This window comes from Panthera pardus, unplaced genomic scaffold (assembly GCF_024362965.1).
Source record: "Panthera pardus isolate Hobbes unplaced genomic scaffold, ASM2436296v1 HiC_scaffold_18, whole genome shotgun sequence".
Classification (NCBI taxonomy): domain Eukaryota; kingdom Metazoa; phylum Chordata; class Mammalia; order Carnivora; family Felidae; genus Panthera; species Panthera pardus.
The window spans coordinates 2,616,407-2,738,302 of record NW_026526743.1 but is presented as its reverse complement, the minus strand read 5'-3'; the positions used below and the strand labels follow the sequence as shown (position 1 = coordinate 2,738,302).

The following is a 121,896-nucleotide window of genomic DNA, read 5'->3' as shown; positions in this document are numbered from 1 at the left end:
CCTCTTCTTCTTCTTCTCCTCCTTCTTCTGCTTCTTCTTCTCTTTCTTCTTCTTCTTCTTCTTCTTCTTCTTCTTCTTCTTCTTCTTCTTCTTCTTCTTCTTCTTCTTCTTCCTCTTCTTCCTCTTCTTCTTCTTCTCCTTCTTCTTCTTTCTTCTTCTTCTCCTTCTTCTCTTTCTTCTTCTTCTCCTTCTTTCTTCTTCTTCTGCTTCTTCTCCTTCTCTTTCTTCTTCTTCCTCCTCTTCTTCTTCTTCTTCTCCTTCTTCTCTTTCTTCTTCTTCTCCTTCTTCCTTCTTCTTCCTCTTCTTCTTCTTCTTTCTTCTTCTTCTTCTTCTTCTTCTTCTTCTTCTTCTTCTTCCTCTTCCTCTTCTTCTCCTTCTTCTTCTCCTTCTTCTCTTTCTTCTTCTTCTTTCTTCTTCTTCTTCTTCTCCTTCTAATCTTTCTTCTTCTTTTTCTCCTTCTTCTCTTTCTTCTCCTTCTTTTTCTTTCTTCTTCTTCTCCTTCTTCTTCTGTTTCTTCTTCTTCTTTCTTCTTCTGCTTCTTCTCTTTCTTCTCTTTTTCCTTCTTCTTTCTTCTTCTTCTTCTTTCTTCTTCTTCTTCTTTCTTCTTCTCCTTCTAATCTTTCTTCTTCTTCTCCTTCTTCTCTTTCTTCTTCTTCTCCTTCTTCCTTCTTCTTCCTCTTCTTCTTCTTCTCCTTCTTTCTTCTTCTTCTTCTTCTTCTTCTTCTTCTTCTTCTTCTTCTTCTCCTTCTTCTTCTCCTTCTTCTCTTTCTTCTTCTTCTTTCTTCTTCTTCTTCTTTCTTCTCCTTCTAATCTTTCTTTTTCTTTTTCTCCTTCTTCTCCTTCTTTTTCTTTCTTCTTCTTTCTTCTTCTTCTTCTCCTTCTTCTTCTGTTTCTTCTTCTTCTTCTTCTTCTTCTTTTCTTCTTCTTTCTTCTTCTGCTTCTTCTCTTTCTTCTCTTTTTCCTTCTTCTTTCTTCTTCTTCTTCTTCTTCTTCTTTCTTCTTTCTTCTTCTTCTTTCTTTTTTCTTCTTCTTCCTCCTCCCCCTCCCTCTTGTCCTTCTCCTCCTCCTCCTCTTCCTCCTCCTCCTTCTTCTTTTTTTGTATCTCCCTCAGAGAACAGCACTCAGAAGGCTTTCAAGGTTTGAGATGGGATGGAAGTACCTGAATTGTTTCAGAGTCCTATGGGCTTGCTTCTCCAATTATACTCTTATTTTTCTTAAAATTTTTGTTTTTAATATGGAGTAGATGCTTAAAAATCAAATACACACATTTATAACATATGTCTCTATAAACATATACAGGGGCGCCTGGGTGGCTCTGTCGGTTGAGCGTCCGACTTCGGCTCAGGTCATGATCTCACGGTTTGTGAGTTCGAGCCCTGCGCTGACAGCTCAGAGCCTGGGGCCTGCTTCAGATTCCATGTCTCCCCGTCTCTCAATAATAAATAAATGTTAAAAAAATTTTTTTTAAATATACATACATAGAATAGGAACAAAATGAGCAGCTGTGGTCCCACCACCCAACTTAAGAAAGAAAAAATTCCATTTCCTCTACGGTTTCCTTGTGGACCCTTCTCCTTCTCGTTCCCTCCCCTCCTACTTGGCTAAACTTTGTGTTTACCTTGCCCTCATTAAAAAAAAAATCTACAATATGTTTGTGTCCCCCAACTGTATATTGTTTTGTTCTGCCTGTTTTGAAGTAAATGAAAACACATCTGTACTATTGCAACTGAAATTGACTGATTTTTACAGCTGTAGAATATTCCACCGAGCAAATAGATCGTAATTTATCCAGTATCCTGTAGATAATGATCCTAGATTTACGGGAGAGTTGGAAGGATATACAACCTCCATATACCCCCCACCCAGTTTTCTCTGACGTCAGCATCTTACATCATCACAGCACCTTTGTCAAAACCGTGACATCAACATTGATACGCTACTACTAACTAAATCCCAGTCTTTGTTGGCATTTCCGTAGTTTTTCCACTGGCGTCCTTTTTCTCTTCTCGGATCATCTAATCCAGGCTTATGGAGGGCTGTGAAGGCATCGCTGCTCAGGACTATTCCCGTACACATCTTGTTGTGTAAACGAGTAAGTTTCTCTACGGTGAATCCTTGGCTTTGCCGGGACAGGGGATACGTTACATCTTCAATTGTATTCAAGAAGTCAAATGCGTTCTCCAATGTGAGTGCACCACTCACCGGGATTGTAGGGGTTCCCCTTGCTCCACCGGATAGAAAAATGAAAAAATTTGCCCTGCTGGGTGACATGACACGACATCTGTGGTTGTAATTTGCATTCCCTTGTTATTGTGGTTAGGCCTGTTTACATAGGTTTCCTCTGGGGTGAAGCGTCTCTTCATATCTTTTATTCATTTTTTGATCGGGCCGCTGCTTTAATTTGCAGTCCTTGAAAATAATTTGGGAATGCTAATTCTTTGTGTTATACGTTACAAGTCTCTTCTTTGTCCGTGAAGCGTTCGGTGTTTGTCAAAGGACGGGAAGATACCAACGTATTCTGGAGTTTAAATGCTGTTGTTTAAACTCTCACGCACCCTGTGGCCGGGGTTCTTATCTCCCCCATCAAGGGGAGAGATCACACTGCTGAAACTCAGTATTTTTTAATGTTTGCTAAATAGATGAAAAAAAAAATCTCTCCTAATTTGAAAGCAGGTGTTTAATTCCTGTCTTCGCATAACTTACACGGTTCTACATGATCTGGCCCTAGTTTACAGTTCCCTTTATTCGCCCAGATCCGTCCACACCAGTCTCTGCTTTTCTTCAAATGGATCTACATCCTTCCTGTCTCAGGGCCCTTGCACTTGGCTCTTCCCCCAGATATTCTTATAGATCCCTTCCTCATTTCCTTCTGGTCTTTGCTCAGGGTAAGTTCACCAGCGACACCTTCACCGGCCCGTATTGCCCAGTATCCTCTGACCCTTCCTATCCTCTTTCCTTAATTTTTTTCCTTCAAGTATAACCACGTCGCATTCTAAACGGATTTGCCTGTCCCCCACTGGAGGTATGCTGTTCAGTACCGGACCCCCTAGCTGCCTGTGGCTGCCCTTGAAACATGGCTGATGTGGATTGAGGGGTCCAGACTTCTTTCAAGAGTTCCCCCCCCCCTCCACCCCAAAAAAGTAACTTATCTCACCACTAAAATCTTTGTATTTTGGTATTCATTCCACGTTGAAACAACATTTGGGGCTAACTTGTTTTGTTAAAGTTCATTTCGCATTTTTGTATTCTGGGTCATTTGGACAGCGCTCCTGCAGGAGGTAAGTTACAGCGGGGATGTTTGACTCAGACACCGCGGTTATCTCAGAACACACCAGAGGCTCAATAAATACTGGCTGCGTGAAGGAATCCAGAAATAGAATGCCAGTCTTTTTCTCCTCCTCTCTGTTCTGTCTACCCCAGGGATCAATTTCTAAAATCAACAAAGCTTTACTGAGGTAATTTACACGGAAGTTACTCGCCGTAAGCGTTCAAGCCAAAGATTTTTAGTGAATTCGCCACCTTGCGCAACCATCGCTGTAACTCGACTTGCTGAATCTTTCCATCACCCCAATCACACCCCGCTCGTGCTCATGCACAGTCGTGCCCCCTCCCCACCCCCAGGCACCGCGCAGCTACTCTCTGTCTCCATAGACGTTCAGCGCTCACTTTCTAAGATAAGACCTCCCCGGCTCTGTCGTTCCGGGGTCCAAACGCCTTGAACAGTCAGCACCCTGGGCCACCGCTCTCCTCCCGTCTCCGTTCCTCCATCCACGCGGCTCGGCACGGAGCCAGACCCACAGACGGCTCGGCGCCAACACAACAAGGAAGGGCAGCCCCGCACCTTCCGAAGCCCCGGAGGGGCAGGTCCCCGTGGCTTCCGCGCGCGCCTCGGCGGCCTCGGGGACACGCGGGGCTGCCTCGCTGGGCCCCACGACCCTGCCAGGGCGGGCCCCGCTCTCGCAGCACCCATCGCGGGACACCGAAGCTCGGAGCGGCCCCAGGGAGCCGGGAGTCCCCCGCCGCCGCGTTCTAACGCCGCCCTCCGGGGACAATGGCCGGGGCCGCGGGGCTCTCGGCCTCTGTAAGCGGCTACTGGGGGGCCGGCCCCTCCCCCCGCGGCCCCTTCCCGGGCTCCGCCTTCACGCCCTCCCGCCCTCAACGGCCCGCCTCGCAAAATGGCGACCAACCGCCTCCTCTCCCGCCCGCCGCGGGTCCCTTGACCGCGCCAGGCCCCGCCCCCCCGTGCGTGGCCCCGCCCCTCAGCGGAGGCCGAATAGCCGCCGCGACTTCGCCGCCGGGCGGCACGCGCCGGGAGCCCGGGCGGCGCGAGGCGCGCGCGAGGCGGCCCTGGGCGTCGCGAAGCGACCCGCAGCCACGCCCGCGCGCCCCGCGCCCGCGGGTCAGCGGGCCGCACCGGGGGCGGTCCCGGCTGCGCGTGCGCGCCGGGCCGGCGGGCGGCGCGAGGGAGGCAGGGGGCCGCTGGGAGGCCCGCGAGGCGCGAGGCCGGCGCGCGAGCCCCCTGGGGGCGGGTAAAACCCGGTTGCTGCTGCCCCTGCCCCCTCCCTTTCCTCCCTACCCCCCCCCCTCCCTGCCCCTCCTCACTTTTCAACCCCTCCCCCCTTTTAAAATCTAATTTGTGTATATGTTTGTTTTTTAGGGGGCCCCTCTCCCTTTCGAGGGCCCGCAGCAGGCGCGGCGGGCGCCCCTCACCCCGCATCACGCACGCACCTTCTGCATCCCAACAGTTCCCGGCCCCGCTGCACCCCCGCCGCCGCTTCCCCCTTGGAGAATACTCTCCTCAGGGGCCCCCGGCCGGCTGCATCCCCTCGTTTTTTCCTCCCCCGCCCCCCAGGCCCCAACTGCCCCCTGGCAGCTCCCCAGCTCGTGCCTCGGGCCCTACCCGATCTCTCCGCGCTTTCTGCACCGCGTCCTTGCATTCGCCCTCGCTTCCAGGCCTCCTGCTAAAAATCCCTTGCCTCTGGAAGAGGGGACCCAGATTGGCGGTTTTTTTTTTTTTAGGATCTCCCAGCAAAACCCAAAAATCTTTCCTCTCTTCTTTGATTTATACCCCTCGCCGTCCTTTTAGGAACTTCCTCTAGCAAGAAAATCTCTCTCTATATATGTATTATAAAATACATGTATTGTATATTTTTCCCCCAGTTTTTCCTCCATCCAGGGTAACTTTCCAGCAAAAATTGTTTCTTCCCACCAAGAGCCCCCCCCCCCTTTTGTAGTATCTTTCCACTGATAACAAACCAACTCAGTTCTGCCAGTTTCTCTTTCACCTGATAATTTGTTTTTCCAACCCTCTTTCCCAACTCTCCGGCAAAAATCCCTTTTCATCCCCAGTTCTACCCCAGTTAGGCTTTTCCCAGCAAAACCCTCCAGGTCCCTTCCCGAGGACAGAAAATAAGGCAAGGAAGAAAAATTAACTTTCCCTTAAAACAAAAGCCCCTTTCCCATCTAGATCTCCCCGGTTTAGTATTGCTTTCTTCCTCCTTCCAAAAATTGCCCATCTTGCCCAACTTTACGCCTGTGTGCTTGCTTCTTTGGGGACCCAACATCTGAATGCCCCTTCCTTTCCACCCCCTGCTTCCAGGGCAAAAGAAGTTGGATGAGTGTCGTGAATTTACTACTCAGAGTTCCAGGAGGAAATATCCAGTGCTCTGACGGTCATCTGAATCCCCTCCCTGCGGGGCCTGGACCGGGCCTTCCTGTTCCCTGTAGAGTCACTCCTTTGCTCTTCTGGTGAGTCTTTTCCCTTTTGCCCTTGTTCCAAAGAGACCTACTTTGTCAGATGGATTCCCTTCTTTCTCAGAAGGGTTTCGAATTGATCCAAGAGTCTCTGCACCCACAGGGAAACCATTACAAGTTGCTGCTTTGGGAAGTCAGATGAGGAAAAGGTTACTTGTTGTGCCTGTTGACGTCTCTGGAGGAAGGCAGACATTTATTAGATTGATCTAGGTTTCATTGTTTATTGCAAAAATGCTTTTTCCCTCCTCCTGGTTCAGGGTAGCAACTCAGATACCTCCAGGGAACAGGCAGGTAAAGGCCTGCAGGTGAACCAAAGATCGTGGGCCCCCTCTGAGTGAGGGATCCCTGTCGGTGGAAATGACCAAGTGGAAGTTTGTTTGTTTGTTTGTTTGTTTGTTTTTTGAGATGAGACCAGAACACTGACCTGTGTGAAACTTTCTGATCTTTAAATGGCGACAGTGAATTTAATCGGTATTCAAAGACAGCATGGAGGGCTTCTAAAACATGGTGGCTGGCCACCAGTTTGGACTGTTTGATTCAGGGTTCCTTCCTGTGTTAGACACACACGCACAGATGCACACCCGCGTGGGTATGTGTGTACCTGCAAGACTTTTCTTCCTCCTGAGAGCCACAGTTCTCAGACTTTTTGATCTTGTAAAATCATTGAAGACTCAAGAGTTGGTGCACGTGAACTATATATGCTGACATTTTGCTGTATTGTAAGTCAAATAAGCCTCAGTGGCGCCTGGGTGGCTCGGTCGGTTAAGCGGCCGACTTCGGCTCAGGTCATGATCTCACGGTTTGTGAGTTCGAGCCCCGCGTCGGGCTCTGGGCTGACAGCTCAGAGCCTGGAGCCCGCTTCGGGTTCTGTGTCTCCCTCTCTCTCTGCCCTTCCCCCACTTGTGCTCTGTCTCTCTCTCTCCCCAAAGTAAATAAACATTAAAAAGTTAAAAAAAAGAAGTCAAACTTTAAAAATACTCGTTTAAAAGTAACAGTAGTAAACTCCTTACATATTAACAAAATTGACTTTTTAAAGACTGCATTTCAGAAAACAAGATTTAGTGAGGATAGTAGGCATTGTTTTACCTTTTTCGAGTCATCTGGAATCTCATGTATCTGCTTCTGCATTCAGCCTCTGCAAATATATCCTGTAGCCTCCAGAGGGTTTCACCGAGAATTAAAAAGGCAGATAATGTCTGAATATTATTATGAAGATAGTTTGGACCTCGAAGACTCCCTGAAAGATTCCTGAGGACCCCAGGGTTCCCCACCCCCATCCACCTCACTTTGAAAAAGGCTGTTGTAGATGTGGTTTTTTTACGTTTTTTTTTTTAATGTTTATTTTTGAGAGAGAGGGAGAGAGACAGAGGGTGCGTGGGGGAGGGGCAGAGAGAGAGAGAGAGAGAGAGAGAGAGAGAGACACAGAATCCGAAGCAGGTTCTAGGCTCTGACCTGTCAGCACAGAACCATGAACCCCGTGAGATCATGACCTGAACCAAAGTCAGACACTTAACCGACTGAGCCACCCAGGCGCCCCCGCTGTTGTAGATGTTAAGGCTTATTTGCATTTTACGCTGGGATCAGCTTTTGGAATGAGAAACTTTAATGTCTCTTTTCCTCCCTCAGTTAATTCTATGTAAGAAAATTTCCTGGAAAGCATAGTCCTAGCCGTCTTGATTCTTCCACGTTTCGTTCTCTTCCGTATCGTACGTAAGCTTTAAATCTACTCTTTTAATGAGCGAGAGACCAGGAATCCCGGTCTCAAGTGTGGTCGTAGGTGAGGGCTTTGAGGTCAGACTACCCCCAGGGTTGAATTCTAACCTTGATTTTGGGCAAGTTGCTGTTGTGGGAATTGTATGATCCATAAGTGATTTCAGTTGTGCCTGGCATATGCTAGAGCCTCCATAAGTGTTTGCTGCTGTTGTTACTATAATGATAATTATTACAGGGGTGAGGCAGGAAGAAAGTGAGGCCGAGGAGCTGGAGGGCCATGGCTCTCTCCAGAGACGGCAGTCGTCCCTCACCTCTCTCTTTTGATAGCCATCAGGAAATGCAAAATCTTAATAATTTTCAAGAGAAGCCAGAAATTAATATACTTGGTTGAAATCTCCCCATTAAGAAAAATGTTTGGTGACCCAATTTTTTTTAAATGTTTATTTATTTATTTTTGAGAGAGAGACAGAGAGCAGGAGCCAGGGAGGGACAGAGAGAGACACAGAATCCGAAGCAGGCTCCAGGCTCTGAGCTGTCAGCACAGAGCTAAACGCGGGACTTGAACCCAAAAACTGCGAGATCGTGACCTGAGCTGAGGTCGGTCGTTCAACCGACTGAGCCACCCAGGCGCCCCGGTGACTGACCCAATTTTGAACAACACCGTGCAGGCCAAACAGAACAGGCCTACAGTTCAGGTAATGTCTGGAGTGGGAAAAGGAGGAAAGAATTTGCATAGCTGGGTCTCAGTCTCTCTTATTTCCCGGCTTCCAACGGTCTGATCTTAACTCAGACGTGATCCCTCTCTCCCCGCTAACATTCATGCAGAGAGGGAAAGGAGAACGTGGTGCTTGGGGCGGGGGGGGGGGGGGGGGGGGGGGGGAAGAAAAGAAAAAAAGGCCCACAGTGGAATCTTGTCACTCACCAGTGAAAGGGATGCTGAGAGCTTTCTTTGATCAGAGTTAGTTCTGTGCCAGGCAAGATGCTGTGAGAAGTGTTCACACAGAAGGCAGAGGCACAGCCATCCCAGAGCTTGCAGTCTGGGGAAAATAGAAGAACTTGAAAGATAATTAAATTCCGGGGCCATCTGGGGTAAGTATTAAGTGGAATGCCAGACAAGCGCTCATGGAGTTCGGAAGGAGGGAGAAATCATCTCACACTCGTCATGCTGGGAGGAGCCGTTTAGGCTTTTGAACGGTTTCATTTGGTAAAGCGGAGCAAAGAGAAGTTGCATAAATCAGGGTCATAAAGAAAGAGGTCTCCAGGGCATATAGACCAGGGGATGTAAATGAGTGAGGTGGGAGGATGTGAGCGATTTTGTTTCTTGAGAGAGAGACAAAGAGAGTGCGAGCAGGGGAGGGGCAGAGAGAGAGGGAGCATCTCAAGCAGGCTGTGCCATCAGAGCAGAGCCCGACCCAGGGCTTGAACGCACAAACCGTGACATCGTGACCTGAGCCGATGTCGGCGCTTAACCTGCTGAGCCACCCAGGCGCCCCTTGAGATTTTTCAATAGAAGTTGAAAGAAAGCCTTACTTCAATGAGAAACCTCGAGATCTGCAGCGAGTTCCAGTGGGGTTGGTAGCTGCTAGGCACTTGTAACTATGCTCATTTCAATTTAACGAAATGGAAGCAAAATAAATAATTTCGTGCCTCAGTTGCTCATCCTGCATTCTCTAGGCGCTCATTAGCCGCTTCGTGGCTAGGGGCTGTCGTTGGACAGTGCAGACTTAGAACATTTCCCTCAGCACAGAAAATTCTTTTGGACAGCGACGCCCTATCCAAAAGAAGTCGGACAGATTTTTCGACTTGATAACCAGTAGAAAATACTCAGATTAACTACCGGCTAAATAAACCTTTCGGGGAACCAATAAGTGTTTAGATTGTTCCCTCCTTGCCATGCAAACAGTGCCGCAGTAGATGTCATTTACCCGATGGTGTCCGTGTTGCTGCAGGCGAGAACCTGTGGCAGATTAATTTCCCGAGAGGCTGTAGCATTTCACAGGAGACTCCCTGTCTCCTCCTGCTCCTACCCGTCATGGAATGACACGCCTTTTTAGGAAAAGAAAAACATGAAAATTGCTTTGGATCCCTGCTGCTGGCTTAAATTGTTTTTCAAACCATTGAACAAGGCACCGATGACGATCAAATAAGCAAGGCGTATATTTCTCAAGCTTACGGTTTTTGTGCCGCCGCCGTAAAGCCAAAATCAATTTGCAAATTAAATGTAAACAAATGCAACCAAACCGATGTGATTCCAATTACAAATGTTAGTTTAATGGGAGAGGTGCCATTTTGCTGAAACCTAATAGCTTCCTTGAAACCAACGGTTGCCCTGGGCCCCTGTGGGTTTAGCAGACCCTGAGACGGCTCAGCTCTCCCGTCCCTTTTCCTCGGTTTGAACTGCAGCAAGGCCTCCGTCTGTACCACGATGTCTGTTGGCTTTGAGGTGACCCCGAAGGCATAAATACGAGCGGAATCCACGTCTATCCTCTTCTCGTTAGCCCGTGGCAATTAAAATCGTCCTTTTTGGCGTTAGTGCAATTATAATCATACCCCGGGCATTGAAACCAAACGCTAGTACTGTATTATAAGGTAGTAAACCAGTAATCCGCGTAGACTGGTTTTCTTCTTTTGGGTCATTCCCCAAATGAAAACACAAAATTATAAAATTCTTGGAAAGAATGGGGAATGTCTGCAAGGTTCCAGGGGACCACAAGCCCTCCCCACGGGGATTAGCAGGCAGCTCTGTACATAGAAGGTGCTAAAACTTGTCGAATCAAATTTATCTGTTGGCAGAACAAGAACAAGTTCAATATTGGCTGAGGGGAGGGGGGTTTGCTTTACTGACTGGAAAAGGATGTACACGTGAAAACGTGGCTTTTGGACTCAGGGCTTGCCTGGCCGAAGTGGTAGTGAGACCAATTTTTTCTGTGGACCACGGGCGTGTGTTGGAAAGCAGGTGATTTGGCATGTGGGGAATTCTGCCCCCATCCAGCACCTTCTGTGCTTTCTAGATTGATTGGTTCAGCGCAGTCTACGGTTTCATTGATGGCAAGTTAGTATTGTGTACCGGGTAAAAACACGAGCTCTAAAGTCCGAATACCTGGGCTTAAAGTCCGGCCCAACTCCTTGTTAGGCATGTGACTTGTGACAAATCACTTAGTATCTCAGAGTCCATTTCCTTCTTCGTAAAATGGAAATGATAGAGCACCAACCCCTGGATTGTAGAGAGAAGTGAGCGAATGGACGCACAGGAAGCTCTCGGTGTGATACGTGAGAAGGAGAAAGGGCTTAATATCTTATTTCATTAAATATTGTTTCATATTCCATGGGGCGCCTGGGTGGCTCAGTCGGTTGAGCGTCCGACTTCGGCTCAGGTCACGATCTCGCGGTCCGTGAGTTCGAGCCCCGCGTCGGGCTCTGGGCTGATGGCTCAGAGCCTGGAGCCTGCTTCCGATTCTGTGTCTCCCTCTCTCTCTGTCCCCCCCCCCCCCCCCCCGTTCATGCTCTGTCTCACTCTGTCTCAAAAATAAATAAACATTAAAAAAATTAAAAAAAAATACTGTTTCGTATTCCTTTCAAACAACGCTTTCTATTGAATTAGCTGGTTTTTATTATCAGAGTATGAAAAAAAAGCGACGGCTTCTTTCCCCCTTGGAGTACCACAGACAGTTTATCGCAGCACCATACGAGAAACTTTAGAACTGGCAGAGAAATTCATTGTGCCTCAGAACATAAGTCTCTGTGGTCCACACTGCCTGCTTTGTGGTTTAGAAACCCAGAAAGCTCTAACGGTGCCACGGTGTCGCAGACCTCACTTAATGGGCGAGCCTGAACTCACGGTATTTATTCCGTTTACTCTGAATAGTCAGAGGTGTCAGTGCAGAAACAATGATTTTTTTTACCAGCTGCTGCCCCAGACCCACTGAAGGTTACTTAAAATACGGCATTTGCGTTGATTCACCCCGAATTCTGAACCCTAGGACTCACTTGGGTCTCAGAGTTGTAGTACAGGATTGTGGGCCTGTGTTCGACGTCTGAGTCCCCCCCCAGTAGGCTGGCTACAGACACACAGACACACAGGTAGATGCGTAATGGGAAATGCAGATGTTGTGGGCACAGCTGGTCTGTTCCCTTTCAACGTGGAAAGGTTAAAAACCGTAGCAACCAGTAGCCTAGGAATCTAGGCCCAAACTCCGGTTACTCTAGGATCTAGGTACATTATTAGTGAGTCATCAAGCGTTTATTAAATGTCTAGGTGAGGGCAGAATTACTCATAATAGCCCAAACCGGACACAAGCCAAATGCGCATCACCAACAGATGAATGGATGACGAAGACGTGCGATATGCAGACGGCGACATGTTATTTGTCCATAAAAAGTAATGAAGTAATGGTGGGTGCTGCAGCGTGGATTAACCTTGAAAACACGGTTCTTAGTGAAAGCAGCGGCCACAAAAGGCCTCATGTGGTTTGATTCCATCGTTTGTACGAAACGGTCGGCCCTCTGGTTGAGCCGTACTTTGTTTGCCTGCCTTGTCATTTTTCGTTGAGAAAATGGACATTTTTGCGTATTATAATGCAGTGACTCTCGGAATCCGGTTCTCCTTCCCCTTCCCCAGAGTTTGTGGTTTCTGCTTGTGGGTTGTCATGTTTGGATAGTGACTTTTGCAGACTCTGTTTGTAGACTGTATTCTTTGTCGTGTGCGGTCAGGGGAAATCTCTGTTCTGTTAAGTTTGCGGTCAGCTAGTGATTCGGCAGGGAGTTCCTTAAATGCCTGGAACCCAAACATATCTCCTCGTCTTGGCAGTTGGGGTCTGGGTGGGTGTTGGGACACCCTGTTGGTTCTCAGCACGAGTTTACACCTCTGCCTTCCCCTTCTTCCTGCTTTCACAGACCGAAGGTCAGCCAGAGGTGAGAGCTTAGAGCCTTCACGAGTGTTTTCTGAGCAGGTGCCTGCCCTGGGCACGTGGTCTTCTAGATCCCTTCAAATATGTGGAAGGTTTTCATTTTTAAAATCTTATTTTAGTGTTGGTTTCCTAGAGTCCACAGTTTACGTTAGGATTCATTCTTTGTGCTGTGTAGTTTCGTGGGTTTTGGCTAATGCAAAATGTCACGTGCCTACCATGACAGCATCATGCAGAATAGTTTCAGTCCCCTCCAAGTCCCTCCTGTGCGTTACCTATTCATCCCTCCTCCCTCCCCTGGAGCCCTGGCAGCCTCCAACCTTTTAGCGTCTCTATAGTTTTTCCTTTTCCAGAATGACGTAGGGTTGGATCAAAATCTGTAGTGTTTTCAGGCCAACTTTTTTCACTTAGCGACACACATGTAAGTTTCCTCCACGTCCTCTTGGGGCTTGATAGCTCCTCGCTTTTTATCGCCGATAACCTTCCATTGTACGCAGGAACCATAGTTGGGTTATCCATTCTCCCATTGAGGGACGTTGTGGTTGCTTCCAGTTGTTGGCAGTTATGAATAAAGCTGCTATAAACATTTGTGTGGACATAAATTTCCAGCTCACTGGGGATAGATACCAAGGAGCATGATGGCCGGATTGGATGGTGAGATGATGTGTAGCTTTGTAAGGAACTGCCAGCATGGAAGCTTGTCAAAGGCCTTACTCTCTCCAAAGCCTCTCGCTCTCACTGTCCAGCTCTTCCTCCCCGGCTTTCAGTGACATGTCTGTTGGCCCCAATTAATATCCTTTGCTCTGGGGTTGTAGCACCTGGTTCATTGCCTTTGTTTTCTATTTCTATTTTTATTTTTTTAAGGTTTAGTTTTTTTTGAGAGAGAGAGTGTGTGGGCACGAGCGGGGGAGGGGCAGAGAGAGCGAGAGGCAGACAGAGACTCCGAAGCAGGCTCCAGGCTCCAGGCTCCAGGCTCCGAGCTGTCAGCACAGAGCCCGACGTGGGCTTCAACCCACGACCCGTGACATCATGACCGGAGCTGAGATTAGACGCTTAACTGACTGAGCCACCCAGGCGCCCCTAATTTTTCTATTGTTGGGTATCTTTTTATTGAAGTATAATTAACACACACTGTTATATCAGTTTCCATACCATATTGCCTTTGATGTTTTTAACAAATGCCATCCCCGTGGCTGTTCTCTGCTCTCAGAAAGTTCCAAGTTAGGCAAAATCAAGGCAAGACCTTTGTGTTAGCCCTTCAGGAGCCATCCGACAGGTCAAGACAGACAACCTCAGCTGTTTGACAACAACGTCATCTCTGCCCCCTTCTGCACCAGGAGCCCACACCAGAACGTGCCTTCAAAATCACTGCTGAGCCGGGGAATGGGGGATAGGACAGGAGTCGGTTCAAATGCCACAGGGCCCTCCTACCAGGTTTCATTCACCTTTGACTTGCTAAGGGTTCCTTTGGTTGCTGTAAACTTTTGACTACTTTCCAGTGTTCCAGTAAAGTTGACTTTTTCATTGTTTCTGTGGTAGTATGGGTGGGAAGTTATTAAATGACTAACTCAATCTTTTTATTTGTCATAGGGCTATGCAGATAGTCTGTTTCCTCTTGACTCAGTTTGGTAATTTGTGTCTTTCTAGGAATTTGTCCATTTTTCTCTAACTTACCTAATTTGTTGACATAGTAATCTTTTATAATCCTTTCTATTTTTGTTCTGAATTCTATTTTAGTAACTTGAGTCTTTTTTATTTTTTTGTCTCTTTTTGAGTGGGGTAAATTCCAGTTGTTGAGATGTTATATAGTTTATTCTTTTTCTTTTGGTAGTTATGCTTAGATTTTTTTTTCTTAGTGTACATACTTTTTTTTTTTTAATTTTTTTTTAGTGTTTATTTATTTTTGAGACAGAGAGAGACAGAGCATGAATGGGGAAGGGTCAGAGAGAGAGCGAGACACAGAATCCGAAGCAGGCTCCAGGCTCTGAGCTGTCAGCACAGAGCCCGACGCGGGGCTCGAACTCACGGACCGTGAGATCATGACCTGAGCCGAAGTCGGCCGCTTTACCGACTGAGCCACCCAGGCGCCCCTCTTAGTGTACATACTTAAAGTACAAAGTAAATCGTTGTCTTTTGCAAACATTTCAAAGCCTGTATTCGTCGTTGAGCCAAGGTCTATGAGCAGTGCCTTGCCGGGAAAAGTCTGTGTTGCTCCTGCTCGAAAACGAGTTTTCCTGGGTGTTGAGTTCTGTGCCGGCTCTCACCCTTCCTTCATCTGCTGGCGGTGTCATTCCTTGTCTCCTAGCCTCCTCTGAGAAGTCTTCCATCAGGCTAGTCATCATCCCCCTTTGTAGACTGTCTGCCTCTTCCTTCTGGTAGTTTTTAGCATTTTCTCTCTGTCTTCAGTGGTCTGCGGTTCGGCTGCTGTGTGTTGGGGAGTAAATTCATTTTTACTCTCCCTGCTCCGCCTGGCAGTGCTTGGTCATTAACCACGTATCTTCAAGAACTGTGATCTTTAGGGGTGCCTGGGTGGCTCGGTCGGTTGAGTGTCCACCTTCGGCTCAGGTCATGATCTCGCGGTCCGTGAGTTCAAGCCCCGCGTCGGGCTCTGTGCTGACAGCTCAGAGGCTGGAGCCTGCTTCGGATTCTGTGTCTCCCTCTCTCTTTCTGCCTCTCCGCCGCTCAAGCTCTGTCTCTCAAAAATAAATAAAACATTAAAAAATTAAAAAAAAAAAAGAATTAGGATCTTGAAGTCTGGGATCCTGTGTCCCTGTGATTCTGGAAGCTCCTCTACCATTATCTCTTCAAGATGCCGTGTCTCGCAGGGAGCCTGGCTGGCTGGCTCAGTTGGAAGAATGTGGGACTCTTGATCTTGGGGTTATGAGTTCGAGTCCCCCATTGGGTGTAGAGATTATTTAAAAGTAAAATCCTTAAAAAAAAAAAAAAAAAAAGATACTCGTTTCCCGTATTCTCTCCTCTTCCCTTTTGGGATTCCTATTGGACATCGCTAGGTTTTTGCATTTGCTTCTCCATCTGTGCTCTGTCAGTTCCCTGTTCATAGCTTCCATTTCTGTATCTCTCTGTGCTGAATCCTGGGGGGATTTCCCCAGATTGCTCTCTGTAGCCTTTCCAGTGCGCTTTTTTTTTTTTTTTTCCAATGTTTTTTATTTATTTTTGGGACAGAGAGAGACAGAGCATGAACGGGGGAGGGGCAGAGAGAGAGGGAGACACAGAATCAGAAACAGGCTCCAGGCTCCGAGCCATCAGCCCAGAGCCCGACGCGGGGGCTCGAACTCACAGACCGCGAGATCGTGACCTGGCTGAAGTCGGATGCTTAACCGGCTGCGCCACCCAGGCGCCCCTCCAGTGCGCTTTTAACTTCAATGTCTTTCATGGACGTTTCATTTGTTTCTTTTTAAAACTGGTTGTTCTGTCCCGCGCTGACTTATCCTTTTCTCAGGCTGGGTTCTGTTGTCTCTCACGGCTCCGTTTTCTTCCCAATTCTTGGGGTTCATCTCTAAGGCTTGGGGGCAAGAGTTTTTTCTTTTTCTTTGTTTAGTTTTCCTGTGGATGGCCTGGCTCTTCCAGGGGCCCAGGTCTCCACTGCCCGTAAGCTCAGGGCCCTGTTTTCTCTTCTCATGTGTCTGTTACGACCCCAGGTCCCAGCCTCCAGGGTAATGCACTTTAATAGGAATATAAATATGAGCCATATATAGAATTTCAAGTTTTCTGGTAGCCACACTGAGGAACTAAGAAGACGAAGGTGACAGTAATTTTAATAACATGCTTGACCCACTGTATCCAAAATATTATCATTTCAACGTGTAGTAATTTAGAAACATATTAAACTTACATTTTTTTTTTTTTTTTGTACCAAGTCATCCAAATCCAGTGTGGGTGTGAGACTCACAGCGTGTCTTAGTCTGGGCCAGTCGCATTTCAAGTCTTCGCAGCCATGTGTGACTAGTTGCCCCCACGCTGGACAACCGATTCGGTACCTGAGTCTGCTTTTCCCCTCAGGCCAACCTGAACTTACGCGAGTTTTCTTTGCGTTTTCTCATTGTTGCTGGCACATGGCGTTTTACCTGTCTCTTGCGCCTGGCTGTGTATTAAAAATGATCTTTTGTCATATGTCTCATGCTTATGGCTGGAGAAAGAGGTCAGTTCAGTCCACCATGTTGCCGGACATCCCTTCGTTTATTCCTTACGACAACCTTAGGACGGAGGTACTCTTACGCCCAGTTTACAGATGAGGGAACTGGGGCTCGTGGAGCTTAAATGACTCGCCCAAGTTCACATGGCTGTTAAGTGGCAGAGAACAGACCCAAAGGCAGGTCTGTTTGAATTCCGGGTCATTGCTCTATCTGCCATGCTGTATTGCCACCTCATAATTTTGATTCCTCCTCGTTCGTTTTCAGGAATTAGACATCACCAAGAGCTCTCCGTGACTCCTTACGCGGCCTTGCTTGTCTGGAGAGTAGCTCCTGGCCAAGACCTGGCAGTCACGAGCCATGGACCGGTATAGCCTTGGGGACGAGGACGCCCTTCCTCCGGAGGTGCACCTCCCTTCGTTTTCCGAGAGCCAGGGACTCAACTGCAGTGACACCCTCGACCGGGATCTGGGTCCCAGTGCACGAGACCTGCTCTATGCCGGCCTGAGTGGTTTGGACCTGGACCCCAGCCTCCCAGCCCCTGACATGCCCAGCGAGGCACTGGAGGACAACTTAGACACCCTGTCCCTGTACTCGGGGAAGGACAGTGACTCTGTGAAGCTGCTGGAAGAGTATGCAGACCCGGAATCTCAGGCGTCCCTACAAGGTAAGGCTGTCCCTCTGGGCCCGAGGGCCTAGAAGACTGTTGGAACGTTCCTGTGGCCAGCTAAGGGTTGATTCTGCACGGATTGGATAAGAAAACTTTTATCTTCCACGGGTGAATAGTGAACAGGGGACAATCACTTTTTTTTTTTTTTTTTAACTTGGGAATTGTTCCCAACTTCCTAGTCAAGGAAACCGAACGCTGATCCTGAGGAATAATGTCGAGAAACTTGGCTGTTCGTGGATGTCCTAATCTTGTGTGTGGTGTGGGCAGACATCTGAGTTTACGGGACACTTTCCCACCCATTACATCCCCGGGGGCGCTTTTCACGTTCCCAGGATGACCTGGGATCCTGTCCGTCCACCACTTGGTTGTCTAACCTTCCCCAGCCTCAGTGTCTTCATCCGTGAAGCGGGAGGGCATCGGAAGGCCTGCTCTGCTCCCCCCCCCCGCCCCCCGCCAGACTAACAGCACTAAGACGCAAGGGAGGAAATGAATGCAAAAGCATCGCATAGGCTGCAGAGCGTGGGACAGATCGTTGTTATTTTTATCAATATCGGTAGAATTCATCTCAGGCAGCCCATTGATGCGGGTTCCAAGTCTCTCTCTTCTGCGGGGGGCGGGGAGGGGGAGCGAAAGGGTAACTGATGGAACACTTAGAAGCTTTGGTGCAATTTTCTTTTGGCTTTTTGACTTGCCTTGAGGCTTCCACTACAAGATAAATTTGGTGTTTGTTAATTCTTTTCAAGGGTTCTTGGGTAACTCGCTTAGATGAGCTAGCTGTCTGAGCTAGCAGTCTTTGATATTTAGAAAAAAAAAATGTTTTAATGTTTATTTATTTTTGACGGGGGGGGGGGGAGGGGCAGAGAGAGAGAGGGAGACACAGAATCGGAAGCAGGCTCCAGGCTCGGAGCTGTCAGCACAGAGCCCGACGCGGGGCTCGAACCCATGGACCGGGAGATCATGACCTGAGCGGAAGTCGGACGCTCGACCGACTGAGGCATCCAGGCGCCCCGGCGGCCTTTGATATTTATCATCACACCTCATGCATAGAAGGCCCCTCTGAGATGGCCCTGCAGAACAGGGGTTCATGTCAGTCGGGATAAGCATTGCAAGAAATATCCCGAAGACTTGGTAAAATGAAAAACTTGTGAAGCCCCCCCCCCCTCCTCTCCGCACAGGATGCAGCAGACAAGGGGCCCGCCTCGTCACCACGTTGGAAGGCTAGAGGGCAAATCCCAGAATCCTGAGACGTGTACCTCGTTGCGGGCATTGGGCCACGCCTGGGGTGGGGGTGGGGGCCCGGTAATGAGGGTTCTCAACCCGGCCACAGAAACTACCAGAACAACGCTGGTAGCACGAATATGTGTGCATTTCACTGGGCAGAGGAGCTGGAGCTGTCACCAGATTTTCACGGGGGGAGCAGGAGGGGGGCTGTGTCCCTCTCTGCAAAATACGTCACAAGTCATTACTCCAGTTCAACTCTTCCTAATTTTCCTTAAGCTTGAGTTTTTTCTTTTTACTTGTGAAAAAAAGGAGTCCCCTGAGCATTAAATTCTAACTCCTTATGCTTCTGTGACTGAAATTCAGGCCGCTCTAAACACATACGCTGGTGTTTGTCTTCTCAGCTAGAAAAATAGTACACGGTTCTTCAACGGGAAATAGAGAAAATTGACAGCAGGAAGAATCCCCAGCCTGGCTCTCACACGTCGGGTTTTAAAAACCCGAGTGAAGTCATTCAGAAAAACATGGTTTGGCGCAGGTGTGTGAAGTGTACGAGGCTATTTGAGGTTTTTCAAACTGAGCGTATTTGCTTTTTCACGAGAAGGTAGTCCCTTGTCCTGACTTAGTCCACCGTGATGTTGGACCACAGTCTCGCTTGTTAGGCTGTTCGTGTTTCTGGGAACAGCTTTTTACATGAGGCGCTTCCTTTTAGGTGAGTTCTTTGGACATACCCCTCCAAGTAGGTTTGCCCATCAGAGAATACACAGCGTTTGATAACCCACTTGGCTACACCACCTTCTGAGAAGATCGGGCAGCTTCCCGGGGCCGGTGACTCTGCCCGATTTTCAGTGTCATTGGTGATTGTTTTTGAATCAGTGCTAGTTTAATAGTTGGCTTTAATGAGCATTTTTATTTTATTTTACTGAAAAAATTTTTTCAGCTTATTTATTTATTTTGAGAGAGAGAGAGTGAGCGGGGTGGGGCAGAGACAGAGGAAGACGGAACCCAAGCAGGCTCCGCACTGCCAGCCCAGAGCCTGACGCAGAGCTCGAACCACAAACCACGAGACCGTGACCCGAGCCGAAACCAAGAGTCGGATGCTCAACCGACTGAGCCACGCGGGCGCCCCGTACTGAGCATTTTTAAGGTAACTTAGCAAGGTGGAGGACTTTTCTGACGGGAGTCCTCTTACTCCACATTTAAACTGTTGGGCTCATTCAAACACCTGTCACGGTAACTTCTTACGCAAGGAGAAGTAGACCAGGCATGTTGAGGGACAGACGGTCTATGGCAGGACAGAGGTGGGAGATGCCAGTCCAGGCTCCCTCCTGCCGTGTCTGTCACACTGAGCCTCGGCCGGCCGCGGTCAGCCGTCTGGGTCCTCCAGGCGGGCCCGCTGCCCTGGGCTGTTGGGTGCCCGGGGTCCCGGCTCTGCAGCACACTAGAGAAGTGGCGATTTCGAAGCTACCGTCTCCCGAGGTGGTCTGGGCCATCTTGAAGACCAGCGTGAACAGCAGGAAAATCTTCCACAGTCAGACGATGGTGGAGCGTCCACGAGTGCCAGCCAGGGGGTTCCGGGAGCCGGGACGCGGCAGGAGCCCGCGGGGTCCTTGCGGCCACGGCCCCTGCGTTTCCAGTGACTTGAAACCAGCTTCTCTTTAGTCAGCCAAACCTATCTCTGTCTGTCGGAGCGAGACAGAAGCAGCGAGTTCCCTCCCCACACACTGGCCCTTGGGATACTTGACGGCTTGCCCCTCTCCCGCGTGAACATTTCCAGTCCCTCCTCCGGCTCCTCACGCGAATGAGTTGCAAACGTACCTGTCATCATTGTACCCAAGGAATGCAGAAAACACGGAGGCATACTCAGAGGCCCAAGAAGAGGAGAGTAAAAGCCCGTAACCTACAGTCTGGCCTGTTCTCTCTGTCGGTTTTCTGTTCAGATGTATTGGTCTTTCTCTGTTTTGTAACGGGCTGCTGTTTTCACACTGAGTAGTCACTTCATCGGATATTTATTTACTTATAAAACTGTAGAAGTTTTACCTTAAATGCTGTGTCTTAGATCCTTTACACCATAACACGATCACTTGCACTCCCTTTTATCAGGTAGTAGGTTGTTTCTAACAGGAAAGACAGCGCTGCCGTTAACTGCTTTGTGGCTGCCTCTTTGTACAAATCTAGATTTCTTTCTTTCTTTCTTTTTGAGAGAGAGAGAGAAAGAGAGGGCACGAGTGAGTGAGGGGCAGAGAGAAAGCATCCCAGGAGAGGCGGGGGGGGGGGGGGGCGGGGAGAGAGAGAGAGAAGGGGGGCTTAACCCAAAGCAGGCATGACCTGAGCCGAAGTCAGATGCTTAACCCCCGAGTCACCCAGGCGTTCCTGTATTTCTTTCCTTAAAATCCCCAAAGCGGGGGCGCCTGGGTGGCTTGGTCAGTTGAGCGTCCGACTTCGGCTCAGGTCATGATCTCGCAGTCCGTGAGTTCGAGCCCCGCGTCGGGCTCTGTGCTGACAGCTCAGAGCCTGGAGCCTGTTTTGGATTCTGTGTCTCCCTCTCTCTCTGCCCCTCCCTTGTTCATGCTCTGTCTCTCTCTGTCTCAAAAATAAATAAACGTTAAAAAAAATTAAAAAAAATAAAAAAAATGACTTTTAAAATCCCCAAAGCGGAATTGACTGGCAGAAAGCATTTATACTTCTCTGAGGTTTCGGATTATGTCTTTCTGCTTGTCCTTCCGAGGGTGCCGTGGATGGTCTAGACACGAAGCCCGACCCGTGTTGGTTACCTTGTCCTAGAAGCGCTTCCGACCACCGCCGCCCCTCTGAGTGTGGTGCCGGGACCGAGTGCCATCCTGCAGGGGTGGCCCTGCCAGGGCCCCTTTTCTCTCTCTCATCGTTTTCTCGGCGCGCAAAGCCGCTGAAGTTGGAGGGCGCGGTCCTGGAGCCTCTGTCCACGTCCGCCGTGGCCCTGACACTCACTGAGTGCTGATTTCGCCCTGCTCTTTGATTTCCCCAGATGTCTATAACCTGTGCTCTCTCCCTCTGTTTAGACCTGGGGCCAGGCGCTCTTAAGGTGCCTAAAGAGGCTGACGAAGGAGGCAGGGCCGCCTCGGGGAGCGCGAGGAAAGGAAAGCGGCAGCACACTTCCCCTCAGAACCCGCTTCTGGACTGCAGCCTCTGCGGGAAGGTGTTCAGCAGCGCCAGCTCCCTTAGCAAGCACTACCTGACGCACAGCCAGGAGAGGAAACACGTCTGCAAAATCTGCGGCAAGGCCTTTAAGCGCCAGGACCACCTGTATGTAGGAGTGTGGTTGGGGGGCTGGGGGCGGGGGCAGCGGGCGGGCTCCTGGGTGGCCTTCACACCTGCCCTGGGTCGGCTTCCCCTCCTGCTGCCCGGATAGATGTCTGCGACCTGCCCAGGGACACAGGGACGCGCCTCCCCTTCTCACACGGGGCCAGCTCCGCCCAGGACGGGTGGCTCTTCCCAGCCCCCAGGGTCACACCAGTGAGGAAATCGCTGCCACAGTTTGCAGACGGGACCCTCGTGGTTTCCAGACCTGTAACGGCTCGCTCCCAAGGCAGTTTTGTCATGTAGGAAATTGGGCTCACTTTTATAGAGAAATGTTGGGAGTCCCTCGTAGGCATCCAAGGAGAACAGATCCGTGTCTCATGAGGAGCGTGCATTAGAATGACGGGGGAATGAGAGATTCTGAAATGCCTGTTTCCAGAACATGGCAGGGGAGCATTAATGCTTTTTTAAAAAAAAAACAAACTCCTGATTAAAAAAAAATAATAAAGCCCATTGTAAGACTTAGCCAGAATTCCCTTTGTTCTTAACATCTTGGAAGTGATGAGCTTTTCTTGCTAGTGAGGCAGGAAAGAGAGACTTTTTTTCTTTTTTTTTTTTTAATTTTTATTTATTTTTGAGAGAGAGTGAGACGGAGCACAAGAGAGGGAGGGGCAGAGAGAGAGAGGGAGACACAGAATCCGAAGCAGGCTCCAGGCTCCGAGCTGACAGCACAGAGCCCGATGCGGGGCTTGAACCCAGAACCGTGAGATCGTGACCTGAGCCACAGTCGGATGCTCAACTGACTGAGCCCCCCAGGTGCCCCTGACAGACTTTTTTTTCAAACAGAGAGACTTGCCAGTGGGTGATGACAAGCCCTTGCATTTGTATCGATGCTCCTTACCTACAGTTGGGGCTAGAAATTGGGTCTCCTGACTCCCCCTATGCAGCTTCCCTGGGCGGGAGGCCAAGGGTCAGCACTTGGCGAAGGGCGGTATCATCGACCGGAGACACCCCATGTACCACGTGGATCAGACTGTCCAGGGTCGGGCTGTTGGGAGCCTGGAGCAGGACCGCCCCCCCCCCCCCCCCCCCCCCCGGTTTATGCTTACGATACATCAGTGTGGTTAGAAGCGTGCTATAAATGGAACACATGCTTCTATTTATTTAAAATTGTGGAAAGTACAGGAGACACATTTGGCTGCTTTGTAGCAACTTTTTACTGATGGGACGTCTGTCATTTTGTTCGTTCGTTTGTTCGCTGGGGGTGGGTTCCAGGTAGCTGGCTCCCTAGAGGACTGTTACGGTCAGGCAAAGACTCTGGCTGGACTTCCGGGGGAAGGGTCACCCCCAGCTTACCATCTCCTCGAGCGTATCCTGCTAGACCTTCGGTCCTCAGGGATGCTCAGAGGGGCCGAGTGAGTAAGTGACTCTGTGGGCAGATAGCTTGCAGGGACACGGGAGGGTAAGAAGCGGTCTGCGTGCTGCGTGGCTTTTAAATTTGCCGCTCCGAACCTCCAAGGAGCAAATCGTGTTTTTTCAAAACTTCCTTGCCAGCTGAGCCCGTGTCCTCCGGGAGCCGCCCTGGAGGACCGCTGTCCCTTGGGAACTCACTTTGGGGAACTCCAGTCTGACTTTCATTGATTTTTTTTTTTTTTCCCCAGAGAAGGGGTTTGCTCACAGGTGAGGGAGGGGAGCACCCCTTCCGTCGCTTCGCCCGGAGGGGTGGCCGCCTGGGGCTTCCCTCCCGGGCGCCGAGCGCGGGTTCCCGTGCACCCTTGTCCCCCCACCCCCCCCCCCCCCCCCCGGGGACACACTCGGGGTCCCGTGGTGAAGGGCAGCCAGGGCGCCCGCTGACCCGCGTCTCCGTGTGACTCCAGGACCGGGCACATGCTCACCCACCAGAAGACCAAGCCGTTCGTGTGCATGGAGCAGGGCTGCAGCAAGAGCTACTGTGACTACCGCTCTCTGCGGCGCCACTACGAGGTCCAGCACGGCCTGTGCGTCCTGAAGGAGGCCCCCCCGGAGGAGGAAGCCTGCGGGGACTCCCCTCACGCCCGCGAGGCCGCCGGCCGGCCGGCCCCCGGTGGCTCGCGAGCCCCCGGGCCCCCCGAAGCCCGGTCCCCCGGCTCCCTCCTGCCCAACCGGGACCTCCTGCGCTGCATCGTGAGCAGCATCGTCCACCGGAAGGTCCCCTCTCCCGGCCCGGCGGGGCCTCCAGACGGCGGGGAGGAGAGGACCGCGGCCTGTCCCCGCGCGCCCTCATCCGGGCCCTCCTCCTGCACCCCCGCCAGCATGCCGGGGGCCCCCGGAAACCCGGGCACCGAGGTTCCCGAGGAGCCTCGTCCCCCACGGAAGGAGCCTGCCGCCGCCATGTTCACGGCCATCCACCCGAGAGCGGTGGAGAACGGGGGCACCGACCCGGCCGGGCCAGAGCCGCCTCTGCTCCAGCGCCCGCCCGCCCTGGAGGGCCGGCCCGAGGGCGGCCCGCGGCCGGCCCGCCTGCCTGTGTTCCGAGGCCAGACGGTCCCCGCCGGCTCCCAGCCGTCGAGCCACAACTTCCAGTGGCTGCGGAACCTGCCCTGCTGCCCCAAGAGCAAAGGGAACAACGTGTTTGTCGTCCACAAGCCCCCTTCCGTGCCGTCGCGGGAGGGCTGCGAGTCTGGCCCTGGGCCCAGCAGCACCTCCCCCGTGGGGGAGCCCTCGCCTGGCGTGGGCCCCGGTCGGGAGGACGCGTCGCCCTACCCTGCCACGCTCCTGAAGGCTCCCGGGGAGGCCTCGGGCGACCCCAGATATGCTGGCGGGGAAGACGACTCCTGGGGTTCCAAGAAAAGCAAGTTTGACTGTGACTCCTTCCTGTGGCAGAACCCCGGGGAGCCCGGCCTCCAGGAGGCCCAAAAGCCCAGCGGCCTCCCGTCGGACGCCACGCCGCTCTTCCGGCAGCTCTTCCTCAAGTCCCAGGAGTCCCTGGTGAGCCACGAGCAGATGCAGGTGTTCCAGATGATTGCCAAGTCCCAGCGGATCTTCTCACAGCTCCCCGGGCCCGAGGGCAAGCAGGCCGCCCTGAAGCCGCTGCCGGGGCCCTGGCCGCAGCAGCCCCCGCCGCCGGCAGCCCCTGTTGACTCTCTGCACGCTGGCCCCGGAAACCCGGAGCCAGAGGGGTCCCCAGCCCGCAGGAGGAAAGCCACGCCTGCGTTCCCCAGAGAGGCCTCCCCAGGCGGCACCAGGCGGGACGCGAAGGGAGGTCTGAAAACCGCCCCCGCTCCGCCGTCCCTCTCGGCGTCGTCACTGGACCCTCCCAGGAACCCAAACATCTCCTCTCTGGCCAAGCAGCTGAGATCCACGAAAGGGACCTTGGACCTGGGGGACATCATCTCCCCGGGGGGCCCACGGCAGACCCAGTCAGGTGGGGATGAGCCCCTCGGAGCCCCGCTCCCAGGGAAGCAGGCCCAGGCGGAGAATGGTGCGGCTCTGGGGGCCGCGAAAGGTGAAAAGAGCCAGGCCTGCGCCCGGGGCGGGGGCTACAGGCTCTTCTCGGGCAACCCCAGGTCCCAGCGCTTCTCCGGCTTCCGGAAGGAGAAGCTGAAGATGGATATGTGCTGTGCGGCTTCCCCGAGCCAGGTAGCCATGGCCTCCTTCTCGTCAGCCGGGCCTCTGGCAGACCCCCCCCAGGACTCGAAGTCCAAGCTGACGATTTTCAACAGAATCCAGGTACCTGGGCCCTCCCTCACGGGGCGTGACCACGCTTGAGACGAGAGTCTCGTTGGTTCCTCGTTTCTGCGTCTACTGGTTGGCCAGCCATTGTGTTTAGTCTCAGGGAGCCCTCAGCCGCGGTCGCGCAGAGGCGGAAATGAAGGTTCGGAGAGACTGTGGGTCCTCCTGTCAACCCCCACCCCCGTTCAGTCTTCAGGGTTGTCAGAGATGCTTTCTTTCCTAGGCTTTCTCTACTGGCTCCCTTTCTGCCTTTCACTTCCTTCTGGATTTGCCTCCTTAAGTTGTTCAGAGGATGTAAAGGTAGAGTTCCCACCCCCGTCAGTATTTCTGCGCCTAATGCCGGGTCTTCCCTGCTGGGAGTCACGGTCCCCACGCCGACCAGCACCTGCAGAGCAGACAGTCAGTCCTTGCAGGTGGCACCCACCAGGTCTGGGCGTGGAGAGGCCGGGAAAGCAGGAGAAGGCAGAGAGAGAGGGAGAGAGAGAATCCCACGCAGGCTCCGCACCATCAGCACAGAGCCCGACGCGGGGCTCGAACTCAGGAACCCGTGAGGTCATGACCTGGGCCGAAATCAAGGGACAGATGCTCAACAGACTGAGCCACCCGGGCGCCCCCAATTCACCATTTTAAAGTACACCTTCCAGTAGTTTTCAGTATATTCTCCCAGGTCGTGCGTCCGTTACCACTCTTTGCCAGAACCCTTTCATCACCCCCAAATCCCCCACACTCTGAGTTGTCACCCTAGTCTCCATCCCTCACGGCCCCTGGCAGGTATGAATCTACCTTGTGTCTCTCTGGATTTGCCCGTTCTGGACGTCTCGTACGCTACGTGGCCTTCCGTGTCTGACTTCTTACGCTCAGTACGAGGTTTCAAGGTTCTGGGGTGTTACGGCGCATCCGTATGCCTTTTTATGGCCGAATAATGCTCCACTGAACGGATGTGTCACGTTGTGTTTATCCGTTCGGCAGCTGAGGGGCCTTCGGGTTGTCTCCGCTTCCTGGCCACTGTGAATAGTGCTGCCGTGAGCATTTGTGTGCAAGTTTCTGGGTGAACGTAGGTTTTTGCTGCCCTCGGGAGATACGTCGGTCCGCTTGGAATTTCTGGGTCAAGCGGTAACTCTGTGTCTAACCGTCCGAGGAGCTGCCAGACTTTTCCCAAGCAGCCGCGCCATTCAGCCTCCCCGCCCACGACGTCCCCACGTCCTCACCGACGCTTTGCTGTCGTTTGTTGTTGTTTTTAATCGTGGCCGTGCTGGCTGGCGGGCGTGAAGTGGTCTCTCATCACGCTTTGGTGTGCACCTCCCTGTGGCCGACGACGCTGCGCGCCTTTTCACGTGCTTATTGGCCATTTGTAAATCCCCTTTGGTCAAGGGTCTTTCAGCCCCTTTATCCGTTTTTAAATTGGGTCGTTCGCCTTTTCGTCGTCGGGCTGTACAAGAGTTCCTCGTGCATTATGAGTACGGGTCTCTTGTCAGGTTCGTGACCCGCAGTCATACTTCTCCCATCCTCTGGGTGGTTTTTTCTCTGTCTTGATGGTCCCGTGAAGCACGGGCGTTCTAAGTTTTGATGAAGTCTGACGTGTCGACGGCTGGCTTTCGTTTTGGTGTCCCCCAAGACGTGTGCCTCCTCCGCTGTCTCAAAGAATCACACCTATGCTTTCCTTTAAAAAAAAGAAAAGATTTTAGCGTTAAGTAATCTCTACACCCCGTGTGGGGCTCGAAGCCACAACCCCAAGATCAGGAGCCGCACGCGCCACTGACCGAGCCAGCCAGGCGCCCCACCGCCCCCCCCACCCGTGCTTTCTTCTGAGAGTCTTACCGCTGTCCCGTCTCCATGCCTCCTTCCTGCTATGGTGGCTCAGATGTGTTTTCCCCTTCAGGGTGGAAATATCTACCGGCTCCCCCATCCGATGAAGGAGGAGAACGTGGCAGACGGATGGTAAGTTCAGAAGCCACTCCTCCGCCGTGCCTGGGGGGCGCTCAGCCCCTCAGATTCCTCTGGTGGCCTTTGTGTGCTGGCCCCGGGTCACCCAGTTCTGGAAGCGTCAGTCCCGAGGAGGTACGCACCCGGCCGTGAGGCGCTGCGGTGTGGTGTCCTCTCTGCAGTTCTTAGGGTTCATCGAGAGTTGCACCAGTGGATCAGGTTTAAAACCAAAAAAAAAAAGAAAGACATTAACGATGGGGACGGAGCCCCATCCTCGCGTTCTTCCGTCCTGCCATGTTTCCCCACAGTAGCCAGCGAAACGGGGGCCCTGCAGACTGGGCAGAGCCGAGGAGCACTTACGTCTGCAACAACTGCAGCCAGATGTTTTATACAGAGAAGGGGCTGAGCAGCCACATGTGTTTCCACAGCGACCAGTGGCCGTCACCTCGAGGGCAGCAGGAGCGGCAGGTGAAGGGCGCGCACCGTGCCTTCGGGGTTTCGGGCGGGCGCCTGGATGGCATCTACTCCGGGATGGAGATGCACCCCTGAGTGGAGTCTGGGCGCAGGGGGAGGGCAGGAGCCGGGCCGAGCCGCTCGTTCACTCCTGCCGACCGTTCGTCTTAAAGAGCCACCTCTTGTCCGCATCCAGGAGTCTGGCGTGGGGTTTTGCCAACCACCGAGACAGCTGCCGAGGCCGGAGGGCGACGGGCAGAGTCCCCCGGGAGCCAAGAAGTCCCCGGACAGCCCCGCCGCGGCCCCTTTGGCGGTCCCCGCGTCGCTGCCCGCAGCTCCAGTGAACCGACCCGCCGGGAGCACCGCCAAGGTGGGTGCCGGTCAGTCCGCTTCCTTCCCGCTGCTTCCCCCCCTTGCCGGCGGGGGCCGCGGGGAAAGCCCGGACCAAACGTCAGGAGAAACCTGAGTCGAGGAGAGCTCGCTTTGCACGGTCGGTCGTTCGGCCGTGCACATCCCCCGAGCCTCCTCTGTGCCAGCCCGCGCCGGCCCGGCTGCAGACTGTGGTGACCGGGACAGGCTCCCAGCCTGGTGAAGGAGCAGGGCTGTCCCCGGACAGTGACGACCCGCAGTGGGCTGGGCTGGGGGGGGGGGGGGGACCAAAGGGAGCCGAGGGCGTCCTGAGGGGGCACCAGAGACTCCTGCTGAGGAGGTCAGGGGGTGTTGGAGCTGAGCTCCGGCGGGGAGGGGGCAGAAGACTGGCAGAGGGGAGAGGAGAGTGGGGAAGGTGGGAGAGAGCATCGCAAGTCCGGGTGACCCGTCTCTTCAGCCTGACCTGGAGGACCCGCTGGAGAAGTCCCTGCCGGGCTCAGGGACGAGGTGCGTGGATGCCATCGCTCATCCCCCGGGAGCCGTTGCCACTGCCATTTTGTCATTTGTCGTGCCGTTGCACTGTCTCCGCCCCGCCCCCCCCCCCCAGACCCCCACTGTAAGAGCCAGGCATGGGATCAACTGGAGCTGGCCTCACCTGGTTCCAAATTCCCCTGAGTCGGGGCCTCTCCTTGAGGGCTCCAGGCTCAAATGGCATCGGGCTCGGTTAGGATCTGGGCCCTGGCTCGGGCGTGGTGGCCCTGCCCGCCTCCCTTTTCTGGGGGCTCGGGGTCACGGGTCACACTCCCCTCTGGCTCCGGGGTCCGTATTCTCGTCCCATCTCCCGCCCTCCCGAAGACGGAGCTGTGCGGCAGGTGGCCTCGCGTGAGCCCCTGTGATTGTGAGCTCTCCTCTTCCCCAGGGACAAGAGAAGGACGGGGAAGACAGAGACAGCAAGGAGAGCAGCCAACACAGGAAGCGGAAGAAGCGCCCCCAGCCCAAGGCCTTGTTCGTGCCTCCTCCGCCCTCGTCGCCGTCGCCCGCAGAGCCGGGCCTGGGAGGATGGCACCAGAGCTGCCTGCGGTCTCCCGTGTTCCTGGTGGACCGCCTCCTGAAGGGGCTATTCCAGTGCTCTCCGTATACGCCGCCCCCGATGCTCAGCCCCATCCGGGAGGGCTCTGGGCTCTATTTCAACACCCTCTGCTCCACCTCTGCTCACGCCGGGCCCGACAGACTCATCAGCAGCATGCTTGGTGAGTGAGGCTGGGCGCCGTGATCTCTGCTCAGCGCGCGGCGGGCTTGCTGCGGGCCAGACCCTCTTCTCTTGTCGCATTTCGCCCAGAGATTCTCTCCGGCCTGTGGCCGTGTCTGGTCTGCGAGTCCCGTTGCTGTCCGGAAGCGTCCCGGGACCATCTGGGACCAGCAGCCTTCTAGGTGCTGAGAAGTTTGCAGCCAGAAAGAAAATAGAGAGTCCGTTTAGCCTGACCACCATTCTGCCTGCCCTTTGAGTGGTTTTTGACAGTCTTACTAAGATCTAATTCACGTACCATATGAATCACCCATTGAGAGTATACGGTATTTTTTAGTTTATTCACAGGGTTGTGTGCCCATCACACGATCTAATTTTAGAGCGTTTTTGAACACCCCCAGAAGCACCGTATCCGTGCAGTCACCCCCCGCCCCCGATAGCCCCCACCTCCCCGGCCCTGAGCAGCCGCCAACCTACTTTTTCTCTCCACGGATCTGCCCGGTCCGGATATTTTGTGTAATTGGAATCATACAGTAGGTGACATTCTGTGTCGAGTTCATTCGCTTGGCATCCGTGTGCACCCACGTTATCATACGTATCAGTGCTTCATCCCTTTTTGTGGCCAAATAATCCCATTGTCTGGACACACTCCATTTTATTTATCCATTCGTCAGTTGACGGGCACTTGGGTTGGTTCTGTCCTTTGGCCTCTGTGAATAACGTTGCTCATGAGCATTCACGTACAGGTTATTGTGGGACGTGTGTTTTCATCTCTCTTGGGTGTATGCCTAGGGGTGCAGTTGTGGGAGAGTCAGCTCTACGTGTGACCATTTAAGGAGCTACTGGACTGTTTTCCAAAATGACAGAACCATTTTAAATTTCCGCCAGCATTGTATGAAGGTTCCGGTTTCTCCACATCCTTGTCAACACCTGCAACCTTTTTTTTCTTACGTAACCATCCTGGTGTGTGTGTAAAGTGGTTTTGATCTGCATTTCCCTGATGGCCAATGAGACGGAGCATCTTTCCATGTGCTTACTGTCCATTTGTAATCTTTTCAGATCCTTTGCCCAGTTTTTGAATTGCGTTGTTATCTTTTTATGACTGACTCGTAAAAGTTTCTTCTGTATTCTGGAATTAACCCCTTTATCAGATCTACAGTTTGCAAATTCTCTCCTATTGTGTGCCGTCTTTTTATTTGTGGTCTTGTTTGCAGTACTAAAGTTTTAATTTTTTTTTTATAACGTTTATTTATTTTTGAGACAGAGAGAGACAGAGCATGAATGGGGGAGGGTCAGAGAGAGAGGGAGACACAGAATCGGAAGCAGGTTCCAGGCTCTGGGCCATCATCAGCCCAGACCCCGACGCGGGGCTCAAACTCACGGACCGTGAGATCATGACCTGAGCCGAAGTCGGACGCTCAACCGACTGAGCCACCCAGGCGCCCCGCAGTACTAAAGTTTTAAATTTTGATGAAGTCCAATTTGTTCTTTGTCCCTTGTGCTTTTGATGTTGTAGCTAAGGTTTTGCCTAACCAAAGGTCACAAAGATTTACTTCTGTGTTTTCTTGTGAGTTTTATTATTTTAAGTCTTAAATTTGTTTGTGACCCATTTTAAGTTCACTTTTATATATTGTATAAGGTGGAAGTCCAGATTCATTCTTTTGCAGTTGGATATCAGTTGTTCTAACACCATTTGTTGAAAAGACTATTCTTTTCCTGTTGAATTAGCATGGCACCCTGTGGAAAACCAATTGACCATAAACGTTTTGAGATTTTTCTTCTTTTTTAATACAGACATTTATAGCTATAAACTTCTCTCAGAGCACTGTTTTAGGTACATTTCATAAGTTTTAGTATGTTTTATTCTGATTTTCATGTATCTCAAAGGTGTTTTCTAGTTTTTTTTTATTAATTTTTTTTGATAACACTGATTAAGGCGTGCATTGGTTAATTTCCACATATTTGTGAGTTTTCCAAATTGCCTGTTTTAAACTGATTTTGAATTTAATTCTGTTGTGATCAGACAACATATTTTGTATTAGTTCAGTGCTTTTAAGTTTCTTGAAGCGTTTTTATGGGCTAGAATGTGTTCTCCCCTGGAGAATGTTCCATGTGTACTTAAGAAGAGTATATTCTCTGGATGGTGGGTGGAATGCATTGTAGATGTCTGCAATGTCTAGTTACTCTAAGTATTCTACTTCCTGTTATCTTGTGCCCAGTTGTCCTATCCATTATTGAAAGCATTGAAATCTCCAAGTATTATTTTTTAATTGTCTATTTTATCCTTCAATTCTGTCAATTGTTGCTTTCTGTATTTATGGACTCTGTTTTTAGGTGCATTTATGTTTATATAATTGCCATATTTTCCTGATGGCTTGAACTTTTATTATGATATCATTTACCATCGTTGTGATAATGTTATCATTATCTCTAGTAATATTTTTTGTTTTAAAGTCTCATTTGCCTGACATTAGTGTAGCCATTCCATCTCTTTTATGGTTGTTGTTTGCTTGGTATATTCCTTCCTGTTCTTTTACTTTCAGCCTGTTTGTGTCTTTGAAAATAAAGCATGTCTCCTACAGACAGCATTGGTTGGATGATGTATTTTTTTTAATTCAGTCTGACAAACTAGCTTTTGTTTGGTTTGTTTAAGCATTCTCATTTAATGTTATATTGATACGGTTGGATTTGCATATACCATTTTACTTTTTATTTTCTATTTGTCTCATGTCATTTTCTGCTTCTGTTCCTTATCTGCTTTCTTTTGTACTAAATGAATATTTTCTTGTATAACCTGTCAATTCCTTTAATTAATTTTTCACTTTTTCTTAGTCATTTTTTAGGAGTTGCTCTAGGATTTAAAACATACATCTTAATTTGTCAGAGTGTGTTTAGTTGTGTAATTATTAATATATTAATAAAATATGGAAACATTGCTATCTAGTTCCGTTCCTTTTAACCCTTTTGCTATTATTGTTTTGTGTATACATATACACACACACACACATATATATATATATATATGTGTATATATATATATACACATATATATTTTGTATGTATGTATTATATCTATCTATCTATATATTAGAAACCCGGAAATAGGGGCACCTGGGTGGCTCAGTCGGTTAAGTGTCCGACTTGGTTTCATCTCAGGTCATGATCTCATGGTTCATGAATTCAAGCCCCACATTGGGTTCTGCACTGGTGGCATGGAGCCTGCTGGGGATTCTCTCTCTCTCTCTCTCTCTCTCTCTCTTTCTCTGTCCCTCCCTCACTCATGCTCACATGCTCTCTCAAAATAAACATTAGGAAAAAAGAAACCCAGAAATATGTTTTCATCATTATCACTTTATATAATTTTGTTATGTGAAAAAAGATAATAGAGGGAAACAGGCATTATTTATAGAGTTATATCAACCTTCTTATTTACCATTACAAATAACTTCATTTATTCCTGTGGATTCAGGTTACCATCTGGGTATTATTTCTTTTTTCCAATGCAACTCCTTTGTCCTATTATTGTCACATATAGTGCATTTTTCTATACTATAGGCCCACAATACATATTGTCTTATGTCATTGCTTTTTAAGTCAATTAAGAGAAGAAATATGTGATTATACTTATATAATTACCATATTATTACCTTTATCAGCACTCTTTGTTTTTTTGTTGTGATTGACATTACTATCTGGTGTCATTTGCTTTCAGTCTAAAGAACTTTCTTTGGTGTTTATTATCGTTATGGAGATATAATTTACATACGGTTTATCCCTTTAAAGCATGTAATGCAGTGAGGTTTTTTTATTTAATTTTATTTTTTTAAATTTACATCGAAATTAGTTAGCATATAGGGCAACAATGATTTCAGGAGTAGATTCCTTAGTGCCCCTTCCCCATTTAGCCCATCCCCCCTCCCACACCCCCTCCAGTAACCCTCTGTTTGTTCTCCATATTTATGAGTCTCTTCTGTTTGGTCCCCCTCCCTGTTTTTAGATTATTTTTGCTTCCCTTCCCTTATGTTCATCTGTTTTGCATCTTAAAGTCCTCGTACGAGTGAGGTCATATGATATTTGTCTTTCTCTGACTGACTAATCTCACATAGCGTAATACCCTCCACTTCCATCCACATAGTTGCAAATGGCAAGATTTCATTCTTTCTGATTGCCAAGTAATACTCCACTGTATATATAGACCACATCTTCTTTATCCGTTCATCCATCGACGGACGTTTGGGCTCTTTCCACACTTTGGCTATTGTGGATAGTGCTGCTATAAACATGGGACTGCGTGTGTCCCTTCGAAACAGCACCCCTGTATCCCATGGATAAATGCCTAGTAGTGCAATTTCTGGGTCGTAAGGTAGATCTATTTTTAATTTTTTGAGGAACCTCCGTACCGTTTTCCAGAGTGGCTGCACCAATTTGCCTTCCCAGCGGTGGTTTTAGTTCTGTTCACAGAACTGCATCCATTACTACCATCAACTTTCAGGCATTGTCATCACCCACGAAAGAAGCCCCACACTCATTAGCAGCCACTCCTGTCCCTGCCCCCCAACCCCAGGTAACTGCTAGTATAATCTGGACATTACACATATGTGGAATCCTATAATATGTGGTCTTTTGTGACCATCTCCTTTCCCTTAGCGTGATATTTTCAGGCTTCCCCTCGGTTGCAGTTTAGGTCAGTATCCTGTTCCTTTTTATGACTGAGTGATATTCCACCTTTACTGTTTCTCGTAAGACAGGTCTCGCGACAAATCTTCGCAATTTTTATTTATCTGAGAATCACTTTTTTTCACCTTTATTTTTGAAAAGGAGCTTGCTGGATGTGATTCTCGGTTGATAGTTTTTTACTTTCAGCAGGTTGGATATGTTACCCCACTGCCTCCTGACTGCCATTGTTTCTGACGAGAAGTCTGCCGTTAATCTGACCGGGGTGTTCTTGCACGGAATAAGTTGGTTTCCTCTTTGTACTTTCAAGATCTTTATCTTTGGCTTTCAACATTTTGCCAAAGATGTGTCTGGATGTACATCTCTTTGTGTTTATTCTATTTAGAGTTTGTAGTTTCTTGGATTTCTAGATCTTTTTCCTTTCCTTTCCTTTCCTTTCCTTTCCTTTCCTTTCCTTTCCTTTCCTTTCCTTTCCTTTCTTTTCCTTTCCTTTCTACCAAATGTGGGAAGTTTTCAGCTGTTGCATCAAAGCCATGATTCGTGTTTTTCTGCCCCTCCTCCTCTTTTTCTGGTACTCTCATTACGAGTATTTTGCTGCGTTTAATGATGTCCCACATTTCTCTGAGGCTCACTCCATTTTCCTCCATTCTTTTTTTCTCTCTGTTCTTCAGATTACATAATTTCCATTGATCTTGGAGTTTGCTGATCATTTCTTCTGCCAGCGCAAATCTACCGTTGACCTCATTTTGGTTATTGTATTTTTTTATTTTTTAAATATTTTTTTGAGAGAGTGCGAGTGGGGGAGGGGCAGAGAGAGGGGACAGAGGATCTGAAGTGGGCTCTGTGCTGACAGGCTAACAGCAGCGAGCCGGATGTGGGGCTCGAATTCGTGAACTGCGAGATCATGACCTGAGCACAAGTCGGACCCTCGACCGACTGAGCCACCCAGGTGCCCCTATTGTACTTTTTTAACCCCAGGATTTCCATTTGGTCCTTTTTTATATATTCTGTCTCTTAATGGTATCCTGTCCTTGTTAGAAATCTTTATCATACCTTCCTTTAGTTATTTAAGCATGGGAACTGTGGGCAGAGGGAACCTGTCTCCTTGGCTGCACCTGCCTGGAGTAGGGCACTCCGGGCAGAGCTCCTGTTACACAGAGCTGGCGGGGGTGGGTGGGTAAGTGATGGGCGGATGCCACAGACTCTCGCTGTTCTTACCAATATTTAGTTGCTTTCTTGAGTGGGTATTTTGTAAAATGCTGTATGCCTTTAGGACAGCTTCCAGAGACTTTCACTTACTGTTATTTTTTTTTTAATTTTTTTTTAACGTTTATTTATTTTTGAGACAGAGACAGAGCATGAACGGGGGAGGGTCACAGAGAGAGGGAGACACAGAATCTGAAACAGGCTCCAGGCTCTGAGCTGTCGGCACAGAGCCCGATGCGGGGCTCGAACCCATGGACCGTGAGATCGTGACCTGAGCCGAAGTCGGACGCTTAACCGACCAAGCCACCCAGGCGCCCCTCACTTAGTGTTCTTTAAAATAATTTTTATCAGTGAATTTGTTGTTCTGCTGAGTCCCTTACTCTGCTTTTTGGAAGTCCAATGCCCCTTCGTGCTATCCTTTTTAAAATTGTGTTTGATTGTGGGGGCACCTGGGTGGCTCAGTCAGCTAAGCGTCTGACTCTTGATCTCAACTCCGGGCTTGAACTTGGGGTCATGAGTTTGGGTCCCATGTTGGACTCCACGCTGGATGTGAAGCCTACTTTAAAAAAAACCTGTTTTATTGTGATAAAAACAGTTAACAGGAGAGTAGCGTGAGAGACCTGGAGCTTATTCATCTGGCTTCACTGAGACCTAATGCTCACTGAGTTCTCAGTACCCACTTCCCCAGCATCCCCAGCCCCTGACAACTACCATGCCGCTCCGATTATGTGCAAGTGACGATCTTAGGTACTTCTAGAAGCGAAATCATGCAGTATTTCCTTCTCTGTGACTTGTTTCACTTGGCATAATGTCCGCAAGTCTCATCCGTGTTGTTGCATCTGAAAAGTTCCTTAAAAACAAACCAAAACCGGGGCGCCTGGGTGGCTCAGTCGGTTAAGCGTCCGACTTCAGCTCAGGTCACGATCTCACGGTCCGCGAGTTCGAGCCCCGCATCGGGCTCTGGGCTGATGGCTCAGAGCCTGGAGCCTGCTTCCGATTCTGTGTCTCCCTCTCTCTCTGCCCCTCCCCCGTTCATGCTGTGTCTCTCTCTGTCTCAAAAATAAATAAACGTTAAAAAAAATTTAAAAAAACAAAAACAAAAACAGGTTGAACGGTATTCCGTTGTATGTAAATACCACATTTTCCTTACCCGCTCCTCTGTCGGTGGACATTACTCCACTCCGTGAGTAGTGTTGAGTAAACGTGGGAGTGTAGATATTCCTTTTGAGATGCTGATCTCAGCTCTTTTGGATAAATACCCAGAAGTGGGATTGCCGGATCATGTGATAGTTCTATTTTTAATTTCGCGAGGAGCCTCCTTATCACGCGATCTTAAAGAGCCTGCGCTCCCACCCCCCCCCCAAATCCCTCGTGGTCCATCTTCTTGAGGCTTTTTGTTGTGTGTTTTCTAGATCAAGTGGATGACTCTTTTGGCATCTGCATGGTAAAGGATGACGCCAAGATCAGCATTGAACCGTGAGTTGGAACAGACCTGGCACCGGAGGGTGGGTCCTTCCAAAGTGGGGGTACTTTTACCCTCCTTGTGAGCCAGTGTCTGTTTTTCCCAAGGAAAAGCATCATAGGGGATCGTGTCTAGCTCCAGAGTCTCCCTAAAAGAGAAGGGGTGCGTTTCTGTGGGTGGATGTGGGAAGCTCCCCCCAATATTCCTTCTGTCCAGATGTACCATAGCCGGGTCAGGGGGACAGAATGTCCAGGACCCTGGGGTTCTGGGTGGAATTGGTGATGGTCCAGCGCAAGACCCTTGAGTGTCCGTGGCACATGGCTAGATCAATATGGCCATGGATGTAGACGCATGCCAGGTATCAGCATATACCTCCCCTATCCTAGACCCGAAGAGACACCGGAAGCCAGAGATGTGGCAATAAGACAAGTCAGAGAAAGGAAGGAAGTGTCCCTGGAGAGGTTTCTGGGATGCCCGCACGTGTCTGTCGGGGATGTCGGGACACTCAACACACGCGACAGATGGCAGAGGGTTTCCCCAGGGCGGGGCTGTGGCCCGAGAGCAGGGCGCGCCGCGCGTCTCTGTTGCGTTTCCCGTCTTGCTCACGCGTGTACGCCTCGCGCGTCTGTGTGCGTGGCCTCATTTCAGACACATCAACATAGGAAGCCGGTTTCAGGCTGAGATCCCGGAGCTCCAGGAGAGGTCGCTGGCCGGAGTGGATGAGCACGTAGCTTCTCTGGTCTGGAAGCCGTGGGGAGATGTGATGACCAACCCGGAAACGCAGGACAGAGGTGGCTGAGACTCTGCGGCCGAATTCCCAAGGGCCCTTCCCCCCCCCCACCCCCCCGCCGTCTGAGGATTTCTCACCCCCCAGTTCTCACCTTGGCCAAGAAGCACGGGATCATGCTTGGTGCACTCTTGCTTCTCCTGAGCTGTCGTCTCCTGCACCCACCTCCCTTCTCACACGATTCGGGCCAGGCCGTTCAGAGCGAGTGCTCGTGCCTCCCTTCCCTCATCCCGCTTTCAAGGAGCCCCTCTCTGTGCCATCAGGGAAGTCTCCGCCCTGGCACTTGCTGACTCCGCGTGTCTCTTGTCTCTCACCCTCCGCTGGGACTGCTGGCTGGAAACAGTGACCGAGCTCTGCAACGTGGCCTGCTCCAGCGTGATGCCGGGAGGGGGCACCAATCTGGAGCTCGCCCTGCACTGCCTGCACGAAGCCCAGGGCAGCGTTCAGGTGAGGTGGAGGCAGGGGCAGGGCGAGGGGGAGTCTGGGGGAGCTCCCTGCTCTCCCGGGGCCGGAGGCTGCAGGTGCGCGCATCGTGCTGTCTGCTCCGAGGCGTGCGGCCCGTGGAGAGCGAAGGAAGGCCAAGCGTCCTTCTCCCGTGGCTTTGGGATCGGTGTGGTGCTTGTGAGCCGTAGACACGGGCTCAGTGAACCAGTTGTCTCTCGGGAGCAACAGCAGTGCCGGTGTCCCTTGGAGACGGCTCAGGGCCACTGGGGAGCCACAGCCCAGGGCGCCCATCTTGGGTCCTGCACTGATGGGGTTTCTGTATTTATTTTGACATTTCTTATTTTATTTTTTGAGAGACCGAGTGCAAACAGGGGAGGGGCAGACAGGGAAATGCAGAATCCGAAGCAGGCTCCAGGCTCCAAGCTGTCGGCACAGAGCCCGATGCGGGGCTCGAACCCACAGACCGCGACATCACGACCTGAGCCGAAGTCGGCTGCTCAACCGACTGAGCTAGCCAAGCGCCCCTGATTGGGTTTATTTACCGAGCTCTATCTCCTCGATTAAAAACCCACATGTGAAAACCCCTGATGCAACAGCCATGCCTCTGCCTACTCCAAGGACCCTCCTCACATTCTTGACATTTAGAAAAGAAACCAACTCTGAGTAATGAGAGGAAAAGTGTCATCACTCGAGCTAGGTCCCCAAGAGTCTGGTGCCACAGTCATGGCTTTTTCTCAAGCTCAGAGGCAGCGGCTGGCGCGTAGGAGGTGCTCGGCAGAGTCAACACATATTGATAAGAGTTGTCTCAAGCGCTTGGTAATGTCGTGGCACGGGGTCCAGGGCCGGCTCGGGGGCCCCAGTCTCGGTTTCATGCTGCTGCCACCATCTTGAAATTCTTAATGAGAATTAAGATAATTTTTGAACAGGGGGCCGGTGTTTTTATTTTGCACTGGGTCCCCCACATTACCTGGCTGGACCCGTTGGGGGTTACTCTGGTGAGCAGGACAAAATCCCTCTATTTGCAGGCTTACGTTTTAGAAGAGCCGAAACAGGAAATATATTTTTAATTTTTTTAAATGTTTTATTTACCTATGAGAGAACGTGAGCAGGGAAGGGGCAGAGAGAGAGGGAGACAGGGGATCCGAAGCAGGCTCCGTGCTGACAGCAGAGAGCCCGACGCGGGGCTTGCACTCACGAACTGAGATTTAGGACCTGAGCGCGAGTCGGACACTCAACCGACTGAGCCACCCAGGCGCCCCCAAAATAGGAAATAAGTTTTTAAAAAATTGTTGGTGGTTAGCGCTATGAAGAACATGAAGGGGGGTAGTGGTCGAGGGCAGTGCGATTCCAAATGCGGGTCCTCGATGAAGGAAGGCGCTCACGCCAGAATAAATCCCCACACCGTTTCCCACATCAGGAAAATCTTGCCACAAGAAATCTGTCAGCCGCACTCACCAGTATGCTTAGCGATGCGGTCCCCGCATCCGCAAATGGTTCACGGGTGGTGGCCAGTCCGGGGAGCACTCACGCTCCGAGCAGTAGGGCCGGAGAAGGTCTGAGGGAGGGCACGAAGTGTTTGCTTTTTTTAATTTTTTACCGTTTGTTTATTTTTGAGAGAGAGACAGACAGAGCATGAGCAAGGGGAGGGGCAGAGAGCGAAGGAGACACAGAATCGGAAGCAGGCTCCAGGCCCCGAGCTGTCGGCACAGAGCCCGACGCGGGGCTCGAACTCCTGAACCGCGAGATGGTGACCGCAGCCGAAGTTGGACGCTTAACCGACTGAGCCACCCAGGTGGCCCCTAAGTGTTTTTCGAATGCATGAAAGAAAAAAATCGCCTGCCACGCTCCTCGTTTCAGGTTGCCCTGGAGACCCTCTTACTCAGAGGACCCCAGAAGCCGCAGACTCACCCACTGGCCGACTACCGCTATACAGGTGACTGGAACAAGGCGGCGGGTGTGGTTTTTGCCTGGCCGGGACCTTGTGAACGGTCAGCTCCCAACAGCAAGTTCTCTTGGGGCCTTCACCTGCCTTTCCAGAAGGGCCTGTCCTCTCGGGGAGTGACTCCGTGGGCCGGTTTTCTGCTGGTTGCACCCCACCCTCCCCCTTTCCCAGGGTCCCCTCCCACGCTCTGCTCGGCCACCAGGGAGAGGTGGAGGCAGGCTGGGGCGCAGCGGTGAGCACGCCAGCCCTGGAGTCAGGCAGGCCGGGGCCCTGGCCTCGGCGAGTCTCCCAACCAACGGAAGCCTCAGTTGCTGCATCTGTAAGGAGGAGATCGTAATGGTCCCTACCTGCTAAGGCTTTTGTGAGAGTTGTATGAGATTAAGCAAGGAAGGGGCTTAGCAGAAGGCTCGACGCATAATTGTGCTTGGTAATGGCGGCTGTAAAAAGGAGGGGGGTCTGCCCTTCAGCCATGTCCTTCCCCGTCTTGGCTATTTCTCGAATAGGTTCAGACATCTGGACCCCCATGGAGAAGAGGCTGTTCAAGAAGGCGTTCTGCACGCACAAGAAGGACTTTTACTTGATCCACAAGACGGTAAGGTGAATGTGGGCACGCCGGTGTAGACAAGGCCCCGCCTCGTGTAGCTGAGCCGGGCTAGAGCTGAAGGGCCCCTCGGGGGTGACACTGTGCTTGTATCATAAACAGTTTCTAATTTAAAAAGCCACGCTCGTGGGGCGTCTGGGTGGCTCAGTCGGTTAAGCATCCCGACTTCGGCTCAGGGGATGATCTCATGGTTTGTGACTTTGAGCCCCGTGTTGGTCTCTGTGCTGACAATGTGGAGCCTGCTTCAGATTCTGTCTCCTCCTTTCTCTGCCCCTCCCCTGCTTGCTATCGTTCTTGTTCTCTATCTCTCTCTCAAAAAAAAAAAAAAAACAAAAACAAAAAAAAAAAGCACACAGGGGCGCCTGGGTGGCTCAGTCGGTTAAGCGTGTCTGACTTCAGCCCAGGCCATGACCTCACGGGCCGTGGGTTCGAGTCCCAGGTCGGGCTCTGTGCTGACCGCTCAGAGCCTGGAACCTGCTTCCGATCCTGTGTCTCCTTCTGTCTCTGCCCCTCCCCCGCTCACATTCTGTCTCTTGCTCTCAAAAATAAGCATTAACAAAAATTATACATAAATAAATACCGGTTCAAGACGGTTGATCGTATGGTTTGGGTTTTCCGTACCTTTATTGTCTATGTGCTCTAGCAGTTATTGAGAATGGGATAGTAAGATACTTGCCTGTAACTGTGGATCTGTTTTTCCCTGTAGTTCTCTCAGGTTTTGCTTCATGTATTTTGAAGCTCTGATTTAGCTGCATAAACACCGAGGATTCCTATGTTTCCTTCATTAAATGGACCTTTTTATCACCATGAAATGATTTCCTTTATCCCTGCTACTATTTTTTTGCTCCGAAATCTGTTTTTCTGATACCAGTATAGTCAACCATTCCAGCTTTCTCAGAAGGTGATGGGTGTTTGCGTAGTATATCTTCTTTCAACCTCTTACTTTTAACATATTTGTGTTTTCACATTTATAGTGTGTCCTTATAAGTAGCATGCATTGGATGTTGCTTTTTTTACATTTGTTTTAACTGAAGTATAATTAACGAAGTGTTACATTAGTTTCGGGTGTACAATATAATGATTCAGCAATTCCATACTTTGCTCAGCGCTCATCAAGATAAGCGTACTCTTGGGTCGCCTGGGTGGCATATTGGATCTGACATCCGACTCTGGCTCAGGTCACGATCTCGTGGTTCGTGGGTTCGAGCCCCACGTTAGGCTCTGTGCGGACAGCTCAGAGCCTGGAGCCTGTTTCGGATTCTGTGTCTCCTTCTCTCTCTGTGCCTCCCCTGCTCGCTCTCTCTCTCTCTCTCTCAAAAATAAATAAACACTAAAACAAATTTAAAAATTAAAATAAAAAAAGATAAGTATACTCTTAATCCCTTTCACCTGTTTCATCCCTCCCCCTGCCCCCATATTCCCCCCTGGTAATCACCAGTTTGTCCTCTGTAGTTAAGAATCTGTTCCCTTGGGGCGCCTGGTTGGCTCAGTCGGTTAGGCGTCCACCTCCTGGTTTCAGCTCGGGTCATGATCTCACAGTTTGAGTCCGAGCCCCGTCTTGGGCTCTGCACTGACGGTGCGGAGCCTGCTCGGGATTCTCTCTCTCTTTTCTCTCTGCCCCTCCCCCCCCTCCCAAAATAAATAAATACACATTTAAAAAAAGAATCTGTTTTTTTACTTGTCTCTTTTGCTCTTTTTTTGTTTGTTTTTCAACTGTTTTTAAATTCCACATGTGAGAGGGGCGCCTGGGTGGCTCAGTCGGTTGAGCGTCCGACTTCGGCTCAGGTCACGATCTCGCAGTCCGTGAGTTTGAGCCCCGCGTTGGGCTCTGTGCTGACGGCTCAGGGCCTGGAGCCTGTTTCAGATTCTGTGTCTCCCTCTTTCTCTGACCCTCCCCCGTTCATGCTCTGTCTCTCCCTGTCTCAAAAATAAATAAACGTTAAAAAAAATTAAAAAAAAATAAATTCCACATGTGAGTGACATCACGTGGTATTCGTCTTTCTCCGACTTATTTCCCTTAGCATTATACTCTCTAGCTCCACCCATGTTGCGAATGGCAAGACTTCATTCTTCTTTCTGGTTGAGTAATATTCCATTGTATGCTTTTTTTTTTTTTTTTAACATTCGGTATTTTAGTTAGGGTGTTTAGACCATTCACATTGAACGTGATTGTTGAGACGGTTAGCTTCAAGTCCATTATCTTGCTGTTTGTTTCCTGAATGTCTCACCTGACCTCTGTTTCCCCTTTCTGCTTTTTCTGCCTTCTTTTAGATTATGGGAGTAGTAAATTTTAGGATTCTGTTTTATCTCCTTTGTTGGCTTATTGGCTATAACTCGTTATTACATTGGTGGTGGCTTTAGGGTTTTTTTTTTTTAACGTTTATTTATTTTTGGGTCAGAGAGAGACAGAGCATGAACGGGGGAGGGGCAGAGAGAGAGAGGGAGACACAGAATCGGAAGCAGGCTCCAGGCTCTGAGCCATCAGCCCAGAGCCCGACGCGGGTCTCGAACTCACGGACCGCGAGATCGTGACCTGAGCCGAAGTCAGCCGCTTAACCGACTGAGCCACCCAGGCGCCCCATGGGTTTTTAACTACGCATCTTTAACTCACCACAGTCGAACCTTCAAGTAATTGGATAACACTTTGTGTGGAGAATTAGTGTACCTCTGTCCCTCCTCCTGGCCCTTACAGTATTATCGTTATGCATCTTATTTTCTATATGTTATAAACCCCCAAATGCCTTGTTATTATTTTTGTTCAAACAGCCCGTTATTTTTAGAGAGATTTCAATAATACAAAGTCTTATATTTTTACCCACATAGTTCCTCGTTTCACGGCTGTGCATCCCTTTGTGTAGATCCATGTTTCCATCAGGTATCATTTTCCAGAAAGAACTAGATCAATGTAAATCCTTTCACATTTCTTGTGGTGTAGGGTTGCTAGTAATGGATTTTTCCAGCTTTTGTGTATCTAAAAAAGTCTTTATTCAGGGGGCACCTGGGTGGCTCAGTGGGTTAATCGTTGGACTTTGGCTCAGGTCATGGTCTCACGGTTCATGAGATCGAGCCCCACATCAGGCTATGCACTGGTGGTATGGAGCCTGCTTGGGATTCTCTCTCTCCCTCTCTGTCTTTCTCTGCCCCTTCCCCACTTGTGCTCGTTCTCTCTTTCTCTCTCTCTCTCCAGATAAATAAATAAATAAACTTTTTTTAAAAAGTCTCTATTTTGCCTTCATTTCCGAAAGCTATCTTTGCTAAGTGTGGCATTCTAGTTTGAGTTTTTTTTGAAGTCTTGAAGTAATTTAAAGATGTTGCTCTATTTTCTTCTTGCTTTTACTGTTTCCAGCACGAAATCTCCTGGTTTCCTCGTCTTTGCTCCTATGTATAAAACATGTCTTCTGTTTGTTTTGTAGCTGGCTGTTTGTATGAATTTCTCTTTACTCCTGATTTTGAGCAGTTTTATTACGGTGTGCGTTGGCATCGTTTTCTTCTTCTTTTTTTTTTTCCCCTTGTGGTTGGGGTTTGTTGAGCTTCTTAGATCTGTGGGTTTGGAGTTTTTATTAAATTCGGGGATATTCAGCCTTCCTTCTTCAAATATGTCTCGTGTCCCTCCCTTTACCTTCAAGGACCCCACTGACGTGTGTGTGTGTGTGTGTGTGTGTGTGTGTGTGTGTGGCTTCCTGCACTTGCCCCACAGCCCACTGACGCTCTTTTTCATCTGTCTGACTGTTTTCCGTCTGTGTGGTTCAGTTTGGATGGTTTCTGTCGCTGCATCTTCAAGTTCACTCATCTTTCCTCCTGCGGCCCCGAATCTGTCATTAATCCCATGCGGTGTAGTGTTCATCTTAGATTTTTTTTCTGTCCTTAAAAGTTCTCTTTGGGTCTCTTTTTTAATTTTTATTATTATTTTTTTTGAATGCTTATTTATTTTTGAGAGAGAGAGAGTGCGAGCGGGGGGCGGGGTGGGGGCAGAGAGAGGACAGAATCCGAAGCAGGGTCCAGGCTCGGGGCTGCCAGCAGAGAGCCCAATGGGGGGCTCCAACTCATGGACCACAAGATCATGACTTGAGCCGAAGTCGGATGCTTAACCGACTGAGCCACCCAGGCGCCCCACTTTGGTGCCAATTCTAACATCTGTGTGTGTTCTGGGTTGATTTTGACAGATTGACTTTTCTCCGCATTTTATATTTTCCTGGCTCTTTGCTTGCCTGGTAATTTTTCATTAGATTCCAGGCGTTGTGAATTTCGGCTTATTGGGTGCTGGATATTTTTGCATTCTTATAAATATCCTTGAACTTTGTTCTGGCACAGTTACTTGAAAACGACTTTTTCCCTTTTTTTGAAGTTTTATTTGTTTGGAGACAGAAAGAGAGCGAGCGAGCATATGTGTGCGAGTTGGGGAGGGGCAGAGAGAGGGAGAATGAGGATCTCAAGCAGGCCCCCCCCCCCCGGGCTGTTGGAGCCCGACACGGGGCTCAATCCCATGACCCTGGGATGATGACCTGAGCCAAATCAAGAGTTTAACCAACCGAGCCACCAGGCGCCCCACAGCTCGTTCCTTTGGAGTATTGCCTTTAGGTTTTTAAACCTGGAACCAGAACAGCTTTCATCTAAGGCTAATTAATTATTCCTCATTTCTGAGGCAAAACCCTCCTCCTTACTCTCCCAGTGGCCTGTGAATTAGGAGGTTTTCCACCCCAGCTGGTGGGGACACACACCATTCCTGTCCCCATGAGAGCCACGGGCACCTTTCCCTCTGATCGTTTTGGATGCGCCTTTACCGAGCTTCGTGTGGTCTCTTCACACGCACTTCGCTGAATCCTCGAGGGCAACGCCGTCCAGATCTCTGGCGTTTTCCTCCGTGCCGCCGTCTCCTCTGCTGTACTTTGTCCTGTGGGCTCTTGCCACCTTGGTCCCAGGCACTCGGCTCCCTTCCAACTCAGGGAGTCTGCCGGGCTCTGCCTGGGTCGCCCCCCTCCCCCAGCTGTGGCCTGGAAACTCCCCCAAGGTGGTAGTTTATTTTCTTCCTCTCAGCAAGACTTCTTTGATTGGCGCCTGATGTCTTACCGACCGTCCTTTCATATATTCTACCTGTTGTCTTTTCACTGTTCTGGATGGGAGAGAGCTCTAGCCCCTGTTGCTCTGTCTTGTTTGGAGGCAGAAGCTCAATGTGTTTTGTTTTTGTTTTTGTTTTTTAACTTAGTGATAGTTCCTAGACGGGCAGAGAGGTACTATTTTGACTCTTAGTTTGTGAAGACACACAAAGCTGAGAACAATTCACACGGAGGAGGAGATATCTTCTGAAGTGAGCTCCAGATATTAAATGGCCCATTTGATTTACCTGAGCCATTTTCTTTCCAGAGCCGTTAAACTTTTCCCTTGTGTTTTGTTTTTACAGAAGGTACCGTTCACGGCATCACTTCTCAGTGGAGGGAGGAGCAAAGTGGGGTCTGATTGCCCAGGATCAAACCGTGCCCTCAGAACCTCTTCCTCCTCTCGTGGGCCACTCTTCCCTGTCCCTCGGGGGCCCTGCGACGGGTCACAAAGGCCGGGAGGCACCCCCTGAGGGCCTTCTGCTCGCATTGGTCCCGGTGGGGAAGCAGGCGGCTACCGGGCGAGATGCCACAGTGAGCATGCTCGTGGCACGCCTTCTAGGGCGCCTTCCCGCAGGGAAGCATCCCCGGGATGGATTTGCCACTCAGGGCGCAGAGCTTAGCCGGTGTTGGCTATGGGGGCTTCGCTCCGAACCCCCCCCCCCCGTCAGCCGCAAGGGCTTTGTGATTCTCCGCCCCTTGCAGCGAAGGGGGCCCCAGGCTGAAGCAGAGGCATTTCAGGAGGGCTTTCAGACAGTGACTGGCCCCGGGGGGAGGGGACTTGGGGCTTTGCGGCGACACGGGACGCCCCTCGCTCGCTTGTGAGGTGTCTCCCGTAGCCGGCTTCTGTTTTCTTTCACTAGATTCAGACAAAGACTGTGGCCCAGTGTGTTGAGTACTATTACATCTGGAAAAAAATGATCAAGTTTGACTGTGGCCGAGCCCCAGGCCTGGAGAAGAGGGTCAAGAGAGAGCCAGAGGAGGCAGACAGGACAGAAGCAAAGGTAGAAGGTCTGGGGGAAGGTGGGGGCTGGAGGTCAGCCCTGATCCGGAGGCCCCGGCCCATCCAGCTTAAGGAACAGGGAAGGGCTGCGGAGGAAAGCGCCTCCCTTAGAAGGTTGGAGGGCCGGCACCCTTACAGCGGCCGTGTCTCTGTTCTCGCAGGTCACTTGCAGCCCTCGGGAGAGACCCAGCCACCGCCCCACTCCCGAGTTCAAGATAAAGACCAAGAGTTACAGGAGGGAGTCCATTCTCAACTCTAGCCCAAACGCCGGCCCCAAGCGGACCCCCGAGCCGCCGGGGAGTGCGGAGGGCCGGGGCGTTTTCCCCTGCAGGGAGTGTGAGAGGTACCAGCCCTTCCCTTCCCCCGGATGTGCCCTGTGCCCGTGCCCGCACCCCCTGCCCTCGGGTGACCCCCCTGCCGCCTGCTCTGACCCACGCCCTCTGGTGGCTCCTCAGGGTGTTCGACAAAATCAAGAGTCGAAACGCCCACATGAAGCGACACCGGCTTCAGGACCACGTGGAGCCCGTCGTCCGGGTGAAGTGGCCTGTGAAGCCTTTCCAGCTGAAGGAGGACGAGGAGGAGGAGATGGGGGCCGACATCGGGCCCCTGCAGTGGTGACGCCTGGGTGGAGAGCTGGGGTGAGGCGGCGAGGCAGCCCCGCGGCCCTTCCCCTCGGCCTCTCCGGGGTGTCTGGGGCCCCCCTCTGCCTCCTCCCCACCCTCACCGTCCCGCAGTGGCCAGCCCGGCTTGGAAACACGGTGGGCGTTTGGCCATAAATAGGCAGGAGAAGCACCCAGTCGCCCCAGACTGCGGCGACGTCCCTGTCGGCCGGTGCCAGAGGCTCCACGCTCTTTAGGTTGGTAGTGTCTCCCCTTCTTTCGGTTCTGCTCTGTCCCGGAGCAGGGAGGCGTGGGGAGGGAACGAGGCAGACCTGGGTAGCTCTTAAATCTTAGCCTCAGTTTTGGGGTTTGGTTACATTTGTTAGATAAGGCCGAGATGTAGAGAATCAGTGGGAAGATACCTTCAGATCTCCGGCCTGTTGGGGCCCCTCCCCAGGGGAGTCTCTCTGCTTTCCAGATTCAGTCCCTAGTCTGGCAAGGACTTGTACATGGTTAGGTTTTTTTTGTACGTGTCGACTCGTAAGTCTTATTAAATTGGGTTCTTGAGCGGCTGTCTTCTGGCTTCCCTGGCCTGCTGATCCAACAGAGTTTTGAGCCCCGGCTTCTCACTGGAGCCACGGAGATGCGTAAGCGGAGTTCCTGCCCAGGAGGAGCTGGGGGCCCCATACACGCGTTCAGCCAGCACCTGTTAGGCACCTAATGAGCCAGACAGCGCCCGGTCCGTGCAACGGGGCCACCGTGATGCAAGCAACAAGGTCCCTCTCCCTGTGGAGCTTGCGTTCTAGGAGTGGGAAGGCAGCGGTGATAAACAAATGAAAAGGCAATTGCAGACCCTGGCCGTGGCTATGCTCGCGGCCACAGGAGCAGGAAGTTCACCATAGGGTTCAGCAGTCGGGGCATACAGTGGTGGGGTGGCTCAGCCGGGAGATCCAGGACCGCCAGCGGCAGCCAGCCTCGGCGTGGCAGGCCTTCGGAGGGGGTGGGGAAGAGAGCACGGCCCGCCCTTGTGTCCCTTTTTTTAAAAATTTTTTTCTTCAATGTTTATTGATTTTGAGAGAGTGTGTGCACACTCGCGCAAGTGGGGCAGCGCAGAGGGAGAGGGAGACACAGAATCTGAAACAGGCTCCAGGCTCTGAGCTGTCAGCACAGAGCCCGACGCGGGGCTCGAACTCACGAACCGCGAGATCATGACCCGAGCCGAAGTCAGACGTTTAACTGAGCCCCCCCAGGCACCCCCACCTTGTGTCCCGTTTGAAGAGCCAGGAAAGCTCATAGCAGCCCCCAGACAGAATGCCCCTCCTGTGTCACTGGCAGAGGTGTAGCCCAAGCTCTTCCTCAGCTGAGCCCTGGCGGTTGGAAGGAAAATGTCCCCAGTTTTCCTGGACCCTCAGGGTTTGTCACCAGGACCAGGGGATCCCTTGAGCTTGTTGCCACCGGATCAGAACGGGGATTCTGTCTGCCAGGAAGGGAAGAGGAAGCAGAGATGGCTACCGGGCACTTAGACCTTGTGTCCACAGAGTGACCTGAAGAAAATGAAGCAGGGGGCCGGGTCCTAGGGAGCGACCACGGTGTTGTGGCAGGCGGGTGGCCAGGGAAGGCCACACGGACGGCCGCTGGGGCCAAGATCTGGATTCCAGGCGGCGGGCGGCACGGAGGAGCGCACCCTGCCGCGGGAGCTGGTGGCGAGTGTTCCAAAGGCCCTCCGGCGACTCTGCGGAGCTGGCAGGAGGCCGGGTGGCGAGTCTGAGCAGCAGACGTGGTGGTGAGGGAAGGTGGTGGTCGGGGCTGCAGCGGGACGGCAAGCGTCTCGGGGAGGGGGGAGACTCCGGCTTGGTGATGGGCTCCCGTCACAGGGAGAGGCGGCGAGGGAAAGGACCGGTCAAGGCTGCCATGGTGGCTCCGGGGCGTGGCACCTGCTTCGATGCCATGAAGTCAGATGGGGACGAGAGGGACACGTCAGAGGTGTGTTCGTGCCTGTTACACCGTGTGCTGTGTTCTGAGGGGCTGCGGGGAGCTGTGTAGAGGGTGGTGTCAGGACCCTTCGCAGAGGGGCCAGCTTGCGCCAAGTAAGTCTTAAAGATGGGCCGGGAGGGGCGCCCGGGTGGCTCAGTCGGTTGCGCGGCCGACTTCGGCTCAGATCACGATCTCGCGGTCCGTGAGTTCGAGCCCCGCGTCGGGCTCTGTGCTGACCGCTCAGAGCCTGGAGCCTGTTTCAGAGTCTGTGTCTCCCTCTCTCTGACCCTCCCCCGTTCATGCTCTGTCTCTCTCTGTCTCAAAAATAAATAAACATTAAAGATGGGCCGGGAGGGGGAGCCAAGGAGCAAGATGAGTGTGAAGCCCTTTCGGCATTGTGACGAAGGGAAGGGGCTCAGGCATCCTACCAGCCGGAATTTACATACTGACTTTTTTTTTTTTTTTAAGTTTATTTAGTTGGAGAGAACGGGAGAGAACAGGAGAGGGGCAGAGAGAGGGAGAGAGAGAGAATCCCAAGCAAGGTTCTGCAATGTCAGTGCAGAGACCTACACGGGGGGGGGGGGGGGGGGGGGGGCCGGTGCACAGAACTCATGAACCGTGAGATCGCGACCTGAGCCCAAATCAAGAGTCTGACGCTTAACCGGCTGAGCCACCCGCGCGCCCCCCTGACTCCTTTCTTTGTGACCTTCGGAAAGCCACTTTCCCTGTTTCAGCCTTGGTTTTCTCATTCTGTGAAATGGGATGCAAAGCGCCTCCTCCCGCCACGTATCTGTTAAGTGAGAAAATGGAAATGAAGCATCTGGCAGGGTGCACCGTGGGAACGGAGCAGCTGCTATTTATTTAACGTGTCCTCCCGCCATCGCTATCATGGTTTGGGTCCCACCCTAAATACCAAGCTAACCTTCCGGAAGTGAAAACCGCTGGCCTAACAGTGGCGTGGTGCATTAGCTATCTATTGCTGCATAAGAGATCACCCTGAAATTCAACAGCTTGAAACAAACAGAAGCGTTTATGATAGGGCTGCTTGGCCAGACACGGAACCGAAACGGCTTGTGGTAATCCAGACTCACCTCCACCTGCCATGTGGTCAGAATACAGCAGCAACCACAAGTGGGTGGCCCAAGAGAGCCTCCGGACGTAAGAAGAGAGCAAATGTTTCTTGTGAATTGCCACCCTCCCCCCCACCCGCTAAACCCCAGCCCTCCCTCCAGGTAACAGCGTTTGCTCACCAGGCGGGCCTTGAATCGTCTGCATATCCTAATCAGCTGGGAGTCCTGTAAGAAAATGCATGTTCCTGTATTCTGACACAGACATTCATAATTGGAGTCATTCAGGGCCCTGGAACTTGATTTTTTTTTTTTTTAAGTTTATTTGAGAGAGAGAGAGCGTATACGTGCGCACACAGGAGCAGGGGAGAGGCAGAGAGGGGGAGAGAGAATCACAAGCAGCCTCCACACTGTCAGCACAGAGCCCGACTCGGGGCTCAATCTCACAACCATGAGATCATGACCTGAGCCGAAATCAAGAGTCGGACGCTTAGGGGCGCCTGGGTGGCTCGGTCCGTTGAGCGTCCGGCTCTCGGTTTCGGCTCAGGTCATGATCTCACAGTCTCGTGGGTTCGAGCCCCGAATCGGGCTCTGTGCTGGCAGCGGGGAGCCTGCTTGGGATTCTCTAGCTGCCCCTCCCCCACTCATGCTGTCTCTGTCTCAAAAATAAGTAAATAAAAAACTTTAAATTTAAAGTCAGATGCTTAGCCAACTGAGCCCCCCAGGCTCCCCCAAGAACTTAGATTTTTTTTAAAAAGAATCTTAGTAGAGTGGATTTTAGATTTTCAGAAAGACTGAAAATGATACAGAAAATTCCCATATGCCTCATAGGCAGTTCCCCCTATTACTAGATGACCTAGATGACTGTGGCACATTTGTTACAATTACCGAACCAATATTGACACATTGTTATGAACTAAGGTCCATACTTTTATTCACCTTTCCTTAGTTCTTACCTAATATTCATCTTCTGCTTCAGGATCCCACCCAGGATACCACATTACATTTAATAGTCATGTCTCCGTAGGCTCCTCTGGCTGAGACAGTTTCTCGACTTTCCTTGTTCTTAGTGACTTGGCAGTGTTGAAAACCCTGGTCAAGTATTTCCAAGAATGTGCCTCAACTGGGATTTGTCTGATGGGGAGAGATGGGGAGAGAGACCACAGAGGTGAAGTGCCACCGGCTTCTCATTACTGAAAGTACACTATGTCACCGTGACTCACCACCGTAGGTGTTCACCTCAAGCACCTGGCTGACAATGCAGGTTTCTCCACTGGAAACTTGGTCTCCCCATTCCTTTCCCACACTGCACTCTGGAGGGAAATCACTGCGAACAGTCCCCTAAGGAGTGAGGAGTTTCGCTTCACCTTCTCGAGGAAGGAGTATCTACATAAATTATTTGGAGCTCTTCTGCATGAAATATTTGTCTGTTCTCCCCATTTTATTTGTTCGACCGTTCACTTAAACCAACGTGGGCTCGAGGATATTTTATACATTGGATTATAATCTCTTCCTAGTTCGTTGTATCGCTGGAATTGTTCCAGCTTTGGCCACGGGCAGCTCTTCCAGCTGGCTCCTTTGTCTCTTTGACATACCCTACCATTTGTGTGTGTGTATGACACACGAAATTTCCCTTTTGGCACTACGAGATGCTCCAGGCTCATCCTGTGTAATTTCCTGCCCAAGCCTCACAGCAGCCATTTATCAAGGAGCCCTGGTTCCTTTTACTGGACAATGGGATTAAAAACAACGATCTGGGCTCTGGGTGTCTGAATTTGTGATACGCTTGCTACAGCTTTTTTTTTTTTTTTTTTTAAACCAGAGACAGCCCTTGCTTAGTTTTGTTTCCCCGTCTAAGTACTTTACTGCCTTCCCAAACCAGTTTCAGTATCCGTCGGCAGAGGGCGCAAAAAAAAAAAAAGCTAGTGCGGATGCATCACCGCTTACGCGTCTCCCAGTGAAGCACCACGCGAGATAAGGCGCGGAGGCGGGGCCTAGGAGGTGCGCAAGAGACCTGTCAAACCCGTACAGGGGCGGGGCGTATCTTGCGGCCTGGATCCGGAGCTGTCACGTGAGGGTCGGTGGTCAGCTGACTGGGGCGCAAGTTCCGCGGGGAGGTACCGGCCGAGACGGAGGATGCTGCTGATTGGTGGAGCAGGAGCCAGAGGGGGGGCACTTCGGGGCGGGTCTTTGACGGCGGGGACCACGATTGGCTTATGCGAGGCACGTGGGATATCGTAGGGCGCACCAGGAAGAGTGGGGTGTCCTACGCGGCTGTTTGCGCAAGCGTTGAAGCGGCGGCTCGCCGATTGGAGACGGTGAGTCACGGGGCGGTGTGCGGCGGCCGGCGGGGGCGTGGCCGGCAGGGGCGCACCTCGCTACCAGACCGCTGGTTGGCCGGCGCAGATCACATGGTGCCGGGCAGCAGGCGGCGCGCGCCGGTGCGACGTCAACGCCGCCCGCTAAGCTTCCCCCCGACCTGACTACCGCGGCCGGGCCTCGGCTGAGTACCCCGTGGGCCCGGGTCCGGCCGTTTGCTCAGTACGGTTGCGGCCACCATGGACAACTCCGGGAAAGAAGCGGAGGCGATGGCGCTGCTGGCCGAGGCGGAGCGCAAAGTGAAGAACTCGCAGTCTTTCTTCTCGGGCCTGTTTGGGTAAGAACCGCGCCGAGGGGTCGGCGGGGACCTACGCTGAGAGGACGAAGGAGTCATGGCCCGAAGCGGCGGAGTAGAGTCGCAGGGCCCGAGCCTAGAGAACGGAGGGGATTCCGGGAGGAGGAGCCACGGTCTAAAGTAGTAGAGGGGACACCGGCCAAGGGCCAGGGGGCCCGGGCTGTGGGAGCTCGGTTTGAGGAGAGACCTCCTGAGATGGTGGGAGGGCCGTAGGCTGAGGACAGCCAAACGGGCAACACCGTCTTGAGGCGGTAAGAGGACCCAGGCTGAAGATGGGCCAAGAGGCCGGAGCGAACCTGGGCAGAGGGAACATGGCCTGAGGCCTTGAAGGGGATCGGTTTGGGAGAGCAGCCGGGTCAAGAAGTCTTTTGGAGCTCTAGAGAACGTATTCGGAGGATACCTGACGGGCATAGTGGGCCCGGGACTGAGGACACCTGCCCGAGGGCTTGACCTTTCTCCAAGGCGCGCAGCAGCGGATTTGCAGGAGCTCCGGGTGATGGTGAGAGGGTCAGGCCCAAGGTGATCCTGGGAGTGATGGGGCGCCCAAGTCTGGGACGTCTGAAGGGCGCTTGAGAGAAAGCTGCATGAACCAGAAAAAGAACCTGGACTTGAGGTGCTGGAGAGCATCGAGGACTTTCCGGGGGCCTGTCTTAGTCCGTGTGAGCCGCTATAACAAAATAGCCTAGAACGGGTGGCTTGCGAACAGAAATTAAACTCTTAAGAGTTTTGAAGTCCAAGATCAGGATGTTGGCAGATACGATGTCCGGTGGAGGCCTGCTGCCTTGTAGACAGCCACCCCGTCACCACGTCCTCACGTTGTGGAAGGGGGTGACCTAGCGTGTTGGAGTCTCTTTCCTAAAGGCACTTCCCCCTTTGGGAGGTGACCAAATCATCCCCCAAAAGCTCCCATCTCCTCATGTCATCATCTTGGAGGTTAGGATCTCGGCCCATGAAATTTGCGGGGGGACGCAGTCCATAACGGGGCCGATCTTGGACGGTTCCCATTTGCCTTTTAGAAAGGACCGCCGCAGCTGGTGTGGGGGAGAAGTTGGGTCGGGGAGTGCAGGCAGGGACGGTAAGGACACCAGGTAATATTTATTATTAAGTACTCGGATTCTGAGTCAGACCTGGGCCGGGCACTTCACCTGCGTCCTTGCGTTGAACCCTCACAACATCCCTGGGGGGCTGGACAGATTACTTTGTCCGGTTCCCCGGTAAGTAGGAGACCTGGTCTGTTTGATCCCAAAACTATCTTGCTGCCACGCTGGTTTCTCCCCGAGGCTGGTGCCCGTTTCTGGACGCTACCCTTAAGAAAGATGGGGGCCAACTTAAGAGGAATTTCTAAGTTAGGGAACTCCCAGCCCAGAACTCCTCCTTCCTCCCTGCCCCACATGGCAGTTTTCTCCCGCTGTTTAATGAATGCATCCCGGACCCTTCGAGCGCCAAGAGCAGTTGAGACGGTGCTGAGAGAGGAGTGGGCAAGGCGAAGGCAGAGGCACGGACGGGGCCTAGGAGCTGGGAGCATGGCAAGAGGTCAGCCCTCTCTCCTGGCCCCCCCCGCCCCTCTGGAGCCAGGCTTCCGTGTGTTCAGCATTTCACAGCTGCCTTTTCTCAAGGCCCCCCAGTGGCTTCAGGGACCGGAGAAGGGAGTGTTGGGGCTCAGCCCATCCCTCATGCGTTTCTCTCCCCTTTTAGAACCATCAGGAGTGACGGCATTCCAAATTGAGAGGTCTCTGCTCGTGTCAACGGGCCAAGTAGGATAGCCCCCACCTGGGATCTGAGACAACCTCACATCCTTAGACGTGAGGGCTTTCTTTGTTCTTCACTGTTTCTGGGCTCCCAGACGCTAGAGGGCTTCTGTGCACCAGCAGCCCGAGAGGGAGGCAGTACCAGCCAGTTAGTAGATCAGAACTCCTTGTATATCTTCCTCTGGCTCTTTCCTCCCCCCCTCAGCCCAGCCAGTGCACATAGACCTGGGGAGGGGAGCTGTAGGGAATGGGGGGGCAGCCCAAACTTCTACTCTGGAAGCAAAAAGATGGAGATTTCCTGAGCAAAGCACAAATTGCGGAAAAGGATCGGGGAAGGGGTAGATACACTTTTTCCCTCTTCCTGCCCCAGGGCTTCAGATGGATCCAGAAACTTCCCTGCTGTGCCCTGTTTGGAACTGTGCAACTTCCAAATGGTGGCTCCGTTCCCTGGGGCTTTTCCTTGGCCCTGACGCCTCCTCCCTTGCCCCCCATCCCCTGCTGACCAAAATCCAAGAGAAAAACTTTTTTCCACTTGGATACTACCATTGGTAGGAAGTTTTAGCGTCTGTGAAATGAAAACCACAGCGATACCTACCTCATAGGGTTGCATGTGAAGCAATGAGCCTGATCTCTGTAAGTGTTTTGAGTACTTACTATTATTAAGTATCTTATTGGAAGTTGAGCTAGAAGCGCTGGAAACGTACAGATGTCAGGGGGTTTGGTATACAAAGAGTGCATTTCTACGGATTAAATGTTATCAGTTCCCGTTTAAAACCGCCTGTAGGCATCAGCCACCCCCAGGAGCCCTGCCAGCTGTCAGGATCCACAGCTGAAAACTCGGTGTCCCTTGCCCAGACCCAGAGCACAAGTCTTTCCCAAGGGGATGCGAGGTTTCAGGGCTACCCGGCCATTGTTCGGCTGCACCCCTGGGGTTCTGCCTTTATTGACGGAGGGGACTGCTGCTTTCGTGCAGAACTTCCAGTGTTCCTGGGTGGGACGGGACGGCTGAGAGACAAAGCCCTTTGAGAAACATTTTTTAAGAAAAGGAAACACGTTTGGTTCTGGGGCTACAGCGAAGTCATGTTGGGGCGCAGAGGGGCGTCGGTCCGAGAACCAGAGGGGGACCTGCCAGGCCACGTCGGCCCCTGCCTGTGAGCTCACAGGAAAGCAGTGGCCGTAAATACGCACCTTCAGCAGGACGTAGGAAGGAGTGGGGCGGGTCAGAGGCTCTGGGCTCTGTGGAAACCAGAAGGTGGTGCCCCCCGGCTAACCTGGGGGTCGCGGGGGAGGTGAAACCCACACCGAGATTGGAGCTAGGTAAGCGTTTCTAGAACGTGCTCTCCCTGCCAGCCTGATAAGCGCCCAGCTGAGCACCTGCTGTGTGGTGGGCGCTCTCCCAGGTGCCCGTGCGCTTCCAGCAGCCCCGCCAGGTCCGGAGTCTTCCCCCCAGACACAGAGGGAACCGGGGCTCTTGAGCCAGGAGTCCGCTTCTGAGTCCAGGCCTCATCACGGCCCCCGGCTTTTCCAGCACCCCAGGTGACTCTAGAATTCCCGTTGCCAGGTGGCCGGCAGCCCTCGGACTGGATTTCTCCTCCTCCTTGTAATAGCAGCCGTTTGAGCACCTGCTCTGTTCTGGCCTCTGTGCCAGGTCCTGAGCACGCGTCGTCCCTCCTCCCCGCAGAGGCTCTTCCCGGTTCGGTTTCGTTGCCTCCATTTTACAGGTCAACAGACTGAGGCTCTGGGATCGCTAGCCCAAGGTCCCACAGTTATGAAAAGTGCCCGAAACTGATTTCAGCCTGGGTCTCTTGACCCCCGGGTCCATTCTGTTTCTGCTCTCCGTCTGTTACGGGCATGTCACAAGAGTGTCCTGCGATGGTGTCGGAACCGGGCAGTTAGTGTGTGTGACACTTTATTCTTTTGTCGTTCCTGGGGCCTGTGTTGGCCGGGGGGGGGGGGGGGGGGGGGGGGGGGCTCTGCCCCCAGGAGCTCAGACGCACTCCGCCCGGAGGAGGTGGTGCCCGCAGAGCGGGGGAAGCAGTGAGCGGCTCAGCTTTGCAGGTGGCATGGGAGGAGCTGCCCAGGGATCCCGCAGCTCTGGCCCTGTTTTCCAGTGTTCCTTCTGCCTGCGGCACTGACGGGGGGCTTCGTGGGGGGCTGGCTGGTTTAACGACTCCCTCCCTTGCCCAGCGGCAGCTCGGCGTGGCTGCAGCAGAGAGCAGAGTCTGCTTGTGGGTGAGGGAAATCCGCACGGCGGCGTTGGCTGTTCAATCTGGCGGAGAAGCAAGAGCAGGCAGGGACCTTGTCCACCTTCTCTCTCTCTCTTTTTTTTTTATGTTTATTTTTGAGAGAGCGAGAGGGGGAGGGGCAGAGAGCAGGGGACAGAGGAGCCGAAGCCAGCTCCGTGCTGACAGCGGCGAGCCCGACGTGGGGCTCGAACTCACGAACCGCGAGATCATGACCCGAGCCTCAGTTGGACGCTCAACCCGCCGACTCACCCAGCTGCCCCCTCCCACCCCCCTTCCTTATTTTCCAGAAGATACGGGGAAGGAAGCCTCCCAGATCTCCTGAGTGAGTGAGAAGCAAGGCAGGACCGGATCTCCAGGACCCGAGTCCTGTTTCTGGTCCCTGCCACCATCTGGCAGCGAGAGCTTGGGCAAGCCCCTTGACCTGTCCGAGCCTCAGCTCCCTCCTCAGTGAAGCAAGAGTAAAATACCCAAAGCCTTACTGTGAGGAACTCGGCGCTGCTTCAGGCAGGGTGCTTTGGGTCATCATAGTAACGTAGAGAAGATACATAGAACGGCAGAGAAGGTCAGGGTGGGGACGGGCCTTTGGGGTCCATTCGTCCCCACTCGGGACAACGGAGGATCTGGGAAACTGCGGCGCCGACGGAGGGCCAGTGGCTGTGGCACTGCGGGGAGTGAGGAGGACCTAGAAGGGGATCCACCTGCCCTGCCTCGTGAGGCTCGGAGCAAAGCGCAGGTGGGGCGGGTGGCCCGATGCTGGGAGGCAGGAAGTGCCCAGGGGACAGAGGAAGGAGCCCGGAGGCTCTGTCCCGCGGACCCCCCCTGGCCCGCGGCCCACCGGGCCTTCTGTGCGTTGCTGGCACGGTGCTCCCCTCTCCATATGGCAGTCGCTGGAGGTTGGTGGCTGCGCCTGGGAGCCCGGAGACTGCTTCCTCTGCCTGGGGAGGGGGCAGAGAGCAGAGCCGAGTGGGTAATTATAGACAGCCCTCCACCAGGCCGGTCCAAACCAGTTCCCTCTATTCCCGGCGTGGCTCGTGGCGTGGCTCGTGGCTGGGAGCCGAGCCGCCCGATGGGGAGAGCGAAGCAGAGGCAGCTTGGGGGAGGTCGGTGGGGGAGGGACAGTCAGCTGTCGCCTGTGCTGCCGCTGGGCTCTTCAGGAGAGGCCTGCCCAACTAGCTTTTCTGGATGTCCTGCAGGAGGCACGGGAGAAGGCCTGGGCTCTTCCGGCCGAGAGTTTGCCAGGCTCCCATGAGGGAGCTGAGCCCACCTGACCTCAGCGAGAGGCCCTGGAGTAAACCGCAGGTTTCCCTGCCGGGAGACAGCTTGCTAGAGCGCTGGAGCTGGGGGCTGCTTCCTCCTGGTCACTCTCTCTGCCACAAACCTCCCTGTTGCGTTAGAACAGGGCCCAGACCTTTCTCCCGGCCTCCAGCACGGGGATCCCCTACCTGCCTGTTCGGCCTCATTTCCTACCGCTCCCTGCGCCGCAGCCATCCTGGCCCACTGCTGTTCCTTGACCTGGCCGAGCTTGTTCCTGTCCTGGGGCCTTTGCACGTGCTGTGTGATCGCTGTCCGGAATGCTCTTCCCTCTTTCCGTGGGTGGCTCCTTAGTCACCTTCGAGGACCGAGCTGAAATCTCACGTCCTCCCAGTGGCTTGCCCTGATGTGCCTGGCCAGGGAACCCCCTCCTCCCCCAGTCCCTCTCGCGCTTGCTTACTCCTCATGTTGCCTCGCTGACTTCCTGTTTGCTGAGGGCCAGGTCCTCCTCCTTTGTTTACTGCTGTCATCTGCAGCGCCTGGCACGGAGTGAGTGGAACAAATGGCTCGTGTTTGTTCCCCAGGTGAATAAGCAGCTATGCCAATGGCTCCTCCTTCAGGGCCTGCCGGTGACCCTGGGCAAGTCACTTGCCCCCCTGTGAGAGCTCCATTTCCATTTCTGAACGGAGGGGGATGGGACTCCAGGGGTTCCCCCTGTCATCGCAGGCCCCAGGTTACCGGGAGGAGGCAGGCCTGAGCAGACCTTAATCCCTCTGGCTTTCCCAGTCCGCGGCTAGAATGGTTGACCCGGAGCCGGCCTGGCGTGGAATCACAGAATTTCAGGCCGGCAGCTGACAGGCTTTGTGTTCTGTGTTCACTCTGTCCCGCTGAGCTGAAACAAACCAGCTGGGGCCGACCGTTCATTGTTGATCACCCGGCTCTGGGCCTCTCGGTGGGTCGGGCCATTTCTGCTTATCCGGGAGCCCGAGGTTTTTTTTCAGAGCACGTCTGAATCTGGATAGAAACTAATTGTTGCCACAAAGAAGGGAAGGATGAGCCAGGGGATCCATGGGACGGGGAGACCTAGGGTTTCGGTCGGTGAACACGTCCGTCCCCTTTCAGTAAGAGAATATTCCCGAGAAGGTCCCCCAGAGGATTTTGTAGCTAGGCCTCAAAGGACCCTATGCCCGGGAAGGTTCTTCGCCTCTCCAAGGCCCAGAGTGGGTTCTAAAGAAGTCACTCCGAGCAGGGGCCCCAAGCCCAAGGTGTGTTGGGCCAGCTGGGGTGAGGTTGGCCAGGGAAGACCGCGGAACCGTGCAGAGTGAGTGTGGGAGGGCAGTCCTCGGGGCGCTTCCTGTGGAGCAGCGGAGGGTAGGGGACCGGCATCGGCACAGCCCCGGCGGGCAGAGACTTTTCATCTAAAGAAGAACCTTACCTGTGTGATGTGGAATCCCGGGCCCTGGATTCCAGCCCTGGCTAGCCTGACCAGGGGTGTCTACCAGCTGACACAGCCTGACTCGGAACAGGCCACCTAGGTCACCTAAAGCGATGGGTCCAGGTCAGCTTTTTCCCCTCCCGAACTCACCTGATCTTTCTGAATCACCTAGGACCATTGTTTGAAAAGCCCGATTCCAGGCCGCACCCAGCCCTGAGGGAAATCTTCAGGGGAGGGTGGCTGGGAGGCTCCGGTTTCATTACCAAACCGTGACCAGCTCAGCTCCGGTGACCCGGAAGGAAAGGACCTACTGCCTTAGCGGCGCAGAATGAAGGCGTGCCCCCAAATTCCACGGGGGGCCCCCCCAGCAGCCACAGCTGGGGCCAGCGAGTTTCCAGGGCCAGCGGACGCGGGAGAGGGGCAACAGGGAAAATGATCTGTGTGGCTTTGTTGCTGGAAAATACCCGTCTTCTGTTCTTCAAGACAAAATACCGGTTGATGTCAGTGAAGAGAGAATCTGAAATCCATTTGGTAGAACTGAGCGTGTAGGATTTTTTTCTACTGCTGATGTGGGCGGTGGGAGCTTGACCTCGTGGGCTGAGCCTGGTTGCAGTATTGGAGGTGGAAGGACAGAAACGTGGTGGGGACTCAGACGAGGTTCTAATGAAGGGTCCCCCAGTTCAGGAAGAGCTTCATATGCACCGCCTGCGTGGGAGATCAGGAAGTCAGGGTGAAACTGCCCAAACAGAGCGCTCTTTTTTTCCCCCTCAATGTACTCCTTTGTATGTCTCTGGCCTCTACTCTTTTTTTTTTTTTTAATGTTTTTATTTATTTTTGAGGGAGAGAGAGAGACAGAGCACAAGGAGGGGAGGGGCAGAGAGAGAGGGAGACATAGAATCTGAAGCAGGCTCCAGCCTCCGAGCTGTCAGCACAGAGCCCGACGCAGGGCTCGAACTCGTGAACCATGAGATCGTGACCTGAGCTGAAGGCGGATTCTCAACCTACTGAGCCATCCAGGTGCCCCTCAGGCCCCTACTCTTACACAATAAGTTCTTTGAAGGTGGTTTTGCCATTTTAAATAATTCTGTACTGAACATCCTTACAACTTTTCTGATTTAGTTTCTTGGGATAAATTGGCAGAAATGTAATTCATTGCTGGGCCACAGAACCAAATGTAAATCTTGGCATTTAAAAAGAGAAGTACTTTGTGTGTTTGCATTCTTCCCTGTACGTTTTAATAGGTAAAGTATGCAGATGATAAAGAATTCAGACAGTACCAGGGAGGCGTGCACGCGTGGTGATTAAACCTGTCTGCCACGCCTGGCCCCCCACCTTCTGTAGGGTTCCCGTAGACCCCACCTTCGAGAAGAATGCTGTGGCTAGTTTTTTGTGTACATCTGCTCAGTCCTGCAGTAGTAATGACACACGTGCAGGGTCAAGAGGTCTACACTGAAGAACCGCAGCGTGCGAGCCTTGGGATTAAGGCATTGGGAAATGGCCAAGGCATCCAGAGCTGGGCTCCTCCCCCAGAATGCTTTGCAGTCTCTTGGCAGAGGTGGGGTGGGGGTAAGGATTTGCAGAGAGCCTGGGAACCTGTGGTCACTGAGCGGAAGTGGAAGAGACTGTCAGAGGCAGGGCTCACGGGGAGGTTGGAAGGCCCCCCTCCCCGAGTGAGGGTGGCCCACGCCTCCCCCGGGAGGGCCCCGGCAGTGAGCGTGTCTCTGTTCCAGGGAGTGGAGGCCACGGACGCGGTCTCCCCTGAGCCCCCAGAGGAGGCCTGGGCTGCAGCGGGCTTCTCGGGGAAGTGATGGGGGTGGAGGCGTGTCTGCACTGGCCCCAGGGCGGGATGCTTGCTTGCTCTTCAACACCAGACGGGTTTGTCTCATCTTGCCCCTTCTTTCCCCAGAGGCTCATCCAAAATAGAGGAAGCCTGTGAGATCTACACCCGAGCAGCAAACATGTTCAAAATGGCCAAAAACTGGAGCGGTATGTGATCTTTGCTACAACTCCTTCGTGGTCGAGTCTCCGGTTTTCCCTCCGCTTCCAGTCCCGAAGGCCTGACCCAGGGGTTAGCCTCGCAGCACCACCCCCCGCCCCAACCCCGCCACCTTTCTAAGCCATCTTTGGCCTCAGAAGCCCATCGGCCTGCCATTGGCTCCTTTTGAGCCCACTGGGTTATTTTACTTGGGTCACAAGACCTTGGAGAGAGGTCTCTAAGGCTAAGGGTAGACAGATTAGCGGATCCAAATTGCTCTTTGAGGGGTTTCTCCTTAACCTCAGGACAGGTCAGCTTTCCCCGGAAGCTGTTCCCTAGTGCTTTCTTCAGTGCCTGAATTCTAGGCTCAGGGGTCCATCCCAGGGGTTCAGTTAACAGTAATTGTTAACCGTTTATGGAGAGCGCTCCTAAGCGCCAGGCGTGCGTTCTGTGATCGAATGAATCGGCACAGCAGCCCCGTGAGGGTCAGTACCGTCCGTGTTCCCGTGGCTGGAAACGGAGGCTTCGCCCAGCCCCACGCCTAACAAGTGACGGAGTGAGAATTCGGAAGGCAGAGCTCCGACTCCGGAGCGGAGCACTTCACCTGCCCCCACGCTGGCTCTGTGACCTTTGAAGCCAGTGTGACCTAGGTCTGGGTTGCAGACTGGCCGTGCGCCCCTGGGGAATTTACTCGATGTCTCCGAATGTGATTCCTCCTCAGTAGGACCACAGGGACGGTGGTCCCGACCCCCACGGGGCCATTGTGTGGACTCCCGGAGACATGGTGGCCGGGAGTGCCGCGTGTGTCCTTCCTGCTAGCTGCACTGCCTCCCACCTCGGAGTGGAGGGAAAGCTCACAGAGGACTCTGGGCAGCAGATTAGCAAACTTCAGGAGCAGCGAGGAGGTGCCCCCCACGGCCCTCTCTGTGTTCTCGCTCTGACTAGGGGAGGACGCAGCTTGACGATGTCAGGTCGCTTAATGCTGGAGGAGGGCATCCGCCCAGAAGAGAGCGTCCCAGGTCGTGCGCCTCCGCTTGGTGGGTGGAGGGTGATCGGAGTCGTGGCCGCTCTGGCTTCGGCCATGAGGTTGTGGTCAGACTCCTGGCGAGGCTGGAGCGTGGCTGGCTCCCCCGAAGAGAGGCTGGCAGGCAGGGAGGGGCCCCTAGAGGCCAGAAAGGCGGAAAGTCTGGTTGGGAGCTGCCAGAGGGCTCCAGCTTGGAGCGTCAGCAAGACGGGGTGAAGGAAATTGAGTGAAGACAGGTTCAGGTTTGGGACCCAAGGAGGAACTTGCTGACCAGAAGGAGACGAAACCTGAAACGGACCCCTGGAAGCAGTGGGGAGGGCCCCGGGCGGGACGGATCCTCCTCGCTTTCTGAGGATGCTTTTGGTTTCCTGGAAATGGCAAGCGTTCTTCCTGAACTTTCACAAAATACGTCGTGCGTAAAGCCACGTGCCAGGGATAATTTTATGCTCCCGAACTGATCAGGTGCCATCAGAGAAGGAAATATTTGTCTTAGAGTTTGTTTATTTTGAGAAAGAGAGAAAGCCGGAATCAGGGAGGGGCAGGGAGAGAGAGGGAGAGGGAGAGAGAGATTCCCAAGTAGGTTCCGCACTGCCAGCACAGAGCCTGACCCAGGGCTCGATCCCATGAACCTGTGAGATCGTGACCTGAGCCGAAGTTGGACATTGAACCGACTGAACCACCCAGGCACCCCAGGATATTTATTTTTCAGTCACATAGATGTTACTTTGCCCCTCAAATGTGTTACTCCCGCCCTATTCCTCTAGCCGTTCAAATAAAAGCCTTGGGCTGTTTTTCATTTTTCTCCAATGATGCTACTCTCCTGGACATTTTGCACTCAAGCCCTGCAAAATGATAAATCCTGCCTACTGAGAACCTGGGCTGCTTTGTCTCTCCTGCTGCTCTGAAGTTGTGGGATGGAGTCAGGCCCTCTGGTCCCCTTCCGGCTCAGGAATTCTGTGATTCGGATCCTGCTGGAGGAGGATGAAGGGAAGCATGGGGTCAGGCGGAGGCTGGCTGAGCTGAAGGTGGGGGTTGGAGCTCCCTGGTTAGCACAGCCGCACCCCCATTCTCCAGCCCTGGAGGAGGACAGATCCCGTGGTCTCCTGCACGCCACAAGGCGATTTGGGAGACAGACGTGTGACCAGAATGGCTTCCAACTGGTGCAACTAAGGACGGGACAGACTGGGCTTCCCGTGTGGTCACTGCTACCCTCTGCCCATGGGCACTTGTCCCCGAGTTCCTGCTATCCCATGGGGCCACTGCTGGGCTTAGTTGGCGATGGTTTGTATATCCTTCATAGCTCTCGGCCCTGCCTGCCTTCTCCTTGGATTTTTAGAAATGGTGGCCCTGGAAATTTCGGCAAAGGCTGGGATCAGGGCTGTGGGATTTTAGCTGGCCTCGGCCTGGCCCTCTCTTCGCACGCCCAGGGCTCAGGAGCCTCCCTCTTCCTCCAAGTCCACCTCACGGACTTTCCGGAGCCTTGGCCCCGGGGTCAGGAGGCCCGAAGTCGAGGCCTCCACCTCAGCTCAACCCAGGTCTGTCTCCCCCCCCACCCCCCCCGGGGGCGCCTCTGCATTCTCGAGAGAGAGCCGCCTCCCCAGGGCAGTGTCTGAGCGGCGTCTGATAAGTGGAGCCCCGCTAAGGCTGAGCTCACTCTTTTCTGTTCCAGCTGCCGGAAACGCTTTCTGCCAGGCCGCCCAGCTGCACCTGCAGCTCCAGAGCAAACACGACGCGGCCACCTGCTTCGTGGACGCCGGCAACGCGTTCAAGAAAGCTGACCCCCAAGGTGAGCCTCCGTGCGACGCTGGGCCCGGCCGCCCGCACACCAGCCGAGCGCTCCCGGGAGAAGCCCTCGGGTGTCCGCGAGGCTCCGGTTTTTTCCAGGGGCCAACACACGCCGGAGGCTGGCAGGAGGCTGGCAGGCAGACGCTTGGGCTTGAACCTCAGAATTGGCTCCCTTCCGGTTGGCATTTGCATCCCGCTCCAAGCCTCCGCCTCCCCCTGCTGCTCGGTGTGCGCAGCCGATCGCTTCCCTCCCGAAGCCGGGAGCATTTGGGAGTGGGAGTTACATTGCAGACCCGCCGCGTGCCAAGGAGAGAGGAAAATCTGTTCTGTTGTCAGAATTAACATGCAGAAGGGGGTGGGAGGGGTTCTAAGACCGGCCAGGTAGGAGTTGATGCCGAAAAAGGAGCGGAAATCATCCCGACCTGGCTTCCCAACACGCTGGGGGGGCATCAGAACGGAGCCCGAGATGCGGTTGCCAGAGAACAAGTTACTTAAAATGCGGGAGTGTTTGGGGATAGGAGCCCGGTTTGGGACTGACTCATGGTGAGAAGACCGTTTGTCCCACAGCCCAGCGGGGACCAGGCTCTGGGGTTTTGTGGAGCTGGAATTTTAGTTCATTTTTTTCATCCTGGTGCCAGACACAGGTGGCTAACTTTTTCATTTTAGCAAGCGTGAAGACGTTTTCTTCAAGTGACCCCTCGTTGTCGCTATGCTCTCAGAAGAGAATAGGGAACGTGTGAATGTTTCAAGGAAAAGGAAAGAAAGAAAAGGAGATGCCGCACCTTGGAGTAAAGACCTGTCCTTCCCAAGAGAGTCAGAGAGGTGTTTGCACGGATAGGTGAGCGCGGGCCACACCCGAGCGCTGGGGAATTGTTGGCGGATCCGTTACCTGTACCCGGGGATATTTAGTTCCCAGTCGGGGATTTGATCAGTGTAGACCAAGTGGCTTTTCTGTGTCCCCAGGCTTGACCGGTCACTGCTCCGTAGCTGGGCATGTCACAGGTGTTGGCCTGGGGGGTCATGTGGTGGGCTCAGGCCTGGCCAGAACCAGAGCAGAGGCCTTGTGATGGGGTGGGCCACCGCAGGCCGCGTGGACAGTGTGACGACGACCCAGGGACGTCTGTGTCCGTTCCCCGCCCGCATCCCCCCGGGAACTCCCCACCTCAGCCTTCCCTCTGCCCCCTGGGAAACCGGTCTACCTGGAGAAGCTGCCTTAGCTTCTGGGGCCTTCACCTGCTGCCCCTGGGTGACTGGAAGGACTCGTTTCTTGGGCAGGAGTTGAGCGCCAGGCTCTGTGACACGTGCACAGCGCTGTTTGCTCTTTAAACAAACCTCAGCCCTTCCCTTGGACGGGCCCCCACCCGACGCCGCGTCCTTCGTCACCTGGCTTTCGATCTGAGCTTTTTCAGCTGAGGCTCAGCACGGCAGGGGGTGCGTTGGGTGCTAGGTTCTGGGCCGGGGGCTGTGGCCCCCATGCCTGGCCTTAGTAAGTGCAGAGGGTGGCCGAGGCGTCCCTGCCCCAGTGGGAAAGCAGCCGACATGGCCGTCGTGGAGCCCAGAGGCCACTTTGGTTTCTCCAGGGATCAGCAGACATGGTTTGCTGCCCTGGGAGCTGAGGCGGGGAGGGGGTGGATATGGGGTGGGAAGGACCTTTCAACAAGAGGGAACAAGAGGGGCAACGGTGAGGAGGGGACCCTGATTTGGGCAGAGCCAGGACTGAGTTCCTCGGCTGGAGTGCCAGGTTCTTGGTGCTAATCAGGGAGGGGCGTTGGGGCCGAGTCCCAGCACCGCTGCCTCGCTGTCGTCCGCCCCCGCAGTGGCTCACAGAGTGCGTGGCTGAGTGTGGTCTCCCTAGTCTGAACGGAGCCTGTGCCCCTGTGGCTTTGGGCACTCACTTAATCCTCTAGGCGTCTGTTTCCTGGCCTGGTGAAGCAGAGACCGAGTGTGAAAGAACGCACGGACCTGCCCGGTGCGGTACCTGGTGTGTGATAAGTATCTAGGAAGGGGTGGCCCTTGGCTCCCATCAGACAGAGGCCCGGCCTCCCCCAGCCGCCTCCTCTTGGCACTGCGCCTCGTGAAACAGAGCTGGAGGGCCCACTTGGAACCCTGCCAGGTTTCCCCGAGCAGGTGGCCAGCTCCCTGGGGCCTTGCTGGCCACCGCGCCTGCCTCGAAGGCCTGTGTCCTGTGTCAGCACCTCCTACGGGAGTCCCGGAGGGCCCTCCCCCGGAGAGGCGGCTGGGGCCGCTCAGGAGGCCTGCCAGAGCCAGCCAGGGGGGAAGAAAAGGATTCGGTGCCTGACACCGCCCTCTCCCTCTGCGAGTCTGCCCAGAGTGCGGGCCGGGGGCAGCCTGCCCACCCCCTTGGTGGCTGGGGGTGCGGGGAAGTGATGCCCATAGCTGTCAGCGGCTCCCCGATTTCCTATAGCCACCTGATGGCCAGGCCCGGGGGTGCCTACTGCGTGGTTAGACGTGGTAGCGTCTCTTTTTAACCCATTCCACTTCCCCGTGGGATTCTGCGGTCTGCCCCTGTTTCACTGGGACGGGCTGAGTCCCAGGCCTGATACGGGCAAGTGCAGCCGGACGGCGGGGCCGCATGAGCCGGACGAGGTGGGCCCGGGGCCCCGGGCCGCATGACTCCCAGTATGCCTCAGCCCGGCCTTCCCCTCTGGGCCACGGCACCCCCCACCCCCGTCCCGGGCTGGCTCCCGTCCAGGGGTGCGCCGGCCGCTCATCGGTGGGGTCCTGGTGACCGGAGATAAGCTGGTTGTATCTAGTTTGTCGGTGTCCTGCCTGCCGGCGCTCTCCCCGGGGCGTCAGCGGGCAGCCCGCTGCTTTCAGGGACAGCTGCTCCTGAGCCGGAGCAGGCGTGAAGGGGACTTAACCCCGTGAGTCCGTGTTGCCGCCTGGGGGTGAGCCTTCTGCCCCCGCTGCCACTGCAGGGACCGAGCCTTGGCGACAGCACTCGGGCCTGGTGCCAGCAGGCCCGTGGGGACAGCTGGGGGCCTCCGGTCCCCCTCCTGGGCTGCTCGTCTCTCACCGGGAGCAACCTTTGCCCCCTGGGCCAGGTGCCAGGCTGGGCTCCCTGGTGTTCCAGAAGGGGGAGCCACCGGCACCCCCTGGGGTGGAGGATGAAGCAGGGGTGGGAGGTGCGGAGCCGGCTCCTTGTCGTCCTTATTTTCATCATTGTGTCGCGGCCCGGTGCTGGCTCGTCAGATCCAGAAACGCTCTGTTTCGAAATATGCACCTGTGTTAAAGTGAGACTATTTCCAGCTGTATTTTTTCTCCCTTTCCCTCTGCGTTCTCTCCCTTTTCTCTTCCTCTGCTTCCTTTTTGGTTCCTTTTCTTCTCTCGCGCCTTGAGCTTTCAGCTGCTTCCCATCCTTGACCAGAATGGTTCTCTGAATCCTTCCGGCGTCCCCAGAGGCCTTTCAGAATTGGATCAAACCTGCAGACACTCCTTCCCCCAGAGTAGGGCTGACAGACACCCACTTTTTGCCTGTAAACTTAGGGGACGGGGAGCTTGTGGACTCCCTGAAGGCCCAGCCACAGTCTGAGGCTAAGAGCCTCTGCTCACCTGTCTCCCTGGGTCATGAGACCTTTAGGGCCCTGAGCGCAGGCCAGGCTTGGCTCCTGTGTGGCCCCTCAGCCCAGCGGGCCCGGCTCACCGTGGGGGACCTTGGGGGTGGACCAGGAGCCTTGTGGGTACCCTGGATGGCAGGGGCCCTTCCAGGCCCACCCCAGCACGGAGCCCACATCCCGTGTCTGTCCGGGCTCTCTTCCTTCCCCCCGCACCTCCCCCAGCACCCTTTCTTCTGAGATGCATTAAAAGAGATCCAGCCCGAGAGCTCATCTCTGTCTGCTAGAAAGTGCCTCCCACTCATGCCGCTCTCTCTTCTCCAAATAACGTGTCAAAAGAGGAAAAAAAAAAGCAATAGCCGAATTTAAGGTCTTGGAACAGGTGGAGCAACAAAGGTAGCCGAATTCTCTCTCTCACGGGCCACCCTGGTGTTTGCTTCGTGGGGGACACCTGTGGTGTGGGGAGCTGGCACGCGGCGGGTGAAGGCGGGCGGGGAGAACAGAGGGCTGTGCTGAATGCTGAGAAAATGACGGGGATTCCAGCCAGAGGGGCCTCGGGGTCCCGCGTGACGGGGTACCAGAGTCCGGGTGGAACCTGGGCGTCCCTCGGGTGTCAGGCTTGGCCGTCCCTGGCCAGGACCCCTTGTCCTGGAGGGCAGGGCCTCAGCGGGCCTGGCTCAAAACACCCATGGGAGCCTGGCTGTCAGCCTGACCGTGTCCGGTCCCTGGGGCTGCTGGGAAGGTGGTGGCAGTGTGGCGGCCTGAGGGAGAGGACAGCCCTCAGCAGGTAGCAGTCCGCGGCGCGGTACGTTAGTCTGAGAGCCTTACTTGGGGCTCAGGTGTCCCTTCACCTCCCCTCCTGCCACGGCCACGGCCACGAGGGCACAGCGGAGCACCTGCCCTGCTTTCTCCTCCTCCTTCTGGCTTCTGCTGAAATAACTTCTCTTTCTCGTTTCTCCCTGCTTCCCTTTTTCTCTCCGCAGAGGCCATCAACTGTTTGATGAGAGCGATCGAGATCTACACGGACATGGTAAGGGCCACTGCCTGTCCCGTCCCCCCTGCTCTACCACGTTGCTCCAGCCTGCCCTCCCTGGCGCCAGCACTAGGAGCAGGTTGTAGGGGGGGGGGTCACCTGCCCCGGCCTGGCTCCCGCCACAGCACAGGGGAAGTTACATCTGCAGGAGTTACAGCTATCGGGGGCCTTTCCCCTTGCTGGTCCTTCCCCTCCTGCACCGCATTTGATTAGCAGGCCAGAGGGGAGGCGGGGCCCAGAGCTGGCTCAGCCCCTGCCCTGTCCCCGGGGAGCATCCCCACGACGGATGAGGCCCAGAGGCAGCTCCACCAGGGAGCCAGGACCAGAGACCAAAACCAGGCTCCGGCTCCCATCCGCTCTGCGTTTTGCCGCTCCACACTCTGCCTCTGTCTCGCCGGACCCCTTCCCCAGGCCGGAACCGGGTCCTGCCTCCTACCGGGTCCAGTACCATACTGGAGTGTTGTAGTGAGAGCGGCGACAGCGGCTGCCAGATTCCCTCCGCTGAGTGGGTCAATCCTCCCCTGCAACGGCCCCGTGAGGTGGAAAGTGTTACCCCATTTGACGGGGATGGGGGGCCCAGACAGGCAACGTGACTTGCCCAGGGACACGTGCCTGCGAACAGCAGTTGCTGAGACCCAAAACTAGGCCTCGCCGAGCCCGGGGCTCTGCCCTTTCCCGATGTCCCTTGGCAAGCGGGTGTCCGTAGACCAGCCCCGTGTGCCAAGCGGCCGGCCGGGAGCCCAGTTCTGCGGGCCCCTCTGCCCCCCGCCCCAGGTAGAAGCTGGTAGCCTGTGCTTAGCTCCTCTGGAAGCTAGGGCCGTCCCTGGGGAGAGCCGTGCCTGTCTGCAGGGGAAGCTGGGGGTTGTTGGCCTGTGAGGGGGCCGTCTCCACGGCCACACGGGGGGAATGGGAGGCCAAGAAATTCCCGTGCAGTGTGGATGCTCGGACCCACTTTCTGCAGGGCTTTTACTGGGTGACTGTGGGCTGGTCGTTCCCCTAATCTGGGCCCCCTGTCCAGCGCTTCCTCAGGCCGGGGCCTCTGCCAGGTACCTGTGCACCCACATTATCTCTGGTGTTGCCCCGCCCACCTGTGCCCCACCCACCTGTGCCCCTGTGGACACAGAGGCTGCGTGTGGGGGGCTTGCCCAGGGTCACCGCATCGGGCCAGCACAGAGACCAGGCCTCTCCCTGGAGCCTCCTGTTTAGGGCCCCTCGGTGCCTTCTCGTGCACACCTCACCGGTGGCTGAGGGCCAGGAAATCCCCGGCTCCGGGGGCCTAGAGGGGCGAGGAAGGGCTGGGCTGGGGTGCTGGGGACGTCCCTCGTCACAGATGGCCCCTGCCCACATCCCACCCAGGGCCGATTCACGATCGCGGCCAAGCACCACATCTCCATCGCTGAGATCTACGAGACAGAGCTGGTGGACATCGAGAAGGTGAGGGGGAGTCGGGAGGCCCTGCCTGGCTGCCGGGGGAGCGCTGCGGCAGCCGGGCCCCTTGGGCCGGGACTCGTGTCCGCTGGGGGAGGCCTCCGGTGCCTGGGTGCCCGGAAGGGGGCATGGGGCGTTGGCCGAGCACGGGTCAGGCAGGGGCTCCTGCTGCGCCCCAGGCAGGGCCGGGCCCGTGGCGGACAAAGGTTGCATCGCTTCCCCGTGTCTCCCCAGGCCATCGCCCACTACGAGCAGTCTGCAGACTACTACAAAGGGGAGGAGTCCAACAGGTACCGGGCAGCGGGCTCCCCCCGCCCTCCCCAGCCCCCTGGAAGCTCCTCCCCCCCCCACTGCCACCGCCACCGACTTCTGCCTCTGTCCCCGCCCCACACAGCTCAGCCAACAAGTGTCTGCTGAAGGTGGCTGGTTACGCGGCTCAGCTGGAGCAGTATCAGAAGGCCATTGACATCTATGAGCAGGTGGGGACAGGTGTGGCCCGTCGTCCCTGCACGGTGCTCCCTCCGTTACCTCCCCCCTCCCCGAGCTCATCCTGTCCTCCCTGGCAAAACTCTCCACCCACCACTCCTCGCGGCGTCGCCGCCCTCTCCTCTCTGCCCTCTCCCCTGTGCGCGTCTCACGGAGGGCTTCCTGGGAGGCCCAGGGAACGGGAAGAATCGTGGAGGCCTGGGGTGGCCGGAGGTGGCTGAGCAGCCCCCAGGAGGCATGGTGGGGGGGACGGGAAGGGAGCGACCCACGGGTGTGCAGGCTCCCCTGGGCTGGGCGGGGCGGGCAGGGCGGCTAGGCTGTCCCGGTAGGTTCAGCGCGGCCAAGAGAAAGGCAGGCAGCTGGCCTCGGAGGGGAGGGGGGCGGGCGGGCGCCGGCTCTCAAGTTCCCGCCTCCTGCCACCCCTCTGCCCACCAGTGTGTCTGCCTCCCTCAGGCCTGACAGTGGGGCCACCGCCTCCCCGTCATCTTGGCTGCCTCGGCGGGGGGGGGGGCCACGGACACCTGGCTTCAGCCCTGTGGCAGCCCACCCCCCTGTGACACACTGCTCTGTGGCCGCCCGCACACCATTGGCTGACTTCTCTGGGCTGGTCCTCGGCCTCCCTGCCCTTAGTGTCTCAGGTTAACCGGGCTTCAGCCTGGATACAGACGCACTGACCCCAGTCCCCCGCCCCCCCCCCTCCCACGGCTGCCAGCCCCGAGCTTACGGTGCCACCTGCACATGCGCACAGGTGGGAACCAATGCCATGGACAGCCCCCTCCTCAAGTACAGCGCCAAGGACTACTTCTTCAAGGCGGCCCTCTGCCACTTCTGCATCGACATGCTCAATGCCAAGGTGAGCGCGGCCCCGTGGGCCCACCCAGGGCCTCCCCCTCCTCCCAGTGGCCACCCCGGAGCCCTGGGTCTGTCATTAGGCCAAGGCCCCTCTCGGCAAGGGGTGAGCCCCTCCCTCACGTCCGGTGCCTGCAGTCAGCTGTGGGCAGGACACGCTCGTTCTCCCTGACGTGTTTCTGTTCCTGTTGTCACGCGCCCGGCCCCTGGCTCACTTGGTGCCAGGCTTTTTCTTCCGTGAGAGCACGTTTTGGGTCCTTACTGCGTCCCTTGAGGTCGGCACCACTGTTACCCCGTTCTACAGCTGAGGATGGTGAGGCCAGAGCCCCTTATTCAAGGCCACAGGGCTGGATTCCAGATCTTTCTGACTCCCAGAGTCATGATTTATACTGTAGCTCGCGTGCCCACACCACCCATTTTCAGGGCTTCTCGGCAAGAGCGGAGCCAGTGCTGGCTGAGGGGGCGGGGGATGGCCTAGCCGGAGGAGGAGCTGGAGTCCTCGGGGTCCGGGTTCGGCATTTCCTGGGGTCTCCGGCCACCCCGCCCTCAGCCTCGGGGTGTGTCTGAGCACGGCCGCCAGCCCCCGCTCCCGCTGTGGGTGAGAGCTCGGGCTTTGCTGTCGGGCCAGTCCACGTCCCCGCCCCCACGTCCCCTGTGCCCCGAGCAGATCATGGCGTTTCCCCGCTTTCAAAACGGGGGTCCCCATCACGTGACCCTCCCCGGGGCCTCATGGTGGTTAACTGAGAAGTGCCCAGCACCAGCCCTGGCACATAGGAGGTACTCCTGCGAGGCAGTTGGTGTTTGCCCCCTGCCCTGGGCACCGGCCTGGGAAACCCTTCCCGCTTCCTCCCCACAAGCTGTCACTGCGGCCACGCTTGGCCCGGCACAGCCCCACGGAGGTGCCGCCAGGCACGGAGCCAGGTGACGCTGGGGGAGGGGCACAGAGAAGGACTCGGGGGCCAGGTGTCTCCAGGTCCCCTTGGCTGCCAGGCCGGTGGCTCCGATGGCCCCTCTTCATGAGCTTGTCCCCTCTTGCCACCCTTGTGACGTTTAGCTCGCCGTCCAGAAGTATGAGGAGCTGTTCCCTGCGTTCTCTGGCTCCCGGGAGTGCACGCTAATGAAAGTGAGTGCCGGGTGGGCTGGGGGGGGGCAGCCGCGGGCTCCAGCCACCGTAACTGCCGAGATCTGTGCGGTGGTTCCTAAGGGTGTCCGTCTTTGTTTTGTTTTCCCTCCTGTGCCGTGTGGGCCTCCGTTTTCTAGCTGGGAAAAGTAAGGCTCGGGTGGTGGCGGAGACGGCAGAGCTGGGAGGCCGCGTGATCGCACGCACGCACATGCCTGCATGCACACGCACAGGGCAGGACGGGAAACTACCCCTTCCTCCCGGCACGGGAGCCCCCTGACCTGCACCGCCGGGTCAGGCGTGGATCTAACGGGTGGATCTAATCCAGGTCAGGCGCGCGGCCGGCCTTGGCCCCTGACCCGTCTGCCTGCCATTTTCTTACAGAAATTGTTAGATGCCCACGAGGAGCAGAACATTGACAGCTACACTGAAGCGGTGAGTGGCCGTGGCGGGGCCCGCCCTCCTCAGACACTCTCTCCTGGGAATCCCACCCACCCTTTCTCTGGCCCCGGCCCTGTCCCCGGCTGTGAATTCCTTTGTCCAGTCACCCCAGAATTCTCCCAAGGAGCCCCAGAGGTACAGGGAGGTGTTCTCCCCACGTTAGAGATGATGGCAGTGAGGTGCGGGGACTCCTCCTCGGCCCCTTGGGGGCAGAGCTGGGATGCAGCCCCGTGTGTGTCTGCCCCTGAAGGCCAAGGTCTTTGCAGCACTCGGTGCCCCAGGTGAGCAGCTGGGAGGAGCAGGGAGGGAGGGGGACGAGTCGTGGAAGGGCTCCCTCTTCCAGCACCAACCTCCGTGACAGAACCACCCCACAGAGGTGTTTCTTCCTTTCCATACTCTGTTCTGAACATTCTGGAACTCTGTTGGGCCCAGGTCGGGTCCTGATCCAGTCGTCTGGACTCCCATCTGTCAATCACGTTTCCTGGGGGCCCTTCAGGAATCCTACACTGCTACCGATGACAGAGACCAGAGTCCCTCCGGTCCATCCTGCCCCAGGCGGTGGGTGGGACACGAGGAGGATCAGCCACGGAGAAGGGAGAAGCAGGGCCACGGCAGGGCGACAGGCCCCCATCCCCGTGGCGTTCGGAACAGGCCGCCCTCACGCAGCCAGGCCTATTTCCCACCCAGAAAACAAGGAAGCTGGACCGTTCTATGCCGCAAAAATCTTTTCTTTTCCCGAAGGCAGCCTTAGAGGGAACCCCCCTCCCCTCGCTCCTCCTCAGAGAGGCTGGCCGGGACACACCCAGAGAATCTGGGACTGGGGACAAGGAGGGCGTCAGGGCCGGCTGCGCCCTCTGCCACCTCCCCCGCTGTGTCGCAGGTGAAGGAGTACGACTCCATCTCCCGGCTGGACCAGTGGCTCACCACCATGCTGCTTCGCATCAAGAAGACGATCCAGGGTGACGAGGAAGACCTGCGCTAAGCACCCCCAGCCCCCTGGCACCCGTCCTCCTGCCCCGTCTTCTCTACCCCCGCGCCCCTCCAGCGCGTGAGCCCAGAGACGTGGGGCCGAGACCTTGGCTGCGAGACCTCCCCTCCCTTCCCGCAGAGGAGTCTCCCCAAGCCGCGTTGCGGGCTCAGCACTGCCGCGGGGCCCCCGAGGCTGGGCCTGCCGGCCGGACAGTCCCCCTCTGTTCTCACTGCACCCCCTCGCCTCCTGCCCGTTTATTTAATCCCCCCCCCCCCCCGAGGTGCCCTTCTCTACCCCAAACACAGAATCTCTGACACAGACCTGTTTGCTGTGGGTGCCGCCAGGGGTGGGGGGTCAGCATCTGGTCCCCCGCCTCCTGACCAGCTGAGTCGCAAGACTGGCTTCAGTCTCTCCCACCTGTCCTCCAGCCGAGCCCTGAGCACACGTAGCCGCTGAGATTTGCTCTCCCCGTGGGGGCGGGCTCCTTCCCCTCCGGTGCCGGGAACCCCCACGGCGTCCTGCAGCCCTGACCTCTCAGGATAGACCGCAGGCCCTGGAGCTCAGAGGGCCGTCCCCGCGCCCACCCTGACATCTGCTCCTTCCCTAGTGCTTTGAGGTTTTGTGGTCGGAAGCTGCAGCTGGCCTGAGAAAGAAAAATAAAAAAGAACACTTCGCATGAGTCTCTCTTCCTCCGCACCTCTGCTGCCCCGTTGTGTCTCCGGGGCTGGTGTCCTGTCTCCCTTCCCGCCTGGTCCCCACCCTGGGCTCTGGGCACACGCTCTGTGGGGAAGAAGAGGGTGAGTGTGACCGGGATCCTGGGCTCAGGGAGGAGCCGCAGGCTTGGCATTCTGGGCGCACCTGCCTCGATCCAACGTTCTCCGGGTTCTGTGGGCCTCGGTGTCCTCCCCTGGGACAGTGGGTGGCCGCGTCAGCCTCATCTGGCTGGAGGGATGGAAGGCAACGAGAGCAGCAGTAAGGGTGGCAGAGGCCCACCGAACCTCTCAGCCTCCCCTCGTGTCCATGTTGCCCTGAAAGGAGGGTTGAAAGCCCCGGTGGCATGTGTTGGGGCCCACTGAGCTCACAAGAAAAGGGAGGAGACGACTCAGGTGGGCAGGGCACGAGGACGACCAAGTGGGTATCGGAAGGAACCACAGGAGTGGCCTCGGAAAGCTTGGTCAGAACCACCTGCCTCGTCCACACCCCACGACGTAGGCATGTGTGTTGGTGAGCGGTCTGATGTGCTTGCACTGCCCCAGGCACGGGGCTGGGCCCTCCTGGCTGGGGGGCGGTGAGGGGGGAGGGGGACACAAAGCTGGAGGAGGCTCATGACACACAGAGTCACCATACCATGGGATGTCAGGGAGTGAGTGGGGGGTCAGGAGACAGGATGCAGAGGCGGGCCTGCCCGGGAGACCCAGGCGGAGACCCACCCTCAAAGAGGTGCTCCAGACGACAGCCTAGAAGAAGTTCAAGAAAGGTTCAGGTTCATGGTGTCAAGAGAGTGTGGACGATGACACCCTGCCCTGCTCCTGTCCCCTTCAGCTCCTCCCACAGCTCCAGTGGACTGGTGATGGCTGCCTAGAACTCAGTTCTAAGATTCCTGAGAGCTGAGATCGATTGCTGATGTCTGCTGTGGGCACAGGCTGAAGGTAAGTGGTGCCTGAATCTGTTTCTGCCGTCAGTGACCTAAACAGAGAGTCTCAACCCTGGCTGTGCTGAAAATCAGTAAAAGTACACAGGCTTGGGTCACAACACAATAGACTGGGATTTGGTTGAAGTTCTCCACTCTTCTGGGGGTTTTTGTTTTTTCCTGAAAATTCCACAGCTGATTCAAATTTGCCCCTAGAGGTGGAAACCATTAAACAGGACAATTCTTTCCTTTCAAACCTGTAACTTCCATTATTCACTCAACAGATATTAAGTGAATGTAGTTTAGAGGTTACCACGTGAGACAGAAGCCTGAAGAAAACATTGTTCAGAAGCAGAATTAGACCCCACATTCTACTCAGCAAGTATTTACTAAGCACCTACCGTATGCCATGCCTGGTCTAAACCCTGGGAATAGAGCATTAGCCACATATCCAGACCTTGCCCTCCTGGAGGTTTTACTCCCCAACTCCCCACATCCCAAAGTCTGGAGCTGACATGAAGCCCCTCTTCACCACCCTCCAGGTCCTATGTGCCTTTAAGTACTTTCCTCTTACATTTCCTTTGTAACAAGTCCTCGTTGGGGCGCCTGGGTGGCTCGGTTGAGCATCCAACTCTTGATTTTGGCTCAGGTCATGATCTCAGGGTCGTGGGGTCAAGCTCTGCATCGGGCTCCTCGCTGAGTGTGGAGCCTGCTTGGGATTCTCCCTCTCTCCCTCTCTCTCTGCCCCTCTCCTACTCCTGCTCTCTTCCTCTCTCAAAACAAAACAAAACAAAACAAGTTGTCCTCTGTGCTTGGCAAAGGGCCTGGCACAGAGTTTATGGATTTTTAACACATATTTACTGAATGCTTACTTTATGTCCAGACTTGTGGTCCAGGTGCTGGGGATCTAACTGTGACCAAGGGAGATCCAGTCACCGCCTTCACGGACCTTGCAGTCCGCGTGCATCCACGCACACGCAGGCACGTTTCTGCGGGGGGGGGGGGGGGGTGGTGATAAGTTTACTCCATGTGGCCACAACAGTTGGACAACTCGTGTCTACTGGAAGTGATTTTCAGGTGTATACAGAGTGCCCAAACCCCTGATGCCCTTCTAGGGACCAAAAAAACCCCACATAGGAACCCCTTAAAGACCCCACAGTCAGAAACACCGGTTAAGGTCCAGTCTCCACCATTTTCTAGCATCTCAGGGCCACAATTTCATCCTCTACACACTGGGAGAAGCAACTTCTTGGCGGGGTTACAAGGATTCATTGAGATAAATGAGCGCTTACTATGCTCACTTAAGGGTTATCGCGCACTTACTGGGTCCCAGCACATAAACGCTGAGTCGATGAACGCGGGTTAACCATAGCTGGGTGGTTGTCAGCATTCAGAGATCATCGGGGCCAGCATGACTAGCAGAAAGGTATTCAATAAAGGAGGTGCCAGGACAGAAGGCCAGATCCTTTTTCCTTGGCTAAGCATGCATTTCACCATTTTAAAGGTAACGTGATTAAAAGAACTCTGGGACAGTCTTGTTTGGACTCTACTTCTCAGCGAAGCTGCGTGATCTTAGACAAAATGACCTCCTGCGTCTGGATTCCAGCCTGTTCGTGGGTTTTAAATCAATCGACAGAGCCAAAACGCTTAGAACAGTTCCTGGCACGTACGGACTATATTGAGTTGGATGATTCTTATTGTTCTACCTGCCACACAACCCACAGCGAGGGCCACCACCTCCCAGCTTCAGGCCACAATCAGCCAGCAGGCCCCTCTCCGGGACTCCGAAAAAGAGCGGGGAGGAGCGCGCAGGCGCGATGGCGGGGTGGGGGTGGGGTCTTCTGGGAAGCCCTGGCCGCCCGACGGGTGGCCATCTTGGTAAAGGGCAACGACGCCAGCTTCTCTACGTCATCAGTCTGCGCGACGGGCGAGCACCCGGCCGTCCGGGTCGCTTCGGGAGCGGTGGGTGGGGTGGGGTAGGGCGGGCGGCGGCGGCGGGCGCCGCCGGGGCGAGTGGTGGAGGGGCGTGATGGGGGAGGCGGCCGTGGCCGCAGGGCCTTGCCCGCTGCGCGAGGATAGCTTCACGCGCTTCTCGTCGCAGAGCAACGTGTACGGGCTGGCGGGCGGCGCGGGCGGGCGCGGGGAGCTGCTGGCCGCCACCCTTAAAGGCAAGGTGCTGGGCTTCCGCTACCAGGACCTCCGACAGAAAATCCGGCCCGTGGCCAAGGAGCTGCAGTTCAACTATATTCCCGGTGCGTGGCGCCATGGGGTCGGGGGGGCCTGGAACGTGGTGTTGAGAAGGCTTCTGAGGCCCTGAGCTGGGTCCCCATGATGGGAGAATGGGATCGGGGTGATTGAAAGGGGTGAAGGCTGATGATCAGGAGGCGTTGGTGTCAGTGGTTAGGGTTCAGGAGCCCTCGTACCGTGGTTATGATGATCAGGACTCACATGGAGCCAGAAGTAATGATAATTGCAGAGATGGTCGGAGATTAGCGATTACTAGAGGTCAGGGGTCGCCATGATGGGGGATAGAGGGGTCAGAAGTCTGCCTGAAACGCGAACTTTGAACTGTCCCCTCCCAGTGGACGCGGAGATTGTCTCCATCGACACCTTCAACAAGTCGCCCCCAAAGCGGGGCCTGGTTGTGGGGATCACGTTCATCAAGGTATCCAGCCTCCCTCCGCCTACCCATTCCCTTCTCCTTACACGCACGGCGGATCCCCCTGAGTCTCACCCAGATGCCCCTTGGTGCCGCTCCTCTTTCCTGAGGCCAGTTTCCCATCCCAGGATTCAGGGGACAAGGGCAGCCCGTTCCTTAACATTTACTGCGACTATGAGCCTGGCTCTGAGTACAATCTTGACTCCATTGCCCGTAAGTGTGGGCTCCGGGGAAGGAGGGATGGGGAAGATGGGAGGGGGGACCTGTCAGGTCCCCGGTGTCTATTTGCGTGTCCTCCCCTTACAGAGAGCTGCCTGAACCTGGAACTCCAGTTCACTCCTTTCCAGCTGTGCCATGCAGAGTATGTAAGCCACAGGTGTAATACGATAGAGTGTGTGTGTGTGTGTGTGTGTGTGTGTGTGTGTGTGTGTGTGTGTGTATAGGGGGGGAGGCTGCAGCAAACGAGGCAGCAAACCTGCCAGAAGAGTGTCAGACTCTCGTTTTGTTCTTTTTTTTTTTTTTTTTACAATTTTTTTAATGTTTATTCATTTTTGAGAGACACAGCATGAGCGGGGAAGGGGCAGAGAGAGAGACACAGAATCTGAAACAGGCTCCAGGCTCTGAGCTGTCAGCACAGAGCCCGACATGGGGCTCGAACTCACAAACTGTGAGATCCTGACCTGAGCCCAAGTCGGACGCTCAACTGACTGAGCCACCCAGGCGCCCCTCTCATTTTGTTCTTTAGAGCACGGTGCTTTTAAGGTCGCTGTTTAGATCCTCTGAGCGCTAACTGAGCACCTGTGTCCTAGACATCTAGAATGCTCAGGTTCTGGGGTTCTCGACTTGGACACTCAAGGACCCAGAGGGGCGAAGTTTTCTGGAGTCGTAAGCTCTGAGATTCCAAGATTTGAAAGCTCTGCTGTTTGGTAATTCAGAGATTTCATGATGATAAAGTCGTTCTTCTGTTTCATGGTCTCGTATTTCAAGGAGGTGGAATACAGACCATCTAGGATATGAGGTTCTAGAACCCCAAAATATGAGAATTCCAGTCTAGAGCTCCAGACTCCATTCTAGGACATCAGTGGTCTAGCACAGCCCTTGGCAAAGTTTTTCTGCTAAGGGCCAGTCTTTATCATAACAACTCAAGTCCGCCATTGTAGCAAGAAGGCAGCCATCGACACTATGTCAATGAACGGTGTGGCTGTGCTCCAGTACAACTTTATTTACAAAAATCGGCAAGTTGGATTTGGTCAGAAGGTCATAGTTTGCCAACTTCTGGTCTTAACAGGTGAGAATTCTAGACACTGATGTTCTGGATTCTAGGATTTGGATGTTGCGCCATTTTACGAGTCGGAATATCCACCGTGGCGATTCCTAAAAGTTCTGGTATTTCAAAGGAGACAGGAAACAGAACTTGGGGAACACTGGAGTTCTAGATTAAAGAGTTTCTAGCGTTCTGGGTTTCTGCGACCCTTTCTAGAGCTCTCCACGTTCCATTCCTGAACCCACATCCAGAATGAGGACTCCAGCAGGCAAGGAAGGGCTCTAGAAACAGAACGTTTCTATGATTCTCAGGTTGGAAAATTCTGTACGTGGACTCTACCTCACAGGGGTTCTAGACTTCTTTGCTTTCAGGGTCCAGGTCGGGAACCAGCTGGACACAGTGTTTCTCCTGAGTGGGAATGACCCGGCCATTCATCTCTACAAGGAGGTGAGGCAGAGGGAGGTGTGGCGGGCAGAGCCCTGCTCTCTTGGGCTGCCATGGGCTGGTGCCGGGGTCTGTGCGTGAGACTGGCCACCGACATGTTTCAAGTCAGGGGGGTCGGTCTTGGTTCCCCCAGAACGAGGGGCTGCATCAGTTTGAAGAGCATCCCGTGGAAAACCTCTTCCCAGAGCTCACGAATCTGACCAGTAGGTAAGAGAGCCCCCGAAAGAGGCCAGCGGGGCCCCGGGAGGGCGGCGTCCGAGAAATCAAGTGGTGGCAAAGCCCTCAGGGATGGTAGAGACAGAGATGACCTCAGAGAAACTGGGCAGGGGAGGTGAGTTCAGAAAACTCCGGCCATACACATGAAGTCGATGGCGAGTGGTGATCCCAGAGAGAAATCAGGCCCAGCGGGGGCCCCAGGGTGACAGGAAGGGGGCGGAGGCTCGTGGGGAGGCAGAATGTGGGGCCGGTATCTGATGACGCCCTCCGGCCCCTCCGTCCACCTGCCCACCCACCAGCGTCCTCTGGCTTGATGTCCACAATCTGCCCGGCACATCCCGGCGACTCTCCGCTCTGGGTTGTCAGAGCGGTTATGTCCGAGTTGCCCACGTGGACCAGCGAAGTCAAGGTGATGGGCGGGATGGGGGCCAGGCAGGGGGCGGGGTGGGTGGGCGGGGCAGGGCCCTGACTCCTCACCCCCCACACAGAGGTTCTGCAGACATGGGCGATCCTGCAGGACGGCCCCATCTCCCGAGTGATCGTGTTCAGCCTCTCAGCCCCCGAGGGTGAGCTCTGGGGTGCAGACTCAGCTCCCCACTCCCAGATTCACACCCCTCTCCCGGAGCGTCCAGCCCCTGCCCGTCCCTCCCATGCTCCCTCCCTCCCCTCTGTGCCCTCACATTCATTTCAGCCACTTGCCCCTGGATTCTGATCTTCGTCCTTTACCCTGGGGTTGACCTTCTGCTTTTCCTTTCGTCTAACCGTCAGCCCTCACATTGTGACTTCCTCAGATCCCCCTCTCTGGCATCCTCACTCTGTCTCTTGCTGCTGTCTGCCCCCAAGCTTTTCCTGGGGACTCAGCGCTGCCCCCCCCCCCCAACCCAGGCTCCCCTCTCCTGCCTGTTCCTCTTGCTTGTGGCCCGCCCTTCTCTGACGGCTCCGTTCGCCTGGCCCCTGCCGGCTGCCTTCCGCCCCTCGGGTCGTTCCTTACTCGTCTCCCTCCCTCTCTGGTCTCACACCTGTTCCCCCCATCATCTTGTCTAACCGCGAAGCTTCCCTTCATAGCACGGCGAAGGCAGGGTCTCCCTCCTCTTTCAGAGCGGTGGGGCAGGGGAGGAGGGATGGCGAGGAGGAGCCTGGAGCCTGTCCCCTCAGGCCCCGCCCCACGCGTGTCCCCGTCTCCAGAGACCCAGGACCGGCCGCAGCGGGAAGAGTACAGCGTGCTCGTGGCCAGCATGTTGGAACCAGCCGTGGTGTATCGGTGAGCGGCCCGCACGGACTCACAGGGGCGGCCTGACCTCCTGCTCCCGCACCCGGTCATTCTCAGGAGGAAGCCCCCTCGGGTGAGGTTGTCCAGGGCTGGGCAGGTAAAGGTGATCGTGCCCCAGGGAGGGGGAGTGCGAGTATTTGGGTCTAGAACTCGTAGCGGATCCATCGAAGCCTTGGGACAGGAACACAGATGTCTGCTCCCCCTGGACGAGCGTGTTGGCAGACGTTTAACCGCGGGCTCGTTGGGTGAGGAAGCCCTGACTTGTAGCGTTTGCCAGCTTCTGGGGTGTAACTTACTCCCGCTCTGGCGGATTTTGAGCCGCCGACGCACTGCTAGCCAGCGGTGGCTCACCTGATGTCCGAGCTGGAACCCAGCTCCCAGGCTCCAGGGAGGCGATGTGGGTGTCCGGACCGGAGGCCAGGGTGTCACCAGGAGGGATAAAGTGGGTTTCCGTTCGGGAGGGAGATGGCCCCGCCTCCAGGGGACAGATGGGCGTCCATATCGGTTGACAGTCTGCGTGAGCAGTCTGACGGACGTGAAGACGTCCGGGTCGGAGACGAGGGTGCCGAGGAGGAGCGGTGTGTCCAGACCTGAGCAGGGGAGCGGCGTGGGCCAAGGGCGGCGGGCGCCGTGGTGCGACCGCGGTCCCCCCACCGCCTCCGTGACCCTCAGGGACCTGCTGAGCCGGGGCCTTGAGGACCAGCTTCTCCTGCCCGGCAGTGACCAGTTTGACAGCGTCCTCTGTGGCCTGGTCACCGATGTAGATCTGGACGGGCGGCCCGAAGTCCTGGTGGCCACCTACGGACAGGTGGGACCGGAGGGGTGGGGCTGCTGCCCCCGCCCCGCCCCCTGCCCCCGCCCACCGCCCCGCGTGGTCCTAACCCCTCGCCCCCCTGCACAGGAGCTCCTCTGTTACAAGTACTGCGGCCCGGAGTCCGGGCTCCCCGAGGCCGAGTGGGGATTCCGCTTGCTGTGGCAGCGAGACTTCTCCAGCCCACTGCTGGCGCTGGCACACGTGGACCTGACCGGGGACGGGCTGCGGGAGCTCGCCGTGGTCTCCCTGAAGGGCGTGCACATCCTGCAGGTAGCTGGGCTCCTCAGGTTCGGGGGGCCCCCCTTGCAGCGGCGCCTGGGGTGGGGGTGTTTGCTCAGCCACCTTCTCGAGGGCGCGCTCCCGCGGGAAACACGTCAGAGGCCACGGGGAGTAGCCACGCGAGGAGGTGGCCTCAAAGGCCCGACCCCACGGGAGCCCTGCAGCCTGAGCCCATCGTTCGCACAAAGGGATCGTTGGCTGCAGGCCCCCTCTTGGAGGAGGGAGTGACCTGTTTCTGGGAGGAGGTTCTCGCTGGCCAAGGACAGTCCAGGAGCAGAGGCCGCTGGTTGGGGAGGGGGGGGCACCATCATGGCAAAGGGGGTTCCGACATGGCATCTGTCAGCCCCAGCCCGCCCTCAGCCTCCTGACTTCAGCCCTCGGTTCCTCGTGCTTTGTCTGACTCTGTCCCTTCACTGTGGCCTCACCCAGATCTTCCCCCACCCCCCTCCCAGTGATCTAACCTCTGCCCCCCCGCAGGGCCCGCTCTCCTCACTGCCTCGCCCTCTCCTCTGTGTGCAGCTGGCTGCACTCCGGCTGTGGTCTGACCTCCCCCTTGCTGTCGCGTTCTGACTCCCGAAGGACGTTTCCTACCCTCGTCCCGTAGCCTCCCCTCCGGGCCTCCCGCAGCCAGCCTCTGGCTTTCTACCAACATCTAACCTTGGACCTTTCCACTTTGGCCTAACCTCGGAACTTTCTGTTGTGGTCAGGCCCTTGAGCTTTGGTCTGTTGTCCGGCCTTGGGCTGTACTTTGACCCCCGCCATGGCGGCCTAACTGCTGTAACCCCTGTTGGGGTCTAGTCGCCAACCGTTCAATGGTCCGAGGTCCAACCCGGAACCCCCCCATTCCGTTTCACCTCCAACTAATGCAGTCTCCCCTCCAGCCTTTTCCCTGTTGCCTCCCCCCCCCCCCCTCAGGCTGCGGTCCGCCTTTGGCTCCCAGTGTGGTGTTTGCCTTGGCCGTATCTCCGGTCTGCCTCCAAGACTGTCTCTGTATGGTCTAGCCTGGGTTCTTTCTCCCGGAAGCTAACCATACCAGCTCCCCTACAGTCTTTGCTTGGGTCTTTTCCTACCGTCTGTGCCTCAATGGAATGGTCTAGGTTTGACCTCAGAAGAAAGGGGAACCGTTGGACCCCGGCGGAGAGGTCGCAGGTTAGACCCTAATGGAAAGGGCGTAGGTTTGATCCCAGTGGAAGAGGCTGTGGTCCGACTGTGGGAGAAAGGACTTCCTTCACTGTGGTCTGACCATCCCTTCACCAAGGCCTCATCCCTCATTCAGGCCATCTCACTGTAATCTCTTCTGCCCTTTCTGCCAGGGTCTAGCCTCAGACGCTCCAGCCAGGGTCGCACTCTGTCCCGTTGGCCTACTCTTTGTTGGCAGGGTCTCGCCTCAGTCTCCCCCACTGTGGTCTAACCTCAGCCTCACCTCCCACACAGTGCGGTCTGTCTCCCATGTTTTGGTCCTCCCCTGTCCTTTCCGAGTCCTAACCTCAGACCCGTACGATTGGGTACCGTCTTTGTTCTTCCCGCTGGGAATTCACTGAAGGCCGTCCCCCTGGGTCTGACCTTCACCCCTTCACAGGGACCTGTCCCCCCCCCCCACCCCACCGGCTGGTCTGCGCTCCGGCCTCCCGCTACAGCCGAGCTCCGGGCCTGTGGGATTGTCCCCTCCAGACCATCCCGAGTGATCTAACCTGCACTCTGGCTGCCCGGTCTCAGCCCTGCCCTCCTCTTGTCCCCCACAGCACAGCCTGGTCCAGGCCTCGGAGCTGGTCCTGACCCGGCTTCGGCATCAAGTGCAGCAGAGGAGACGACGTCAGTCACAGAGGCCTGGGGACGGGGTGGGTGCAGAGCCTGCTGAGACCCCAGGCTCCTGAGCTCCTACCCACTGCCCGCCCCAGACACTGGTGTAGTTCACTGGGGCCGTCACCTCCAGCCATTCGTGGTGGGGAAGCATCCTGAAAGAGAGGATGGTCTCCCCACATCCCCCAGTGGTAGAGCTGTGGGTTCCTGCTCTGGCTGTGCCCCGTGGTGCCCTGTGAGCCCGGCTGACACACTCCTTCTCTGTGCCTCAGTGTCCCCATTTGGAAACGGGATGACCCCCCCCCCAACTCCTGCCCCTCTTCTGCCCCCAATGAGAGTTGGTCAGCCAATGATTATTTATATGTCCGGAAGAACCAGACTTTTGAGTTGCCTTCATTCTCTTTCTTTTGTTCTGGCAAGCGGTTGGTGAGTGCCTGCTGTGTGCCAGGCTCCGCGTTGGGTGCGGGAGGAATGGAGGGAGGGGAATATGGGCAGAGAAAAGGCCAAGGTTAGACCCAGAAGTGGGACCGAAGTGAGATCACGCTGTAGACCTCAGAGAACGGAGTAGGAGGTTAGAAACGAGGCCCTGTCATAAAGGCTGGAGTGAAACCAATGTGGAAAAGACTGTAGAATCCAACAGAAAGGACTGAGGTTGGACCCCAGGGGAGAGCCCCGGGTCTGAGGTTAGACCCAAGTGGAGAGCTCTGGGTCAGGTTAGACCCCGGTGGGAAAATACAGAGCTTCAGCCTCAGAGGAAAGGATATGGGGGGGAAGGACTGTTGTGGGGAAGCTATGGTCAAATTGCAGCAGAGGGTTTGAGGCTAGACGCCCCCCGCCCCCGGATGAATAACGCTGAGGTTGGACCCTCACAGATTACTGTGGTTAGACCTCCCCAGCAGAAAGCAAGTGAGTTTAGATCCCCTGAGATGAGACCCAGGAGGCAAAGACCTGGGGCTTGCCATGTTGGAAAGGACAAAGGTTAGACATGATTGAAAAGCCCCGGAGATCCAGGGACCAGGGAGTTTGAGGCGGAGGGGTGCTGACTTCCCCGGCCACCGCTCTGCCGGCTGTATGAATTGCCTCTCCTGTGTCCCCTTCTACAGCAAGGTGGGGGGATCAGGGACCTGGATCTCGGGGACCAGCAGAGGGCCGGACCGGAAGAGCTCTTGCCCTCCCCCGCCGCAGGCCAGGAATAGACTCTGGGGCAGGACAGTTGGGGAATGATTCCTGAGGGGGATCCGGGCTGGTGGGGAGGGTGGGCCCTTTCCTCCCCGTGGCAGGGTTTGGGTGGGACTCCCGCTTCCTGGGGCCCCAGGGGCAGGCACCACAGTCCCGGCCATCCGTACCACCTCCTACCACGGAAGCCCACCCAACAGTCTGACCACCCACGCCGGCCGTGAAGACCCAAGCCACCGGGTGGGTTTTTAGGAGGCAGGAGCCCCACCGGCTCTTGGCCGCTCTCGCCGTCTCCCGGAACCCAGGCCCAAGCGTGGGAAATGGCTGGGAGCTGCGTTGGCTCCCTCGTCCCCTGGCAGCCTGCCCAAGGGGTGTCCAGCCTGGACTGGCGGTGGGCACCGGTCGTTGGCAGGAGCGAGGTCTCCTCCCTCCTGCTGCCCGCCTGCCGAGGCGGAGAGCTGCCATCCCCTCCCGTCCTAGGCAGGAGTGGACCGCGGTATGGAATTGAAGTGAGCGTAGTTCGTGATGGCAGGGGTCTGTGAGGCGTGTGCGCCCCTGTGTGCCCGCTTCAGCACTCGCGATTTTGTGCCTGCAGGAGCCTGGGACGCTCGCCTGGTCCTTTGCGGTTTCCTTTCTGACTTCTTACTTGCTCCTCAGCGCGGGGCAGCGCGCGGTGTGGTGGCTTAAGGGTGTTGGAGCCTGGAGCCATGCTTGGCCGCTCTGTGCCTCAGTTTCCCCATCTGCAAACCGAGGCCGGCCGCAGCGACTTCGCAGGGCCGTTAGGAGGACTAGCGGTGTCAAGGCAGGGCAATCACTTAACGAGAAAATTTGCAACACCGCGCGGCACGTGGAAGGGGCACTTTGAATGGCAGCTGCTGTTACTATTATTGATGGGTGTGCCTTTGTGGTTGTTGCCGGCTTGCTTTGCGAGGTTATAGGTCAGCAGGCGCGGCATGTGATTTTGGATCTAACTCTGGCTAAACATTCTTGCCCTCCCCCCCCTCCCCGGTTCTGTGAGCCTGTAACTATTTGTAGCTGTTTTTTTGCCTCTTCGGCCCTTGTAGGGATCAGTGTGCGTTGGGGAGGGCAAGGATGCTTGTGAATGACCCTCGGCACCCCACCTACCGCGCACACTCACACACACACACACACACACACACACACACACACACACACACGCAGGCGTCTGCCGCTGTCCCCTGCCTGTAGTGCTGAACCTGCAGGGTGGGTGGGAGGCTTGGGCTGCCCCCAACCTCCTCTCTCCAGGCCCCTCCCCAAGCCTCCCCCGCCTGTCGCCTGCCTCCCTTCTCCCCGCCTCCACCTCCTCCCCTCCCTCTCCGGCTCCTCCTCCCTCCCAGCACTCTCCCCCGTCCCTCCTCCTCCCTCTCTCCTGACTCCCCCTCCCCCGTGTCCCTCCCCCCTCTTCCTCTCCTCCTTCTATCCCCTCTCCCTCCCCTCCTCCCCGGCTCTCCCTCTCAGTCTCCAGCTTCTCTCTCTCTCTCTCTGTCTGTCTGTCTCTCTCTCTTTCCCTCTCTGTCGGGCGGAGGCGCCCACCACCGCCAGCCCAGTGCTAGGGGGACCCAGTCCAGGCTGTAGCTGCAGGTAAGAGACCCCCAGTTCTGGGAGGGGGGGAGCGTGGAGGAAGGACGGTATTGCCCCAGGCGGGTGGAGGGGGACATGTGAGGAGCCAGGAGCCGCTCTTCCCTGAGCTCATTTATGAGGGGTGGGGGGCTGCATATTCCGGGCGGGGATACCGGGTCCCCTCTGTGGGGTGGAGGCACCGCCAGCAGCCAACATCCTCAGCCCCTCCTGGGTCCCAGGAAGCCTGGCCGGCTGGGGAGGGGGTGCCTCCTGGGTACTGAGGGAGCGAGAACACCCCAGCCCGTCTGGGGCAGCCCCCCTTCGTGTTCTCTCCCTCCGCCCCCGCCTTCCTGCGTCTGGGTCTCGTCTGTCTCTCCACATCTCTCGGGGGTCCTGTCCTGCAGAGTCTGGCTGCCTCTCTGAGTCCCTTCCCCTGTGTCTCTGTCTGTCAGTCCCTCACTCCCGCCTCTGTCCCTCTGTGTCCCTCTGTGCCTGGGTCTGTTCTGTGTCTTTCGGGGGCTCTGTCTCTAAGTCCTTGGTTTCTTTCTCTCTGCCTTCCTCTTTCGCCATCTGTGTCTGTGTCTGTCTCTCCCTCCTGTCTCTGCTCCCCGGTGTCTCCGACTCTCCTGTCTCTGCGGGTCTCTCTCTCTCTCTCACACACACACACACACACACACATACACTCTCTCTCATTTTCTCTCTCTCTCTCCCCTGCCCCTCTCCTTCTCTCCATCTCTGTCTATAGGTATGTGGTCTCTGTTTCTCTGTCTCTCTCTCTTCCCTGGTAGCGGGTTAACTCTCCTCCTACACACCTCTGTCCCCGCCCCTGGCAAGGGGGAGACCTGGAGGAAGAAGATCCCCACCCCCTGCAGAGTGGGCTCCCCTAGAAGCCAAGGAGTCCCCCAAACTCCTCTTCCTTCTGCCCAGCTCCCGCCCATCCTCTCGGCAGGCTTGTGCCCATCCCTCCCCTGAGGACAGAGCTCCTCTCCTCCCTCTTCTGGTAGACTGGACGGTCCTTCCTGCAGTCTGACTTCTGTACCTTGTCTGCCGGTTGTCCAGTTCATCGCTTGCCTCATCCATCCTTTTGACAGTTGCTGAGCGCTCTTCCTCCGCCAGGCACAGCACTACGTCCAGGGGGCGGATCAGGCCGGTCCTTTCTGCAGCCTTACCTCCATCGCTCTCAGGGCAGACCAGCCTCAGACCCATCCCTCGTGGGGGTGGATCCCCATCCCCCGGGGGCTCCCGGAGGGCCCCTCTGAGTCTGGAAGTCCCTGGCCAATACATCCTCCTCTTTCCTGGGGGGGGGGAAGGGGACCCAGAAAGGTGGGCGAGAGTGAGTGACAGGGGAGAGGTGTGAGCCCAGCCGCAGCAGCCCCCACTGTGACGGGGTGAGGTCCTCGAGTACCCACGTGGGGCCCGATGGGTTCAAAGGAGCACCTCGTTCGGAGTCCCATGCCTTGACTTTCCGTCCTCCCCTGCCCTGGAGTGGAAGCTGCGCGACCTGGCCAAGCTCTCTTCTCCCTCCGGACCTCGGTTTACCCATCCGTGCGTGGTAGCCCTGAGCACTGAGACTATGTGTGACCCCCAGGCTGGGACACGGTTCACCCAGGAGCAGGAAGTGGGTGTGTTTAGAAGCTCGGGTCCCCACCTCTGAAGTCTCTCCGAGGAGCGCGGCGGGCAAGCCCTGGCCCCACCAAGCACAACCAGGAACCACGACCTCACTCGCCAACGTGAGGGAGGGAGGGAGGGAGGGGGTCCCACCCGGCAAGGCCAGACTGGACCCCCTTCCCTTACGCTTGCAATCCCGCCCTAGACAGGAGGTGTCTGAGACCCTGAGAGGCATGTGAGGCAGAACCGGGGCGCTCGCCACTGGCCCAGCTGGACACCTGCCCACGAGGGTGGGGGGACATCGGGAGATACTACCATCTGCCCTCCGGACTCCTACCCTGGCCTCAACCTGATCCTTTTGCCCCCGGATTCTAAACCCAGATTAGGTTTCAGGGCTGCTGGTGGACGAAGAGAGGCAGAGACAGGCGCCTTTAGCAGAGAAAGTCCAGCTGTCCGCAGCGACAGGGCTCAGACGTCTTGGTCATTCATTTCACAAATATTTATCTCGTGCTTTCTCTTCCTGACCGCCCCCCCCCCCCACCCCACTCCCCTAAGGCCTCAGGTTTTGCAGGAAAAGGGATTGAGCCAGGATGCTTTGCCCATCCCCTGGGAAGGAGGGCAGGCATGAGAACCCCCACCCACCCCCTGTTAGCTGACTCTGGCCTCCCTTGAAGACCGCAGCAGGAGGGACAGGTGGTTAGATGTGAGGGGGCACTTTCCAGGCCTTGGCCCTCCCATGAGAGAGGGAGTTGGATGCTTGAGATGAATTCCTGACTCCCAGGTGGCCCTCGTTTCTCCTGGAAGCCGGGGAGAAGGGAGGGAGAAGAGAGTGTGAGTCTTTGCTTTGGATCCTGGTGGGTTTGTAATTATGCCTAAGTTGTTGCTAATTAGGGGGCTGCTAATTAGATGTATCATTAGGGGCCTTGCTGAGGGGGCTAATTGTGCGGTGGCCCTTTAAGAATCCCCCTCTCCCCGCCCACACACACACACACACACACTCCTCAGGGATGTTCTGCCAACATTCTGCCTCCCTCCCCCAGAGGAGCGGGCTCCCAGCCCTTGAGTACGTGGGCGTGTTTTGGGGGCAGGCTGTGGGTTAGACTCGGAGAAGAACTTCCAGACAGAAATGGAAGTTACTGGGAGAACTGAGGTTGGTGGCCAAGGCAGGGGTCAGACCTCTCCTTCTAGTCTCAGTCCCCCCCGGAACCTTTTTTCAAAACAGGCTACTGGGTTACCATGGCAACATAAGAGTGGGGCCCAGGAGCTGGGAGTTGGGGCGACTCCCAGAGAGAGAAATGAAGCCAGCGTTGGTGCTGGGGGCTTTGAATGAGTTTTTAACCTCTCTGAGCCTTGACCCTCTCATCTATGAGACCGCTAGGGCCTCGCCAAAGTGGGGTAGTGTCATTTTGAATAGAGAGCTCAGGGAGGGTGATGTCTGAGCAGAGAATTGGAGAAGAGAGGGTGAATATTGTAGGGAACAGGGTCTCAGGAAGGGGGAAACAGCAGGTGCAAAGGCCCTGAGGCAAGAACTTGTCTAGCATGTGAGGAACCCGGAGGTGGCCGGGGCCAACGAGTAAGGGGGACAGGGAGAGAGATGAAGCCAGAGAGGGAATGAGGCCAGACCACACGACACCTTGTCCAGGGCGAGGGTCACAGTATTCTGAGACTCAGTTGGGAGAGACACCTGCCAGCATCGCAGGGAAAGATGTGAGCCAGAGACCCTCCAGCGGTCTCTCTGCAGCCCCACCTCAGACAGACACACAGGCAGACAGACAGGCAGACGGACATCCCAGCACCCGCCAAAGCCCAGGCCCTGCACAGGAGCCCTCTGAGGCCACCAGACTTAGCTCATGAACTTAGGGCCTCCAGCCCCTGGCCTCACCCGCTAAATCATCCGGTCTATGTCACTTGGGGCCTGGCTTCATCCATCCATCGTCCGTCTGTGGGATTCGTCTGTGTGGCCGGGCGGGTCCGCAGCCCGTTCTCTTTTCAGGGCCACATAACGTTTCGCTGCCCCCCCCCCCAACCCCTGAGCTGTACTTCTCCGTCTGCTGCTGACAGGCATCCCATCCGGGCGGGTTCCGGAGGGACGCTGTTAGAAACAAAGCGGCAGCCGCGGACATTGTCGTGTGTGTGGCTTTCTGGCAGACACGCGTCCTAGGGCTCCTGGGTGCCCAGGTACCTGGGGGTGGAAACTGCCGGCCAACAGGGTGCAGGACGTCCAGCCGCAAGTCCCCGAAGTGGCGAGAGCAACATCCACTCTGCCAGCAGCCTGTGACGCCCGTCTGTCTTTATCCTCCTCTCCCGGTCTCTGTCTGGCGCTCTCTGTCTTGTTGCGTCCCTGTCCCTCTGTGGCTCCCTCTGTCCCCAACCTCCCCCTCCCGGCCCCCAGCAAGCCTCCTGGGGGGGGGGGGCGGTTCCCGTGTGAATGGGCAGGGTGTGTGCCCCTCCCCCACACTTCTTCCTCCTCCCCCACAGGACCCGACACCCTCCATGGCTCCCCTGGCCTTAGTGGGGTTTGCACTCCTCCTGGGGACGGCCCCGTGCTCGGGGGCGGCCACCCCCACCCCCTCCCTGCCACCTCCCCCGGCCAATGACAGCGATGCCAGCACAGGGGGCTGCCAGGGCTCCAACCGTTGCCAGCCGGGGGTCCTGCTGCCCGTTTGGGAGCCTGATGACCCGTCGCTGGGTGACAAAGCGGCGCGGGCCGTGGTCTACTTCGTGGCCATGGTTTACATGTTCCTGGGCGTGTCCATCATCGCCGACCGCTTCATGGCGTCCATCGAGGTCATCACGTCCAAGGAGAAGGAGATCACCATCACCAAGGCCAACGGCGAGACCAGCGTGGGCACCGTCCGCATCTGGAACGAGACCGTGTCCAACCTCACGCTCATGGCCCTGGGCTCCTCAGCCCCCGAGATCCTGCTGTCGGTCATCGAGGTCTGTGGCCACAACTTCCAGGCGGGCGAGCTGGGCCCAGGCACCATCGTGGGCAGCGCCGCCTTCAACATGTTTGTGGTCATTGCCGTGTGCATCTACGTCATCCCAGCCGGCGAGAGCCGCAAGATCAAGCACTTGAGAGTCTTCTTCGTCACTGCCTCTTGGAGTATCTTCGCCTACGTCTGGCTTTATCTTATCCTTGCCGTCTTTTCCCCCGGCGTGGTCCAGGTGAGCAAGGACCCATCGGCACCTGCTCGGGGCACGTACGTCGGCAGAATCCAGAGGGGTGGCTCCCTGGGCCCGGAGACTTGGTTCATGCGTTCGCAGAAATGCATGCTCACATCGGGGAGGGCCACCAGGTATGGTCGTGCAGGTCACGCACTGCACAAGGGCGGTGGGCCGGGGAAGGCAGTTTGGGGCCCGAGTCCATCGAGTGGGCCCCCGCCACGTCTGGAGGGCTCCCGCAGCACCTGGAATGGGTTCATCTGCCCAGAGGGGGCGGCATTTTGCAATATACCCGTCCAGAAGGAATGGCTTGAGCTCTTCTAGCAGTGCCATACGTGTTGACAGAGTCCTTGTGACCTGTGCAATGGCTACCACAGGTCACAGCCTAGCTAGGTATTTGCCAGGTACGGAGTCGTGGCTCGCAAAATTCACTCATCGTTCATAACCGATCTCTGATGTTAGGATAATTTATGCCGCATTGCTGAAATTTACACTCACTCCGGTCCAACGCAGGTATGAACCCAGTCCGCTGCAAAGACCACTTTGCACGATTCGTTCCGACAGTGAGACACAAGCTGGCCCCACCGCTCCATAACTCACACCCCCGCCCCCCATTCACATAACCATTCGCCTCTCGTCTGTCCAGCGTCTTAACCGCGCTCCGCTAAGTCTCCCTGGAAGACGTTTGCCTAAGTCATTTCCCACAACCCCAAGACTGCCACCTACATCTGCATAATTTATTTATGGGTCTGGCCCAGTTCGTTCACACACATGCATAATTTATGTGAGGCTACCCAGAATTCCTTCACACATGTGCACAATCTAGTCACCCAGATCTGTCAGGTTTTGCCAATTATAGTTGTGTGTCCAGGAAGGAGCTGAGTGTTAGAAGCATAAAAATTCCTTGCAGGTGTTATAGAAACAGAACTGAGGGACCAGCAACCACAGAGAGCTGAGGGAGAGATAGTAGCACCAGAAGACAGGGATGAGAGAGGGAGAGAGACAGTTGGCTGCCGTCGACTCACGACTGTGACGGTGAGTTTCCTGGCTGCCAGGGTGAAAAGTACAGAAGGGGGCATCACACAGTCCTCAAGCACGGTTAAAGAGGACGGCGTCCTGACTCGGGCTTTCAAAGTGGTCTCTGATGAGGATCTAGAGCAGAACTAGGACAAGGATTTTAGACACCACGAGCCGGAGGAGGGATAGGAATATCCCTTTGCTGATGTGAAATACTTACGTAATAAGAGAGAGGTCTTCGAGAGTCTCGCAGTTCGGTGCGTGGAGCCCGGAGGCAGACACGCTCGAGTCAAACCCCGCTTCTGCTGCTTCCCAGCTGTCCCTTGGGCAAGTTCCTCAGCTGCTTTGTGCCTCAGTTTCCCCACCGGTCACCTGGGTGTCGCCACAGTACTGACGTCAGAGGGCTGTGTGGGGATCGAATAAACTACACACGTGGAAGAACTCGGGACGGCAGGCCTAGCACAGAGTAAATGTGAGCTATCCCTCCCATCACTAAACTTGCCTGTGCCGTTGGCCAGAGGAATCTCTCGTAGAACAATGCGCGTTTCCACATGGAAGGGCTTCGGCACGGCCACTTTAAAAGTCGTGATGTGGGAGCCAGCTGCTGGCACCTACTTATACTGAACAAGTTTGGGCTCAGGAGGAAGAAAAAGATCAGGAAACAAGCCATGCAAGGAGTTGAGCAGGAGTGGGTAGCTACAAGATTAAAAATAAGTGTATTCAGCATATATTAAACCATACAGGAAAATACTTTGTATATATATAACAGAGTTGAGTTCTAGACTCCGACGATTAGAAGATTTTTCACCTGAGAGAGAGAGAGCGAGTCGGTGGGGGAGGGGCAGAGAGAGAGAGAGAGGGAGAGAGAATCCCAAGCAAGGTTCTGTGCTGTCGGTGCAGAGCCCGATGCCCGGGCTCGAACTCACGAAACGTGAGATCATGGCCTGAGCCGAGATCCAGAGTCAGCCGCTTAACCGACCAAGCCACCCAGGCGCCCCTCCAGCAGGAGGTTCGGAAGGTGAGGCAGGACGTGGGACAATTCTGTATTGTGTGGGACCACCCCATGAGTCGCTGGATGTCGCCATCTGGGACCGTATCCCCCTTCTCCAGTCACGGGGGCAACCCACAAACACCCCTAGATTGGTGAGAGCCCCCCCCCCTCTCGGGGGTGTCCTTGTGCACTGAACCTGTCCCACTTCTCCCGCAGGGTAGGCAGGTCCGTGGGCCCATCCGCAGTGGGTGCCCTGGAAAAAGGAGGTGAGCCTCCTAGAATCCCCCTTTTCTTTACCTGCAGGGAGGAAAGCACATCTTCGAGGTTTGGGATGGTCTTCTGATTACGGGAGCATTCCCCTGCCCTACACATAGTGGCCAGTTCCGAGGCCAGAGTTAACGCTACACCTTGCGTAGAAAATTCAGCTGCCTTTCACAAACCTGCCTGCTGGCTTTGTGAGGCTCCCGCCTTCTCTCTGAGCCATCAGGAAACCCAGCGACCAGGGGGAGGGGTGTGGGGATTGGTTGGATCTTCAAAGATAGTTTCCCTTCTGGGCCCAGGTTAAAGATACCTCCGGGGGGCCAGCTGACGGTAAATAATCTTCCACCTCTTCCTCCTGATCTTTAATGAGGAGGGTGACCGTGGGCGGAGGAGTCCTGGACCTGCACAGGTAGAATGATGGTCATGTTAATTTTGAGCTCTTGTCCATGTGTCCGGAACCGACAGTGCTAAGCGCTAGGGGTACATAAGCTCATCCAGTCTTGGGGCCGTTCCCATTTTTACAGGCAAGAGGCTGAGCCACACTTGCCGCTTCTAGAAGCAGGATCTGAACTCTGCGTTGCCTTGTCTCTCTGGGGAGATAACAGCATGTAAACACAGGAGGAGCTTGTTTTATGGGGCTGTAATAGGAGCCAGACTTGTGCCTCTTTTGAGAGTCAGAGTCCCGTCCCTAAGGGCCAAACGGATTCTAAGGAAGGAGAGTCCGGCAAAGGCTGCATTGGCGGGCGGGGGGGAGGGGGAGGCGGAATCGGGGAGCTTGGGGAAGAGGTGAGCGGCCCCGGGTGGCGGGTGGGGTTTGGACGAGTCCGGGCGTCCCAGGTGAGGAGGGGTGCGGGGGAAACGGAGCGGGGCGAAAAGGCCGGAGGGAGAGACCGGCAGGAAGGGACACTGGCTCCGCCCCCCGGGAAGAGGCAAACACCAGCCGACACCGAACGAGACGGAGGCAGGGAGAGAAGGAGACGACGGCCTGGACAGAGAGACAGAGGGAGACGGGGCGAGGCGGAGACGAGCCGACCGGAGAGCGCAGCAGAGAGGGACGAGGCGGGGCGGGGACCGAGATGGGGACGGACGCGGGACGTGGGGGGGGGGGGGGGGCGGAGAGGGGGCGCCCGGCGACCACGCCCCCCGCCCTCCCCCGCCGGCGCCGGGCGGAGAGAGCCGCGGGGGCGGCCCGACGGCGGGCGGCGAGCGCGCCCCCTGGCGGCGCGGCGGTCCTGACCCGCGCGGCCGCCCGCAGGTGTGGGAGGCGCTGCTGACCCTCGTCTTCTTCCCGGTGTGCGTGGTGTTCGCCTGGATGGCCGACAAGCGGCTGCTCTTCTACAAGTACGTGTACAAGCGCTACCGCACCGACCCGCGCAGCGGCATCATCATCGGCGCCGAGGGCGACCCCCCCAAGAGCATCGAGCTGGACGGCACGTTCGTGGGCGCCGAGGTGCCGGGCGAGCCGGGCGGCCTGGGCCCCGGCCCCGCCGAGGCCCGCGAGCTGGACGCCAGCCGCCGCGAGGTCATCCAGATCCTCAAGGACCTGAAGCAGAAGCACCCGGACAAGGACCTGGAGCAGCTGGTGGGCATCGCCAACTACTACGCGCTGCTGCACCAGCAGAAGAGCCGCGCCTTCTACCGCATCCAGGCCACGCGGCTGATGACGGGCGCCGGCAACGTGCTGCGGCGACACGCGGCGGACGCCTCGCGCCGCGCCTCCCCGGCCGACGGCCCCGGCGAGGACGAGGACGACGGCGCCAGCCGCATCTTCTTCGAGCCCAGCCTCTACCACTGCCTGGAGAACTGCGGCTCCGTGCTGCTGTCCGTCACCTGCCAGGGCGGGGAGGGCAACAGCACCTTCTACGTGGACTACCGCACCGAGGACGGCTCCGCCAAGGCCGGCTCCGACTACGAGTACAGGTGGGTCGGCTGTTCGCGGCCGCGGGCCCGGCGGTCTCCCGGCGACCTCCGGCGCCCACGCTTCCCTTGCTGTGCGCGCAGGCCTGCACCGTTCGCTCATTCGCTCGCTCATCCGTTCGCTCTTGCTCTTGCTTTTTTTTTTTTTTTAATGCTTTTTATTTTAGAGAGAGAGAGAGAGCAGGGGAGGGGCAGAGAGAGAGGGAGACACAGGATCTGAAGCGGGCTCCAGGCTCCGAGCTGTCAGCCCAGAGCCCGACGCGGGGGCTCGAACCCACGAACCGCGAGATCATGGCCCGAGCCGACATGGAGAGTCTCTCGCCCTCCCCACCCCCTCCCCCTGCCAGGTGGCCGAGTCCGGGACACTCTTGTGGGCATTTGCCACACGCTGCTGGACAAGCCACATGGCGTGGCCGCGCCCCGCCCACAGGCTGCCTTCCCATGTTTATTATCTACCTGTGGGTTTTGGGGGTTGACATCACCCTGTGTTAATTATTATAGCTCCCTGACATGTACCGTCACCTGCTGGAACAGGTTCCCCTCCCCCCCCCCACACACACGCACACGCACACACACACACACCCCATTACTAAAGTAAAAAAGTTTACTGAGCACCTACCATATGCCTGCGGGATATACACCATGGAGAACAAGACAGCTAAGGTCCCTACCCTCAAGTTGCAATAAGGTTATAAGCCATTAAATACATAAAAACATCAGGGGGCTGGTAAGCGCCATGTGGGAGAACTAAATGAGATAAGGGGAGAGAGGCAGTGCCCAAATGAGCCCCAGGCCCTTGGTTTCTGCCGCGGAGAAACGCATCCTTTGCACCCTCCTGAGTCTCGCTGCCCGGCTCCCTGCCCTCGCCCCTCTTTTTGAGCAGACCTGTGATCTTGCCCCGTTCGGCACTTCCTGCTGAACACCTACTATGTGTCAGGGACTACATTTTTTTAAAATTTTCTTAATGTTTATTTATTTTTGAGACAGAGAGAGACAGAGCATGAACGGGGGAGGGGCAGAGAGAGAGGGAGACACAGAATTGGAAGCAGGCTCCAGGCTCCGAGCCATCAGCCCAGAGCCCGACGCGGGGCTCGAACTCACGGACCGCGAGATCGTGACCTGAGCTGAAGTCGGACCCTTAACCGACTGAGCCACCCAGGCGCCCCCTATATTTTTTAACGTTGGTTTATTTTTGAGAGAGACAGAGCGTGAGCGGGGGAGGGGCGGAGAGAGAGGGAGACACAGACTCGGAAGCAGGCGCCGGGCTCCGAGCTGTCAGCGCAGAGCCCGACGCGGGGCTCGAACCCACGGACCTTGGGTTATAGAATGATAGCTTTACGGTATATTCTGCTGCCCGACGCGTAGGTGTCTCATAGTTTCCTACGGTAATGACGACACTTCTCACGGGTCTCCCACCCGCCAGGAACGGACCTGGGCAGTGGGGACCGGCCGTGAATGCAACACGTCCCGGCCCTGCCCAAAGGCAGCTGACACTCTCACGGGAGAGACAGACCATTGGGAAGCAGACACCGAATACGTACAATGTCAGTGGCGAGGGCTGTGAGGAAAGCAGAGCGGAGACTGGGAGGCAGTGCTGGTGGCCGCGCTGTTGACAGGGTCCCCTCGGCCACGTAGTCGGCCACGTCTCCCTTTAGCGCTTCTCGTCCTAGGGCTGAGTGCTGTGTTTCGCCAATCTTTCCCTCCGCCACCTCGGATAGCCCAGTCTCCCCTGCGTGCCGCTGTCACGCCTTCGCGTCTTTCCACCGCTTCGGGTATTTGTGGGTCACTTCCCCCCACCTAGGGCAGTCCAGGACCCTCGTATCGGGCCCGTCCCCATTCACTTCTCCTGCCCTTCCGCCCACCCCCTGCCTTCTCCCGAGTGGGGCTCAGGATCTCCTTCTGTCATCCTGGAGCACGGGATCCCTTTGGCCACCCGCCACCTGCTCCCTCCAACCTCCCCCTACCATCCCCCGCCTCCCAGCCTCCTTCGAGGGAAGAAAAGGCATTCTCCAGATTGAGGTGTCTGCCCTTAGCCCGGCCTCTTCGCTCTTGCACTCGTACCCACACCCCTGGTCAGCACTGCCCGCCCCCCCCCTCCCCCTGCCAAAGGTTTTGCAGAAGGAAGCGAGTGCGGGTATCACCTGCTGTAATCAGAGCCCGCTTTCTCATCTGCAAATGACCTCAGTCCTGAGATGTTTGAAGTGCAGCAGTAAATGCTGCTCGGTGGTGGAACCGAAGAGCGAGGAAAGGGTGACATCTTCCTTCGGCCCCTGCTCTCCCATCCCAGGTGACATTCACAGACCTGGCATCACCATTCAAAGGCTGCTGAGGTCCGGGACCGGGAGGGAGGGCACCTGGGTTCCAAGATTAGCCCTGGACCCTGTTCGTCAGGCAAGTTCCTGCCTCAGTGTGGGCAATCAGGGCTGTCACGCACAGTTATTGAGGTTGTGCACTGCATAAGAGCACCCCATCTAAGAAAGCTCTGTTCACAGAGCGGAGATTGCAGACTTGTATGTCTATTGTGCTAATGTCCTGATTCATGGAAATCAAGTGTCCTAAAGAAGGGATGCCTTTGTCTGATTTGCCCACAGGTATCATAGAGATTAGGGTGGTCGAAGGGCCTCAGTTTCTCCCAGCTTTTAAAAAGTTTACTTATTTATCTCTAAACCCAATGTGGGACTCAAACTCACAACCCCGAGATCAAGAGTCCCGTGCTCTACTGAGTGAGCCAGCCAGGCGCCCCAGTTTCTCCAAATTAAAGATGATCTCCAAGGCACCAAAATGGCACAGCTGTCCCAAGACTCTGAGATTGAAGCCCCCGTAATCCTCACATGCCAAGGATCTAAAGTTCTCAGATTCCAAGACTCTCACATTTGGATATATATTTTTTAAGTTTATTTATTTGTATTGAGACAGAGGGAGAGAGCATGAGCAGGGGAGGGGCAGAGAGAGAGGGAGAGAGAATCCCAAGCGGGCTCCATGCTCAATGCGGAGCCCGGTGCGGGGCTCGGACTCACAAACCACGAGATCATGATCTGGGCCGAAACCAGAAGTCGGACACTCAACCACCTGAGCCCCCCAGGCGCCCCCACATTTGGATAGTCTAATCCGTACCCCCAACCAGTCTCGGATGCGATGGTCCAAAGCCTTTCGTCTTCTCAGGTTTTGCGCATCCAGTGTTGAAACGGAAGCCCATCTTCTATATTTCCATCACGCCTGGTTTCTAAAATCCCCGTGTCCTTTTTCTTCCCAACCTTCTGTTTTGGAAAAAAAAAAAAAAGAATTCACACCTACACAAGGGCTGCAAAAATGGTTCCGGGAACCCTCTTATAGCCCTCGCCCAGATTCGCCAGTTGTGCAGATTTCGTCCTGTGCTCATTCACGCACCCCTTCCAGTTAATATGTAAGAGTATTAATAGTTGTGCCACTATATGGGAATGAGTTGCAGACAGCAGGGCCATTCGCCCATGAATACTCGCACGTGCATCTGCTAAGATGTAGGACATCCCCCCCCCCCACCACCACCACCACCACAGTCACAGTCCGGTCGTCCCGCTCAGGACACGTAAACACCGAATCCATATTACTACCCAATCTACGGTCCCTGTTTGCATCTTCCTGCTGTCCCTGTAACATCCTTTGTGACCCTATTTGCACACGCTCCCTCCTTGCCCGTCCAATCCAGAACCCAACGTTGCATTTGGTTGTCATGTCTCTTTAAAAAAAAAAAAAAATTTTTTTAATGTTTATTTATTTTTGAGAGAGAGACAGACAGACGGAGCGTGAGCGGAGGAGGGGCAGAGAAAGAGGGAGACACAGAATCCGAAGCAGGCTCCGGGCTCCGAGCTATCAGCACAGAGCCCGATGCGGGGCTCGAACTCGTGAATCGCAAGGTCGTGACCTGAGCTGAAGTTGCACGCTTAACTGATGGAGCTACCCAGGCGTCCCTGTCGGGTCTCTTTAGAGTTCTTCAGTCGGGATATCGATCCCTTGGCTTTTCTCTGCCTTTCATGACCCTGACACTTTTGAAGACAGGCCAGTTAGAACAGCCCACAGTTGGGCTTTGTCCGATGTTTCCTCATGACTCAGTTCAGGGGGCGCACTTTTTGGCAGGAATTCACGTAAGTGATGCTGTGTCCTCCTCAGTGCATGATATCAGGAGGCCCACGACACCCGCCTGCCCCACTGCTTCTGATGCCACTTTAACCATTTGGCGAAGATGGCCCTAACATCCCCACCTTCTACTATCCCTTCAGTTCATGTTTCTGACATCCCATAACGTTAGATTCTAAGATCTTTTTAAAGTTTCTTTATTTTGAGAGAGAGAGAGAGAGAGAGAGAGAGCACACACGGGAGCAAGATAGGGGCAGAGAGACAGAGAGAAGCGAGAGGGACACAGAGAGAGGGAGAGAAAGGGGATCCCACGCTGGCTCTGCACCATCAGCAGGGCTCAGACCCACAAACCCCGAGATCATGACCCGAGCCGAAGTCGGACGCTTAACCAACGGAGCCGCCCAGGCGCCCCTCTAAGATTCTAATCTTCATATACGCATATCACTAGCTAACTTTGGTTGAGTGCTTCCCTTGCATAATAGCTCAGTCCTTATCACACCCCCAGGAGGTAGGCACGGTTATTAGCTCCACTTTACAGATCGGGAAACTGAGTCTCAGAGGGGCTGCACATCCTAACTGCCCGAGATCCCACAGCTGGCACAGCAGCGGAACCCGGCTTGGAGCAGGTTAGCTCACGGGGCTGGATGCCTTGGCCACCATGGACAGCGTCTCCCGAGCTGAAGGCGGCCACGACAGGGAGTCCCTTCTCTGTCCACTCCCGGCTTATCATCTGGTTCTCCCTCTTTGCCAGAACCTTGGGGTCCCTCTGCGCCTCCCACAGAGCCGACTTCTTCTGGAGAATTAGAGCCCGGGGCCTCTTTCTCACGAAAGTGACCACAGTAATGATAGAGGACGCTTCTTGATCACATAGCCCTGGCACCGGTGCCTGTGGCGCGTGGTGGGGAGGACCGGGAGGGGAAATTATAGGTGGTCAAGGTGCATTTACAGCCCAGAGTCATTTTGATGCCTACAGCCCTGCCAGGAGCCCAATCATGTCCTGTCCCCTCAACGTTTCACTCGGACTACTCCGAGGTCGCTCATTCCCTCCCCTGCCCCATTATAGGGTATCTCGAATGTGCTTCAGAGACACAACCGATGCCCTTGTAGATCTAAGCCAGCTCACATCCTTCCCCTCCTCAGAGGCCTCCCATGTTTCCCATCCTACTCGGCATAAGCACCAAAGTCCTTAGCGTAGCCCACCAAAGCCCCGTGACATCTGCCCTGTTGTTCCCTTTGTGATCTCATCTCCCTCTTCCCCTTACTCCCTCCACTGGAGCCACACTGGCCGCCTCTCAGATACTCAGATACATCCCTCAGATACTCCAAGCGACTCCTGCCTCAGGACATTTGCACTGGCTGTTCCCTTTGCCAGGGATACTTTTCCCCAGATCTCCTCCACACGGCTCCCACCCTCACCTCCCTCAAGTCTCTACTCAAATGTCACCATTCAGAAACGCCTTCCCTGACATCCTAACACAACGCCTTCCCGCGCCCTACCCTCTCGTCTGTTTTCCTCTATTTTTCTCCATTGCACCATCACCACCTGCCAGTTTATATAATGTTTGCTGTTTATTTGCCTCCTATACTAGAATAGAAGTTCCACCAGGGCAGGGATGTTGCTCTGATCTGGTTTTGCTGCGGTTTCCCCCAAGAAACACTAAGAACAGTGCCTGGCACACAGCGGGTGCTTAACAAATACCTGTTGAACGAATGAACTGGAAATAACTTATTACATGTGCAACGGTCACTGTGATGTGACTCTCCCACAGGCCTCCGAGCCCCGGGAAGGAAGGGCCTCTTCCCCGCTGTGTTCCCAGCACTGCCCAGCACAGGGCCCCGAGCAAGTGCTCAGGGAGTATTTGTTGAATGAATGAGCCCAGTTAAACAGTGGACTCGCTGTCGTGGGCATCCAGGAGCACACAAAGGTTTTCATCAGAAGTGTGAACATGGCAGCTCTGGACCCTGGATCCCTGCCACTCCCAAGTGTGGTCCCTGTAGCCCATGGGAGCATCCACATCCTGTGGGAGCGACTTAGGCATGCAGTCTGGAAACTCAAAGCTGCTGAGCCAGAAATCTGCATTTTAGCAAGATCTCCCAGGGGGCTCGGGGGCGCCTTAAGGGCTGAGAAGTGTGGCTGTGGAACACTCCAGGCTCTCTCCACTCTGGGATTTTGCATGTGCTGTTCCCTCTGCCTGGAGCACTCCTGCCCGCTGGAAACTCCCACAGGAAGCCGGCGCTGATTTCATTTTCATCGTTCTCTATGTAATGCTGGCGCTCCTAATCCTCACGGATTCCATGGTGGGAGGGACCAACCCTTATCTTGTTCCCCTTCTGCACCCCTGACTATGTGTCTAACACCCGGCCAGTCTCATACTTGTGAGTTTTCGGTGGCGCCTTTCCCTCCTCCAGGAAGCCCACCCTGACTCCCCTCCCTCCCAAAGAGCCTTTGACCAACCTTCACCCCTGTTTTGTCCCCTCCCCTCCCCTCCCGCCGCAGCGAGGGCACGCTGGTGTTCAAGCCGGGCGAGACACAGAAGGAGCTGCGCATCGGCATCATCGACGACGACATCTTCGAGGAGGACGAACACTTCTTCGTGCGGCTGCTGAACCTGCGCGTGGGCGACGCGCAGGGCATGTTCGAGCCCGACGGCGGCGGGCGGCCGAAGGGACGGCTGGTGGCGCCACTGCTGGCCACCGTCACCATCCTGGACGACGACCACGCGGGCATCTTCTCCTTCCAGGACCGCCTGCTGCACGTGAGCGAGTGCATGGGCACCGTGGACGTGCGCGTCGTGCGCAGCTCGGGCGCGCGGGGCACCGTGCGCCTTCCGTACCGCACCGTGGACGGCACGGCGCGCGGCGGCGGCGTGCACTACGAGGACGCGTGCGGCGAGCTCGAGTTCGGCGACGACGAGACCATGTGAGCGCGTCGGCCGGCAGCCCCGGGGCACCGTGGCGGGAAGATGGGGCGGGGCCGAGGGCGCGGGCACGGCGGACGAAGTGGGCGGGGCGCTGGCGGGGCGGGGCCACGGAATTGGGGCCGGGCCTTGAGAAGTGGGTGGGGCGTGTCCATATAGTGGGCGGGGGCTGGTGGGAGGCGGGGCAAGGCCTAGGGAGGGGGCGGGACAGAGGCGGGGAGGGAGGAGACAGGAGTGCCGGGGCGGGGCCAAGGTGAAGGGGCGGGTCTTGGGGCGGGGCTAGGGGAGGGGTGGGGCTTGTGGGTAGGAGGAAGGCTCTGGGGAAATAGCTGGAGACTCAAGGGAAATGTGAGCGAGGCTTTGGGAAAAAAAAGACCGAGTAGGAATGGTAGGGCCTGGGAAGGTGGGGGCAGGGCCTGAAGAGACCCTGAAGAAACTGGAAGACTGGGATTTGGGGAAGGCGGGTGGGGTCGGGGCAAGTGCCCTGGTTAACAGACACAATAACGCACACACCGGCACACACAGAATCACAAAGCTACAGACACGCGCGCTGGAGCACAGTCAGGGGTGGTCTCACGCTCAGACACGCGGCCACCCCCTTGCACAGATGCCCGAGTCCCCTCTGTGTGCCTGCAGCCTCACATCCCCCGCCGCATGCCTGGCGTGCAGACGGCGCCTCCCCCTCCCCCCCCCCCCCCCCCCCCCCCCCCCCCGCTTTGCCTGCTCTCTTCCGCCCCCGCACGCCCGTCTGTCTCCCTCCTTCTGCCGCCCACGCTCCTCCCACCGAGCAGAGCCCCCGCCGCGCTCCCTGCCCCCTCCCCCTCCCAGCCTCTGGGCCTTGGCCCTCCCGCTCAGCTTCTCGCTGCTCTCCCCGCCTCTCCATCCCTCCCTTCGTGTCTCCGCGTCTCTCGCTGTTGGCAGGCCCTCTCTGGGGCTCTGTTAATCTCCGGATCTCGGTCCCAGTATCTCGCTGACCCGGGTTATATTTCAGTGACGGCCTCTCCGTACCTTTCCATCTGCCCTCTCTGCCTGCTTGGGCTGAGAACTCGGGTTGAGGGCTGAGGGCACCATCCCGGACCCCACTTGTCACATTCTAGAGGCAGGGGGAATGGAGAGAGTTGTCTTTCTGCTTATCCTGGTCCTCCCTGTAGTCTAACCGGCTTCCCTCTTGCTGCTGCGACCCCACAGGCCCTCTCCTCCCCCACACGGCTTCCCCAGGCTGGGACAAACACCTCTGCCCCCCCCCCGCCCCTACCCCTGCCCCCACCCCAGTCTTCCAGCTGTGGCTTCAGAAGACAGAGAACAGGAGGCTAATTAGCGTTTAGGGAAACACATCCTTCCTTTCCCGGGCAGGCGCTAATTAGAGGTGCTTGGAAGCAGCCCGGGGCCAGAGGGGTGGCCCCAGGGAGGATCAACCCGGAAGTGGAGGAGAGACGCCAGAGATGGGGTGGTGGGGAGAGAATGCAGAGAGAAAGAGAGAGAGAGAGGCGCTCAGAGACAGAGAAGACCTAGAGAGAGATGGAGACACAGAGAGAGAGGCAACAGAAGCAGAGAAAGAAAGAGACGGAAAAGACAGGAACGTTGATACAAAGGGGAAGGAAATTGACACAGAAGTACGTGGAGAGAGAGGAGAGGGATTGAGAGGCTATGATCCGGGAAGCCTGAAAGGAAGAGACAGAGACCTTCTTACTGAGAGAAACTCAGGGGAACTCGGGGGAGGAGAGGTCTTCTTGATGCTTCAGAGAGTTTGGGTCAGAGAGAGGGACAAAAGACAGGGTTGCGAAGGAGACCGGTCGCGGAGTTCAGAGGCTGGGAAGGGCTGGAGAGTGGGGTTTGCAGGACGCAAGGAGGGCATACGTGAGGGTGACAGAAGGTCGGCCTGGGGAGAACGGCTGCTTCCTTTGATCTCGGGAAGCCCTGCCTTAGTCTAGCCCGAGTCCCTCTTGCTGTCCCCTGCCAGTTGGGTTTCTCCTCCCTGGGTTCCATGAGGGCGCGCCCGTCAGGATGCCAGTTGGCATGGGTGTCAGTCACCGGGCGTCAGTGGATCCGGCGTGTCTGCGAGAGAGTGAGCGTCGGAGGTGTGTGTGTATCACCCTGTCAGCGTGTCGCGGGGTTCGACAGCTGTCTGCACATGTCAGGGTGTGTGAGTAGAATGTCTCATGAGAGACCCTGCTTCCCGCCACGGTGTTCCAGAACCTTGGACAGCTCCCAGTCCACTTCTGAGGCTGGGGGTGGCCATTTCTTTCTGCCCACAGAAAGTTAAAATATCCTGAGACCAGAAGGGGGTGAGGGTGGAGGTGGGCATATGTCCCCACATGGCCATCTTGTGTGCATCTGTCTCTACATGGGTGTCGCTATATCCTGTGCGTTTGTGTGTTGAGATGGGGTCCATTGAGTGACTGTCTGATCGAGAGCGTTTTGCTTGAATTGTGGTGACTTTGGCGGTTCCATTCTGCAGACGCTGAGACAGGGAGAGGGGAACACAGATAAAGGAAGGCAGAGAGCTGGGAAGAGACTGAGACAGACAGGGTCAGAGATGGAGACAGAGAGAGAGAGACTGAAGGGGATAAAAATAAACAGACACCCGAGAGCCATAATGGGCGAGATGTAAGAAAGGAAGAGTCTACACGGAACCACAGTGGGGCTCTGCAGGTTGGCGAAGTCGCCGAGGCTGCGGTGTAGGGGTGTTGTGCTAACAGGCATCTGGTCTGTGTGATTTGCCACTGCATAGGGAATGGCTGCGGGGTGTGATGGTGTGTGGGTGTGGGCGGTGTTGATTGGCTTCTGCTGGGTGACTGTGTGGGCTGGCTGTTTGTGTTTCTGGGTTCTGGGGCCGGGCCTCAAGGTTCCTACAGCTGAAAAGGGCTGCTAGCGCAGGGCCGTGGGTTTTCTGGGATTGTGGGTCTTTGTGAGTGAGGGGGGGTGGGCTGTGTGCCTGGAGGGCACGGACAACTCCTGGCTCTTCCCCCCCACCCCCCACCCCCACCCCCCGGCACCACCCTGGTTACCATAGCAGCGCGGATGCTGAGAAAATCAATCAGCGCTCAGTTAATCCTCAGAATGTGGTCAGGACAGAGGGCAGCAAGGAGAGGGCCTCCTGAACTGAAGGATTAGAGTTCACAAATGTTTGTGGAACAGGCACCGCTCTAGGCATTGGGGGGGGGGGGGGTGCAGCAAAGTACATAAATGAACAAAGATCGCTGCCCTGGTGGAACTTACTTTTTTTTTTTTTTTTACATTTTAAAAAATATTTATTTATTTTTGAGAGAGAGAGAGAGAGAAAGAGACAAAGCGTGAGCAGGAGAAGGGCAGAGAGAGAGGGAGACACAGAATCTGAAGCAGAATCCAGGGTCTGAGCTGTCAGCACAGAGCCTGATGGCGGGCTCGAACTCACGGACCACGAGATCATGACCTGAGCTGAAGTCAGTCTGACGCGTAACCGACTGAGCCACCCAGGCGCCCAGAACTTACTTTTTTTTTTTTTTTTTTTAGAACTTACATTTTAATGTGAAGAGACAAATGGCAAACCGTAAACACAATAAACATATTCGATGGTTTGTTAGAAGGTGATATGGAACAAAGAGCGTGTACAGCAGGGGAAGGGGGCCAGGCGTGCTGAGGTCGGGACAGGGATGGGATTTCAATATTAAAGAAGGTGGGGGGAAGTGAGCTTCATTAAGAAAGAGGTTTGAACAGAGATCCAGAGGCACTGAGGGAATGAGCCTGGGGGAAATTGCGGGGCCTGGGATGGAGGGGCGCTCCAGAAATTGGGCAAGTGGAGAGTTACCTGGCGATTCGGGCTGGGGCCTCATGCTGGGTGCTTTTCCTTCCCGCTCAGGAAAACTCTTCAGGTAAAGATAGTTGATGACGAGGAATATGAGAAAAAGGATAATTTCTTCATCGAGCTGGGCCAGCCACAGTGGCTTAAGCGAGGGATTTCAGGTGAGGGGTGACAGGGATGCTGTGGGAGAGGGAAGGGGTCCAGGGTGTGTGTGGGGGGGGGACCCTCAGAGGCTCCATTAGTGGCTGCTCCTTCAGGCTCGTAGATCTGAGCTTCCCAGGGAAGCAATCTCACCTTCTCTCTGTCTCTGTCTCTCCCCAGCTCTGCTGCTCAATCAAGGTGAGTGGAGTCACCGCCGGGCTTTGAGTGCAGGTTGACTGCAGGGGGGGTCTCGGGAGGAGGGTCATGGCCTCAAGCTACCCTTTGAGGTCACGTTTGAGGCAGGTTGGAGGTGAGATAAAGGCAGACTCGGAGCTGGTGAGGGTTGGAGTTGATCTCAGAGTTGGTGGGGTCCATTGAGTTTGGAGCTACAGCTGGGGGTTCGGAGGCCAAGATCATGTTTTGTTTGTAGTGCACGTTGGGGGAATGGGAGGTCAGGATCCCATCTGGGTTTGTGGTGGGGTCAGATTAGAATTGGGGTCAGATGTAGGTCAAAGCCTAAGCTGGGGTTTGAGGTGAGTTGGGGGGGGCGGTTATGGTTAGAATTGGGGCCAGGGTCAGAGATTGGGGTGGGGGTGGGGGCAGTTGCTTGAACATAAGGGACAGAGTAGTTTGGGAGTTGAGATCAGAATCTGGATTTGGAGTTAGCATTAGGGTCAGACTAAAGATTGCATTAGTCAGGGTAAGTGATAGGAGCTACTGTAACAAATAGGCCCCCCAAATCCCAGAAGCTTAACCACAATAAAAGTCATTGCTGGCAGAGTTTTCTGAGAGTGTTCCTGGTTGGGGTGGCATTCCTCTAAGAGTTAGGGTTAAGTTGGTGCTGGGCTTGGAACAAAGGACCAACATGCTTTGGGGAGACAGGTGAGCTGAGGGCCAGCTATAGGTGGGTCTGGGTCCAAGATCTGTACCAACATTGGCTCTCCCCTCTTTCCTCACCACCTCAAACACACTCAAGGATGTTTTTCAGAGCTTAGATATAGAGACAAGGCCTCCTCCCACGAGGGTGGTGATGATGATGACGGTGTTGGTGATTTTTAACAAAGGAAATAACATTTTAGACTATTTTTGTGTGCCGGGCACTAAGCCCTAAGCACCACACGTGAAGTAACTCCTTTAACCCCTCACAACCACCCATAGGTGGCTACTGTTGTACCTGTTTCACAGATATGAGCACGGAGGCACAGAGAGGCTAAGGCATTGCCCGGGGTCACACAGCTCCCTCCATTTGAAGCCCAGAGCCTACCCCAGCTGGGTCTTAGGTTGAGGAAGATGGTGGTCATATGGGGACACTGGGGCAGGCTGGGGGCGTGCCACCGCGGAGGCTTCCTAAGGGACAGCTGACAGAGTTTTCTTTCTCAGTGGGAACAGATAGTGAGGGCATCACAGGCCCAGTGGGCCTAACTCCCATCCTTCATGCTGCAGGGGATGGGGACAGGAAGCTGACAGCCGAGGAGGAGGAGGCTCGGAGGATAGCAGAGATGGGCAAACCAGTTCTTGGGGAAAACCGCCGACTGGAGGTCATCATCGAGGAGTCATATGATTTTAAAGGTGACTTTCTGGGGACCCCAGCTTCCTGGAGTCTTGGGGAAAGTCTGGTAAGAATCAAGTAGGAGGGTGATCTAGGGTCCGAGCCGATCCCTCCGCCAGCACCATGGACAGCAACACCACCTTTTCCCTTCTTGCCGTGAACTGGGGTTGTGGGGAGGTTGAGGACCCCTGAGCATGGGCTGTGAGCCCCAACCCCAGTGTTCCTCAGGGAGCCTCAGGGATGCGCTGAGGTGGTCACAGGCAATGGTCTCTTCCCCTCCCTTTCATCCTCAGAACACGGTGGATAAGATCATCAAGAAAACCAACTTGGCCTTGGTGATTGGGGACCCATTCATGGAGGGAACAGTTTTTAGAGGCAGTTACAGTGAGCGCAGGTAAGTGGGGAGGGAGGAGAGAGGAGAGAGAGGGAGGGATGGGGAGACAGAGTGCTGGGGAGGAAAAGAGAGAATGAATAGAAAGAGAGAAAGAGAGACAAGAAGAAGAGGACAGAGAACGATAGAGAAGAGAAAGAGAACAAGGACACAAAGAAAAAGAAAGAAACAGGGAAAGATAAGGAACAGATACAACAGGAGAGATGGACACACACAAGGAGAGAGGTGCAGAGAATCACGGAGAGAGACAGAGACACGGAGAGAACATGAGGGGTGTAGAGAATGAAGTCAGTAAACTGCAGAGGGCCAGAGAAAGAGCGAGAGAGGGATACACAGAGAGAAAGGCAGCCGGAGGGGGTGGAGGCAGAGAGCTGAGGGGAGGAGAGTCCCAGCTGGGCTTTCTCCTGGCGTCAGATGGCTGGAGGGTGGGAACAGGTTAAACGTCCATGGCCTCCTCAGACAGCCTGGGCGCCTCTGTTGCCACGGAGACAGTCAGGGTCGGGGGTGCATCCCAGCTCTCTCCCACCTGTGCGGGTTTCGCCCTCCTTGGGTCTCAGATGGGCCCACACTGCCCCCCTGTGGCCAGAGACACCGTGGCACTTGGATTCACGGGTTCAGTCTTGGGAGACCAACATTGGCCCTTTGTGATACAGATTGGGGAAACTGAGGCCCAGCAGCAGAGGAGGGACTGGCCTGAAGTCCCACAGGGAATGAGCTGGAGCTCAAGGCTTCTCTGTCCCTTATACAACATCAGGCCTCCTTCAGGGAGGCCTAACTGTAGGAACTGAAAATACACTAGGAATTGTGGTTGAACAGGGAGATCGAAACAAACCAGGCTTTGGGAATGGAAATATACCAGGAAGCGAAGTGATGTCTCTCTCTGAAGCCACATTCTTTCAATATCTATTTCTTTATTATTATTATTCTTTTCATGTTTATTTTTGAGAGAGGGAGGGAGCAGGGAAGGGGCAGAGAGAGAGAGAGAGAGGAGACACAGAATCCGAAACAGGCTCCAGGCTCCGAGCTGTCAGCACAGAGCCCCGACGCAGGGCTCAAACCCATGAACTGTGAGATCATGACCCCGAGCCAAAGTCAGAGGCTCAACTGCCTGAGCCACCCAGGCACCCTCCAATATCTATTTCTGGGGGATCCTCTGGACTTAGCCCTGTTCACGACATTGCTGGGGACAAAGAGATGATTATGACGGCATGAAGCCTATTCTCACAGTGCTGATAGTCCAGTGGGGGGGAGACACACATGCCACAAGACAGTGACAACCCAGAGCAGGCAGGGCTGGGCCAGGGGACCTCAGGTTGCTGCGGGAACCCAGATAGGAGGTTGACCCAGCCTGAAGGTCCGGGAGGGCTCCCTGGAGGAGGAGGCTTCTGAGCTGCGTCTTCACATTGGAGTAAGCGTTAGCCAGGAGGAGGAAGAAGACGGGGAGGTATTGCGGGCAGAGGGGGAAACCAAGTACAGAGTTTGCAAGTACCCTAGGTCGTGGCGCGTTTGGGGAAGTAGGTTCGGGCGTGAAGAAACAGCCTCAGGAGCTGGAGGTGGGCAGAGCCCAGACCGCGCAGGTCCGCGTAGGCCACCGCAGGGAGCTGGGGTGTCATTTCGGTGCAAGGGCGGGGGGGACCACGGGGCATTTTGAATGGGGGAAGCTCCAGGCTTCCCCCAAGCCGGAGGGAGCTTGTGGAAGGAAGGAGAGGCTGGGATGGGGGGTGGGAGGGGGGGGGAGTTGAGGCTGTCCAGCTGGCAGGAGGTGGGCCAGGAGGAGGGTGACGAGGGATGGGAGCCAAGGACCGTGGGGAGACAGCACTCCCTCCGGGGCTCAGCGGAGAAGAGAGGGTAGCACAAAAACTGAGGCTGCGGGGTGCGAGACGGTGGTCATGGAGGTGACTCAGCTGGTGGGGTCGGTAGGAAGCAACCCATTAGATCAGAGGAAGTAGTGGGGTGGGGGAGGGTAAAACCCTACCAGTGGTAATAATCCTGATGACGACGTCATGATGGGGACCGTGGAGCGCCAGGCAGCCTTTGAAGTCCATCTCCTGTCTGGCCTCAGTCAGCTAATGCTCCCCAGATTTCCAGCTCGGTCCTTGATCATTCTGAGCACTTTGTTCAAACCCGTGCCCCTGCCTCCTTGCCACGAGCATGAGACTGCTTGAGGCGCTGACGGAGAGGGGCGGGTCTCACCCCCTTGGACGACACGTTGTGTCCTGTCTTGCACCTTCAAAGGTGCTTCTGTATTTCCTTTACCTCCGGGCCTCAACCGGATGCTCTTTGCAGGGCGGCCTTGGTTTGGAGCATCTGTGAATCTCCCCAGGCACTAGAAGGGGCCTTTCGATAACAGCCGTCAGGCTGGAGATGCGCCGGGCTGCGCAGAGGGTACTTTACGTGGCCCGCCTCGTGCAGTCATTACAGCTCTCTCTTGAGGCGGGTCCAGTTTTTACTCCCATTTCTCAGATAGGCATGCGGAGGCTCAGAGAGGTTAGGACACGGATTCAGGATCACGCGGCAGATCCAGAGTTTGGAACCAGAGACGTGGCTCCAGAGCCACAGGCGTAACCGTGAGGCTCCCTCTATGGGAAGGGCTGGAGAAGAGCCTCCCCTGATGGGAAAGGCTGGAGGAGTCTGCAGAGACCAGAGCCTTGAGTGCCAGGCACAGGAATGTGGGCCTCGGTCTAAGGGCAGTGGGAAACCAAGGCAGGATTTGAAGCAGGGCAGGGAAAAGCCCCCGGGAGATGCAGTGATAGCAGCCCTTCCCTGCCAAGGGTGCGTTCTCCCCACTCTGACTTCGGCCACGTCTCATCACCGTGGCCAGTGAGGAACGCATTCAGCGGCAAACAACAGAAAACGCAACCACAAGCAGCTGAAGCACCCTAGAGGTTACTTTTGTCACAGAACAAAGGAATCCGTAGGAGGCAATAAAGAGTCAGCAGCTCAGTAACATCGTTAAATGCCCAGGCTCCCTCTTTATTTCTCTTTCCCACTCTCAACCTTTGCCCACATGGTGGCAAAATCGCTGCCGCATCTCCAGGCGTCAAGCTCGCATTCCAGGCGGGGAGAAAGAGGAAGTAGGGGTAGCAAGAAGGGGCAGCGTGCCTGCTGCTTTGGAGCGTCCAATTCCACTTTTCCTGGGGTCGCCGCAAAAGTCCCCTTCTTTGAAAGATGGCGCGAAGCATGAAGAAACCACTTAGTTAAGCATTTGCAAACTTTAAAAAAAAAAAAAAAAAGACAAGAGACTAAGTGAGCTGGAAAAGGGGGAGAGGGATAGATGACCCGAATTCCCGAATCCGTCAGTGTGTCCCCTGCTGGCTGACAATTCAGAGGAGCTTGGGTGGCCCTCCCTCGTCGCCGTGGCTCCCTGCCTTTTGCTCCCTGGCTTGCTCTGCATGACTGATCCAGAACTACCCTCTTCCTTATCGGTGTCCTTCCGGGCGTAGCGCCCATTCAATTCGTTTCCCGCTTCTCATTCATTGCTTTGTGCTTCTCAGTTTAGGGCAAGGTAGACAAACCATTTCATGTGGGCTTTCCCCTGACACAAGCCCCAAGTGGCAGGTCAAGGACAGGTCGAATTCAGTCACAGCAGGTGATACAAACACCACGAAGGGCCGGTGAGGCGTCCTTTACAGCGTTCAGAAAACACCTGTGTGACACAGTGCCCGTGTCAGGAAAGCCAGAGCTTTCCAGAAGCCCTCCGCTTAGGTCTCCTGGCCGGGCTGGGTCACATGGCTGCTGTTGCAAGGGGTTCTGGGAAAGCAAGCACCTTTAGCTGAGCATGTGGCTACCGTTAGCTACAATGAGTCAGAGGAAGTCAGTATTTCCAGCTGTAGAAATGGCTTTCTGTAAATGGTAGCTATCAAGGCGTCTGGGAAAAGGACTGGGTTTTTTTGGCTAGGGATGTGGCCTAGTTTTTTTTGGCTAGCGGCAAGGGATCCTGGCAAGCCGAGCACACAGCCTCCAGCACCGAGGGATTCTAGAAAAGCGAATATCGGTATCTGGGCTCCTGGCCGCAAGGAATTCTGGGAAGGCAATGCATTTTATAGAGCAGAATTTTCCTGAACAAAACGGGGGGGGGGGGGGCCTCTGTAGGCCAGGAAGAAGGTGGCCTGGGTGTGTGCCCCAGCTGGGTCGTGTGCCCACAGGGGACGAGGAGGAGGAGGAGGACGGGTCCCGGGAGGAACGGCTGCCTTCCTGCTTTGACTACGTCATGCACTTCCTGACGGTGTTCTGGAAGGTGCTCTTTGCCTGCGTGCCCCCCACGGAGTACTGCCACGGCTGGGCCTGCTTCGGCGTCTGCATCCTGGTCATCGGCCTGCTCACCGCCCTCATCGGGGACCTTGCCTCGCACTTTGGCTGCACCGTCGGCCTCAAGGACTCTGTCAACGCCGTAGTCTTCGTGGCCCTGGGCACGTCCATTCCTGGTAACCCCCCTGGGAAACCGCTTGTCCGGGGAGAGTCTCAGAGAAGCCCAGCAGCAGAGCCCGGGAGGAAGGTTGTGCAGAAATAAGGTGGTGGAATCCCACAGAACCCGGATGGTGGGTCCCACAGAAACGCAGTGAGGGAGCAGGAGAGAAACCAGGCAGGGAGGTCCTGTGATTCAGTAGGTAAACGGAATCCTCCCCAAAAGCAACCGTTGGGATGTCCCGTGGAACTAAGGTATTGGGAAACGTAGAACCCAGACAGTGGGCTCCATAGAAAGCAGGGGGCGGGGCCTGTAGAAAGCAACTTTTTTTTTTCATGTTTATTTTTGGAGAGAGAGAGAGAGAGAGAGAACAGCGGGGGAGGGGCAGAGAGAGAGAGAGAGAGAGAGAATCCCAAGCAGGCTCCAAGCCCGCCCTGAGTGTGGAGCCTGACTCGGGGGGGCGCCCGTCTCACCACCGTGAGACGACGACCTGAGCCGAAAGCAAAAGTTGGCCCCCTAAACCCGCTGAGCCACCCAGGCGCCCCAGAAAGCAGCTATTGTGACTGGCTCTCCGATGCCTGCGCTCTATACCGGAGATTTGAGTCTTTAGCGAGATGTTGAGACGTGGGTGGAGGCCACAGAAACGGGGCTGCGTGCTGGACAGAGACCAGGTGGGGAATTGACAGGAAGGGGGTTCCATGTGGGTGGAACCGAACACTTGTTTTGTCCCGCCAGCTGGCGATGGGGTGACGGGGCCAGTAGAAAAGTAGGCAGTGGGTTCAGGCAATGCAGACAGCGATTCCTATGGAAAGCGGGCGGCGAGTCCCATAGAAAGCAGGCAGCAGACCCCACTGAATGCAGAGACTGCGATCGGACGGTGGTTCCACCGGAAGCAGGCAGGGGGTGCCATAGAAAGTAGGCAGTGGTTACCACTGGATGCAGACAAGTCCCATAGAAAGCAGGCAGCGAGTTCCAGAGAAAGCAGGCGGCAGGTCTTGCAGTGCGCCCGGCACGGGCATGATGACCCACTTCGTGGCTTGCTTGGGGTCAAGGGCCTCAGGCGGGGAGCTGCGGCCGCGGGAGGCGGGGTCTGCCCGGGGGAAGGTGGGGGGGGGGCACCGGGGATGGTGTCGGGGTCTCCCGGAAAGCTGGCCTGGGGGACAGGCTGGGCCCCTGTGACCGCCGTGTCTCTGCCCACGCAGACACGTTCGCCAGCAAGGTGGCGGCGCTGCAGGACCAGTGCGCGGACGCGTCCATCGGCAACGTGACGGGCTCCAACGCGGTGAACGTGTTCCTGGGCCTGGGCGTGGCCTGGTCGGTGGCCGCCGTGTACTGGGCGGTGCAGGGCCGCCCGTTCGAGGTGCGCACCGGCACGCTGGCCTTCTCCGTCACTCTCTTCACCGTCTTCGCCTTCGTGGGCATCGCCGTGCTGCTGTACCGGCGCCGGCCGCACATCGGCGGCGAGCTGGGCGGCCCGCGGGGCCCCAAGCTCGCCACCACGGCGCTCTTCCTGGGCCTCTGGTTCCTGTACATCCTCTTCGCCAGCCTCGAGGCTTACTGCCACATCCGGGGCTTCTAGGCCCCCCTCCCCCTCCCCCAGAGACTCGGCTGCCCCTGCTTCGGACCCGCGTCTCCTTTTGTCCTCCAGAGAGATTCGGCCTCCTCTCTCCTGGGACTCAGCCTCCCTGCCTCCTGGGAATTAATATCCCTGCCCTCCGTCCCCACTAACATCCTCGTCCCTTCCCCTCGGGGGTCTCCCCGAGATACCCACAACTGCCGCCCAGCCCTGGTAGCCACTGTCCGCACCCCCGGGGACATTGCCACCTCGAGGCCCCTCCCCAGAGAACCGCCCCCTACCCCTCGACCTTCTAGAGAATCTGTAACATCTGTCTCCCTCCACACCCAGCCTTGCCCTATCCCTTAAGGCCCCCTTCCTCTAGAGGACGCCCTCCCCCACCACCGCCACCACCGCCAGGGACCTGTGCCCCAGAGCCTCCGAACCCAGCCCTCCCTGGGGGACCTTTGAAGGAGGCTGATCCATCCCAGGATGTCCCTGATCTCGGCCCTTCTCCCCAACCCTCAGGGAGCTCTGTTCAGCCCCCGAGGGTGGGGCGGAGGCACAGGTAGGTGCGTGCAAAAGGGGGCCACGCCTTCCCTGATTTCTCCCACTCAGGCCCTTGGGAGGACACTAATTCTCGAGGCTTGGAGAAGGGAGGGGAGAAGTGTGGGGTTTCGGAGCTGGAGGAGGCGCATTTGAACCTGCAACTTCTCACATTCCAGCGCCCCCACTCGCCTCCACTACCTCCTAGAGCCCAGCCACACCTTGGAGGGGGGGGGGCCCTGTGTGTATATATAGTGTGTTTGGGGGAGGGGGGGGCACGGGAGGGTGCATGTCTTGGGGAAAGGGGGTGACAGACATTCCTTTTGCGAGGGCAGCAGACTCCCCCAGCCGTGAGAACTGGCTTTGGGGAGGAGGCCGGGAATCGAAGGGAGTCCAGCGATCTCCCCTGACAATCTAGAAGGCTCATTTTGCCCTCAGTGCCAGCCAATCCGGGCAGGACCCTCGAAGAGGAGACCGAGGGTCCCAGAGGACCAATGCTACAAGCCAGCAAATGCTGCCACATCTCTGCCTGATGGGGAGCAGGGGTGGGTGGGTGGGAGGGTGGGACTGGGGCCAGGGGGTCTGGGTGGGCATTTTTAACCTTGGAGGCCACCCATCTGTTGGTAGGCCATCTGCATTTTCTTACCGTTGTTTCCTGCCCAAAGGACACACTTGGGGTGTGCGGAGTGCTGCCCACTTCTTGGGACCCTGAGGATCACCCTGCAACCCCCGTAACACCCTGCTTCCCACAGGTTTTTAGCGTCCTATCGTCCTGTTGTGCATCACCCCAACATCCCAGACCTGTTACCCACTCCCCTTTCTCTACTCCTAGCTCATCAGCACCGGTCGTTGTCTCTTCTCTGTGATTTCTGTACAAGTTGCCATAAAACTTTGAAATTCTGCCTGAAACAAAACAAAACAAAACAGCCTTCTCGCGAGGAGTTGGGATTCTAGAGGAGGGAGCTCATGAGGTCTCTGGGATTTGGGCAACTGTGAAATAGACCAGGTACTCTGGGTCTTTCCATGCAGGACACCCACGGGCACCAGCCACGCCCAAAAGTTCACACCAGCTTCCCGTAGCCACGCCCCCACTCGCCCCCCAGTTTGCCTAGCCACGCCCCCACTCCTCGCCCCCGGGAGCTTTCCTAGCCACGCCCCCATTCCAGCAGCCACCAACTATTCCCTTTCACTGAGCATCTTGGGAACACAAAAGAGGAGGACCCAGATTTGCCGGATCAGAGGAGCTGGGGTTGATGGGAGTTTCCCGAATAAAGCGAGTAATTTTCTCAGAATCCTGACATAGGAGGAGGGGTGTGTGTGTGTCCAGGTGAAGGGCACAGCCTATGTAAAGGTGTGCGGACTTGTGAGTTACCGGCTTTTTCATACTCCTGCAAGAGGGTTGCACGAATGGAGTATGGGGTGCATGAGGGTGGGGGAGTGGAGAGAGCCCAAGAGACCTTATCAGCCACTCTCGGGAGCTTCGAATGTATCCCAAAAGCAAAGGGGAGCTTTGGAAGGGATTTAAGGGGGACGGGGGAGGGAGGGCAGGCAGTTGATGTGGTCTGATTTACATTTTCCCACTTGCCTTCCGGCTGCCTGTGAGACCCCGAGGCTGCGAGATCAGGGAGGAGGCTGGGGCGGCCAAAGAAGGGTCCTGGAGTGGGGGGCGGCGGGGGGGGGGGCGGTGGAGGCTGGAGAGTGAGCACCCCAACCCGACCCTCCTCCCACCCACCAGTCTCCGGCCGGTGCCTTCCATTGGCTGAACTCCACCAGAAGCCAGAGGTCAACAGGTGGTGCATAGACGTCAGCCTCTTGGGACACAGAGCGGGTGGACAGTGGGTCCGGGAATTGGGGGGGTGGGGAGGGAGCCGTGGTGGAGAATTTGCCACAGAGGCAGTGAGGTTTCTCCTGGGTTTGGAGAATGAAGGTGGGGATAAGTCTGGGGAACAGGTCTGGAGAACTCGCTGGGTACAGGTGAGTACATGCTGAGGGTGATGCCTAGGGGAACATCCAGAGACATCGGGGAAGGGGGGGGGGCGTCCTGGAGCTCAGGGGAGGGGGGTGTGTGCTTGACAGGGGCTTGGGATTTGTGGGCAGTGAGGCATCACCAAGCCACGGAGGGGGTGGGGCACAAGGAACGCGGGAGACCCGCCTGGGGGGTGGGGGGGGAAGGACCCGCCAGAGAGGTAGGCGGGAAACCGGCGGACTGGCTCCACCTGAAGCCGAGGGGAGAGCGTTTCCAGAATGAGGGTGTGGTTGACGGAGTGAAAAGGTGGGGAAAGATGAGCAGTAGAAAGCGACCTTGGGATTTAGGACTGGACCGGAGCAGTTCGGTGGAGGGTGTGGGGCAGCAGGCGGGCCGATCTAGAGTGAGGAGGAGGGAGTGGAAGTCGGGGAAACTGAGGCAGAGCATGTAGACCACGCTTTGGACAACCTTGTAGAGAAAGAGGGGGTTGCTGGAGGAAGATAGGGGCTGTGAGCGGACTTTCCCCTCCAAGGTGGGAAGGGGTGTGGAGCAGGAGGGCATTGAATGCCGGGGGCATAAGAGCATCTCACGTTCCTGAGGCCCACAGCAACAGGTAGCGATGGAGAGTCCACGACGCCAGGCACTGTGTCGGGTCCTCCTGCGGACCGTCCCCCCTTCTACCGGCGCAGGAAACAGGCTCGGAGAGGGGAAGCAACTTGCCTGAAGTGTCACGTCTAGAAAGGGCGGGGACGGAGGTGGCTGAGGCCCAGAGCGCCACAGGGGACCAGGACACCTATCTTACCCGGCAAGGAAATGCGCGAGCCTGGCGGCAGGAAGCTAAGGTCTCAGCTTCAAAGAGAGGCACATCCAGGGCTTGGGACGTGGATGTGACGAGGGACGTGATGATCGAGGGATCTACGTGAACTGTCACGGAAGCCAGCAAGAGCGCAAAGATTTCCTCTCTCGGTGCCTCAGTCCCCGCATCTGGAAAATGGGGATAATAATAATAATAATGGGGCTGATGATACAGGGGTGTATTAACTTATCTATATTTTTTAGAATAATACCCAGCACATAGTAAGAACTCAGTAGATGGAAACGTTATACTTTCTGGGTATTTCCAGCTTGCTCACTTTCTTAGTTTCATATTCTTTCCCCTCACCCCGGGCCTCCTTTTTCCTCCCCACCCCCCCAACTCGCAGACCACAATCCCCATCCCAGAAAAGCCTCAGGACAGAGCGACGCAGACTCCCTGCAAACCGGCTGTGCCCTTTTGAGTCTCCGTTGCTAAAACCCAAACGCAGGGGAGACGAATGGGGGGGATATCCCCTCCTCTCCCTCTAGCCCCCCAATTCTCTAAATCACTTCACCCAGCACCTGCCCGCTCTGCGCCTGGTGCTCTGCTGGGGCCACTGCAGGGACCAGAAATGTCCCTGGACCCTGCTCTCGGCCGGCTCACAGAGCAGTGGGGGTCACAGGCCGAGCAGGGTGGAAAAGGTGGCGGTCAGGTCGGGGACCCGTGAGTGGAAGGGCTTTGGAGCAGGACGCAGACGGCACCGATCTGGGGGGGCTGAAGGCGTGCAGGGTGTAGGGAAATGGCCGAGGGGTGGCGCAGGACTCTGGGGCCAGCCGAGGCGAAAGCCCGAGGGGCAAGGCGGGGTGTGGGGGGGTGAGGAGGGGGTTGAGTGACTTCCAGAAGCCAGAGAGGAGGGCCATCTGGAGAGGGATGCCCCCCCTCCCCAGCTGTGGCTCCGGTAGGCGTGCTACCGACCCACACCCGTGGGGCGGGGCGGGGGCCAGTGGGAGCTGCCGCTGGGGGGGGTGGGGGGGTGGGGGTGACGGCCCTGACCTCGCTCCAGCCCCTCCACTGGCTGGGCTCTACAGGAGTCATAGGACGGAGAAGCCTTGGACGCGTTCCATTAAGCCACGCTGGGGTAGACTGAATAACGCCCCCCAACGCACACTCACACGCACGCACACGTCCGCACGCTACTCCTGAGACCGCGTGGACACTATGTTCCCTTAAACCGCAAGAGGGACTTTACAGATGTGATTAACGGCGACATCTTACCGAGCGGACCTTCCCCTTGACGATGTGCGTGGGCTCTCAGTGCAACCGCAAGGGTCCTCCGAAGAGGGGAGGTGGGGGGGGGGGGGAGGGCGGTGATCACCGTAGGACATGGGACAAGGGAAGCGGAGGTTGGAGTCACCGGGCAGTGCCACCAGCTGAGGGACCCCGGGCGCCCCTGGCCTCTCCCCTCGAGCCTCCGGAATGAGCTGCGGTGGCCTTGACTTGAGACCTCTGGCCTCCAGGATTGTAAGAGAATAAATGCGTGTCGTTTGAAGCCCCTGGGCTGGTGGTAATGCGTTAACAGCAGCAACGGGAACCGAACACAGAGACCCGCCGAAGCCTTCTGCTGCCACCTCCCATCTCTCCGGACCTCGGGCACATGAGCATGTGGTGGAAATTTCTTTTCTTTTTATGTTTGCTTAGTTTTGAGAGAGACAGGGCTGTGAGCGGGGGAGGGGCAGAGAGAGAGAGGGAGACACAGAACCCGAAGCAGGTTCCGGGCTCCGAGCTGTCGGCACGGAGCCCGACGCGGGGCTCGAACCCAGGAACCGCGAGATCACACAGGACCTCGGCCCAAGTCGGCTACTAAACACACTCACTATGTTTTGGCGGTGTTTCCAGGCTCGAGAGTTTGCATCCTCTAGAAAGAAGCCTCGGAACCCACTTTCCCAGCCTCCTTTACATCCAGGGCACAGACATGTGAGTTGGACCAGCAGGAGTCCTGAATTCCAGAGGAGCACCTTGCAAAGGGGGCTCCTTATGGGTTCCACGTAGCCGGTGAGGACAGTGTGACACAGGCATCCTGTGACTTTGGGGGGGGCTCACCGGCTGTAAGGAGCACAGACACAGAGGCAACATCAGCACTGCGGGGCAGGGGGAGGGGCAGGTGCAGTTACGTCGTGGTCCCAGGAGCAGGTGCAAAGGCGGGGCGGGGGGGGTGCATCTAAGACGGAGGTTTTCAGGGATCATGGAAGCAGCTTCCTTGTCAGGTCACTTCTGGGCGTGGTTTGGGGCTCTCTTTCTGGAAACAGCCTCATGCGTGGTTCTCCAGGCCACTCCATGCTCCCGTGAGCCACTCGTATCCTTTTTTTTCCCCCCCCATAAATTCCATATGGTAAATTGTATTAGCATTAGTAAATTTGATTTGCTTTCCCGGTGGGAAAATTGTACCTTCCTGCCCCTTTGAATTCAGTAGTGGCCAAGTGACTTGCCTCAGCTAAAGAAAGAGGGCAGAGGTGATGTGTGACCCTCCTGGGTAGAAGCTTTTAAGGCCAGTGCGTGCTCAGCCATGCCTCTTTCTCCTCAGCCATGGTGACGGCATAATGTAGACACTAACAGCCTGGGGTCCAGAGTGAGGGTGTCGTGCAGCCAGCTTGCCGTGGGCTTGTAGCTTGATCGGGAAATAAATCTGGGGCACCTGGCTGGCTCAGTCAGCAGAGCATGCATGCGACTCTTGATCTCAGGGTCATGAGTTTGAGCCCCACGTTGGACAGAGAGATTACTAAGAAAAAGAAGGGGGAGCGCCTGGGTGGCTCAGTTGGTTAAGCATCTGACTCTTGATTTCAGCTCAGGTCATGATCCCAGAGTCATGGGATTGAGCCCTGAGTTGGGCTCTGCACTGAGTGTGGAGTCTGCTTAAGATTCTCTCTCTCTCTCCCTCCCTCTGCCCCTCTTCTCTGCTCAAACGTGCTCTCTCTCTCTCAAAAAGAAAAAGAAGAAAGAAAGAAAGAAAGAAAGAAAGAAAGAAAGAAGAGAAAGAAAGAAAAAAAGTGAAAAGAAAAGGGAGAGAAAGGAAGGAAGGAAAGAAAGAAAGAGAGAAAATGAAAGAAAGAAAAGATTGAGAGGAAAAAGGAAGGAAGGAAGGAAAGAAAGGAAGGAAGAAAGAAAAGAGAACGAAAGAAGGAAAGAAAAGAGAAAAAAAAGGAAGGAAAGAAAGAAACGAGTGAAAAGAAAAGAAAGAAAAAGGAAGGAAGGAAAGAAAGAAAGTGAAAAGAAAGGAAAGAGAAAAAGGAAGGAAAGAAAGAGACAAAAAGAAAGGAAAGAAAGAAAAGAAAGAAAAAGGAAGGAAAGAAAGAAAGAAAAGAAAAA

At 55.7% G+C, this 121,896-nt stretch overlaps 4 protein-coding genes and 2 long non-coding RNA genes across 14 annotated transcripts; 4 read left to right on the top strand and 2 right to left on the bottom strand.

Annotated features, from left to right (window-relative positions):
* The first annotated feature begins 4,587 nt into the window (after positions 1–4,587).
* Positions 4,588–47,771, top strand: ZNF541 (zinc finger protein 541). Of its 3 annotated transcripts, none has more exons than XM_019425854.2 (16): positions 4,588–5,748; positions 16,790–17,189; positions 21,449–21,692; positions 23,564–25,394; positions 27,277–27,335; positions 27,632–27,788; positions 27,970–28,143; positions 29,062–29,392; positions 36,681–36,744; positions 37,379–37,521; positions 37,861–37,964; positions 39,819–39,894; positions 40,407–40,495; positions 46,461–46,601; positions 46,762–46,943; positions 47,056–47,771. In XM_019425854.2, the coding sequence occupies exons 2-16, from the start codon at positions 16,883–16,885 to the stop codon at positions 47,216–47,218; spliced, it is 4,065 nt and encodes a 1,354-aa protein (XP_019281399.2). In that variant the 5' UTR covers positions 4,588–5,748; positions 16,790–16,882; the 3' UTR covers positions 47,219–47,771. The 3 variants fall into 3 exon arrangements, with proteins under 3 accessions (XP_019281399.2, XP_019281398.2, XP_019281400.2); XM_019425853.2 differs by having other exon boundaries at positions 27,629–27,788; XM_019425855.2 differs by lacking the exon at positions 46,461–46,601 and having other exon boundaries at positions 27,629–27,788.
* A 4,878-nt stretch (positions 47,772–52,649) lies between these two features.
* NAPA (NSF attachment protein alpha) lies at positions 52,650–74,959 on the top strand. Of its 2 annotated transcripts, none has more exons than XM_019425862.2 (11): positions 52,650–52,896; positions 61,501–61,580; positions 64,263–64,379; positions 68,937–68,983; positions 70,343–70,420; positions 70,649–70,704; positions 70,809–70,893; positions 71,649–71,753; positions 72,804–72,872; positions 73,254–73,304; positions 74,191–74,959. In XM_019425862.2, the coding sequence occupies exons 1-11, from the start codon at positions 52,799–52,801 to the stop codon at positions 74,290–74,292; spliced, it is 888 nt and encodes a 295-aa protein (XP_019281407.1). In that variant the 5' UTR covers positions 52,650–52,798; the 3' UTR covers positions 74,293–74,959. The 2 variants fall into 2 exon arrangements, with proteins under 2 accessions (XP_019281407.1, XP_053761519.1); XM_053905544.1 differs by lacking the exon at positions 52,650–52,896 and adding an exon at positions 58,119–58,743.
* Positions 74,960–75,093: 134 nt separating this feature from the next.
* On the bottom strand, positions 75,094–77,693 carry LOC109253162 (uncharacterized). 4 transcript variants are annotated; one of them, XR_008423276.1, is made up of 4 exons: positions 77,234–77,687; positions 76,783–76,899; positions 76,485–76,679; positions 75,094–75,737 (listed from the first exon to the last, which is right to left on the bottom strand). It is a non-coding gene; the product is annotated as an uncharacterized LOC109253162 (long non-coding RNA). The 4 variants fall into 4 exon arrangements; XR_008423277.1 differs by having other exon boundaries at positions 75,104–75,222; XR_008423275.1 differs by lacking the exon at positions 75,094–75,737 and having other exon boundaries at positions 76,280–76,679; positions 77,234–77,325; positions 77,617–77,693.
* A 165-nt stretch (positions 77,694–77,858) lies between these two features.
* KPTN (kaptin, actin binding protein) lies at positions 77,859–85,035 on the top strand. 2 transcript variants are annotated; one of them, XM_053905541.1, is made up of 12 exons: positions 77,859–78,162; positions 78,493–78,575; positions 78,698–78,782; positions 78,876–78,930; positions 80,145–80,280; positions 80,411–80,484; positions 80,793–80,902; positions 80,982–81,059; positions 81,679–81,754; positions 82,436–82,571; positions 82,665–82,847; positions 84,599–85,035. In XM_053905541.1, the coding sequence occupies exons 1-12, from the start codon at positions 77,940–77,942 to the stop codon at positions 84,728–84,730; spliced, it is 1,371 nt and encodes a 456-aa protein (XP_053761516.1). In that variant the 5' UTR covers positions 77,859–77,939; the 3' UTR covers positions 84,731–85,035. The 2 variants fall into 2 exon arrangements, with proteins under 2 accessions (XP_053761516.1, XP_053761517.1); XM_053905542.1 differs by having other exon boundaries at positions 77,861–78,162; positions 80,205–80,280.
* A 116-nt stretch (positions 85,036–85,151) lies between these two features.
* On the top strand, positions 85,152–116,316 carry SLC8A2 (solute carrier family 8 member A2). The gene is given in 11 exon segments (XM_053905543.1): positions 85,152–87,434; positions 91,500–92,189; positions 95,711–96,375; positions 102,983–103,405; positions 107,242–107,345; positions 107,506–107,523; positions 108,769–108,891; positions 109,166–109,215; positions 109,217–109,268; positions 113,411–113,689; positions 114,873–116,316. Coding segments are annotated over 10 exon segments (2,766 nt in total). The 5' UTR covers positions 85,152–87,434; positions 91,500–91,514; the 3' UTR covers positions 115,250–116,316.
* On the bottom strand, positions 94,044–95,704 carry LOC109253166 (uncharacterized). 2 transcript variants are annotated; one of them, XR_002074268.2, is made up of 3 exons: positions 95,393–95,695; positions 94,635–94,856; positions 94,044–94,491 (listed from the first exon to the last, which is right to left on the bottom strand). It is a non-coding gene; the product is annotated as an uncharacterized LOC109253166 (long non-coding RNA). The 2 variants fall into 2 exon arrangements; XR_002074267.2 differs by lacking the exon at positions 94,044–94,491 and having other exon boundaries at positions 94,633–94,856; positions 95,393–95,704.
* Positions 116,317–121,896: the final 5,580 nt, after the last annotated feature.

Coding starts and splice junctions, on each gene's coding strand:
- NAPA (XM_019425862.2), top strand. CDS start 52,799: ATGGACAACTCCGGGAAAGAAGCGGAGGCGATGGCGCTGCTGGCCGAG. Junction 61,581..64,262: donor AATGGCCAAAAACTGGAGCG/GTATGTGATCTT, acceptor TTTCTGTTCCAG/CTGCCGGAAACGCTTTCTGC. Junction 73,305..74,190: donor TTGACAGCTACACTGAAGCG/GTGAGTGGCCGT, acceptor GCTGTGTCGCAG/GTGAAGGAGTACGACTCCAT.
- ZNF541 (XM_019425853.2), top strand. CDS start 16,883: ATGGACCGGTATAGCCTTGGGGACGAGGACGCCCTTCCTCCGGAGGTG. Junction 27,336..27,628: donor GAGAACGTGGCAGACGGATG/GTAAGTTCAGAA, acceptor GTTTCCCCACAG/TAGCCAGCGAAACGGGGGCC. Junction 40,496..46,460: donor TTTACTTGATCCACAAGACG/GTAAGGTGAATG, acceptor TTCTTTCACTAG/ATTCAGACAAAGACTGTGGC.
- KPTN (XM_053905541.1), top strand. CDS start 77,940: ATGGGGGAGGCGGCCGTGGCCGCAGGGCCTTGCCCGCTGCGCGAGGAT. Junction 78,163..78,492: donor GCAGTTCAACTATATTCCCG/GTGCGTGGCGCC, acceptor GTCCCCTCCCAG/TGGACGCGGAGATTGTCTCC. Junction 82,848..84,598: donor AGGGCGTGCACATCCTGCAG/GTAGCTGGGCTC, acceptor TGTCCCCCACAG/CACAGCCTGGTCCAGGCCTC.